General features: G+C 43.1%; 1 protein-coding gene and 1 long non-coding RNA gene across 7 annotated transcripts in view; both read right to left on the bottom strand.

Annotated features, from left to right (window-relative positions):
* The window catches only part of LOC134347832 (uncharacterized), a 19859-nt gene extending 6824 nt beyond the window's left edge, over window positions 1-13035 (bottom strand). For 2 of the 3 annotated variants that reach the window (XR_010018278.1, XR_010018276.1), the window contains exon 1: window positions 11199-13035. This is a non-coding gene — a long non-coding RNA (uncharacterized LOC134347832). The remainder of the gene's footprint in view (window positions 1-11198) is intronic. The other variant, XR_010018277.1, reaches the window with a different exon arrangement.
* Window positions 13036-77363: 64328 nt separating this feature from the next.
* LOC134347461 (uncharacterized) lies at window positions 77364-142223 on the bottom strand. 4 transcript variants are annotated; one of them, XM_063049786.1, is made up of 3 exons: window positions 141969-142223; window positions 88495-88563; window positions 77364-78512 (listed from the first exon to the last, which is right to left on the bottom strand). In XM_063049786.1, the coding sequence occupies exons 1-3, from the start codon at window positions 142213-142215 to the stop codon at window positions 78106-78108; spliced, it is 723 nt and encodes a 240-aa protein (XP_062905856.1). In that variant the 5' UTR covers window positions 142216-142223; the 3' UTR covers window positions 77364-78105. The 4 variants fall into 4 exon arrangements, with proteins under 4 accessions (XP_062905856.1, XP_062905857.1, XP_062905858.1 ...); XM_063049787.1 differs by lacking the exon at window positions 88495-88563; XM_063049788.1 differs by lacking the exons at window positions 88495-88563; window positions 141969-142223 and adding an exon at window positions 87829-88472.
* Between the last annotated feature and the right edge of the window lie 1956 nt (window positions 142224-144179).

Below are 144179 nucleotides of genomic sequence, written 5' to 3'. Positions count from 1 at the left end.
CCAGGGTCAGACAACATATATCCAAGGATACGTAAAGAGGTCTATGATTATATATACAAGCCCCTAACATGTAGTTTTCGACAGTCACTGATGACTGGTGAAATCTCTAAGGACTGGAAATGGGCTAACGTGGTTCCGGTATATAAGAAGGGTGACTGCACTGACCCTGGAACTATAGACCAGTAAGCTTAACGTGTATCGTACGTAAGATAATGGAAACATTAATAAAGAATTAGATGGAAATAGCAGCTGAAAAGAACTGGCATGTTAGCAGAAAGCCAGCATGGGTTCAGAAAGAAGAAATCATGTTTTACTAAGATGCTGGAGTTCTATGAAGAGGCAACTAAAATTTATGATAACAATAGAGCGGTAATATCATTTATTTGGACTTTCAGAAAGGCTTTTGTCAAGGTACCCCACAAGAGGTTTATAGTCAAATTACAGGAGGTAGGGATTCACAGTAAGGTCTGCAAATGGGTGCAGAATTGGCTCAAAAACTGAAAACAAGGAGTTATGGTGAGAGGATCTTTTTCACACCTGGAAGATGTTAGAAGTGGGATTCTGCAGGGATCAGTTTGGGGGCTGCTGCTGTTTTTAATTTATATTATTGATTTGGATAAGCATATTACAAACAAGTAAAGTTTGCAGATAACACAAAGTTATGTGGGGGCCAGGCCGATAACATTCAGGCAGCAGAATCAATACAGTTAGATCTAATCAAAATCTGGATGTGGGAAGATGAAATTTATTGTAAGTAAATGTAAAATACCACATATAAGAAGTAGAACTATTAGATATAAATACACAATATACAAATCTAAATATACAATAGAGGGTCCTGAGTTGGAACGTGCACTGTATGAGAAGGATTTGGGCCTCCAGGTAGACTAATCACTATCAACATCTCGACAATGCACGGAAGCGATTAGGAAGGCTAATAGAATGTTGCGCTATATAATGCGCTCAGCGGAGTTCAAGTCTGGCGACAATCTCCTTAAGCTCTATAATGTGCCTGTGAGGCCACACCTTGAGCACTCTGTACAGTTTCGGTCTCCATATTTTGTGAGGGATGTGAAGGCACTGGAAAGAGACCAGAGAAGGGCAACTAGATTCATCCAAGAACACAAAATACTCTGCAGATGCTGGGCTCAAAGCAACACTCACAACTCGCTCGAGGAACTCAGCAGGTTGGGCAGCAACCATGGAAATGAACAGTCAACGTTTCAGGCCGAGACCCTTCGTCAGGACTCCAGCATATTAGTAAAACATGATTTCTCCTTTCTGAACCCATGCTAGCGTTCTGCTAACATGTCCTAACGTGTTCAGTTCCCACCACTCTCTGTAAGGAGTGTGTACGTTTTACCCGTGACGATGTGGGTGTACTCCAGGTGCTCCAGTTTCTTCCCACAGTCCAAAACCATACCGGTTGATTGGTTAATTGGTCACTGTAAATTGTCCCTTGATTAGGGTTGAATCTGGGTTGCTGGGTGGTGCAGCTCAAAGGACCAGAAGGGGCTATAAATAAGCAAACAAACAAACAAACTGATTTTTACAGCTGTCACTTTTGAAGTTCATTGGTATTGGTTGGGTGAGCTTTCAGTTTTGAGATCAGATCACCTTAGGTCTTCGTGATGCTTGGAAGATCAAGCTTTACTTCATTATTCATGAGTTTTTGCATAATTAATGCATGATATCATTTCTCAGATGTGCTACAGCAATGGTGGTGTCCAAGGGGGGGGTGCAGGTTATTTATATTGTAAAGGTTAATAAATGCTTTGGTGCATAAATACTCAACCTGTTTATTTAGTCTGCTGTCAAGATGTGGTGGATTATGCTGTTGTGAAGGACATGGTGTGAATTGGAAAATATTATGAAAAGAACAATTCCAAATTAAGAAAATTACATTTAATTACAGGCCTGAGCTCTCTTATTTCATCTCATGCTCCACTTATCATGAGTTTATCCACAGTTATTGCAGTAACACCACAGGACTGGAGTGGTTATGTAATCCCATGAAAGTGATGAAATTGTTGACAGTGGAAAGATTATCAGACAGCACAAGTTTATTTCTAGAAAGGCAATGCTCAGTTCAATCACCACAAGGTCATACCTTCTTTATCATTTGTATCAAAGAAATCTAGTGATCCTTTGCAATCTTCCACTTTTGCATTAAAAAAATAAATAAATGTGATACCTGAGCTTATCTTTATGCAAATTTAAATATAAAGATGGAAGCTGCGTCTACACTCAGTGACAGCACTTTTCTTGCAATCTACTGTACCTAATAAAGTGGACACTGGGTGCACGTTTGTGGTCGTCTGCTGCTGTAGCCATCCACTTCAAGGTGGTGCGTTCGGAGAAGCTCTTCTGCACACCACTGTTCTAACAGGTGGTTCTCTGAGTTACTGTACCTTCCTGTCACTTGAACCAGTCTGGCCATTCTCCTCTGACCTCTCTCATTAACAAGGCATTTTCGCCCACAGAACAGCCATTCACTGGAAATTTTTTTTGTTTTTCTCACCATTCTCTGTAAACTCTAGAGACTGCTGTGCATGAAAATCCCAGGAGGTCAGCAGTTTGTGAGATACTCAAACTCCCCTGTCTGGCACCAACAATCATTTCATGGTCAAAATCTCATTTCTACCCCATTCTGATGTTTAATCTGAACAGCAACTGAATCTCTTGACCACGTCTGCATGTTTTTATGAGGATAGGTTGAGCGAGCTAAGGATTTTCTCCTTCGCTCCAAGGAGAAAATCCCTAGCTCACTCAACCTATCCTCGTAAAACCATGCAGACACGGTCAAGAGATTCTGCTGTTGTTTAGAGCAAACATCAGAATGGAGAAGAAATGTGATCTAAGTGACGTTGACTGTGGAATGATTGTTCGTGCCAGTCAAGGTGGTTTAAGAAACTCACAAACAGCTGATCTCCTGGAACTTTCATCCACAACAGTCTCTAGAGTTTACAGAGAATGGTACAAAAAACAAACAAAAAAAAATCCAGTGAGGTGACTTGATAGAGGTGTACAAGATGATGAGGCATAGATCGAGTGGATGGCCAGAGACTTTTTCCTAGGGTGAAAATGCCTAACACCAGGGGACATAATTTTAAGTTGATTTGAGAAAAATGAAGGAGGACTATCAGAGGTAGTTTTGTAAAAAAGAGAGTGGTGGGTGCATGAAGCAGGTACATTGCATACAGTTATGAAACTCATGGATAGAAAAATGGAGGGTTATGTAGGAGGGAATGACTAGGTGGATCTTAGAGAAGGTTTAAAAGTTTGGCACAACATTGTGGAAGGGCCTTTACTATGCCATGATATTCTATATTCTCTACTAAATCCTTCAATCCTCAAGGATCCCAGTATTGAGGCTCCAGTCACATCTAGCCCACACCAATGGGCAAGCCACACCATTCACATGTGCATCACTAGACATACAAAGGCCTAGTATTCTTCTCTGAGTTCCATCACAGCACGAGGAAAGAGAAAACACGGGGTTTGGTGTGATTTGGCATCATAGTCAACGCAGAGATGATGGGCCAAAGGGCCTGTTTCTGTGCATTACTGTTCTCTGACTTCAAGGATGTTCTCTGAGAAAATACAATACGGTGGATTCCAGTTAATTGGGATACATCAGAACCAATGCATTTTGGCCAAATTAAGTGACTGTCCCAATTAGCAGGAGTTTCATGGAAGGTATAAAAAAGACAGGCTACCACTAAACTGAGTAACCAATTATATATTTAAGTGAAATACAGAACAAATTATAATATTACCAATACTACTACCGTACTATAAGCCTTATGCATTAGTATAATGGTTATTGATGGAGGAATTCATCCAGTGTATACCATATTTTTTGATTGACTATAAATGAAAAAAATCAGTGCTGATGCCTAGTGCAGATAATGTTCTGCCTTCATACAATCCTTACGATGATTGCATCCTCCAAACTTTTCATTGTAGCATTCGAGGTGATTGTCAATACCTTCAAATTCTTCGTAGTTTCTAACTTGTTGGAGTAGTGAAATTGTTTTATTTTCAGTCCCAACCTTTGCTGGCATCTTCAAGCCTTAAAGCTGAAACCGCAGTGTGCAAAGTAGTTCTGAATTGTCTTACTGCTTATTTCTCTGCTTTTTGAACACAAACCCGTGCAACTGACTCTCTATTTAAAAACTGTTTGCTCTAAGCACGGAGTAGTGTTTAACGGCCACACAAGTGCGTGCAACCGACACTAGTGAGAAACCGTTCAGCAACAGTCTCCTGTCCCAGTTCAGCGGTATAGTGTCCCAAATAAATAAGAGAATCCCGGCGATTTTCTTGATTAGTTTTTGTTCTTTCAGAGTTGTCCCAAATAAGTGGCTGCCCCAATTAACTGATGGCCCAATCAATCAGAATTCAGAGTATTCAATTTGACTCATGGGAATGCCTGATATATGATCAACAGAGGTGTAGCGTTTTGGAAGGCACCAGAAAACTTGGAATAACTTTATTGGGAAGATATGGAAGTCCTGTTTAAGCAGTGGAAAGAGTGTCTCAGGTTGCTATAAAACTTACCTCTCTGCTCTGTCAGCACACCCTGCCATGGAACTGGAAAGGAAGCAAGTGATCCCAACTCTGAGGAAATGCCCAAGGAAAAGGTGTGTTTTGGTGTTAGGGAACAGGGGAGCTCATTTGCCAACATCAATTCCTCCCATACCGTGGTGTGGCTAGTTTCAAATCTCCAGTGAATCAGGTTCAATGCAGACCTCTGCTGCTGTCTGTATGTCCAAGCTGTGACTTCATTGGCTCCCCCCACATCCTCAGAGATGCATGGGTTTGGAGGTTAATAGGTCACTGTAAATTGCCCCTAGTATATGTGGGCAGTAGAACTGATGAAAGATCAGGGAAAAGTAGTGGGGGAATGGGATGCAGACTTGATGAGCGAATTGTCTCCTATATTGTAAGAAGATGTGGAAATTGTAGAAGTAACAGATCATCTGTTTTGGTGATGTTGAGAGTAAATATCCCACAGGTCAGAAAGAAGAAAACCTCTGAAATTCTGCATGGGATCTTTTATTATCTAGATGTGAAAAGTAACCTCAGATATTTTATCTGAGAAACAATGGGTGCAAGTTTTGAGGCATAGAATCATAGAGCAGAGAAACAGGCCCTTTGGCCCATCAGTTCTGCACTGACCCAGTCACACTCTTCACATTTTATTACCCCTGTTAGGGTGTATTCTGGAGTTATGGGATATAGCAAATATTAATTTCAACAGCAACCACTCTTCAGATTTGAATGTAAATTACAGATTGAATTAAAATGCATCTCAGAACAATGGTCTTCCTGGAGCTGCAGACTGGGGTTGATTGCAAACCAGGAAACACTCTGCCACCTGAGATATCTGCATATGCATGAATGCAACTCAGAGACAGCAGTGATTAACACTCATTTTGGGGTGTTGTTGTGAAGATCTAGATCTTTGAAAATTATGTGCAACACAATGGAAACATTATGAATGCACTGTAACTATAGAAATTGTCCTCTTGGGATATCTTTGTTCTTTAACTTATAAAAATATGATGAAATATTGGGTCAGCAGGACTCTATTCCAAGAGTGTCTCCAGAATGATGCCTACTTGTCATGCTGAACAAAGATTTCTATATCACCTGCTTCAGGGTTTCTCAATGACTTGATCACAGCCACAATAACCACCTTCCCCCCACCCCCTGCCAGATTCCAGGAGCAAATAAAGGTGGCCAATTAATCTACAATTTCTTAAAATGAGGAAGCTGGAGTACTTTGGGAAAACACGTGTGGTCACAGAGAGAATGTGCAAACTCCAAACCATAGCTCCACAGGTGAGGATCGAACCCATGTTGCTGGATCTCTGAGGCAGCACCTCCACCAGCTCTGCCATTGTGACACCTGGGCCACTTGGATTTTCCACGTAGTTAGAACAATGGATCCGACTCGTTTGAAAACTTCTAATATACTGTACAGGAATACAGTACATTACAATACACCCTAAAGTGGGAGACCCATACCTGCTTTCTGAACTGCCCCCTCCCCCACTTTTTTCGCATCTAGTTTACAAGCTAAGAGTCTCCCTCTCCTGCATTCATGCTAACTTTTATTACTAGAACTATCTGTCCTTTTCCATTTTGAATCTCTTCTAAAATCTGTGCAGAGTCATACTGTATTGAAATATGCCCTTTGGCCCACTGATTCCAGCCAATTATACTAACCCCATCATACTCTCCCCAGGGATTCCACCACTCACATACGCCTTAAGGATAAATTACAGCAGCCAGTTATCCTACTGACCCACGTATTTGGAATTTGGAAGAAAACTAGAGCTGCGGACTGCGAGATAAATGTGCACCTTCCAATAATACATTCCTTAAAAAGATTAAAGATACAGATAGCTTCAATCAGCATTCATCTCATGCTTTCAAAGCAGGGAACAGCTTTAGGCACTATACTGGAATGTTACTGTATATAATTTGACCCTGGACTACATTTATCAATAACACAGCTGATAAGATAGTGAGCTTGGTCAGAGAGGGACGTTTTAAGGACTGACTTCGAGCAGGAAAGGTCAAGGGAACTAATTGGGAAACCTAGGGCTGAGAGTGATAAAGGCCAGTACTAGGGCAATGAAAACTGGTGTGAAAGGGGCTTGAACTGATTTGAAATGCACTGGGTGGACTGTTTTTTGTTTGGTGACGGCAGCATTCAATACCTTGAGTGCCTAATTTACATCAGCTCCTCGTGGTATGTGAACTATTTACGTAGGCTTTTGGATGTAAATCAGGAGAACAAAATAATTGTTACTCTGGATTGGGTGCAACACAAAATAAAAACTTAATAAGATAAGGAACACAATAATAATAAAAAAGCACAGTAAATATAAATACTGATGTAAGATTCATCTTCATTATGTGCTGTGTTGTATGAGGTGGGTAATCATGGTCTTTCTTGGGGGATTGCTGGGCAGCACAGCTTGAAGGACTGCAAGGGCCTATTCCACACTGTATCTCAATCAATTAAAACATATTTAAATTAACCACATAACAGCTAAGTAATAAAGAATTTCACCAAACCTGCACTGTAACACTCCGACCCATACAGCTTCTCTGAATCACAAGAAATTCTGCAGATGCTGGAAATCTTGGGCAACACACACAAAATGCTGGAGGAACTCAGCGAGTCAAGCTGCGTTTATGCAGGAACTGTGTTTTCTCCCTCCACAGATGCTGCCTGACTTGCCTAGTTCTTCCAGCTTCTCTGAATGACAACTAATTTAAATATTTAAATTATCCCTGTAACCCAGGTTCAATTATTTCGTTATCTGTAAGGACTTTGTACATTCTCATCATAACCATGTGGGTTTCCTCCGGGTGCTCCAGTTTCCTCCCACAGTCCAAAGATGTAAGTTATTTGGTCACGTGAGTGTAATTGAGCAGCACGGTCTCGTTGGGCTGGAAGGGCCTGTTGCCATGCTGTATCTTTAATAAAATAAGAGAAATAAAATAAATCCTGAAATCTGTGGCACGGTGCCCTCTGGTGCGTACAATTTGCCATGACACGTTCATTTTATGGGGCCGGAGCCAGAACTACTGTTTGGGATGATCCACGCGATGGTTCCCTGACTAAAGTTGGCAGTAATGACATGCAGAAAAATCCAGTGTTTAGCAAGAATTGAACATTTGGAATTTCCTACCTAACGAAATGGTGGAAAGTCCTTGAACAAAAGAACGCCACTCTGACACAGACACTTCCCTTTCTCCTCTCTATCCCATCCTCTTCTCTGCAACCTGAAACTTGGCTTGCTCTTCCCCTTTCTGATGAAAATTCACTGAATTGGGAAAGTTATTTCTGTTTCTCTCTCCAAGGATGTTGTCTAACCTGCTGGGCCATTCCAGCACTCCCTGTATTCATTATAGGTGCATCTGCATTTTGAACAAAGGGGAACTCAATAAACACTGGAAGGAAACCTTTGGAGAATTACAAGGAGAAACTGGGGGAGTAAGATTTATTTTCCATCAAAAGAGCTAGTGAGGATTTGATGGGCCCAATTGCTTCCTTTGGCACTATATTCATGCATTTTTAGTAAAATTTCAATAATCCTGAACCTTCAGAATGTTGGTGGGTCCGCAGCTCCAGAGTTTCTGGCGTATTGGATATTACTCCTATTAATTTCCCAGTGTACATTTCTTAAAGATGTTACACAGTAATATGAATTTTCCAGTGAACACGAGTTTAAAAGGGGTGAGGGAAATGAACCCCAATTGAGTTCATATGGTCCAAGAAACAGGACCCTGCTGTGCATTAAGGAGATGAAGAAACCAGGCCGCAGTAAAGTTTAAAGGGAGTATGGAAAAGCCTGTGAATTTAAAGTGAACGCAGGAAACAGGGACACCGTGATTTTATAGAGTGTGTGAGCAAAGACTCGGTAAGTTTAATGTGAGTGGGGAATGGGGACTCGGTGAGTTTAAAGTGAGTGGGGAATGGGGGCTCAGTGAGTTTAAAGTGAGTGGGGAATGGGGACGGCGAGTTTAAAGTGAGTGGGGAATGGGGATGGTGAGTTTAAAGTGAGTGGGGAATGGGGACTCGGTGAGTTTAAAGTGAGTGGGGAATCGGGGCTCAGTGAGTAAAGTGAGTGGGGAATGGGTATGGTGAGTTTAAAGTGAGTGGGGAATTGGGACAGTGAATTTAAAGTGAGTGGGGAATGGGGGCTCAGTGAGTTTAAAGTGAGTGGGGAATGGGGATTCGGTGAGTTTAAAGTGAGTGGGGAATGGGGACGGTGAGTTTAAAGTGAGTGAGGAATGGGGACGGTGAGTTTAAAGTGAGTGGGGAATGGGGACGGTGAGTTTAAAGTGAGTGGGGAATGGGGATGTTGAGTTTAAAGTGAGTGGGGAATGGGGATGGTGAGATTAAAGTGAGCGGGGAATGAGGACTTGGTGAGTTTAAAGTGAGCGGGGAATGGGGGCTCAGTGAGTTTAAAGTGAGTGTGGAATGGGGACGGTGAGTTTAAAGTGAGTGGGAAATGTGGGCTCAGTGAGTTTAAAGTGAGTGAGGAATGGGGACGGTGAGTTTAAAGTGAGTGGGGAATGGGGACGGTGAGTTTAAAGTGAGTGGGGAATGGGGATGGTGAGTTTAAAGTGAATGGGGAATGGGGGCTCAGTGAGTTTAAAGTGAGTGGGGAATGGGGATGGTGAGTTTAAAGTGAGTGGGGAATGGGGATGGTGAGTTTAAAGTGAGTGGGGAATCGGGGCTCAGTGAGTTTAAAGTGAGTGGGGAATGGGGACGGTGAGTTTAAAGTGAGTGGGGAATGGGGACTCGGTGAGTTTAAAGTGTGTGGGGAATGGGGATGGTGAGTTTAAAGTGTGTGGGGAATGGGGACTCAGTGAGTTTAAAGTGAGTGGGAATGGGGGCTCAGTGAGTTTAAAGTGAGTATGGAAATGGGGACTCGGTGAGTTTAAAGTGAGTGGGGAATGGGGATGGTGAGTTTAAAGTGAGTGGGGAATTGGGACGGTGAGTTTAAAGTGAGTGAGGAATGGGGACTCGGTGAGTTTAAAGTGAGTGGGGAATGGGGATGGTGAGTTTAAAGTGAGTGGGGAATCGGGGCTCAGTGAGTTTAAAGTGAGTGGGGAATGGGGACGGTGAGTTTAAAGTGAGTGGGGAATGGGGACTCGGTGAGTTTAAAGTGAGTGGGGAATGGGGGCTCGGTGAGTTTAAAGTGAATGGGGAATGGGGGCTCAGTGAGTGTAAAGTGAGTGCGGAATGGCGACTCGGTGAGTTTAAAGTGAGTGGGGAATGGGAATGGTGAGTTTAAAGTGAATGGGGAATGGGGGCTCAGTGAGTTTAAAGTGAGTGGGGAATGGGGATGGTGAGTTTAAAGTGAGTGGGGAATGGGGATGGTGAGTTTAAAGTGAATGGGGAATGGGGGCTCAGTGAGTTTAAAGTGAGTGGGGAATGGGGATGGTGAGTTTAAAGTGAGTGGGGAATGGGGACTCGGTGAGTTTAAAGTGAGTGGGGAATGGGGATGGTGAGTTTAAAGTGAGTGGGGAATGGGGACTCGGTGAGTTTAAAGTGAGTGGGGAATGGGGATGGTGAGTTTAAAGTGAGTGGGGAATCGGGGCTCAGTGAGTTTAAAGTGAGTGGGGAATGGGGACGGTGAGTTTAAAGTGAGTGGGGAATGGGGACTCGGTGAGTTTAAAGTGAGTGGGGAATGGGGGCTCAGTGAGTTTAAAGTGAGTGCGGAATGGCGACTCGGTGAGTTTAAAGTGAGTGGGGAATGGGGATGGTGAGTTTAAAGTGAATGGGGAATGGGGATGGTGAGTTTAAAGTGAATGGGGAATGGGGGCTCAGTGAGTTTAAAGTGAGTGGGGAATGGGGATGGTGAGTTTAAAGTGAGTGGGGAATGGGGACTCGGTGAGTTTAAAGTGAGTGGGGAACGGGGGCTCAGTGAGTTTATAGTTAGTGGGGAATGGGGACTCGGTGAGTTTAAAGTGTGTGGGGAATGGGGATGGTGAGTTTAAAGTGAGTGGGGAATGGGGACGGTGAGTTTAAAGTGAGTGGGGAATGGGGACGGTGAGTTTAAAGTGAGTGGGGAATGGGGACGGTGAGTTTAAAGTGTGTGGGGAATGGGGATGGTGAGTTTAAATTGAGTGGGGAATGGGGATGGTGAGATTAAAGTGAGCGGGGAATGAGGACTTGGTGAGTTTAAAGTGAGCGGGGAATGGGGGCTCAGTAAGTTTAAAGTGAGTGGGGAATGGGGACTCGGTGAGTTTAAAGTGAGTGGGGAATGGGGGCTCAGTGAGTGTAAAGTGAGTGCGGAATGGCGACTCGGTGAGTTTAAAGTGAGTGGGGAATGAGGATGGTGAGTTTAAAGTGTGTGGGGAATGGGGATGGTGAGTTTAAAGTGAGTGGGGAATGGGGACGGTGAGTTTAAAGTGAGTGGGGAATGGGGGCTCAGTGAGTTTAAAGTGAGTGGGGAATGGGGAGTCGGTGAGTTTAAAGTGAGTGGGGAATGGGGACTCGATGCGCTTAAGGGGAGTGATGAATGGGCACCTGGGATATAGAAGCAGATGAGTCAGTTGGCAAACCATCTGTATTTCTAAACAATTTCCTAATGGCTTATCCACATTTTACTTTTGATGTAATGGAATAGCTTAATAATAGATTAATAATTGAACAGACTTACCTTGAATTTTATCCAAGCCTGCAAAGCAATGCTAAAAAAAATAGAAAGAATGATTTAGAGACACCACAGAAAAAGACCTTTCAGCCCATCATGTCTGTACTGATCAGTTTATTTGCACAAATCCTACCCTAACCTTCTTTATTCTCCACACATGCTCAAGAACTCTTCCCCTCCCCCCACTGTTTCTACCACTCACCTACACACTAGGTGTAATGAACGGTGACAGACTAATGTACCAACCTGCACACTTTTGAGATGGGTGCTGAAACAGGAACACCCACCACCACAGGGAAATCCTGCAGACTCCACACAGATGGCATTGAAGTTTAGGGTCTCTGGAGTTCTGAGACAGTTTAGCCTATGAGCAGTAATAGAGAAGTGGCAGCTCTTTGAAAAACACATCATTAGCACATCAGGCCAAAAGCCCACAATCCTCAATTAGTCTTTGATTATATTACCAGATGATTTCCCATAGATACTCTTTATTTATCATCAAAACCTTATGATTTTGTATCCAAAAAGCTGTCACTAATCAAGTCCAAGTTCGTTGTAAAAACTGCACTATGTTTAACCTTTAACATGTTATGGTTAAGTTCTGTGGCTGGGGTGGGCTACCCCATTCAAGTAGATTATTGAAAACTAAGAGAATCAGCTTGTGAATAAAAGTGAGGTTGAGGTAGCAGATCAAATCATTGTATTGAACGTACTGCAGAAGTGAGCACAAAGACACAACATCCCACATCGACATAGAGCAGTACGGACCAGAAACATGGGCCAGGAACACGGGCCAGGAACACGGGCCAGGAACACGGACCAGGAACACCGGCCAGGAACACCGGCCAGGAACACCGGCCAGGAACAGGCTCTTTAGTCCATAATGACTGGCCAAACACATTGCCAAATTGATTAAAGTTTACTCCTTCTCACCCTCAACACACTCCCTCCAGCATTAGACAATTCCGCCCTGGGAAAATAATACTGACTCTCTCTGTATGAGCCAGCAGCTGAAGGGTTCTCAAAGCAACAGAGGTATAGGCAATAACAAAATGTTCTCCTTGACTTCTCCAGTGCTCCAGTAGCTATCGCTCCAAGGTCAAGACTTACTCACTTGAGAGCGTCCTTGCTCTGAGTGGAAGGAGTGTTTGGTAACATTTCAAATACACAGCATGCTGTGTATGCCTCTCACAATTCTGTAAACCTCAATCACATCTCCCCTTAGCCTCCAACACTCCAGAGAAGCCAACCCAATTTTGTCCAATTTCTTACAGCTAGTCCAGGCAGCATCCTGGTAAACCTCTTCTAAACTTTTACTCCCTGTGCATGGAACAATGTTTAAACTGTATATTCTCCCAGTACAAAACACACCCAAATGACGCTGAATGTGTTTTGCAACTGTAGCCCGCCCGGCCACCCTCAGGGTCGCTCGGCTCGCTGTCGTCTAGGGAAACAGTCTCGGCCCCTCCAAACTGGGTAATTAGTTTGTGTGGATGCTGTGTGAGGTACCCCACCCCGCCCAAATAACAGACAATACACCAGATGCAATTAAATGATTTACAGTTTATAGATATTACTGGAACTATATAATTAAAAGAGAATAAAATATAAAAGGAAAATAAAAGGCGCCACACTTATCAAAGTTCAATCTCTTCGTGCACAAAAACCGTTGGACCTTCTTCTTCACCCTGCGACCCCCCTCGGACCACCTCGACCGGCCGCCTGGGACCAACAACGGTGGTCGACCAGACGCTCCACACGAGTCCGTCTCCGTCTCCTCGCCGAACGTCCCGCTCGGGGTCCGACCCCGTTAGCGGACTCACAGCACCTGGTCCATCCTCTGTCTCGCTCTCCTGCCTTCTGCCCCCAAACCCCGCGCATACAGTATCTTCAAATACACCAAAACCATAACAACTATCCCAATTGGTTAATAGCACTCTCTTATCAGACTCTAAAGCAAAAACAAACTGTTAGCGCAAACTTTCTCAGTGTTTAACACAACAAAGCCGCATTCCCCAGATTAACATAACAAAGACGCCATTTTAATTAGCCTCCACAGTAACATAAAAGTCGAAACCCCCTTACACAACATAAAGTGAACTCTTGGCCACAAACCAGACTTTAGCTGACAATAAAATTCAATAAAGTGATGTTGTCTTAGGTACCTGTTACAAGGAGATGTTACCGAGATTTGAAGACCTGAGTAAAAGTGAAAGGTTGAATAAGTTAGCACCTTACGCCCTGGAGTGTAGGAGATTGGGAGGAGATTTGATAGAGGTATACAAAATTATGGTGGGCATAGGTAGGATAAATGCAAGCAGGCTTTTTCCACTGAGGTTGAGTGAGACTAGAATTGCAAGTCAAAGGTTAAGAGTGAAAGATGAAATATTTAAGGCAAACACGAGGGGAGACTTCGTCACTCAGAGGTTAGTGCGGGTGTGGACCGAGCTGCCAGTGGAAGTGGTGAATGTGGGTTAAATTTCAACACTTAAGAGAATTCTGGATAAGTGCATGGACCTGAGGGGTACAGAGAGCTCATGGTCCAGGTGCAGGTTGTTGGGACTAGGCAGAATAACAACTCGGCACAGCTGAGGGCCAGTTTCTGTGCTGTAGTGCTCTGCGACTCTATGACCCTATTACTCTTAGAATTGTGGTGTGATGCAGCAAAGAATGAATTGCACAACTCTTGCTATTTTTCTGCTCTTCCTCTGGTTTTTCAGATTTCCTCTTTAATGTATTAACTCAAAACCGATGACTAATTCTGCTTCCCACACTTTTCCAGTACATTCCAGGTCACAATACCTCATTGTCCAAAACAAACCCTTTTCTCAACTCTGACTTTATTTTTAAAGACTAATGGCTATATAGGTATCACAAATTTCATAATGTTAATCAAAGTAGTTCTAACTATTGTGATTCACTGAGATTCATATTTCCTGTGTTTTACCATGGATTCATTATTTTATTTCCTTCTTCAGCACAGAACTGAAAGGCCAAGCTAGAGTGGATGTGGAGAGGATGCTTCCTATAGTGGGGGAGTTCAGGACCAGAAGGCACAGCCACAGAATAGAGGGATGTCCATTTAGAATGTAGATGAGGAGGTATTTCTTTAGCTGGAGGGTGCTGGAATTCATTGCCACAGATAACTGCTGAAAACAGTCATGGGTTATATTTAAAGCAGAGGCTGATAGGTTCTTAATTGGCCAGGGCGTCAAAGGTTACCGGGAGAAGACAGGAGAATGAAGTTGAGAGGAATAATCCATGATAGATAGATAATTTATTGACCCCAGAGGAAATTACAGTGTCACGGTAATATTACAAGTGCACAGGTATACAAATGTATATAAATATTAGAAGAGAAGTAAGAAAGAATAAAATGTAATTTTAAGTTACCTTAAAAATAAGATATACAAGATTTATAAGTCAATGATTACAAGATCACTTCCCCAGCTATGGGTTGACTCATTATAGGGCCTGATGGCCGAGCTTAAGAATGACCTCATATAGCACTCTTTGGAGCAGCACACTTGTTTTAGATTTCTACTGAAAGTGCTCCTCTGTTCAGCCAAGGAGACATGCAGAGAGTGGGAAACATTGTCCAGAATTGCCAGGATTTTCCGTAGGATCGTCTGTCTCCAGTGTGTCCAGTTGGACTCCTATAACAGAGCCGGGATCTCTAATCAGTTTACACACACAAAAGTTGCTGGTGAACGCAGCAGGCCAGGCAGCATCTGTAGGAAGAGGTACAGTCGACGTTTCAGGCCGAGACCCTTCGTCAGGACTAACTGAAGGAAGAGTGAGTAAGGGATTTGAAAGTTGGAGAGGGAGGGGGAGATCCAAAATGATAGGAGAAGACAGGAGGGGGAGGGATGGAGCCAAGAGCTGGACAGGTGATAGGCAAAAGGGATACAAGAGGATCATGGGACAGGAGATCCGGGGAGAAAGACAAGGGGGGGGGACCCAGAGGATGGGCAAGGGGTATATTCAGAGGGACAGAGGGAGAAAAAGGAGAGTGAGAGAAAGAATATGTGTATAAAAATAAGTAACAGATGGGGTACGAGGGGGAGGTGGGGCATTAGCGGAAAACAGATGGGGTACGAGGGGGAGGTGGGGTCTTGGCTCCATCCCTCCCCCTCCTGTCTTCTCCTATCATTTTGGATCTCCCCCTCCCCTTCCAACTTTCAAATCCCTTACTCACTCTTCCTTCAGTTAGTCCTGACGAAGGGTCTCGGCCTGAAACGTCGACTGCACCTCTTCCGAGACGCTACCTGGCCTGCTGCGCTCACCATCAACTTTTGTGTGTGTTGCTTGAATTTCCAGCATCTGCAGAATTCCTGTTGTTTTTGTCTCTAATCAGTTTGTTGAGTCTGTTGGCATCACCTGTGTTGATGCCATTACCCCAGCACACCACCACATAGAGGATTGTACTGGTGACAACAGACTGGTAGAACATGTGAAAGAGAGGCCTGCATACTCCAAAAGACCTCAGTCTCCACAGGAAGTAGAGGCGAACCTGGCCCTTCTTGTACACAACCTCTGTGTTGGTGATCCACTCAAGTCTGTCATCCAGGTGCACTCCCAGGTACTTGTAGGTCCTCACCACATGCATGTCCTCACCATCAATAGTAACAGTGAGCAGTGCACACTTAGTCTTCCTAAAGTCTATCACCATCTCCTTTGTCTTACAGATGTTGAGCTGCAGATGATTCAGCTTTCACCATTCGACAAAGTCCTCCTCCAGGCCCTGTGTTCATCCTCCCATCCTCCCTTTATACACCCAATCATGGCTGAGTCATCAGAGAGTTTCTGCAGATGACATGACTTAGTGTTGTATCTAAAGTCCGAGGTATACAGCATACACAGGAAGGGAGCCAATATATTCCCCTGTGGGGCCCCAGTGCTGCATAGAGCCATGTCTGACACACAACTCTGAAGCCACACGAACTGTGGTCCTGTTGTCAGGTAGTCCTTTATCCAGGATACAATGCAAATGCCAACCTGCATTGAACAGAGCTTCCCCACCCACCCCCCCAGCAATGATGGTATGGCAGAGCAGACTCAATGGGCTGAATGGCCTAATTCTGCTCCTATTGTGTTATGGTCTGAAATCTTAGGTCCTTATCCAGCTTAAAAACTAAAAAAATTGTGCTGTGTGTTTGGGAATGTTACCAAATATGTCTTCCCCTGCTCAGGGTGAGGAGGCTCTGAAGCATGTAAGTAAGCCCTCAACTATGGAGTCACAGCTACTGAAAATTGAGGAGAGAGGGTTCTTATCACACATAGCTTGGTAGATTTAAGTTCCCTCTCCTGCTAGATTCAATAAATTGTATTTTGTGCCTTATTTTAATGCCAGAAATATGGCTGGTTTCATTTTGTCAAGATGGTGTATGATATGCTGCTAACTCATTCACAAGTGTTCCTAAAGTTGTCATAGCTGGGGGTGGTAGTGGGGATAAGCTCCCACTATCTATAAAGTGCTCCAAATGGCGTAAGTCTCTAACGGCCTCTGACATCCAAGTCCAGCTCTTGGCCTTCATGTGTGGCTTAGCTACTAGGCCCGGCGGAACTGTTTCTACTGACAAGAGAGGGGGCAAAGGCCGATCACTGTTGCCTTAAAACCAGTTGCTTTGGGCAGGTGGGGCTCTTCAGCCTTGAATGGTAGCCCGCCTAGGAGAAGGAAAACTCTGATTTTAAACCTCTGCTGCCTTACGGCCATGCCCACCCATGGGAAAGGCTTCGAGAGTAAACCCGGAAGAAGAAATCCGGAGCCGGGGTCCCTAAGGCAGTTTGATGTTGTTTACAACTTCACTCTGGCAACCTCTGCAACGACACTGGTGCCAAGTTGTATTAGCACTTGCCCTTCTCTTGGACTACATCAGTGACGTGGAGAGGGGGTACCCGCTGCATGGGCCCTGGAGAGGACACAGTCCACCAGAGGCGCAAACACAGATACCCTGGGATCAACGGCTGCCTACATTCACCAGGCCCTTTTGTAGATATATACGCAATGCCCTGGTTCATATTTTTACTGTTATGCTGTATGTATTTCAATTTGGCAGTTCTGTAAGAGCAGCTTGCTTTCAGCTTGTTTGAGTTATTGTTGACAATAAGAGATGAGGAGAAATGTGTGTCATCCAATAAGGATGGTCAAATTGAAGGGGAGATTTCTCTGGTGAGAGACACTAAGGTTGGGCTTGGGGCTTTTGTTTGAGAGAAAATGAAGAGGGAAGTCGCAGGAGAGAAGAGGTCATAGGATTTGACCCGGAGCTGGACCGTGATTCGACGAAGCCCAGGGTGAGATCGATTGGGGATTGGCAACTTGGAGAAACTGTGAGCTCCAACTTGTGCACATGAAAATGGGCCCTTTTCTTTTTTTGTTCTTTTCTTTACTAACCCTTTAGTCAAATTAAGAATCATAAAGATAATCTTTTAGTGTGGTGTGCTGTCTGTTATTTCATGGTAGTTATTTGTAAAAAGGCAGCGAATTACACAGCATCCACACAAACGGGTTTTGGGGTGGGAGAGCATCTCAATCTCATGAGTTTGGCAGGGCTGTCTTCCCTGGACTTCCGCAGCCAGGGAAACCAGGGGGTTTCATACATGAAGAGGGCCCACTTGACATAGGTTTAGGAATTGGTCACAGTTCACACGGTGCATTGCGCTGACCAACCTTGTGGATGATGGGTGGGAACAAATGCTTCTCGTTGTTATTTGATACCTTGTCTTCTCCAAGGATCACTGTCTCGTAGTGGGTAGGGTTACCCATGGCGGGAAGGCCAAAGGAGAGTTTCCAGGCAAATAGTGATCCCACCAAGATCTCAGTGGTGGAGCTGGCAGAAGGTGATGACACATCGCAACGGCAGTGAAGATGGAGGAAGGCTGCAGCAGTGAAGGGTCCCCAGTCATCTTGCATTCCACGCCACTGGACCCTGACCTCGATCTGTCAAGGACGCCCATCACCAGCTGCCCCACATTGAACAAAGCAACACACAGGGAGTTCATCCTACACCAGAATATGTGCATTTCATCTTGCCCTCTATAGCCACCTAAGGACCCACCAACATCCAACCACTTAGGAGCACATCATTCTTAATTCAAGCAATCACTTTACTGCAACCTTGTAGTTTTTAAAGGGCCTGGGCCTCAACAAACCTTTCACTTAAAAGTCAAACTCTCATCTCACTGAATTAACTAGACTAGAAGCCCATGGTTAATGTCAAGGAAACTAATCGTATTTTTTTCACTGAAAATTATTTGAGTGTAAAATTTCATAAATACAGGAGATTCTGCAGATGCTGGAAATGCAGAGTAACACTCAAAAAATGCTGGAGGAACTTGGTAGTTCAGGCAGCATCTACGGAAAGGAATAAATTGCTGAAGTTTTGGGTTGAGAACCTTCCTCAGGACTAGAAAGAAGAAGCCAGGATAAGATGGTGGGTTGAAGGGAAAACTTACAGCTACAGAGAGGGTGGCTAATGTAGCAAGATCCTCTTTTGAGTCAGTATGGGTGGAAGTCAGGAACAGGAAGGGAGCAGTTACTCTATTGGGAGTATTCTATAGGCTCCCTGGTGGCAGCAGATATATAGAGGAGCAGATTGGGAGGCAGATTTTGGAAAGGTGCAAAAATAACAGGGTTGTTATCACGAGTGACTTTAACTTCCCTAATATTGATTGGCACTTGATTGGTTCCAATAGTTTAAACAGGACAGAGTTTCTTGAGTGTGTCCAGTACGGATTCCTGTCACAGTATGTGGACAGGCTGACCAGGGGAAATGCCATACTAGATCTAGTACTAGGTAATGAAACAGGTCAGGTCACAGATCACTCAGTGGGTGAGCATCTGGGGGACAGTGACCACCGCTCCCTGGCCTTTAGCATTATCATGAAAAAGGATAGAATCAGAGAGGACAGGAAAATTTTTAATTGGGGAACGACAAATTATGAGGCGATAAGACTAGAACTTGGGGGTGTGAATTGGGATGATGTTTTTGCAGAGAAATGTACTATGGACATGTGGTCGATGTTTAGGGATCTCTTGCAGGATGTTAGGGATAAATTTGTCCCAATGAGGAAGATAAAGAATGGTAGGGTGCAGGAACCATGGATGACAAGTGAGGTGGAAAATCTAGTCAGGAGGAAGAAGGCAGCATACATGAGGATTAAGAAGCAAGGATCAGATGGGTCTATTGAGGAATATAGGGTAGCAAAAAGGAGCTTAAGAAGAGGCTGAGAAGAGCAAGAAGGGGGCATGAGAAGGCCTTGGCGAGTAGGGTAAAGGAAAAGCCCAAGGCATTCTTCAATTATGTGAAGATCAAAAGGATGACAGGAGTGAAGGCAGGATCAATTAGAGATAAAGGTGGGAAGATGTGTCTGGAGGCTGTGGAAGTGAGCGAGGTCCTCAATGAATACTTCTCTTCGGTATTCACCAATGAGAGGGAACTTGATGAGAAGTTGAGGACAATATGAGTGAGGTTGATGTTCTGGAGCATGTTGATATTAAGGGAGAGGAGGTGTTGGGGTTGTTAAAATACATTAGGACAGGTAAGTCCCCGGGGCCTGACGGAATATTCCTGAGGCTGCTCCACGTGGCGAGAGAAGAGATTGCTGAGCCTCTGGCTAGGATCTTTATGTCCTCGTTGTCCACGGGAATGGTACCGGAGGATTGGAGGGAGGCGAATGTTGTTCCCTTGTTCAAAAAAGGTAATAGGATAATTAGGTAAAATAGTCCGGGTAATTATAGACCAGTGAGCCTTACGTTTGTGGTGGGAAAGCTGATGGAAAAGATTCTTAGAGATGGGATCTCTGGGCATTTAGAAAATCATGGTCTGATCAAGGACAGTCAGCATGGCTTTGTGAAGGACAGATTGTGTCTAACAAACCTTGTAGAGTTCTTTGAGGAGGTGACCAGGCATATAGATGAGGGTAGTGCAGTGGATGTGATCTACATGGATTTTAGTAAGGCATTTGACAAGGTTCCACACGGTAGGCTTATTCAGAAAGTCAAAAGGCATAGGATCCAGGGAAGTTTGGCCAGGTGGATTCAGAATTGGCTTGCCTGCAGAAGGCAGAGGGTCCTGGTGGAGGGAGTACATTCAGATTGGAGGATTGTGACTAGTGGTGTCCCACAAGGATCGGCTCTGAGACCTCTACTTTTCATGATTTTTATTAACAACCTGGAAGTGGGGGTAGAAGTGTGGGTTGGCAAGTTTGCAGACGACACAAAGGTTGGTGGTGTTGTAGATAGTGTAGAGGATTGTCAAAGATTACAGAGAGACATTGATAGGATGCAGAAGTGGGCTGAGAAGTGGCAGATGGAGTTCAAACTGGAGAAGTGTGAGGTGGTGCACTTTGGAAGGACAAACTCCAAGGCAGAGTACAAAGTAAGTGGCAGGATGCTTGGTAGTGTGGAGGAGCAGAGGGATCTGGGGGTAAATGTCCACAGATCCCTGAAAGTTGCCTCACAGGTAGATAGGGTAGTTAAGAAAGCTTATGGAGTGTTAGCTTTCACAAGTCCAGAGATAGAGTCTAAGATTTGCAGGGTAATGATACAGCTCTATAAAACTCTGGTTAGGCCACACTTGGAGTACTCTGTCCATTTCTGGTCGCCTCACTATAGGAAAGATGTGGAAGCATTGGAAAGGGTACAGGGGAGATTTACCAGGATGCTGCCTGGTTTAGAGAGTATGCATTATGATCAAAGATTAAGGGAGCTAGGGCTTTACTCTTTGGAGAGAAGGAGGATGAGAGGAGACATGATAGAGGTATACAAGATATTAAGAGGAATAGATAGAGTGGACAGCCAGCGCCTCCTCCCCAGGGCACCACTGCTCAATACAAGAGGAAATGGCTTTAAGGTAAGGGGTGGGAAGTTCAAGGGGGATATTAGAGGAAGGTTTTTTACTCAGAGAGTGGTTGGTGTGTGGAATGCACTGCCTGAGTCAGTGGTAGAGGCAGATATACTAGTGAAGTTTAAGAGACTACTAGACAGGTATATGGAGGAATTTAAGGTGGGGGGTTATATGGGAGGCAGAGTTTGAGGGTCGGCACGACATTGTGGGCCGAAGGGCCTGTACTGTGCTGTACTATTCTATGTTCTATGTTCTGAATGCTGGCAGGTTATAGTTGAAACCAGGTGAGGGGAAGGGGGATGAAATGAGAGGCTGGGAAGTGATAGGTGGAAGAGGTAAAGGGCTGAATATGAAGAAATCTGATTGGACAGGACAGTGGATCATGGGAAAAAGAGAAGGAAGAGGGAGCTGATGGGTAGATTAGATTAGATTAGATTCAACTTTATTGTCATTGTGCCGAGTACAGATACAAAGCCGATGAAATGCGGTAAGCATCTGACCAGAAATGCAAAGAATAGTGTTATTTACAAAATAACTGCAAATAAAAAGTAAGTGCTACAGCACACAAATATAAAAGTACTGAGACAGTACAATATGGGTGCAATACTGCTTAGCGCTGTGATGTGAGGTTCAGCAGGGTCACAGCCTCAGGGAAGAAGCTCTTCCTGAGCCTGCTGGTGCGGGAGCAGAGGCTCCTGTAGTGCCTGCCGGATGGGAGGAGAGTAAAAAGTCCACAGTAAAGTTGAGATGCATCATTGATAATGCTTTTTGCCCTGCCTGGGCAGCGTTTATAGTAGATGTTCTCAATGGTGGGCAATTGGGTGCCGATAATCCGCTGGGCAGTTTTCACCTCACGCTGGAGTGCTTTGCGGTCGTATACAGGACAATTGCCATACCACACTGAGATGCAGTTGGTGAGTATGCTCTCAATGGTACAGTGGTAAAAGTCCGTCAGTATCCTGGGACAGAAGTGAGCTTTCTTGATGCTCCGCAGGAAATAAAGGTGCTGTTGGTGAGAGACGAGCCAGAATGGGGAATAAAGAAAGAGAGAAGGGGAAGAGAGGGGAAATTGCCAGAAGTTAGAGAAATCGATGTTCATCCCATCAGGCTGGAGGCATCCCAGTTGGAATATGAAGTGTTGCTCCTTCAACCTGAGACTGGCCTCACTGAGGGAGTAAAGGCCATGGACCGATATGTCAGAATGGGAATGGAAATGAGTGTAATATTTTACCTGTTATTGCACAAGTATTTATTTTTCTCAGCAGTGCCACATCTCACTTTTTTTTTCATGCTTACTGCATCTCCAGTGTCATTCTTATCCTCATTTTTTATCAAAAGGTCATGAGCAAAGGCAAATATATGGAGTTGGGTCAAAAATCAGTCAAGGCACCATTAAACCAGCTTCAGGGATAAATGCCTTCCTATTCCTGTGTTATCATTTTACTCTGATTTCATTGAAACAATGCTTGGGCACAGTAGGCCATTCACATGACATTTAAAGCATATCTTCAATCCATAATAGCAAATAAAATTTGCATGATTACCAGTGAACCATTAAATGCAAAACAACAAACAAGCCTGGCACATACAGTTACTTCACTAGTGAAAATTAATTTCATGATTTAAAGCTGATCAACACAGTATACAGTTAATTTATAATACCTGCTAATCACATTTTCCTAAAACATATTCCTTTTTTTAAAATTGAAAATTATTGAGTTTTTCTTTTTTCAGCATAAATAACATAATTAAAAGTAATATGCCTCTTATGTGGGCACGTGGCCAAGTGGTTAAGGCATTGGACTAGTGACCTGAAGGTTGTGAGTTTGAGCCCCAGCCGAGGGAACATGTTGTGTCCTTGAGCAAGGTACTTAATCACACATTTCTCTGCAACGACACTGGTGCCAGGCTGTATGGGTCCTAGCGCTCTTCCCTTGGACAACATTGGTGTCATGGAGAGGGGAGACTTGCAGCATGGGCAACTGCTGGTCTTCCATACAACTTTGTCCAGGCCCGCGCCCTGGAGAGTGAAGACTTGTCAGGTGCAGATCTGTGGTCTCGCAAGACTAACGGATGCCCACAAAAAATGAATATCTGGATTGTAGATGATGACATATATGTATTTTGATAAAAATTTACTGCCTATATATATATATATAGTAGTGCCTATAAGGAGTTGGAAATGTTCATGCTTCATTGTTTAACAACATTGATTCACAGTGGATTTAATTTGGCTTTTCTGACACTGACCAACATCAAAATACTCTTTTGCGTCAAAATGAAAACAAATCTCTACAAAGTGATCTAAATTAATTACAAAATAAGACACAAAATAATTGATTGCATAAGTATCCACTCCACCATTTTAAAATGACACACTAAATCATCACTGGTGCAGCTAATTGGTTTTAGAAGTCACATAATTAATTAAATGGAGATCTGTTTCGGAGACCTGTGTGCAGTCAAGATGTTTCAATTGTTTGTAGTAAAAATACACCTGTATCTGGAAGGTCTATCTGCTGGTGAGTCAGTATCCTGGCAAAAACTATACCATGAAGATAAAAGAACACTGCAAGCAACTCAGCGAAATGGTTATTGAAAAGCAGGAAATGAATTTCCAAGTCACTGAGTATCCCTTGGAGTACAATTGTCAATCATTAAGAAATGGAGAGAATATGGCACAGTTGTAAATCTGCCTAGAGCAGGCTGCCCTCAAAAACTGAGTGACTGTGCAAGAAGGGGACTAGTGACGGAGGCGACCAAGAGACCTATGACAACTCTGGAGGAGTTACAAGCTTCAGTGGCTGGGATGGGAGAGATTGTGCATACAACAACTGTTGCCCGGGTACTTCACCAGTTGCAGCTTTGTGGGAGAGCAGCAAAGAGAAAGCCATTGTCGATCACATGAAAACTCAGCTAGAGCTTTGCCAGAAGGCATGTGGGAGACTCTGAAGACAGCTGGAAAAAGGCTGTATGGTCTGATAAAACCAAAGTTGAGTTTTTTGGTCATCAGAATAAACACTATGTTTGGCGTAAGCCAAATACCACACATAATCAAAATCACACCATCCCTACCATGAAGCATGGTGGTGGCTGCATCATGCTGTGGGGATGCTTCACTGCAGCAACCACTGGAAGGTGAAGTCTGAAGGTTGAGGGTAAAATGAATGCAGCAAAATACAGGGAAATCTTGGAGGAAAATCTGATGCAGTCTGCAAGAGAACTGCAACTTCAGAGATTTGTTTTCCAGCAAGTCAACAACCCCAAGCATAGAGTCAAAGCTACACAGAAGTGGCTTAAAAACAACAAAGTTAATGTCCTAGAGTAGCCAAGTCAGAGTCCAGACCTCAATCCAATTGGGAATTTGTGGCTGGGTTTGAAAAGGGCTGTTCACTTACGAACCTCATGCAATCTGACAGAGCTTGAGTAGTTTTGTAAAGAAGAATGAGGAAAAGTTGCAGTGTCCAGATGTGCAAAGCTGATAGAGACCTAACCACACGGACTCATGGCTGTAATTGCTGCCAAAGGCGCATTTACTAAATACTGACTTAAAGGGGGTAAATACTAATGCAAATAATTATTTTGTGTTTTATATTTATAATTAATTTAGATCACTTTGCAGAGATTTGTTTTCACTTTGACACAAAGGAGTCTTTTTCTGTTGATCAGTGTCAAAAAAGCCAAATTAAATCCACTGTGACAGTGTTGTAAAACAATAAAACAGGAAAACTTGAAGGAGGTGAATATTTTTATATGCACTATATATATATAGTAATTCACAGGTTTTACCATTATGGATTGAATTGTACTGCTGCTGCAAAAACAACAGATTACATGATCTGAAACCTGATTCTGATTTTGATTCTGAATACTGCAAGTCCGATTCATTGGTTTAGTGGTGAGACAAACTGCGGTGCAGCTGCATGGCCTCAGCTGTGGGGCGGACCAGGCCCCCACGCCATGGGGGTCACCTATTGCGACCGCCAAAGAAGGAAACACCAGAGCTGGCCCCGTGCCACTGGGTTCTGTACTGGGTTGGAGACTGGCCTCTCCAGTCAGTGCTGCCCTCCAGTGTTCGCTCGGTATAAGGCAAGCTGAATTCATTTATCTGCGGCTGCACTTGCTCGAGATGTGGAATTGCTGCAGGTTTGTTCTTGCAGAATCATGGCTCTAGAACAACACACATACACCATCAATCTACAGATTTACAGGTCATGTGACACTCAGGGACTTGACCTATTAATATATATATTTCATACCAGCATATTTTTCTGCTATCATAACTATATGTGCTATATGCGCTGTGGTCTGTGTATGACTGTTAGTACTGTCTTTTGCACCCTGGCCCCAGGAGAACACTGCTTCGTTTGCCTGCATTAATGTGTATGATTGAATGACAATTAATCTTGAAGCGCTAGCCTGCCAGTATTACAAGCATTCGTAACATTCCCCTTAATAACCCAAACATTTTAAGAACCAGCTCCATGTGCAGCTTTTTATGGAAATTTCTTCCTGGTGAGTGCCGTGCTTCTGGGAAGACTGAGTGACTTGTTCAGCCTGAGGGAGTCAGCACCTGTGGTGTTAAATTGAATTGAATGGAGTTATTGTCACATGTGCCAAGATACAGCGAAAAGCTTGCCTTGCATACTGTTCATACTGATCAGATCATTACACATTGCAATGAGGTAGAACAAGGTAAAACAATAACAATACAGAATAAAATATGACAGCTACAGAGAAAGTGCAGATAACAGTAAAGTGCAAGTTCATAATGAAGTAGATTGTGAGGCTAACAGTTCATCTTATCATCTTTAAGAACCATTCAATTGACTTACAGCAATAGGATTGAAGCTTTTCTTAGAGTCAGTGCTATGTGCTTTCTTTTTTTTGTAAGAGAGGGTATTATTATTAAGATACACCATGGAATAGGCCCTTCCAGCCCTTTGAACCACGCTGTCCAGCATCCTCCCTATCTAAACCTAGCCTAATCATGGGGCAATTTACAATGGCCAGTTAATCTACCAACTGGTATGCCTTTGGACTGTGGGAGGAAATCCGGGCACCCGGAGGAAACCCACGCGGTCACAAGCTCCTTAGAGGCAGCGGTGGAATTTGAGCCTAGGTTACCGGTACTGTAAAGCATTGTGCTAACACCCTCTCCTTCTCAGGCTTCTCAAACCAGACAGCTCTCCACCCACAGTAGCTAAGTGTGAATAAAGCACCAGGGTAGTAGTGGAAAGTTCTACTGATCTTTGCAATCCATGTGTATCCTGCAGTTCTGGCCCGACGGGTGCATAACCTGACCAGCATCTGGTGTAGAAGGAAGTGCAAGCAGAAGACTTCAGGGATGAGGTCCCTAAGGCAGGACCTGAAGAGCAGCAGGAACAAGGACCAGCACATTGAATAAGAATTCTACCAGAGAGATGTCTATGCTTAATGTCCACAGCCTCAGCTCCCAGCTGAGCAGAGGAGACAGGAATTGGCTACTTGGAATATCGTCGACTTTTTTGACACAATGAGAGGGAGAGAATGGAATGAAAAGAGAGAGAGAGGTGTCCACCGTTGGGGACATCCTCAAAAGTTGATCCCTCTAAAAGGTGTCATCCATTATTAGGGACCACTTAATGCCGAGGGCATGCCAATTTCTCATTACTACCATCAGAGAGGAGGAACTGAAGCCTGAATGCACACACTGAACATGTACTGAATGTTTTAAATATATCTTCTTCCCCTCTGCCATCAGATTTCTGAATGGACAGTGAATCCATGAACACTACCATGAATCCATAAAATGGTGGGAGGAGAGAGAAGCAGCGCGCTGAGCGTGTGCAGCCCTCCGGTAAAAACTGATATCATATCCGTTAAATAGGGGCCGTGGACAATTCTGATTTGATGGAGATGGACGTGAAAGCACAGAGGAACATCTGGAAAAATTTCTGAAACACTCGTTCGCTGCTGTTGTTACTGCGCGGTCGGGAACCTTTCGGATGGTAGGCCTCAAAATCCCCGGGTTTGCCTGCTGTTGGTGACCGAGATGGAGGTCGAATTGTTCGGACAGAGATGGCGCTCAGTACTCGGTGTTGGAGGGCTGATCAGAGCTCGAAGTTTTCAGATGACTCAGAGTCGGACCGTGGTCGGGTATGGCAGGGAGAGTTTTTCTTCCTTCTCCCGTCTGCGTGAGATGTGGGACATTTGAGAGACTTTGAACTTTTTACTGTGCTCATGGACTTCTTCATCAAGTTATGGTATTGTTGCACTGTTGTAACTATATGTTATAATTATGTGGTTTTGTTAGTTTTTTTTCAGTCTTGGTCTGTCCTGTGTTTTGTGATATCGCACTGGTGGAAATATTGTATCAATTCTTAATGCATGCATTACTAAATGATAATAAAAGAGGACTGCGTGTCTTCATAATCTAATCTAATCTACTTTACCATTTCTGCTCTCATTTGCTGTTGAATTTGAACTAGTTATGTACATATATGTATATCTTCTTCTGCTGTATATATCCACTTCAAGGTTTGAGTTGTTTTGCATTCAGAGATGCTCTTCTGCACACCACTGTTGTAATGCGTGAACCATTTTTGAGTTGTAATTTTGAGTTACCGTTACCTTCCCGTTGGCTTGAACCAGTCTGGCCATTCTCCTCTGATCTCTCTCATTAACAAGGTGTTTTTGCCAACAGAACTGCTGCACACTGGAAGTGTTTTGTTTTTTGCGCCATGCTCTGTAAACTCTAGAGACTGCATGAAAATTCCAGAAGATCAGCAGTTTCGAGATAATCAAACCACCCTGTCTGGCACCAACCAGTCTATGGTCAAAGTCACTGAGTCATTTCTTCTCCATTCTGATGTTTGGGTTGAACAGCAATTGAACCTCTTGACCACGTCTTTATGCTTTTATGCATTGAGTTGCTTCTACACCACTGACTGGTTAGATATACGCAGGTGTACGGGTGTACCTTATAAAGTGGCTACGGAGTGCATGACAGTGATAATAAACCTGAATCTGATTTTGTTTCTGATTGTGTGTGAAAGAGAGAGAGAGAGAGAGAGAGAGAGAGAGTTGAGGATGGTGGGGGGGGGGGGGTGGAGAGAGAGAGAGAGAGAGAGAGAGAGAGACAAAGAGAGGCAGCAAGATGTTCCCACACATTCTACAAAATCATACAGTAGTTCCCACTACAAACTGAAAGTCCTTCTCCACACAGTCTACAATAAAACATAAATAATTATGCATGAGCACCCACATAACAAATGAAATCTCTGCTGATCTTGCTTTGCACACTCACTGACTCTGATTATAATATGATTTAATTGATCCATGCTCCAATTACTTTCTTTGTTTCCTGCATTACCAATGAGTGGTGCCTTGTGAAGATTTCCACCCTGTAGCTTGTGTACAAGTCATCATGATATAACTTGTGAGAACCTGAAATTCCTTTCTGCATTGCTTCATTGGGTGGGGATCCCCAGTGCGGCAGTGGATTACCGGAGACATCTCACGCCAGATTCTCCCCGTGGTAGCCCTGGTGGGCTCCTGACCTCTCTAATTCTCAGGACCTTCCTGCCCTCCTGTATCTGTTGGACTGGGACTTGAATAAAGAAAGTGCTCCTTTCTTCTCCCCTACTGCCTCTCTCTCCTCCGCAGTGGCCATACCAAGTGCTGTTGCCATCCTAATACTGTGCAGATGTGTCCTTAAGATCCCATTTTCTGCTTTCCATTAGCATTAATATTGGTTTATTATTGTCACATATACTAAAATACAGTGAAAAGCTTGTCTGGCATACTGTTCATACAAGTCAAATCATTACACAGTGCATTAAGGTAGAACAAGGTAAAGCAGTAACAGGATGCAGGATAAACTGCAAGAGCTACAGAGAAAGTGTAGTGCAGGTAAATAAAGTGCAAGATCATAACGAGGTAGTTAGTGAGTTCAAGAATTCATCGTATTGTACTAGGACTCCACTTATTTCAGTGGGGGTAGAAACTGCCCTTGAGCCTGCTAGTACTGCATACTATTTACACAGATCAAATCATTGAGCTAGAGTGAGGCAAAACAATAACAATGCAGAATAAAGAGGGCCAAATTGGAAAGGTCAGATATGGGCCAAACCATCCCGGTGGGTTCTGAGCCTGAGAGTGCATCGAAGCAGCAGGGCCTGGGTCTGAGAGCGAGGATGGACCCGCTGTTTGGCCGGTTTAAGCGCCGGGCCACATTGAAAAGGTCAGGGTGTCTGGGGGCCTGAGGCGAGGGTCTGGCTGGTGTCCAGCTCACTGCTTCTCAAAGTTTACCTGTCTCTATGCTGAACTAAGGCAGCGGCCTGCAACTAGTGGGCTCCTGGATTGGCTGCAGTAATGACTGGCTTCGTGGCTGTGGACTCACTTTTGTGAACTTCAGTTCTGAATGTTATTTGCTTACTTTTATTGCTTGCATGATTTTTTTTCCCCCGCACAATGTGTGCCTGATGGTCTTTTTTTAATGGGTTCTATTGGATTTCTTTGTTTTGTGGCTGACTGTAAGGAGACAAAGCTCAAGGTTATATATAGTATGCATACTTTGATAATAAATGCATTTTGAACTTTGAACTTTGAAAAGCTACAGAAGAAGTGCAGTACAAGTTAATGATAAAGTGCAAGATCATAATGAGGTAGATTGAGAGGCCTAGAGTCATTCCTATCATACAAGAGGTCTGTTCATGAGTCCCATAACAGTGGGAGAATAGCTGTCCTTGAGCCTGGAGGTACATGTTTGACTTTTGTATGTTCTGCTTGACAGGAGAGGGGAGAAGAAAGGATATGGGGTGGGGACGGGATGGTGGTGATGGAAATTAATGAGGCAGCGTGAAGTTATGGACAGGGGGGAGGCTGGTCCTGTGACGACTTTAGAAGAGGTCCCAACAGGAATCGCACAGGCCACTCTCAGTTTTGCTCAGTTCTGTCAGAAATTAATTTTGATATTCAGGCAAAGCACAACTATGCTGAAGCGTACCAAAGATAGGTCAAGGCCAATTTCGAGGAACAGGATTCAGGAAAATTACAAAAGTATGTTGGCAAGAAACCAGGAACTTCTGATAGGGGCAACAGGAGAAGCATGACAGGAACGACAGTCAGTGAGTGATATAAAATGACAAAGCACCTGCATAGCTATTTCATCGCTTAGTCATAATAAAAAGCTTGGCAGTCGATGCCAAGGGCCTGTTATGGAAAATACCTGCCTGTGACTTGCTCTAACTTTTCCTCTTTCGCTATACAGTTCATCTATCACCTTCTATCATGAGTGAGATCCTCTTTGTGATTGGCCATAAGACCATAAAGACATAGGAGCAGAATTAGACCATTTGGCCCATTGAATCTGCTGCACCTTTCCATCATGGCTGATTTATTGTCCTTCTGACTCCTTTCTCTTGCCTTCTTTCCATAACCTTCGATGCACTTACTCATCAAGAACTTTTGTCAACCTCTGCTTTAAATATACCCAATGACTTGACTTCTACAGCTGCCTGTGGCAATGAATTCCACAGATTCACCACCCTCTGGCTAAAGAAATTCCTCCTCGTCTCCATTCTAAATGGACGTTCCTCTATTCTGAAGCTGTGCTCTCTACACCTCGACACTCCCACTGTAGGAAACACGTCCACTCTACAATCATTCCCCAGAAGACATGCTCTCCAGTCCCAGCAGCATCCTGATAAATCTCCTCCGCATCCACACTAAAGCTTCTAGTTTTGCTCTAGATTTATCTGGAACCTGAAAGAGAGTACCAGGATAATTATAGGAATCTTATCAGTGTGGAGGAACAACAGGATCTTGTGGGTCTGTGTCCGTAGATCCCTCAACATTTATTTTATTTATTTTATTTATTTATCTTATTTAGAGATGCCACTTGGAACAGATCATTCCGGCCCAGCAATCCCGGATTTAATCCTAGCATAATCACGGGACAATTTACAATGATGAATTAACCTATCAACTGGTCTGTCTTTAGACTGTGGTAGGAAAACAGAGCACCTAGAGGAAACCCAGGTGGTCACAAGGAGAACGTACAAAGTCAGCAGCAGGAATTGAACAGAGAACAATGCTATAAAGCATTGAGCTAACCACTATACCACCGTGCCACCCCGGAAGGGATGTGGAAGATTTAGAGAGGGTGCAGAGGAGATTTAGCAGGATGCTCTTGCATTAGAGAGCATGTCTTATGAGGACAGGATGAGTGAGCTGGGGCTTCTCTCATTGGAGCAAAGGTGGGTGGTAAAAGGCAGGTAACTATAGGCCAGTTAGTTTAACATCTCGGTGTCGGAGGGCTGGTCGGAGGTTCGAAGTTTTTCAGACAGACTCAAGAGTCGGCTGTGGTCGGGTGCTTCCAGGGTGCTGTATCGGCAAGTTTGCGGTGCTGGAAGCTCATGGCAGGGAGAGTTTTTCTTCCTTCTACAATCTGCGTGAGATGATGGGACTTTCAAGAGACTTTGAGACTTTTTTTAACCATGCCCATGGTCTGTTCTTTATCAAATTACAGCATTGCTTTGCACTGTTGTAACTATACGTTATAATTATGTGGTTTTTGTCAGTTTTTCAGTCTTGGTTTGTCTTGTGTTTCTGTGATATCATTCTGGAGGAACATTGTATCATTTCTTAATTCATGCATTACTAAATGACAATAAAAGAGGATTGCGTGTCCTCATAATCTAGTCTAATCTGTAGTTCGGAAAATGCTTGAAGCTATCATTAAAGAAGAAATGGTGAGGCATCTGAAAAGAAATGGATCCATCAGGCAAACGCAGCGTGGGCTCAGCAAAGGCGGGTCCTGTTTGACAAACTTAATGGAGTTCTTTGAGGATATAATCAGGGTAGTGAATAGAGAGGAACAGATGAACGTTATTTACTTGGATTTCCAGAAGGCGTTCGATAAGGTGCCACTTAAAAGACATCCATAAGATAAGGATGCATAGAGTTGAGGGTGATGTATTGGCATAGATAGAGGATTTGTTAACTAATAGAAAGCAGAGTTGGGATATACGAATGTTACTCTGGTTGGCAATCATTGGTGAGCGGTGTGCCGCAGGGGTTGGTGCTGGGCCTGCAACTGTTCATGTACATTATACATTAACAATCTGGAAGAGGGGACGGAGAGATATAGATAGGTTAAGTGAGTGGGCAATGGTCTGGCAGGTGGAGTACAATGTTGGTAAAAATGAGATCATCCACTTTGGAAGGAAAAATGAAAGAGCAGTTTATTATTTAAATGGTAAAAAAATTGCAGCATGATGCTGTGCAGAGGGACTTGGGAGTGCTTCTGCATGAATCACAAAAGGTTGGTTTGCAGGTGCTATCAAGAAGGCAAGTGGAACGTTTGTCTTCATTGCTAAAGGGATTGAATTAAAGAGGAGGGAGGTCATGCTGCAACTGTACAGGGTACTGGTGAGGCCACACCTGGAGTACTGCATGCAGTTCTGGTCTCCTTACTTGAGGAAGTATATACTGGCTTTGGAGGTGATGTAAAGGAGATTCACCAGGTTGTTTCCAGAGATGAAGGATTTAGACTATGAGGAGAGATTGAGTCACCTAGAACTGGAATTCAGAAGAATGGAAGGAGATCTTATAGAAACATATAAAATTATGAAAGGGATAGATAAAATAGAGGCAGGAAAGTTGTTTCTACTGGTAGGTGAGACTAGAACTAGGGGATATAGCCTCAAGAGTCGGGGGAGTAGATTTAGGACAGAGATGAGTAGGAACTGCTTTTCCCAGAGAATGGTGAATCTCTGGAATTCTCTGCCCAATAAAGCAGTGGAAGCTACCTCAGTAAGTATGTTTAAGACAAGGTTGGATAGACTTTTGCATAGTTGGGGAATTAAGGGTTATGGGGAAAAGGCAGGTGGGTGAAGATGAGTCCATGGTCAGATCAGCCATGATCTTATTGAATGACTGAGCAGGCTCGATGGCCAGATAGCTTACTCCTGCTCCTATTTCTTTTTTAAAATTTTATTGTTATTTGGATAAAGTATTCGCAAGTATTATACAAACTTCTTTTACATGTATAACCGTTTCCATTTTTTATATATGTATAAATCTATAATTATTTATACATTCACAAGTACACATTGAGATGATATAAAAAGTAATTAGGTGCTTAAATAGATAATTATGTGCAGTTGTAATTCCACTCTATTGGACTAAGAAATGATAATGGTTGTTAAAAAAAAATAGTAATAATAGTGGTTGAATAATAAGTTCCATGTATCTCTTCTGGTCGATTTCTTTCTCTTCCAAAATATTGTATGTAGCCCTATGAAACTTCCATCTTAACTCGTTCATGTTTGCTCCTACCCACAAACATACATATCCAATTCCTATATACTTATTTACTTCATTTTATCATATTTTTCCTTTCCCAAATCTTTTCCTTTACTTGTGTTAATTCCCCGTTTTCCAAAAAAAAACAGTAAACATTCAAACCAAGGGTGATTACGTTAACACTATTACTATGTTGATGAGGAAATCAGTATAAACCATTAGGAGAGTCATCTAAAGACTGCTCGCTTTGGGGTTATGAATTCAATCCATTTATTCCAAATTTGATAAAATTTTTCTTTTTGAATTCTCAGAGAGTAAGTCATCTTTTCCATTTTAAATATTTCCAAAATAACTTCTAATGCAGGTGATATTGCGTTTAGCCGCTTTCTTGTGATTGATTTCTTACTTGCCGCTAAAAGAGCCTACAGCAGCTTTCTATCTTTCTTCTGTTCCAAGAACAATATATGCCCCAAATAGAGATTCTCAAAGTTCAGAGGTATCTGGGTCTTAAATACCTTAACTAATGTTCTGTGAATACCTTTCCAATATAAACTTAATATAGGGCAATCCCAAAAATTATGGAAATGATTTGCCTCCTTGGAGTCACACCTTCTCCAACACGCCACCTTTGTGTCTTTATATTTTTCCTGGTATGAGGTCTTGAAGTATCTTATATTATTTTTCCAACAATGTTCTCTCCAAATCAAAGACTAGTCGAAGACCACTGAAAGCTGCATGTTTTCTCCCAAGCCTCCTCTGGAAGTACCAGTTCCACTTCTTTCTCCCACTTCTCTTTAATATACAATGTGTTTTCATTTTTGGCAGGAAAGAGGGCATTATATAATTGAGAAATTGATTTACTTGGTATTGAGCTGTAAGCCGAATTTAGAATCTTGAAAAATTCTAATTCTAATGTCGATAAATCTGTAAATCTACAACTCTGGTTAACATAGTGTCGTACTTGAAGGTACCTAAAAAAATCAATGTGTTCTCGATCATGTTTGTCCTGCAGGGATTGAAAACTTTGTAATACTCTTTCATGTGTGAATGAGAGGTAGGTTGTAATACCTTTCTTTATCCATAGTGCAAATCTTTTATCTCCTCTGCTGGAAAGGAATTCGGTATCATATGCACACCATCTGAAAAGTTTTAACATGTTATTGATTCCACATGAATTAGCCACCTTCTGCCATACTTTTAATGTGAGATTTATCCAGCTGTTTTTAAACTTTTCCAATTGAGCCATCAATCCTTTGTCCGCTATTGAGGCCTGTAAAGGAAAACTATCAATCAATCCAAATTCTATTTCCTTCCATCTAGCCTTATATTCCCTATTGCACCAATATAACAGAGGGGTTATCTGTGAAGCTTAAAAATAATTTCTCAAGCAAGAAAGTGCCATACCTCCTCCTTCCTTCCCTAACTGTAAGGTGTTAAATTGGATTCTAGGTTTCTTTCCTTGCCAGATAAAGTGGGAAATCCATTTGTCCCATTCCTGAATTGATTATCGTTCACCTCCACAGGTAAAGTCCGGAAAAGATAAAGTAATGAGGGAGAATATTCATTTTTATGGTATTTATCCTTGAATTTAAACTTAAGAAGGGGATAAGATTCCATCTATGTATATCTGCTTTTATCTCTGAAATTAATGGTCCATGATTTACCTGTGACAACGTTGAAAGATCTTTTGGCAGGGTTATTCCTAAATATTTTAATGATTTAGCTTCCTACTTCAGATCATATGTACCCTGCAGTTTCTTGGATATTGTATAACTTAAGGACATAACCTGCGTTTTCTTTACATTAATTTTATAACCTGATATTTTCCAAAACTCATCCAACAGTGTAAACAATCCTATAAATGATTTTTCTGGTTCACTCAGATAGACTAAAACATCATCTGCGAATAACGCCACCTTCATCCAAGTTTGCGGATGACACGAAGCTGGGTGGCAGTGTTAGCTGTGAGGAGGATGCTAAGAGGATGCAGGGTGACTTGGATAGGTTGGGTGAGTGGGCAAATTCATGGCAGATGCAATTTAATGTGGATAAATGTGAAGTTATCCACTTTGGTGGCAAAAATAGGAAAACAGATTATTATCTGAATGGTGGCCGATTAGGAAAAGGGGAGGTGCAATGAGACCTGGGTGTCATTATACACCAGTCATTGAAAGTGGGCATGCAGGTACAGCAGGCGGTGAAAAAGGCAAATGGTATGCTGGCATTTATAGCAAGAGGATTCGAGTACAGGAGCAGGGAGGTACTACTGCAGTTGTACAAGGCCTTGGTGAGACCACACCTGGAGTATTGTGTGCAGTTTTGGTCCCCTAATCTGAGGAAAGACATCTTTGCCATAGAGGGAGTACAAAGAAGGTTCACCAGATTGATTCCTGGGATGGCAGGACTTTCATATGAAGAAAGACTGGATGAACTGGGCTTGTACTCGTTGGAATTTAGAAGATTGAGGGGGGATCTGATTGAAACGTATAAGATCCTAAAGGGATTGGACAGGCTAGATGCAGGAAGATTGTTCCCGATGTTGGGGAAGTCCAGAACAAGGGGTCACAGTTTGAGGATAGAGGGGAAGCCTTTTAGGACCGAGATTAGGAAAAACTTCTTCACACAGAGAGTGGTGAATCTGTGGAATTCTCTGCCACAGGAAACTGTTGAGGCCAGTTCATTGGCTATATTTAAGAGGGAGTTAGATATGGCCCTTGTGGCTACGGGGGTCAGGGGGTATGGAGGGAAGGCTGGGGCGGGGTTCTGAGTTGGATGATCAGCCATGATCATAATAAATGGCGGTGCAGGCTCGAAGGGCCGAATGGCCTATTCCTGCACCTATTTTCTATGTTTCTATGTTGCTGTTCAATCCCTGCCACATTGATACCTTTTACGATTGAGTTGGGCAAGAGGTTGAATGTATAGTGCAAAAAGGAGAGGAGAAATTGGGCATCCCTGTCTAGTAAAATAAAGGAGTCAGAGAGGTCCCCATTTATTTTAATTCGAGCTGTAGGGCTGTCATATAAAGTCTGGATTACTTTAATAAACTCTTCTTGAAAGCCGAATCTTCCTAACACTCTGTATAGGAATACCCAACTAACTGAATCAAAAGCTTTCTCAGCGTCTAATCCCACTACCATTGTCTCTGTCTCGTTCTTAGTAACCTGTTCTAGTATGTGTAAATTTCTCCTTATGTTGTCCTGAGTTTGCCTTTGTTGAATAAATCCAGTCTGGTCTAAGTGGATGAGGCCAGGTAGAAGCTTTTCCAGTATGCGCATTAATATAGTTGTAAATAATTTGTAATCCAAATTAAGAACGTTGACTGGCCAATAATTTTTTTTCCCCAAAAACACTTTGTCCAGAAATATTACAAAATAAAGTCATTTACATTATAAAATTGTTGACTCTGAGTCCTTATTCGATAAATAAAGTTATTCACAATAAAATTATTTGTTGACTCTCAGTCCATATTCAAATGAAAGATGTTTACAATAAATCGTTCATTGACTCTCAAACCTTAGTCAAGAATTACAATAAAATTATTGGCAATAAAAAAAACTGGTGTTGGCCCTAATTCCTTGTCCAAAGTTCTTTAACAGTCTACACAATTCCAGCCACTCCTGGGGCACCATGTTGATTCATCTATCCACGCCGCTGATGAGGGTTATTCTCCTCCCCACCCGACCCCTCCCACTCCTACGGGTGATGAACCTTAAACTGCCGTCCTTCCCCACCGGGCCTTCGCGGTGGCCGCACCAAGCTTGAGTGCATCCCTCAGCACGTACTCCTGCAGACGAGAGTGAGCCAGTCGGCAGCATTCAATCATGGACATCTCCATGTGCTGGCAGACCACCAAGTTTCGGGCAGACCAAAGAGCATCTTTCACCGAATTGATGCTCTGCCAGCAACATCGGATGTTTGTCTCCGTGTGTGTCCCCGGGAACAGCCTGTAGATCACGGAGTCCTCGGTAACGCAGCTGCTGGATATGAATCTTAACACCGTCCCTTCCATCCTCCTCCACACCTTCTTCGCAAACCCACAGTGTGCAAAGAGGTGAGTCACTGACTCCACCCCATTACAGCCCTCCCGCGGGCAACGGGGTGTGGAGGCGACGTTCCGGGCGTACAGGAGGGATCTGACTGGGAGGGCCCCTCTCACCGCCAGCCAGGTGAGGTCTTTGTGCCTGTTGGTGAAGTCTGGCGATGAGGCAATTTGCCAGATGAACTGGATGGTCTGCTCAGGGAACCACCCCACTGAGTCCATCTTGTCCTTCTCCTGAAGTGCCTGCAGGACATTATGTGCCAACCACTGTGTGATAGCGTTGTGGTCAAAGATGTTGACCTGGAAGAACTTTTCTAAGAGGGACAGGTATGGAGGCAACAACCAGCTGACAGGGGTGTTGCGCGGGAAAGGGGCCAGACCCATCCTTTGTAGCCAGGGCGACAGGTAGAACCTGGGCACATAGTGGTATTGTGTGCCCATGAAGCTGGGATCCACGCACAGCTTGATGCAGCCACACACGAAGCCGATAATTTTTTTTTCCCTCCAAAAATACTTTATTCAGAAGCATTACAAAATAAAGTTATCTACATTAAAAAAATTCGTTGACCCTGAGTCCTTATTCAATAAATAAAGTTATTTACAATAAAATTATGTCTTGACTGTCTGTTCATATACAAATGAAAGATGTTTACAATAAATCGTTCATTTACTCTCAACCCTTGGTCAAGAGTTAAGACATTTACAATAAAATTATCAACAATAAAGGCAGGCGTTGGCTCTAATTCCTTTTCCAAATTAACAATTCCACCCACTCCTGGGGCACCATGTTGATTCATCTGTCCACGCCACTGATGAGGGTTATTCTCCTCCGCACCCGACCCCTCACACTCCCACGGGTGATGAACCTTAAACTATGGTCCTTCCCCACCGGGCCTTCGCGGTGGCCGCACCAAGCTTGAGTGCATCCCTCAGCACATACTCCTGCAGGCGAGAGTGAGCCCGTCGGCAGCATTCAGTCACCGACATCTCCACGTGCTGGTAGACCACCAAGTTTTGGGCAGATCAAAGCGCGTCTTTCACCGAATTGATGATCTGCCGGCAGCACCGGACGTTTGCCTCCGTGTGCGTCCCCGGGAGCAGCCCGTAGATCACGGAGTCCTCGATAACGCAGCTGCTGGGCATGAATCTTAGCACTGTCCCTTCCATTCTCTTCCACACCTTCTTTGCGAACCCACAGTGTTATTACCACATTCTAGTTTATCTCTACCCTCTTTAGGAATAACTGAAATAATTGCTTCCCTCCAGGAAGGTGGAGTTTCTCCTCTCTGCAAGATCCAATTAAAGGTGTTAAGTAATAATGGGGCTAACTGTGACTTCAGCGATTTGTACCACTCTGAGGTAAACCCATCAGAGCCTGGAGACTTTCCCGCCTTTAATCTAGAGATGGCCGCATTCAGTTCTTCGGCAGTTACTGGTTCTAATAGGCATTCATTCTGTAAATCTGTGAGCTTGGGAAGATCTAAAGAATTCAATGTGCCTGTTCTGATTTTGTTCATATTTTTGTGAGGGGAGGAGGGATGTGGGGTTGATGATCATGCTGTCCTTCTTGTCTTTCTTGGTTTTGTGGCTATCCGGAGAAGAAAATTCTCATAGTGGTATATTTTGATAATAAATGAACCTTTGAACCTTTGACATTTAAGAGATGAAAGAAAAATAGGTATTATGTGGGAGGGAAGGGTTACATTGATCTTGAAGCAGGATAAAAGGTCAGCACAACATCATGGAGGCCCTGTAGTGTGTATTTTATGTTCTGACTCCCATGTTCTATGTAATGGTAAAGTCTGCTGAAAGTGGTGGACACAGCTCAGCCCATCACAGGCAAAGCCCTCCCCACTGATAACCACATTTATATGGAGCGCTGCCACAAGTAAGCTGCATCTATTATCAAATAAACAAACAGTCAATGTTTTGGTCCAAGTCACTTCTTCAGGACTGGAAAAGAAGCGGGGGAGAGACATCAGAATAAAAGGGTTGGGGCAGAGTCAGGAGGATAGCGAGGAGGTGATAGGTGAAACCAGGTGGGTAGACGTAAAGATGTGTTAGGTGCTAGGATTCCTTTGGAGATGGCAGAAGTAGCAAAGAATGATACGGAGGCTCATGGGGTGATAGGTGAGGTCAAGGGGAACTCCATCAATGTTAAGGCAACGGGAAGAAGGGGTGAGCACAGATGTCTGGGAAATGGCGGAGATGTGGGGGATGACAGCATCAGTGGGTGGAGGAAGGGAAGCCCCGTCCTTTCGAGAAAGAGAGCATCTCTGACGTCCTCGGAGGGAAAACATCAAGCTGTATGAAAAAGGAAGACATGTCTGATGTGCTGAAAAGGAAATATTCATTCTGTGTCAAGAAGGAAGACCGCCAACCATCGAGCTCCTGAACCAGTGTGGATAACTTCACTCACCACTACGACCTACTGTAGTGATCATTTGGAAATCTGAGTGAAGAAACAGCAGGAATTAAATCCATAGAGCATAGGACAGAGAACATTACAGCACAGTACAGACCCTTCGGCCCATTATGTGACGACCTTTCAACCTACTCTAAGATCAATACTTTAACTCATCTATCCTACATAACCCTCCATTTTTCTTTCTTCCATGTGCCTAAGAGTTTCCCTAAATGCCTCTACTTCCACCCCTGGCAGGGCGTTCCACATACCCACCACCCTCTGTGTAATGAACTGACCTCTGACGTCCCCTTTATATTTTCCTCTAATCACCTTAAAATTATGTCCTTTTGTATTAGACATTTCAGACCTAGGGAAAACAAAAAAGTCTCTGGCTATCCATTCTATCAATACTCTTATCATCTTGTACATCTCTATCAAATTACCTCTCAGCCTCTTTTGCTCCAAAGAGAATAGCTCTAGCTTGCTCAGCCAAAATCTGCCTGGACTAGAGACCATGTCTATACCCTCTAGTCCAGAAAGCTGCCTGGTAAGTCTCCTCTGCACCCTCTCTAAAGCTTCCACATCCTTCCTATAAGGAGGTAACTAGACTGAACACAATGTTCCAAGTATGGTCTTGCCAGGGTTTTATAGAGCTGCCACGTTACCTCACAAAATCTGCCACAAATCTGGGCAGTGCACTTTAGGAGATTAAAATGTAAGTGAGAAGTGCACAATGCCACCGTAGTGTAGCGGTTAGTGCCAAGCTATTAAAGCTTAGGGCAGTCCAGAGTCCAGATTTCAATTCCAGAGCTGTTCCGTAAGGAGACTGTATGATCTCCCTATGAAATGTGTGGGTTTTCTCCTGGTTTTGTCCCACAGCCCAAAGATGTACCGGGTAGGTTAATTGTAAATTGTCCTGTGATTATGTCAGAGTTAATCGAGTTTGTCAGGGGTTGCTGAGGCTCCACGGCTCGAAAGGCCAGAAGGGCCTTCTCTGTACTGCATCTCTAGATAAATAAATGTAGGGGCCTTAGGAATATTAATTACAAAAGGATTTTCAGATGCAAGTCTATAGCTCCCTGAAAGTGGAAAGGGCAGTGGATAAAATGATAAAGAAAACAGGACCGGCGAAGGGTTTCGGCCCGAAACACCGACTGCACTATTTTCCATGGCCTGCTGAGTTCCTCCAACATTTTGTGTGTTGCTTATGACATACTTGCATTCATCCATTGGGCATTGAGTATAAAGGCTGTCAAGTCATGTTACCTCATTGCAGGAAGGATGTGGAAACTTTAGAGAGGGTGCAGAGCTGATTTACCAGGCTGCTGCCTGGGCTAGAGACTATGTCTTATGGGGAAAAGGTAAGTGAGCCAGGGCTTTTCCCTTTCAAACAAGAGGATGAGAAGCAACTTGATAGGAGTGTAAAAGATGACAAGAGGCGCATAATATATGTAATGGCAGCCTGTTTCTTTTTTCCCCAATGGCTAATACGAGAGGACATACTTTTATGGTAACTGGCGGAAAGTATAGGTATAGGTGTTTTTTTTTTAAAAACACAGAGGGTGATGGGTACATGGAATGTACTACTGGGGTGGCAGTAGAAGCAGATAAATATTAGGGGCATTTGAGAGACTCTTAGATAGGCACATGGATGGTAGAAAAATGGAGAACTATGCTGAAGAGACGGGTTAGATTGATCTTAGAGTAGGTTAAAAGGTTGCCACAACATCATGGGCTGAAGGGCTTTTACTATGCGGTATTGTTCTATCTTCCACTATAGAATGGACAGCCAGCACACTTTCCCCAGGCAGCAATACTTAATAAGAGAAAACATAATCTTAAGATGATTGGAGGAACTGTGCAAAAATCTTAGGCATGGATATACAGCCAGAGTGTCTAAGACTTTTGCACAGTACTGTAGTAATTTTATGCATTGCACTGTACTGCTGCAACAAAGCAAAAAAACAAATTTCATGACATACGTGAGTAATGATAAAGCTGATTCTGAAATGGGTCTCTATTGTGTAATGGTATATATATATATATATATATATACACACACACACACTGCACTGTTCAGTGTTCTATGTTCTAAATTGCAGCCATATAGAATATTGCTTGAGCCACATTTGGAGTACGGTGTGCTGTTCTGGTCACTACACTATAAGAAGGATGTGCAGGCTTTGGAAAAGGTGCTGAAGACATTCACCAAGGTGAAAGTATTAGTCATAAAGAGAGGTTCGACAAACTTGGATTGCTTTCTCAGGCTCTGCAGAGGTTATGGGGTGACACCACAGAAGTTTATAAAAAAACAAGTTAACAAATTTCACGTCACATGCCGGTGATAATAAACCTGATTCTGATTCTAAATCAGTAGATTATGTAATGAGAATGACTTTTCCCAAGTCGAAGTGTCAAAAGCTGGAGGCCGTGGACTTAAATTGAGAGCAGGAAGTCTAATGAAAATTTGCATGGCGTGTTTTATCAAAAGAGCATGGTAGGTGTCTGAAATGCGCCACGAGGGTAGGTTATGGAATCAAATATGATAACAATGTTTAAGAGGCATTTGGCGAGGCACGTAAACAGACCAGGTGCACGCAAATGGGATTAGTGAGATCGGCAGCATATCAACGCAGTCACGGTGGGTAGAAGGACCTGTTCTCGTACTGCACTGCTCTGTGCTACACCCGAAGATATGATGTCTCTCCTTACAGTTCCATCTGAAACATGAACTCTGCTTTTCCACAGGTGCTTCCTGACCTGCTGAGGGTCTTCAGCCTTTTCCTGCTTCTATCTCAGATTGTAGATTATTGATCTTCATTTAGCCCTGATCATAATCAAGTTCAAGAAATCAGGGCCAACTTTATTTCACTATATATAGTGTATTGACATGCTTTAGGAAATTGCTGAACTGTGTTGATCAGGGTGCGACTTGTAACTAAAAACAACGTTCAGCAATGCAGAATCATTATACAAAGCGGGTTACATAAAGGATACGGAATAAAGCATGCAGAAAAGCAAATCCCGGCATGTATTTACAACGTAAACATAGAGAGAACTAGCATGGAGGCTGGCTCCTTAGTCCATTGTCAATCATCAACCACCCATTTACACTTTATTCTTCCAATATTTTTGTAAACTCTCTACAGATTTTTTCCATTCATCTACTTACTAGGGGCAATTTACAATGGCAAATTAACCTATCATCCCATGTGTCCTTGTAACGTGGGAAGAAACGGGAACACTCAAGTACTACAGGGAGAATATGCATACAGACAGCTTCTGAGGTCAGCATTGAACCCAAGCCTCCGGTGCTGTGAGACAATGGTGCAACAATCTGATCCACAGAGCCACGTGTTACCCAGCAGCTAATGCAATTGCTAATCTAGCAGAATTAAATCTGGCTTCAATATTTCTGGATTTGGGTGGGGGAAGGAAGCTAATGTGATCACCATCTCATGATCCTTGCCAAATGTGTGAGTGAACATTGGGTTGATTAACAATCGAGTTTAAGTCACCTTGTCGACATACAGACCTCATCATATCATGAAGTTCATATTTTTATTTGGAGAATGAGCAATGGCTACTTAAGGTTCCCACCAGAAGATGAATAGAGTTTGTGGATCGATGGTACAGCCAGGGAGAGATGAACAGTATAGGTATGAAACTAGCGGCACAATGGTTAACTAGACAATTAACCCAGACACTTGGGTTCAAGTTCCACAGTAACTGCTGTGGAATACACACTTAGTGGCCAATCTATTAGTTAGAGCCCCGTGTAAGTCTTCTACTGCTGTAGCCCACTGTAGGTTCGACCTGTCATGCATTCAGAGATGCACTTCTGCACACAACTGCTGTGACGCGTGGTTATTTGAGTTACTGTTGCCTTCCTGCCAGGTTGAACAAGTCTGACCACTCTCCCCTGGCATCTCTCATTAACACAGCATTTTTGCCCACAGAGCCTCTGCTCATTCAATGCTCTTTTTTTTCCCCTCGCACCATTCTCTAGAGACCTTTGTGCATAAAAATCTCAGGAGACCAGCAGCTTCTAAAATACTCAAACCACCTTGTCTGGTTCCAAGAATCATTCTATTGACACTTAGATTACATTTCTTCCTCATTCTGATGTTTGATTTGAATAACAACTGAGCCTCTTAACCATGAAAGCATGCTTCTATGCATTGAGTTGCTACCTTGTGATTGACTGATTAGATATTTGCATTAACAAATGGGTGTACAGGTGTACCTAATAACACTGAGGGTAAATTTAGTTAATAATCTGGAATTTAACAGAGAATAAGCATGCAGTCACCAATTTATTGTTTAAAACACTTTGAACCATTCAATCTGGTATGTGATTGATTGATTGATTTAAAACCAAAAGAAACAGATCTGTCTGCATGAACTGTCAGAGGACAAACAACCATTGTTGGGCAACACACAAAATGCTGAAGGAACTCAACAGGTCAGGCAGCATCTAAAGACGGGAATGATGTAAATCACTGTTGGGAGAGGTGTGAACTGGTGCTGAGTACGACTGAGGAATATACTGCACTAACATTCAAGTTCAAATTCAGTTTCTTGTCATTCAACTGTACATGAGTAAATTGAAACAACGTTCCTCTGGACCAACACAATACATTTAACTCACACGCACAACACAAAGTAATATTATCACAAATAAATTAGCAAATCATAAGCATGATTGTTAAGCTTGCTGAAGCATTAACCTTGCCACATCTGTAGAACGACACTTTGATAAAGAAAGTGATCTTTTCCCCGGTATCGTTTACGTAATCATATCTCCTGTCTCCTCCCATTCATCTATAAAACCAACCCTTCAATCCAAGCTCATTGCAAGTTTAACAACTACAAGGATTAAATATTTCAACACTTCCTCTATCTAATTTAACAACACCACCTATACACACAATTAGATATTGTTTCTTTTCACTATTCCGCAATAGGAATCAGGAACAGTTCAATAGTTCCAAAGTGTTTCCCAGGCAGTTTTACAGATTGGAAGAACTTTTCTGTTAATGTAGTGTAATCACTCAAGTTGAGTATGATGCTCTCCTCAGAGGTTGTCTATTGGTGGGTCCTCATTTGGCAGTGCAGGCTGATCCAGAATCCACATTCTCTGGTGCAGTGTGGGCAAGATAAAGTGGTGGCTGTGGTTAGTGGCTGGGTCTCTCCTTTCACTGCTCCCTCTGGAACAACTTTCCTCCAGGTATATAAATTGAGTGTAATGTCTTCCCAGGTCTTAGAAGCAGCGTTGAATTTCGTCAGGCTGATTTTACTGCTATCTTTGAAGCATTTCCTTCGCCCACCAGGAACTCAGCTAACGTACAATATTCAATGATAAGTGTGGAATTTCAAATCCTAGTTTGAGATTATTGTTATAAATCATGAAAACATGCATTTTGAACTTCTGCCGCTAAAAATTCAACAGAGCACGTTCATTCAGTCTATTGAAGGGTCTCAGTCTAAAATGCCAACTGTTCATAGATGCTGCAAACAGCCAGCAAAAACTGCGCTGAACATACAGGGGACAGGGGCTGTGAGAAAGTTCAATCTATGTATGAATGAGTCAGAGTAACACACACATTGTCACAATGGGGCGCTGGGAACGGATCCAAATGCAAGACACGGACACTGAAGTACAAGGAACAGGACTTGACTAGAGTAGGGAGGTGACCGGATACAGACAGGGAGTAGGGACAAGAACGCAGACTTGGGCTAGGACAGGGACAAGACAGGGAACCTGGACAAGGAACTATGCACTAGGAGCCTGGGCTTGGGCTCCGAGCCAGAGACTGGACAAGGACCCAGAACCTGGGTCTTGCCTTGGGCTCGGGCCCCAGAACCAGGCAAGGATATGACATGACTACGGGACAGGACATGACTGGGGTCTAAAGGCTTGGGGCTGCAGGCTGGCATCTTGATCTTGGAGCTTGGCTTGGGATCTTGGTCTTCAGGCTTGTGTTCTTGGAGCTTGGCTTGGGATCTTGGTCTTCAGGCTTGTGTTCTTGGAGCTTGGCTTGGGATCTTGGTCTTCAGGCTTGAGGCTTGGAGGCTTGGGTTCTTGGAGCTTGGCTGCAGGATCTTCATCTTGAAATGCAGAGGCTGATAACTCAGAGGCTGGAGCTGAGAGACCGACTGGGAACTGAACATCAACATAGAGCCGGGACTTGTCCTTTAGAAAGCCAGGACTCATCATTAACATGACACCAACATGAGACAGGACAGTACATAGACAGAGCTGGGACTTATACTTAGACAAGCCAGGACTCAACCTCTCCACACCAAGGTGGAAAAGGTCTACCTGTTGGGTAGCAGCAGAACAGCCAGACTTACCCAACAGAGGCAAAGACAAGACATGTCCCCCCACAGGGCAACAGCAAAACAACCTGACCCACCCCACAGAGGCAAGGACAAGACAAGACATGACTCCCCCACAGGGCAATCACAGAAAAGCCTGACTTACCCCATGGAGGCAAGGACAAGAGACAAACACCAAAGAACAACAGACAGTTCCATCTCTGCTTTGGGGTTGCTCCGAGTCGCAGTTACAGCCAGCAACCTCCACTGGCTACAGAAACAGCCAGATCCTTACCTAGCTCAGAGTGGCTGACAGCCGCTCAGCTGGCCCGGGAAACAGCCGAATCCATACCGCAAAGACTACTCCAACAAGTGGCAACAAGGCTCCATAAAGCAGTGGTCCTCCAACCAGGCCTAGAGATCACAAATGATTTCACTAGCCTTCCATTAGCGGGTTGCTGTAAGGGGGACTGACAAGACAAACCAGCAGCCCACACTGGAATCCAAGGCTACTTATATTCCAAGCCTCAAGATGGGAATCAGTTTTGACGATTACTGGAAAGCGGAGGAGTTTGTGCGAGATTCTTTGAATATTCACCAGATACAAGAACAAACGCAGGGGAGCGAGATGGATTGAAGATGAAGACTGGATCAAAGAATAGGCCTGTTGGATTTTTAGGCGGATGAATATATAAATATATTATTAATTATATGAGGGAGGGGAAGAAAGGTTAAATTATATATATGCAATTTTTTTGTTATGGGGGAGCTGGAAGAAACACTGACCAATCGCTGCGTTATTCGTGTGTGCAAGCGTGGCAATAGCCACGACCCGCACCATGGAGGGGGGTAGTGTTGTGTGTCTTTTCATTCACAACATTAGTGGGGGAGTATTTTGTTTTTTTTTTGTATCTTATCTATTTTTTTTTCTTTTTGCCTGGATGATTGGGAGGGAAACACATAGCAACATGGTGAAGTTCAAAGAGATTTCCCAGGGAACTATGAGAGTTGTGAAGCTAAGAAACATTTTAGATATGATAAAGATCTTGGTTCCTTGGGGAAAGTAACAAATATATATAAAATTTATTTTTAATCCCATGGAGCATGTGGAAAACTTCCAATATTCAGGTGGTTCTTTTTTTTTCTTTTCTCTTTAGGTAGTAGTATATATTGGGGGGAAGGGTTAAGGGGAGGGGGGAGGGTAGATATTTTTTTCTCTTGTATTTACTTTGAAAACTCAATAAAAATTATATTAAAAAAAGATGGAAATCAGGTGCCTATGATTAAGCCAACCAAAACAAGGGACAGCTGGAAGACCCGGAGTTCTAAGTCCACGGACCGGAGTATGAACTGGAATGCAGACTTCATGGACCGGATCATGACACACATAGAACATAGAACATAGAATAGTACAGCACAGTACAGGCCCTTCAGCCCACATTGTTGTGCCGACCTTCAAACCCTGCCTCTCATATAACCCCCCCACCTGAAATTCCTCCATATACCTGTCTAGTAGTCTCTTAAATTTCACTAGTGTTTCTGCCTCCCCCATTGACTCAGGCAGTGTATTCCACGCACCAACCACTCTCTGAGTGAAAAACCTTCCTCTAGTATCCCCCTTGAACTTCCCACCCCTTACCTTAAAGCCACGTCTTCTTGTATTGAGCAGTGGTGCCCTGGGGAAGAGGCGCTGGCTATCCACTCTATCTATTCCTCTTAATATCTTGTATAACTCTCTCATGTCTCCTCTCATCCTCCTTCTCTCCAAAGAGTAAAGCCCTAGCTCCCTTAATCTCTGACCATAATGCATACTCTCTAAACCAGGCAGCATCCTGGTAAATCCCCTCTGTACCCTTTCCAATGCTTCCATATCCTTCCTATAGTGAGGCGACCAGAACTGGACACAGTACTCCAAGTGTAGCCTAACCAGAGTTTTATAGAGCTGCATCATTACATCCCGACTTTTAAACTCTATCCCTCGACTTATGAAAGCTAACACCCCATAGGCTTTCTTAACTACCCTATCCACCTGTGAGGCAACTTTCAGGGATCTGTGGTCATGTACTCCCAGATCCCTCTGCTCCTCCACACTTCCAAGCATCCTGCCATTTACTTTGTACTCTGCCTTGGAGTTTGTCCTTCCAAAGTGTAAAATTGAGTCCTGATGAAGGGTCTTAGCACGAAATGTCAATCTGTTTATTCCTCTCCATAGATGCTGCCTGACCTGCTGAGTTCCTCAAGCATTCTGTGTGAGTTGCTCTGGATTTCTAGTATCTCTTGTGTACGTACAGACATTAATTCGCTGATGTTGTCAAGAAACTTGGCCTTATGTCTGGATTTTCACTCAAATTACCGCCAACCTTTGAGGTTTTGAACTACAGAATAACATGATGACAAAAACTTTTGCATCTTAATGCCCCAACAGAAAGAGAATTGTTCTCTGTAAAAACAAAATGCCGGTGCCCTTTACTACTTGCCCAGCAAATGCCCTCTCTCCCTGCACTTAAACAAGCACTAATGAGTGCCAATGTTTCAACTTCATATCCTGCGATTATGCCCAAGCTGTGGACACACTTCCCATCAGCCTTCACAACCAGCAGAACCTCTCTGAGCGAGGAATGTAGGTTTTAAGAGCTCTCAATTACAGATCCTCACCAGGTTATGAACATCTGACTTACAATATATATATTATGACAACCCCCACATATAGAACAGAGAACCGTACAGCACAGTACAGACCAGTTCACACACAATATTATGCCAATGTTTTAACTTGCTCCTTGGTCAATCTAACCCTTCTCTCCTGCATAGTCATAACTCCCCATTTTTCTATCATCACTAATGTAACAACCTCTACCACTATTTCACTCCCCAAACTGAACTGGACCGTCAGAAAGATGCAAATGTCACCCAGCTGGAAGGAGGTGATAATCTCAGCTGTACCGAAAGAAGGCAAGGATAAAATGGAATGTGGGTCATTTAGACCAATATCTGTTCTTAATGTGGCTTATAGAATATTTACCTCCATCATGGCTGAATGATTAGAAGAGTTTCTACCCACACTGATACATAATGATCCGACAGGTTTTATACAACAATGCCAAACACAAGACAATATACGAAGGACACTTCACATTATGGATCATATAAAAAAATGAAATTGAAGCAATAGTGATAAGTGTGGACACTGAAAAGGCATTTGATTCGGTCAATTGGAATTTTCTTTACAGAGATTTACATAGATTTGGTCTACATGACACAATTATTAAAACTATACAGGCACTATACGACAATCCTACTGCCAGGGTTAAAATCAATGGATATTTATCTAATAGATTTACCCTAGAAAGGGGCACGAGACAGGGTTGTGCATGGTCACCGCTACTCTTCGCATTATATCTGGAACCATTAGCTCAATACATCAGACAAAATGAAGATATCAGGGGAATTACTATTAAAAGGACAGAGCATAAATTGGCCTGTCACGCAGATGACATTTTGATCCATCTAAGGCAACCAACATACTCTTTACCTAAATTGATGCAATCCTTTGAACAATATGGCCAATTATCAGGATACAAGATCAACACAGATAAAGCCCAACTACGTTCACATAACTACAGCCCACCAAGAGAAATTGAAAGTAGATATCCTTGGGCATGGCAAACAGAGTCCGTCAAATATCTGGGCATCATTATGCCAAAAGATTTGGCAAAATTATCAGAATGCAATTATCAACCTATATATAAAAAAATTAAGGAAGATATACCAAGATGGAACCTAATTCCTTTTCTTGGTCTCAGTTCAAGGATTAAATCTATTAAAATTAATATACTGCCCAGACTATTATATCTCTTTCAGACCCTACCAATAGAAATTAACCAAAATTAATTCAATAAATGGAACAAGATGCTATCAAGCTATATATGGCAAGGTAAAAGGCCTAGGGTTCGTCTCAAAACTTTGCAATTAGCCAAGGAAAAGAGGGGATGGGATGTACCTTCTCCTAGAGATTACTATTTTGCAGCACAGTTGAGAGTTGTGATATGATGGTACAACCCATCATATGACACTCAATGGGAAAACATTGAGGAGAGGATACTTTCCATCCCTATACAGGCAATTTTGGCTGATAATAACCTACAAAGTTACATAAATAATATTGACAACCTGTGGGTGAAATAGACTCTTAAAATATGGAAAACTATTACAAAAGAATATAAACTAGAGAGAGACATTGCAATTCTTAAATGGTGTGCATATGACTCGGATTTTACGCCGAATAAACTGGATGCTAGATTTAAGGACTGGACAGCTAAAGGAATAACAGCTATTTGCAATATAATGAAAGAAGGAACACTGTTCAGTTTTGAAATGCTCAAAGAGAAACACATTAGAAAAACAAGACTTTTACCGGTATTTACAGATGAGACAGTATGTTAATAGGACGGTTAAAAATATAACCAAGGCAAGTATGTGTCTGATAGAGCTATTTAGAAAAGCATATAGTTCAGACAATGGTAGTAGAATAATTTCAAGTGTGTATAAGGGTTTGTCAAATCTTAAAACACATTCAACTTCATACATTAAAGCAAAATGGGAGAAGGAAGGAGGGATAATAATATCTGAGGAAGACTGGACAATAATATGGAGGTATCAATGGAACTGTACCAGTTCACAGAAATGGAGGGAGTTCAGGTGGAAAAACTTGATGAGATGTTTTATTACACCCTCTCAGAAATCCCATTATGACGGTAACCCCACTGTTTGCTGGAGAAGTTGTGGAAATCAAAATGCAAACTATTATCATATTTTCGGGGAATGCCCCGTTATCAAAGACTATTGGAGTGGGATACATAATGCCCTACAAGACATCTTTAAATGTGAAATACCCTTAGAGAGTAAGACCATATATTTTGGGTATATACCTCAAGAATGGTTGAAAAGAGATAAATATTTAATGAATGTACTGCTGATGGCTGGTAAAAAGACCCTTACCAGGAAATACTTATCACAGGAGAGCCCAACTTTAAATGTATGGATGGAAATTACAATGGACATTTACAAAATGGAAAAGATAACAGCATCTGTTAATCATAAGTTGGAACAATTTTATTCATACTGGAAAAAATGGTTTAACTACATAACACCTCATAGGCCTGGTTTTATTCTCACAAGTCAATGAATATGTCATATAAAAAAAGATCACATCCTACTCTGTACATAGTTTTCTTCTTTCAATTGTCCTTTCTGTAAGTGTGTACCTCAGATAAATATTATGTGGAGATTTGTAACAAATATGATTATATGATGTATATGTACAGTATCTGAAGTAGATCTTATGGAAATGTTTGTTTGATGATGAAATTCAATAAAAAATAAATTACAAAAAAAAAGAAAGCGGGTCCAACCTGTGGGATGGCACAGTGACATCGTGGTTAGTGTCTCGCTTTACAGTGCCAGAGATCACCTATCAGGGTTCAATTCCTGCCGCTGTCCGTACTCAGCTTGTACACGTTCTCTGTAACCATGTGGGTTTCCTCTGGTGGCTTGGGTTTCCATAAGACCATAAGAGATCGGAGTATAAATAGGCCAAGGGACCCATTGGGTCTGCTCTTTCATTTCTTCATGACTGATCCCTTTACCATCTGAAATCTACCTTCTCCCCATAACCTTTCACACCCCAATTAATCATGAACTGATCAAACGCTGCTTTAAATACTCCCAATGACCTGGCCCCCACAATAGCCTGTGGCAACAAATTCCACAGATTCACCAGCATTTGGCAGAAGAAATTTCTCCTTACCTCCGGCTTGAAATGGACGTCCCTCTATTCTGAGGTTGTGCTCCCTGATCCTAGACTCCTCCACTATAGGTAACATCTTCTCCACATCCACCCTATCTAGGCCTTTCAACATTTGTTACATTTCAATGAGATCCCCACTCATTCTACTAAATTCCAGCGATTGTAGGCCCAGAGCCATCAAGCACTCTTTTCATTCTCATGAACCTCCTCTCCAATGAACCATCTCCAGTGTCAGCACATCCTTTCTTAGATAAGGGGCCTAAAACTGTTCACAATACTCCAAGTGAGGCTCACCCAAACCTCAGTATTACATCCTTGTTTTTATATCATGTCCTCTTGAAATGAACGCTCATATTGCATTTGCCTTCTTTACCAATCGACTCAACATGTAAATTAACCTTTAGGGAATCCTGCACAAGGACTCCTATGTCCCTCTGCACCTTGGGTTTTTGAATTTTCTGCCCATTTAGAAAAGAAGCTATGCTTTTGTTTCTTCAAACTAATTGCATGACTATACACCTCCCCAACACAGTATTCCATTTGGTATCTCTTTCTTCATTCTCCTGATCTGACTAAGCCCTTCAGTAGTCTCCCCACCTCCTCAACACTACGTACCTCTTGACCCACCTTCTGCAAAATTGGCCATCAATTTCCATCATCAAATCATTTTAAAAAGAAGCTGTTCCACACTGACCCCTGTGGAACACCACTAGTCACTGGCAGCCAACCAGAAAAGGCTCTGTTTATTCCTACTCTTTGCCTCCTGCCAGTCAGCCAATGCTCGATCCATGCTAGTATCTTTCCTGTAATACCATAAGCTCTTATTTTGTTAAGCAGCTTCATGTGCAGCACCTTGTCGAAGTCCTTCTGAAAGCTGCCTGGCCTGCTGCGTTCACCAGCAACTTTTAGGTGTGTTACAGAACATCCACCAATTTTCTTTTGTCTATCCTACTTGTTATTTTCTCAAAGAATCCCAACAGATTTGTCAGACAAGATTTTCCCTTAAGGAAACTATGCTGACTATGGCTTATTTTATCATGTGCCCCCAAGTACCCTGAAACCTCATCTTTAACAATCAACTCCATCATCTTCCAACCACTGAGTTCACACTATCATGCTTATAATTTCCTTTCTTCTGTCTCTCTTCCTTTTTGAAGAGTGGAGTGACATTTGCAATTACCAGTCCTTTGGATCCCTGCCAGAATCTAGTGATTCTTGAAAGATCATTACTAATGCCTCCATTATCTCTTCAGCTACCTTTTTCAGAACCCTGGCGTGTAGTCCATTTGGTTTAGGTGACTTATCTGCCTTCAAAAATTTCATCTTCTCCCTAGAAATAGCAATTGCACTCACTTCTGCTCCCTGTCACTCTCAAACACCTGGCATACTGCTAGAGTTTTCCATAGTGAAGACTGATGCAAAATACTTAATTAATTCATCCACCATTTCCCTTTCTCCCATTACTACCTCTCTGGTGTTATTTTCCGGAGGTCTGACATCTGCTTTCACCTCTCTTTGCACTTTATATATTTGAAAAAACTTTTGATATTCTCTTTGATATTATCAGCTAGCTTACCTTCATATTTCACCTTTTCGCTCCTTATAGTATTTTAGTTGCCTTCTGTTGGCTTTTAAAAGCTTCCCAGTCCTCTAACTTCCCACTATTTTTTCTAAGTTATATGCCCTCTTTTTGGCTTTTATGTTGTTTTTATCTTCCCTGGTCAGCCACGGTTGCGACATCCTGCCTTTGGTATACTTCTTCTCTGGGATGTACCTATCCTGTGCCTTCCAAATTTCTCCCAGAAACACCAGCTATTGCTGTTCTGCCGTCATTCCTGAGAGTGTCCCCTTCCAATCAATCTCTGCCTGCTCCTCGCTCAAACCTCTACAATTCTCTTTATCCATTGTAATACTGATACATCTGACTTCAGCTTCTCTCTCTCAGACTGTGTGGTGAAGCCTGTCATATTGTGATCACTGTTTCCTAAGGCTTCCTTTACCTAATCAAATCGGATCATTACACAACACCCAATTCAGAAAAGCCTCTCCCCTACTTGTCTCAACCACAAACTGCTCTAATAAGTCACCTCATAGACATTCTAAAAATTCTATCTCTTGGAATCCAGCACTAACCTGATTTTCCCAATCTACCTGCATTTTGAAATCCCCCGTGACTATCATAACATTGCCGTCTTGACATGTCTTTTCTAACTCCCATTGTAATTTGTAGCCCATATCCTGGCTACTGTCTTTTTACCCTTGCAGTTTCTTAACTCTACCCACAAGGATTCTACATCTTCTGATCCTATGTCACCTCTTCCTAAGGATTTGCTTTCACTTTTTATCAACAGAGCCACCCCACCCCCTCTACCTAACTGCCTACAGTATGTGTATCCTTGGATGTTAAGCTCCCAAATATAACCTTCTTTCAGACACAACCCTGTGGTGACCTCAATGTCATACCCACTAATATCTAACTGCACTACAAGATCATCGAGCTTATTTTGTATATTATGTGCATTCAAATATAACCTTCAGTACCTTCAGTCCTATATTTGTCAGCTTTTTAGATTTTGTCCCCATGCTACACTGTAACTCATCGCACTGAATGCAATTTTGCCGTATCATCTTCCTGTCCTCCTAAAAATCTTACTGCACACTACATCTAGTTGTAAACCATTTGGCCCATCCTCAAGCCCTACCAAGCCGGTTCCCATCACCCTGCCATATTAGTTTAAACTCTGCCATCTGCTCCAGCAAACCTGCCATGCCTTCCACAGAAGTGATCCAATGATCCAGAAATCTGGAGAATTGTCCCCTGCACCAGCTCCTTAGTCATGCATTCATGCACCATTTCATCCCATTCTTACCCTCACTGGTGTGTGACATAGGTAGCAATCCAGAGATTACTACTCTGGTGGCCTTGCTTTTCAGCTTCCTACCTAATTCCCTAAATTCTCTCTTCAGGACCTCCTCCTTCTTCCTACCTATCTCATCGGTGCCAGCGTGTTACAAGGTGCTTAGCCTCCCCCATTAGAATGCTGTGGACCCCATCTGAGATGTCCCCGACCCTGACACTTGGGAGGCAAAGTTTCCTCCCACATTCCAGACATACAGGTAAGGATGGAGATACATCTCTACCAAAGGCATTCCTTCCCTCCACTAGCTTGTAGGTCACCCTTGGGCATGGTGTAACACTTGCCTAGCCCCTGATCAGGGTCAAATGAAGCTATCGGAGTAGCTGATGGATGGTCATATGAGCAGCTGGTGCATATCACAAGTCCTGGTCATGAGATCACTGACAGGCAGACAATCTCTGAAGAGTATTCATAACGGCTAGGGTCAACCGTCTTGTAACGATACTGTCCAGAAGAAGGCAATGGCAAACCACTTCTGTCGAAAAATTTGCCAAGATCAATCATGGTACATGTCTATGGTCATGGAAAGACCACGATCACCCATATCATACGAACCAGCACATAACGGGTTATGGTTAGAGTTAGTGAGTTGTGGGCATGCTATGTTAGCATCAGAAGTGTGACAGCATTTACAGACTGTTCCCAGCACAATTTGGACTGTGTTGGTTGGTCATATTTTGATGTTCATGCAACAAATTTAGATAACTAAGTTTAAAATCTTAATCTTAACATTTTCTGTTGTGATTTGATATGATCTAAGTTGGTAGACAGTAGCACAGAGTCAATAACTTGGTGAAAGATGTTTGTTTTAGGGAGATCTTAAAAGAAAATACACGGAAGCAAAGTGGAAATAGTAGAGTGAAGGAATCCTTTCTCCATCAAGAGTAGTGACTTCCCAAAGACGTTCTCTCAAGGTTTTACTGGTGTCAGTATGGGATGGTGGAAGTGATACAAATGGCTTCAGAATAAACTGCGTGAGCATTAGCCCATTCTTGCCAACAGAGTTCATTAATGATTTTTGGATTGGAGTAGGTTATATTATTAAGGAAGCCATGTAGGGATTTTAAAGGTTAACGTGTACATTGAAACATCGGAACATACAGTGAAATCTATCCTTTGTGTCAACCACCAACACAGTTCAAGGACCTGCAGGCGACAGCCTGCAAATGCCACCATGCTTCCGGTGTCAATATAGCATGCCCTAACATGTATGTTTTTGCAACATGTGAAGAAACCAGAGCACCATGAGGAAACCCACGTGGTCATGGGAAGAACATAGAACTCCTTACGGACATCGGTGGGAAATGATTCCTGATCAGTGACAACTGCTGCTATAACTATAAACTATAGGAGACATAACCAAACCTTGGTCAAGTGGGTAGACTTTAATGAATCTATAAAGTGCAGCTCATCTGGAAATTTTTCCCAATGATGACTAGTTCTCATCCCCGCCCTTCCTCATTGTCTCGCTCAGAAGAAGCCATTTCGCAAGTGGAAATAGGTCATATTTCTTTATTTAGTTAAGACATGTATTACTGGAATGGCCAGGAGTTATTACTTATCCCCTATTACCCTTGATTGGAAAGATTTGACAATCCTTTGTAGCGTGATGTTAACAATGAGCCACATTGACAGATTGTGTAAGGATAACCCATTTACTTCCTTGGGAACATGAGATGGGTTGTTGCAGCAATTTGCCTGTGCCATGGTCACCATTACTAATGCAATGTTTTAATTCCATGTGCAAATAACTCGCTGTACTGAAACTCCCCTACTGCTGTTGTGGGTATTATAATAGAGGGGCTTCTTAACTTCATTATGCAGAATTCACCCAGACTGTTAAGGCTTAAATTTGCCGTGTATGTTACGTGTTAAGTTGTACGTTATTACGTTCTGGGGGTGGGTTTTTTTCTTATATATATACACAGTCGCCATTTGTTGAGGTTTCAATAAAGTGTACATTAGAAGCAATTACACTCATGCCTATTTTTTGTCGCCACACCTACATTGATAATCCTAATGTTCCTCTGGATAATTCTGGAGCGATTTTGCTTGTTTCACCATCATGACTGGAAATGCCATTGCTCTCAAGCTCCCTGAATTCCGGCAGGAACATGCCGCCATTTGGCTTGCTCGTGCAGAGGCCCAGTTCTCAGAGCAGGAAATCCCGCAAGGTGACACAAAATATTACTATGTTCTTCCAGCGCTAGGCAGCTCTACAGCAACCAGGGTGATGAGTGTCCTACAGCACCTCCCCCTGCCCCCTGCCCTAGGGGTCGGCAGCTACGAGACTCTTAAGCAACTCCTTCTAGAGATTTTCAAACTTTCCGAGTCTGAGCACGCCCATCGGCTCCTCTCACTGCCCGGCTTAGGTAACTCCAAGCCGTTGGAGTTGATGGGCCACATGTTGTCCCTCCTTGGCAGGCATCAGCTGTGTTTCATCTTCAGAGAGCTGGCTCTCCCCTCAAAGACGTCCGAGCTGTAGCGAGAGAGGCTGACAGGGTGTTTTCCGTCACCAGGAAGGTCTGTGTGACCATGCGGCTGGATGACTTCGCCACCTCGTTGCTACCCGAACATGAGACAATCGCCACTTCTTAGTGACTGTCTCCTACTGTGTTTCTAGCATGCAAGGTTTGGCCTGAGAGCTAACAACTACTGCCCACCCTGCAGGTTCAAGGAGTCGGGAAACAGAACAGCTGGCGCCTTTTAGCTGCAATGGGCAGTTTGTTGTTCACTACAGACACTGGTTCCAGGCGCCATTTCCTCTGTGACACAGGCATTCAGGCGAGCGTCCTGCCTGCTTCTAAATTGGACATAAAAACTGCGGAATTGGACCGTCTCTCAAGGTTGCGATCGGCAGCGCCATCCGGACTTTTGGTAAGCGGGAGATGGCGTTGTGGGCAGAAATTCCGCTGGAATTTTGTGTTGACGGTGGTGCCCACACCCCTGCTGGGGGCTGACTTCCTCTGCGCAAACAACATTCGTGTTGATGCCCAGAACTGGTGCCTCATTAATGCAAAGACTTTTTACTCCATCTGTACTCAGCACCACCGGCACCTCAAAGTTGTCCAGTGCCCTTTCTGCATCCGACAACTTCCTTCGCCTCCTCACTGAATTCCCGGGCCTCCTCCTCCACCACTAAACATGGGGTGGAGCACCACATCCTCACCACCAGCCCGCCAAGCTCTTTGACCCAGAGAAGCTAGCCGTCACCAAAGCTGAGATTGACACCGTGGAGCGCCTGGGCATCGCCAGGCAGTCCAGCAGTCCTGGGGCTTCCCTCCTCCACATTGCGCGAAAGCCAAGGGGTGGGTGGCGTCCATGCAGCGATTACTGCAATGATGCCATGACTCCTGAGCAATACCTGATCCTGCACATCCAGGATTTCTCTGCCTGCATAGCAGAGAAAATCACTTTCTCGAAGGTGGACTTGGTTCACGGTTATCACCAGGTCCCTGTCCACCCGAGTGATATTTCTAAAACCACTGTTATTACACTGTTTGATTTGTTTTGAGCTCCTTTGAAAAATGCCATTCATGCTGAAGAACGTGACCCAGACTTTTCAGCACCTCAAGGACAGTACTCTCAGGGGTTTGCCATTCCTGTTTGTTTACCTAGATGACATTTTGGTAACCAGCTCTTCTAGGGATGAACATCTCTTACACTTGAGAACCGTTTTCAAACACCTTAGTCAGCACAGCCTTATCGTTAACCCGGCAAAGTGTCAGTTTGGACTGTCCACAGTCAATTTCCTCAGACACTGTGTTAGTGCAGTGAGGGCAGTTCCCCTGCTGGCTAAAGTTGAAGCCGTTAAGTGCTTCCCTTGGCCAGCCACTGTTAAGGCCCTGCAGGAGTTTTTGGGCATGGTGAACTTTCATCACCATTTTGTCCCTAGAGTGGCTAGAAATCTCTTACTAGCTCTTCTTTCAGTTAGTCTTGACGAAGGGTCTCGACCCGAAACGTCGAATGTACCTCTTCCTAGAGATGCTGCCTGGCCTGCTGCGTTCACCAGCAACTTTGATGTGTGTTGCTTAACTATCTAACTAACTAACTAGCCAGCATTAAACTGAAAAAGGTGCATAGAGATACACAAGGATGACTTGATTTATAAGGGATTGGCTGAAACTGTTTTTCCCTGGAGCATAGATTGGGGGGTAACCTCCAGCAGAGCAAAGGGGACATAACAGACAGCGAGGATGGCTGTCAAAGCTTGCAAAGTGATCTGGATCAGCCGGGAGAAGGGGCTGAGAAATGACAGATGGAATTTAATACAGACAAGTGTGAGGTGTTGCACTTTGGGAAGACAAACTAGGGGTAAGACTGACAGTTACTCTGTCGTAACACTGTAGTTACACAGGACACTGTAATAGCGCAGTAGAGCAAAGGGACCTTGGAATATACATCCATAATTTCTTGAAAGTGACACTATAGGTAGAGAGGGTTGTGAAGAGAGCTTTTGGCTCATTGATCTTCATAAATCAGGATATTGAGTGCAAGAGTTGCAATGTTATGTCGAACTTCTGTAAGACATTGGTAAGGCCAATTTTAAGGTATTGTGTGCAGTTATGGTTACCTACCTACAGTAAATAAATCAGCATTTTTATATCATTTATTTAGAGATACAGCACAAAGCAGGCTCTTCTGGCCTAACAAGCTGTACCACCCAGCAATCCACTGGCAAATAACGGCACTATTTTACAATGACCAAGTAACCTTCTAAAGGTACGTCTTTGGACAGCGGGAGGAAACTGGGCCACCCGGAGGAAACGCACATAATCACGGGGGGAAAAAATTACTAACTCCTTACAGACAATAACCCTGAATGCGAAAAGAGAAAATTTACACGGATGTTGCTGGGACTAGAGGACCTGATTTATAGGGATAAAGAACATGTACTTTTTCCCAGGGCAGAAATGGTTAATACAAGTGGGCATCATTTTAAGGTGATTGGAGAAAACTATAATGTGAAGGGGGGGTGACAGAGCAAAGTTCTTTACACAGAGATAGTTGGGTGCATTGTAGGGTTGCCAACTTTCTCACTCCCAATAAGGAGCAAGAGTAACAGTCAAATACGGGACATTTGTGTTTACCCCGAGAAAGACTACCATGATCATGAAGCCTTGCACAGGCACCTGTGTGTGTATGCGTGACGTGCGCGTACATGACGTGCGCATTTGTGTACGTGCCAAATTTTTTCTACAAATCCGTTTTGGCGATTCTGTTCAGTGCCACATTATTTCTACTTTATATAGGCTGTGTATTTATCATATCATTCCTGCTTTTACTATATGTTAGTATTATTTATTTTCGGTTTTATGTGTTATTTAGTATGATTTGGTAGGTTATTTATTGGGTCTGGAAACGCTCAAAAATTTTTCCCATATATGTTAATGGTAACTGCTTCTTCGCTTCACGCCATTTCGGCACGAAAGGTTTCATAGGAACACTCTACCTTAACAGGGGAAATACGGGACAAGGGCGGTCCCGTATGGGACAAACCAATTTAGCCCAATTTACGGCATGTCCCGACAGGGTTGGCAACCCTAGAGCATGGTATGCCCTGTCTGGGATGGTGGTAGAGGCAGATATATTAGGGACATTAAGATAGGCACATAGATGATAGAAAATGTTGGGTTATGTAGGAGGGAAGGGTTAGAGATACTAGGTTAAAAGGGTGGCACAACATCATGTGCTGATGGGCCTGTATTGTGCTGTAATTTTCTGTTCTATATTCAGTTTTACTTCCAACTGATACTTTGTGGTTATTGAAAGCAAACATTGGGTGTGGGACATTCTCTGTCCTATTGAAACTACATAGGGGAGGACAAAAGATGAATATTCCTGCTGTTAGCACATGGTTGAAGAATTATCTCTGCCACTAAGGCCCAGCTCAAACAGAGTTGTTTTGTCTCTTTGTTAGTTGTACATTCATGGAGCCATCCTTCAACACGGTAACAAAAGGAAGATAGTCTGCATGTCTGGAGTTTGCATTCAGAGGCTTTTGGAACAGATATCAGCATTGAATATTCAAAGTTCTGCTATTTGGGATGTATTACCATTGCAAATTTGCACAATTTGTCCTTTGTACATTGGTTGTTTGTAGATCTTTTATGTAGTTTTCATAAATTCTATTGTGTTTCTTTATTTTCCTATAAATGACTGCAAGGAAATGTATCTCAAGGTAGCATATGGTGACTATACATACTTCGATAACAAATTCACTTTTAATAAATTTGTAATCTTGTGAATTTACCTGAAGGTATTCAAATTATTACAGTTATAACTAGCATAATAACTATGTATAAGGCATTGGTGAGGCCGAATCTGGAGTATTGTGTTCAGTTTTGGTCACCAAATTACAGGAAGGATATGAATAAGGTTGAAAGAGTGCAGAGAAGGTTTACAAGGATGTTGCCGGGACTTGAGAAACTCAGTTACAGAGAAAGGTTGAATAGGTTAGGACTTTATTCCCTGGAGCGTAGAAGAATGAGGAGAGATTTGATAGAGGTATATAAAATTATGATGGGTATAGATAGAGTGAATGCAAGCAGGCTTTTTCCATTGAGGCAGAGGGGAGAAAAAAACCAGAGGACATGGGTTAAGGGTGAGGGGGGAAAAGTTTAAAGGGAACATTAGCGGGGGCTTCTTCACACAGAGAGTGGTGGGAGTATGGAATGAGCTGCCAGTTGAGGTGGTAAATGCGGGTTCTTTATTAACATTTAAGAATAAATTGGACAGATACATGGATGGGAGGTGTATGGAGGGATATGGTCCGTGTGCAGGTCAGTGGGACTAGGCAGAAAATGGTTCGGCACAGCCAAGAAGGGCCAAAAGGCCTGTTTCTGTGCTGTAGTTTCTATGGTTCTATGGTTAACATAGAACAGCGCAGCAACACACACAAAATGCTGGAGGAACTCAGCAGGCCAGGCAGCATCTGGAGCTATGATATTGTTTGCACACTGTGAGTTCGCAGAGAAGGTGTGGAGGAGGATGGACGAGCTAGTGTCACGTTTCCCTCCCCAGCAGCTGCGTAACAGAGGACTCTCTGATCTATGGGCTGTTCCCGGGGACGCACACAGAGACCAACATCTGGTGCTGCTGGCACATCATCAACTCGGTGAAAGACGCTCTTTGGTCGGCCCGAAACTTGATGATCTACCAGCACATGGAGATGTCTGTGGGAGAATGCTGCCGACTGGCATATTCTCGGCTGCACGACCACATGCTGAGGGACGCGCTGAAACTCGGTGCAGCCACCGCAAGGGCCTGGTGGGGAAGGACCACAGTTTAGCGTTCTTCTCCCGTGGGAGTGGGAGGGGTCGGGTGGCGGGGAGTATACCCCTCAACAATGGTGTGGTAAGGTGAACCAACAGAGTGCCACGTGCGTGGCTAAAAGTGTGGAAATGTATAGACAGTAACAGAAACATCTGTAAAGGATTGGCAGACGTTGAATGGTTTATTGTACGTAATTTTATTTTTGAATAAAGTATATTTTGGAAAAAAATGATGTGGACATTACTGAGACTTGGATGGCTCAGGGGCAGGAATGGCTACTTAGATGTTTCAGAAAGGACAGGGAGGGAGGTAAAAGAGGTGGGGGTGTGACACTGCTGATCAGAGATAGTGTCACGGCTGCAGAAAAGGAGGAAGTCATGGAGGGATTGTCTACTGAGTCTCTGTGGGTGTGCCTGGATTGGGGAGCATGCCTTATGAGAATAGTTTGAGAGAACTCGACCTTTTTTTCCTTGGAGCGACAGAGGATGAGAGGTGACCTGATAGAGGTGTATAAGATGATGAGAGGCATTGATCGTGTGGATAGTCAGAGGCTTTTCCCCAGGGCTGAAATGGCTAGCATGAGAGGGCATAGTTTTAAGGTGCTGGGAAGTAGGTACAGAGGAGATGTCAGGGGTAAAGTTTTTACACAGAGAGCGGTGAGTGCGTGGAATGGGCTGTCGGTGACTGTGGTGGGGGTAGATATGAAAGGGTCTTTTAAGAGACTCCTGGATAGGTACATGGAGCTTAGAAAAATAGAGGGCTATGGGTAACCCTAGGTAATCTCTAAGGTAAGGACATGTTCAGTACAGCATTGTGGGCCAAAGGGCTTGTATTGTGCTGTAGATTTTCTATGTTTCTATGTGTCATCACGACTTGTTTCTATAATGTATAATGTTGGCTCTGTGACTACACACCTTCCTTGAGGGCAAGCTGGGTTCCGGTCAGGCCAGTCTTGGAGTGAAAACCTCAAGAGGGTCTGCACTCCATTAATATACTTTGAACTTTGAACTTTCCATCAGATTCCATCATTCTGCTTAGTTTTCATGTGATGTTAGCCAAATTCCAGCCTGAGGCCTAGCTGTAGATACATCTACATAAATACATAAGAGCAGGACTGGAGACTTGAATCAGAATCAGCCTTATTTTCACTGCCATATGTCATGAAGTTTGTTGTTTTGTGGCAGCAGTACAGTGCAATTGCAATAAGAATATATATTTTAAAAATAGTGCAGAAAGAGAGCCAAATAGTAAGGTAGTATTCATTGTTCAGAAATCTGATGGTGCAGGGGAAGAAGTTGTTCCTAAAATGTTCCTAAATGGGACTCCTGTACCTCTTCCCTGATAGTAGTTATGAGAAGAGACATGGTCTGGATGGTGAGGGTCATCCATGAAGGGTGCTGCCTTATTGAGACATCATCTTTTTGGAGATGTCCTTGATGGTGGGGAGGCTAGTTCCTATGATGAAGTTTGCTGAGTATACAACGTTGAAACATCGACTGTACTCTTTCCCACAGATGCCGCCATGACTGCTGAGTTCCTCCAGCATTCTGTGTGTGATCTGCAACCTTCTGCAGCTTTTTTGCCCATCCTGTACCTCCATATCAGACGACAATTCAGCTAGTCTGAATGTTCTCCATGGTACATCTGTAGAAACTTCGGAGAGTCTTTGGTGACATACCGAATCTCAAACTTCTAATGAAATATCGCCCTTTTTTGCGAACAACAGGAATTCTGCAGATGCTGGAAATTCAAGCAACACACATCAAAGTTGCTGGTGAACGCAGCAGGCCAGGCAGCATCTCTAGGAAGAGGTACAGTCGATGTTTCAGGCCGAGACCCTTCGTCAGGACTAACTGAAGGAAGAGTGAGTAAGGGATTTGAAAGTGGGAGGGGGAGGGGGAGATCCAAAATGATAGGAGAAGACAGGAGGGAGAGGGATGGAGCCAAGAGCTGGACAAGTGATTGGCAAAAGGGATATGAGAGGATCATGGGACAGGAGGCCTAGGGAGAAAGACAAGGGGGGCGGAAACCCAGAGGATGGGCAAGGGGTATAGTGAGAGGGACAGAGGGAGAAAAAGGAGAGTGAGAGAAAGAATGTGTGTATAAAAATAAATAACGGATGGGGTACGAGGGGGAGGTGGGGCTTTAGCGGAAGTTAGAGAAGTTGATGTTCATGAATTATTTTCAAAATCTTTGATTTGCTATTAAGCACAGATGTTGGCTAACAATATGTTTTATTATATGGTAAGGATTTTTTTCTTTTCTTTCTTTTTAACCAAACAGCTGTTTTTTTTTCTGGTAGTGGGTTTAGATTTTGTTTTGTATAACAAAGTATATCTCTTCAATATTATTTTAAAATTTAATGTATATGGATATGGAGTAATGAAACTATATTTGTGATTCCAATATATTGTAATCAATATATATTATATATCTTACTGTACTCTGTATTCTTTTATGTAAGAAATCAATAAAAATATTGAAAAAGAAAGAAAGAAATATCACCACTGACATGCCTTCCTTGTGAACTAAATCAGCTCCATTATGGGTGTAGCCTCCGTAGTATCCAGAATATCTTCGAGGAGTGGTGCCTCCAAAAGGGAATGTCCATCATTAAGGACCCCCATCACCCAGGACATGCCCTCTTCTCATTGCTACCATCAGGAAGGAGGTAAAAAAAACCTGAAGGGATGCACTCAATGATTTAGAAACAGCTTCTTCCCCTCTGCCAACGGATTTCTGAATGGACATTGAACCCGTGAACACTATCTCACTACTTTTATATTTCTATTTTTGCAGTACTTACTTAATTATTTTTTATATATATATATACATACACACACACACATACTTACTGTAATTTACACTTTTTTCTATCATTATGTATTGCATTGTACTGCTGCCACAAAATTAACAAATTTTAGGACATATGCTGGAGATATTAAGTCTCCCGATTCTGATTACAGTAATATGTCAGGCCCAGGATAGATCTTCAGAGATGTTGGCACCCTGACCTGTGAACCAACGCCACTGTCTCAGCACCGTATTAGATTAGATTAGATTAGATTCAACTTTATCGTCATTGTGCTGAGTACAGATACAAAGCCAATGAAATGCAGTTAGCATCTAACCAGAAATGCAAAGAATAGTGTTATTTACAAAATAACTGCGAATAAAAAGTAAGTGCTACAGCACACGAATATAAAAGCACTGAGACAGTACAATATGGGTGCAATACTGCTTAGCGCTGTGACGTGAGGTTCAGCAGGGTCACAGCCTCAGGGAAGAAGCTCTTCCTGTGCCTGCTGGTGCGGGAGCGGAGGCTCCTCTAGCTCCTACCGGATGGGAGGAGAGTAAAAAGTCCATGGTTAGGGTGAGGTGCATCCTTGATAATGTTTTTCACTCTGCCCAGGCAGCGTTTATGGTAGGTGTTCTCAATGGTGGGCAATTGGGTGCCGATAATCCACTGGGCAGTTTTCACCACATGCTGGAGTGCTTTGCAGTCCGATACGGGACAATTGCCATACCACACTGAGATGCAGTTGGTGAGTATGCTCTCAATGGTACAGTGGTAAAAGTCTGTCAGTATCCTGGGACAGAGGTGAGCTTCCTTGATGCTCCGCAGGAAATAAAGGTGCTGGTGCGCCTTTTTGATCAGGATGGAGGAGTTCAGAGACCAGGTAAGATCCTCGGAAATGTGAACATCAAAGAATTTGAAGCTTGATACCCGCTCCACTACAGCTCCATTCTCCTTTGATGTAGATGGGGGCGTGAGTGTCGCTCCTAGCATGCCTGAATTCCACAATGATCTCCTTGGTCTTCTGGATGTTAAGGGCCAGGTTGTTGTCGGCACACCACGCAGCCAGATGCTGGACCTCATCCCCTCTGATCAGGCCAACCACCATGGTGTCATCTGCGAACTTGATTATGGAGTTAGAACCATGTAAAGGAATGCAGTCATAGGTGAAAAAGGAGTACAGAAGAGGGCTCAGCACACAGCCTTAAGGCACGCTGGTGTTCAAGGTGAGGGTAGAGGAGGAGAGGTTGTCTAATTTAACTGATTGGGATTTGTTAGTCAGAAAGTCCAAGGTCTGAACTCTTTGATATCTTCTGCACCCCATTTGTCCTCCGCAATATCTTAGCTGTTGCTCCTGTATGTGAAAGGGTGCAGATGGTTCTAAATGCTCAATGTGGGGCCTTTGAGTTTGGACAGCCTTTCCTTCTGAGGCCTAAAAGGTCAATATGGATGATAAGTATCACAGTTTGAATATGCTTGGTGTAAAGAATGATTACCAAGCATTTCTTATGCACACAAGCACCAGACAGGTCACATTCCAGAACTCTGAAGGATGTAGAATAGCCAGTAGAACCTGCTCGTCACTAAATCAACAGTAAAATCTCTGATTCTAACCTGACAGTTGCTCAGTCCCTGGTGGCGAGGTGGGAGAGAGCACAACCACAGATTATTTTCTCCTCCAATCTGTCATTAACAGTACTTAGGCACACTTACAAAAAATCCAATGCTTCTTTAAAGATGCTAGCCTGAGTTTTGACCCTGAATTTGCTAGTGAACTAATGGGGTGGTACATTGAGTTGAACAACAAATTCACCTTTTTGGGTTCAATCCCAGCACCCGGTACTGTCCAGGTGAAGTTTATTTTCTCTCCTTCCAACCATGCTGGGAAATCAGGAAATTGGTTTATTATTGCTATACGTGCAAAGGTACATTGAAAAACTTGTCTATATTGATCAATTCATTACATAGGTGTATTGAGGTAAAACAATAACACACTCAGATTCCTGGAAGAACTCAGCAGGTCAGGTAGCATTTATGGAAATGAATAAACAGTTTACGATTCAGGCTGAGGCACTTCATCAGGACTCATGAAAGGTCTCGGCCAGAATCGTCGATTCTTTAATTCATTTCCATAGATGCTGCCTGACCTGTTGAGCTCCTCCAGCAATTTGTGTGTGTTGCTGTAGATTTCCATCATCTGCAAAATCTCTTGTGTTTGAAACAATAACTGCGTGCAGAACGCAGTGTTACAGTGCAGAGGGAGCAGTGCGGGTAGACACATGCAGCAAGGTCACAATGAGGTAGATTGTGAGAGTGCATCTCATCACAGCAGGGAGCCATTCAAGAACGTTGGGGTAGAAATTGTCCTGGTGTAAATGGGTGAACACTGAGTTATCCAACCGAAGGTAGCCTGCTCCCCCTCTGTCACTGTTCTCTCCCCTCCTAATCTATCCAGTCTCTCTTACATTTGCCCTTTCCATTCCCTTTCACCCTGTTTCAGTCCCCTTCTTCTCCACCCACTGCACTTGTCCATCATCCACAGAGTGACTCCATCCACTTTCCTATCAACCTACCCAACGGCTCTTATTTGGTTCCATGCTCCACCTTTCTCTCCCATTAGATTGTCCCATCTTCAGCCCTTTGTTGCCGCCACCTCCCAGCCTCTGTCACGGTTTACACTCTTCCCTCCTCCATCTGCCTGTCAGCCCTTTCACTTGGATCCACCTATTGCTTGCCAGATCTGGCTCCACTCCTTCTCCTCACTTTGTCACACGTATTTTCTCCCCAATGTCTCTCACTGTACGTAAAGGATTTTGAACTAATATGTTCATTGTTCATTTCCCTCCATAGGTGCCACTTGACCTGCTGAGTTCTTTCAGTGGTTTGTCTTCCACAAAAACTTCACACACAGGGTACAACACTATCGGACAGAGAGTAGGTGTTCAGCAAAACGGTCTCCCAGTCTGCGTCGGGTCTCGCCAGTATATAGATGGCCACATCGGGAGCACCGGACGCAGTATATCACCCCAGCCGGCTCACAGGTGAAGTGTCGCCTCACCTGGAAGGACTGTCTGGGGCCCTGAATGATGGTGAGGGAGGAAGTGTAAGGGCATGTGTAGCACTTGTTCCGCTTACACGGATAAGTGCTAGGAGGGAGATCAGTGGGGAGGGATGAGGGGGACGAATGGACAAGGGAGTCATGTAGGGAGCGATCCTTGCAGAAAGCAGAAAGGCGGGGGGACGGAAAGATGTGCTTAGTGGTGGGATACCGTTGGGACATGCTACAGAGAAAGCAGGATCTCCCAGTAGCCACACATTTTAATTCCAAGTCCCATTCCCATTCTGATATGTCAATCCATGGCCTCCTCTACTGTCAAGATGAAGCCACTCTCAGGCTGGAGGAACATCTTATATTCCATCTGGATAGCCTCCAACCTGATGGAATGAACATTGACTTCTCAAACTTCCGCTAATGCCCCACCTCCACCTCGTACCCCATCCGTTATTTATTTATTTATATACACACTTCCTTTTCTTTCTCCCTAGGCCTATCATTCTTTCTCCTATCATTTCGGATCGCCCCCTCCCCCTCCCACTTTCAAATCTCTTACTAGCTCTTCTTTCAGTTAGTCCTGACACACTTTTCATTACCCAAACATGAGGAAATCTGCAGATGCTGGAATTTCAAGCAACACCCATAAAAGTTGCTGGTGAACGCAGCAGGCCAGGCAGCATCTCTAGGAAGAGGTACAGTCGACGTTTCAGGCTGAGACCCTTCGTCAGGACTAACTGAAGGAAGAGTTAGTAAGAGATTTGAAAGTGGGAGGGGGAGGGGGAGATCCAAAATGATAGGAGAAGACAGGAGGGGGAGGGATGGAGCCAAGAGCTGGACAGGTGATTGGCAAAGGGGATACGAGAGGATCATGGGACAGGAGGCCCAGGGAGAAGGAAAAGGGGGAGGGGGGGAACCCAGAGGATGGGCAAGGGGTATAGTGAGAGGGACAGAGGGAGAAACAGGACAGAGAGAAAAAGAAAGTGTGTATATAAATAAATAAATACATAATGGATGGGGTACGAGGGGGAGGTGGGGCATTAGCGGAAGTTTGAGAAGTCAATGTAGAGAGTCAGTGGGCTGAACACCTACGCTCTGTCCGCCAGAGAAAGCAGGATCTCCCAGTGGCCACACATTTTAATTCCACATCCCATTCCCATTCTGACATGTCTATCCACGGCCTCCTCTACTGTAAAGATGAAGCCACACTCAGGTTGAAGGAACAACACCTCATATTCCGTCTGGGTAGCCTCCAACCTGATGGCGTGAACATTGACTTCTCTAACTTCCGCTAATGCCCCTCCTCCCCTTCTTACCCCATCCGTTATTTATTTATTTATTTGTTTGTTTATTATCCTTTACTTTTTCTTTCTCTCTCTGTCCCTCTCACAATCACTCCTTGCCTTCTTTTCATCTTCCTCTGGTGCTCTCCTCCCCCTTTCTTTCTCCCTAGGCCTCCTGTCCCATGATCCTCTCCCTTCTCCAGCCTCGTATCCCTTTTGCCAATCAACTCTCCAGCTTTTAGCTTCATTCCTCCCCCTCCTGTCTTCTCCTATCATTTTGGATCTCCCCCTCCCCCTCCCACTTTCGAATCTCTTACTAGCTCTTCTTTCAGTTTGTCCCGACAAAGGGTCTCGGCCTGAAATGTGAACTGTACCTCTTCCTATAGATGCTGCCTGGCCTGCTGCGTTCACCGGCGTTTTGTGTGTGTTGCACACTTTTATTATTTCTGTTTTTGCACTTATTTAATATACACATATATACTTACTGTAATTGATTGATTGATTTTCAATACTATTGTGCCTTGCATTGCATTGCACTGTTGCCGCTAAGTTAACAAATGTCATGACATATGCCAATGATATAAAACCTGGTTCTGATTCAGAGTTCTGAGTTTACTCCACACTCATCTGAAGACCAAACACTGGACAAATCTGAAACTAAAGCTTTTTCTCTTCGTTTCGACCCTCCGTCCACACTGAAATGGCGTTTTCCTCCCCCGAAAACGTAGCTTTTCTAAAACACTTTCCAGAGTGTTTAAATCTGAAAACACCAGTTGGGCGTTGTAGTGTGTACAGGGTAACCGGAGGTTTTAAAAAACCTGTCGTCCCTTTCATCGGTGAAGAGACTATGGCTGTAGGAAATGTTTCCAGGGTGACCCCTCTGTGGGAGTGGGGAAGATGTTGGTAGGGCCACCCGGGGGTCTGTGTGTCCGTATGTGTGGCTATTGTAGTGGCTGCGAGGCTGGTATTGTGGTGGTGAAATGTACTGGGGGGGAGCCATCATATTCCTCATCATTGCAAATCCCTTTGCAACAGAGTTAGTCAGTTTTTCAATGTTCATTGTCAGCCGGGTCGTACTGTTCGTGAACTCCCTGTCGGTTACCTCCATACGCTCCAGTATTTTTTTTTAGTTTTAAGTCCTCCTGCGCGAGAGCCAACAGCTGTCTGTCGTTTGGCAATTTCCTTTTAAGTTTTTCTAGTCTGTAACTGGACAAACGCGCACCAACTATACCGTTTCCTCCTTGCTTGTTTTCTGTAGATGTGTCCTGCACATGCCCAGTAGGAGGAGATTCGCCCAAATACCCATTTTAATGTGGATGAAGGTATTTTCAAAAACGCCTGATGTGGACGCGAAACCGACGTTTTCAAAATTATCCGGTCTAGTGTGGACATAGCTTAAGTTTCTTTTTTGTATTACAATGGGTCTACTTGTGATAAAAGGATTGGAATTAAGGTTTCAGGTCTATAACATCTCCCTCGAAGCAGCTGTGTAGGAGATGGGGAAGGGATAAGCAAAAGGGTGGGGAGAAGAACTAATTACAGCCCACAGAGATTATGTTACAAAGGAAAGTGTGGAGACTTCACAACAAAAAATAAACAGGTCAAATCTAATAGCAGCAGTAGATCTATTTGATAGTTTTCACTGCCTCAGTAAAGCTTTTGGCATAATCAAAGACCCCACCCATCCAGGACATTCTCTCTTCTCCCCCCTGCATGATGCAGAAGATACAAAAGTCTGAAAGCATGTACATGGCTCAGGGGCAGATTCTACCCCACTGTTGACAGTCACCAAGTAGGATAAGGTGGACTCTTACCCTCACAGTCTACCTCGTTAAGATGTTCAGTTCAGCGTTTACCTACACTGCATTTTCTCTGCAACTGTTAATCTTTATTTTGCGATATTGTAGCGCTGCCTTGTTCTACCTCAATCCACCGCGTAATGATTTGATCTGTAGGAACAGTGAACAGGAAAAGCTCCACGCTGTATCTCAGTATATTCGGCTCATACGGGGAAGCGAGGAGCTACAGAGGGGTAGTCACCCCTAGGCTGCAGGAAGCAGGTAAATGGGAGCCTGTCAGGAGAGGGGAGGGAAATGGGCAGCCAGTACAGAGTACCCATGTGTCCGTTCCTCACAATAATAAGTATACCACTTTAGATAATGTTGATGGTGGGGTGGTGGATGGGGGGGAGCCACGGTGACTGGGACTCTAGCACTGTAGCTCAAGAGGAAGGAGGAGTAGGGGACTGCAGTAGCGATAGGAGATTTCATAGTTGGAGGAATAGACAAGAGATTCTGTGGACACGACAGAGACACCCAGATGGTACGTTGCGTCAGGGTCAGGGATGTCTCAGATCGGGTCCGTGGCATCCTAAAGTGGGAGAGTGAGCAGCCAGAAGTCTTGGTACATATTGGCACCGATGACATAGGTAGGAAAAGCGAGAAGGTCCTGAAGAGAGAACTTTGGGAGCAACTGTAGGCAGAAAGCTGAAAAGCAGGACCAACAGGCCAGCAATCTCTGAGTTGCCACCTGTGCCACATGCCAGTGAGGGTAAGAATAGGATGACTTGGCAGATGAATGCGTGGTTTCAAAACTGGTGCAGGGAGCAGGGTTTCAAATATCTGGATCATTGGGATGTCTTCTGGGGAAGGTATGACCAGTACAAAAGGACGTGTTACACCTGAACCCCAGGGAAACCAATATCCTTGTGGGCAAGTTTGCTGGAGCTGTTGGAGAGGGTTTGCACTAATTTGGCAGGTCAATGGGAACCAGAGCGACAGGGCTGATGGTAGATCTGTTGGTTTACAAACAGAGGCAGTGTGTAGTGATGCGCCAGGAAGGATAGGCAGATAATAAGGCAAAATTGCAGTCAGTCAGATGGGATGCAGTGTAAAAGGGGGACAAATTCAGAAAGGGTGATGGATACAGGGCTAAAGGTGTTATATTCGAATGCATGCGGTATACGGAATAAGGTAAATGATCTTGTAGCACAGTTAGAGATTGGCAAGTATGACGTTGTGGGCGTCACTGAGTTGTAGCTGAAAGAAGATTATAGTTGGAAAATTATCACCCAAGGATTCACCTATCCAAGAGATTTACCACGTAGGCAGGACCCTTAGGGTCAATTATTCCTCCCATTCGTCCAATAATCTCTTTGACCCCTGCACCATCAGGCCTGGGGTACAGTAGCATTAGGACAGGAGCTGTTAGGATGAGAAACAGCTTTATCCCCCCTCAGGCAGTGAGGCTACTGAATTCCCTGCCTCCACCCACGTCTCATCACACATGAAGCACTGTTCACTTTTTTAACTTGTAATGTAAATGCACCTTATTATTTGTTTATTTATTTGCGATAATATTACTTTATCTGTTTGTGTGAGTTAGATATACTATGTTGTGCACCTTGAGCTGGAGGAATGATGTTTCGTTTGGCAAAATGATGTTTCGTTTCGTGTGTCACTAAGGATTCATTTTAAGCATTCCCATTTAGTCTTCTTCCCTGGAAATCTTGGTGCTGTCAGTGACTAGCACAGTGAAAGGCTTCACCAGGACACTGAGGTCATGAAGAAATGGTATCAGGGCAACTAGAATCAATCAATGCTGGCTGATTAGCTTTGGATACTTAAGGAAGAAGCCTCAGACATTGAGTACAAATGAAAGTCATCAACAAAACATTTTTTAGCTTAGTTGCATTATTGTGAAGCATCAGAATTGTAATGTAATTAAATATATTATATTCAATAAAAGTTAATTTCTTGTTTCTCCCAATTCCTACGTGACACAAAAGTCTGGAAATACTTTTGTGTACAGCTTTAAGCAGTCTATCATAAACACAAAGAAATTCTGAGGAAGCAACGGCTCCAAAAAAATTTGCTGCCCAGTGATTTGATTGATGGATTGTAATTGATTGAAAGGGTTCGGTCCAATTTTTCTGAACAAGTCTGATCTGGGAAATTTCCCATTCTTTTGGGTATTTGATGTACTGACGACTTCAGGCACTGATAGTACCAAAGCACAAGTCTCCAACCCCACAGCTGGGACTGCATCACCAGCCATTGTTTGTGCTTTATTGAGCAGTTTTATGATGAAACACGTGAAAACCCAATTGGCTGATGATAACACTCGGAGTCCAGGAGTAGGCCCAGATGGGTCATCTTCTCAGCATTTCTGGTTAAATGTACTTGTAAGCGTTTTGCACTCAAAGGGCTCAGGCATCATTTATGACAATTATACAACACTAATTGCCTTCAAAGTGATAGCAGCATGATATTTTCCTAAACCTTTGCAAATTCCTGTGGTGATGATATTTCCATAGTGCTGACCCATTATTTAAAGCCACTGACAATGAAGAAAAAGCTATACTTTCAAATCTAATTGGTTATCAATTTGGGAGATGATTTTGACATTCCCATGCTCTTGTTGCCCTTGTCCTTCTAGGTGGCAGAGGTTACAGAATTGGTTTACAGGGATGAACAGGAATGGAGGCTGCCATTTTATGAGACTGTCCTTGGAGCCGTCATTTTGTGAACTGCTTGAACTGATTTCTTGCTCTGGGATTACTTAAACAAATCGCTGGAATGTGGATACAAGAAGTTTTCGGCTAGTGATCTGCTAAACCTAAAGACATTCTCAGACAAGTAACTATTTAAATTGGCAGCCTTGCAGCAGGAGTAATCTGCAATCTCGTTAGGCTCAATGTCTAGGTCACATGATTTGACTTGTCTGAATCAGTCAAAAGTTGAAAAGAACAAAAGGTACGAGGCGATAGAACAATACTGTTCTGGCAGTAGCCCTGGACCAGAGCCATAAAGGAGGTGACCCAAGTGGGTCAGCTGACCTTGAACCAATGAGGTTAAAGCACAATATCTGAACTGGTGAAGAAAGAGTATAAAAATGAGAGGCTTCAAATGCAACGAGCGACAACTATCTAGAGTCAAAGCATCAGTGATGTGGAGGACCCCATGTCGGACATGTAGAGATTACAGATCAAGACCATGAGGAACACCTGACCAATGTAGACTTCTTTCTGGGATACCTTTTCTCTTCATTGTTGTGGTGTGTCAGGGAAGTCTAGTGGGTGTGCACACAGCTAGTTAGTTTGTGAACCCACGTGCTTTTCAGTTGAGACAATAAAGGTACTTGTCAGTAAGGACAAATTCTCTCTGTGCTGAACTAATCATTATTACTAAGGGGTAAATCCCTACAGCAACTCTCATAGTTTATAGTTTTTAAATTATATATCGCAATGTACTGCTGTCGCAGAAAAACATATTTCATGACATATGCCATTGATATTACATAGGATTCTGATTCAGATACTGTGGCAATGTATATGTGGAACTAAAGGTACTCCTCCTCTTCTTTGCTCTAAGGGATGTTGTTATATCCAGATAGGATGCTTTACGTATAAACATTGGTAAGGCACTTCTCTTACACCATTAGCACTGGATCATGCTATTGTGCCTATTTGCTTTTCATAAATTATCTTGTATTTTTTGTTTTAAATGCCTGCAAGAAAATCCCAGGAGATAAAAGTTTCTGAGATATTTAAACCATCTCATTAGGCACCAAAAATCATTCCAAGGTCAAAGCCACTTAGATCACATTTATTCCCCATTCTGAGATTTGGTCTAAGTAACTACTGAACCTCTTGAATCCAGGTCTGCACCATTCAATGCATTAAGTTGCTGCCACTTTCTGGTCTCCTTACTTGAGGAAGGTTATACGGGCTTTGGAGGTGGTGCAGAGGAGGTTCACCGGTTTGATTCCAGAAACGAGGAGACTAGACTAAGAAGAGAGATTGAGACGCCTGGGACTGTACTCACTGGAAATCAGAAGAATGAGAGGAGATCTTATAGAAACATATAAAATTATGAAAATTAAGATAAGATAGAGGCAGGAAAGTTGTTTCCACTGATAGGTGAGAGTAGAACTAGAGGACATAGCCTCAAGATTCAGGGGAGTAGATTTAGGATGAAGATGAGGAGGAACTGCTTTTCCCAGAGAGTGGTGAATCTGTGGAATTCTCTGCCCAATGAAGCAGTGGAGGCTACCTCAGTAAATATATTTAAGACAAGGTTGTATAGATTTTTGCATAGTAAGGAATTAAGGGTTATGGGGAAAAGGCACGTAGATAGAGATGATTCCATGGTCAGATCAGCCATGATCTCATTGAATAGCGGAGCTGGCCCGATGGGCTAGATGGCCTACTCCTGCTCCTATTTCTTAAGTTCTTATAGTAGTCATAGTCATACTTTATTGATCCCGGGGGGAATTGGTATTCGTTACAGTTGCACCATAATAATTAAATAGTAAAAAAACCATAAATAGTTAAATAGTAATATGTAAATTATGCCAGGAAATTTACATATTACATACCACCTGATATGCTGATGAGATATTTGCATTAATGAGCAGGAGTATGGGTATACATACCCAATAAAGTGGCAAATGAGTATATATGTATTTTATTAATGTTTACTTTGACTGATGGACTCTTCTTCCTCTTACAGTGCATCCTTCTGTGCATGGCTGCAAAATTGTTGTATGGAACTATCAGCCATATTATTGATCCATGTTATTGTGATCAAGCACCACCATGGCAGCTGGTTAATTTAGATTCATGCCATTAAATGAATAGAGAATTAAAGAAAAGCTAATCCCAGATATGCTGAATGGGGAATGTTGGATTGCCTTCAAAGTACATCTTACTAATCGTCACTGAAGAAGGAAATTTATCCTGACCTGATCTGGTCTATATGTGGCTGCAGGCCAATAATTGGTTGACTTTAAATAGCTCTTCTTATCTGAGAGGCAGTGAGGTATGGACAACAAAGGTGAGCGTTGCCAGCTCCACCCATACCCTGTGATAACATCTGCTGAGGATGTGGGGTCAGCTTTTAGTTGAATACCAACCTTTTCAGCTCTCTCTGTCCACCAGATCCTCCAACAAGTGGAATCTTCTACAGTCGGTCGAGTATCCTATCAGAATGAACTACAATTTCTTTGTATTGGTGAGGCATCCAGCAAAGAAACAGGCAATTTGGCCCATCTTGGAATATGGAACACCCAAAGGAATCCCACATGGTCTCATGGAAAACTCCACACGGTGTTGGAGGTCAAAATCAAGCCCAGGTCACTGTAGCTGTGAGGCAGATAGCTTTACTGGCTGCACTACTGCACCACACTTTCATTTACACATTGGGAATACTTAATTCCTTTGCCTTTTGCCCCCTCCCTTATTCCTCACAGTCCTTCCCTGTGTTGAATGCCAAACTTTTATGTCTTGCCTATCATTTAGACAATATCATGGATAAGAATGGTTTTGAGGACTATGGGACAAATGCAGGTAAATGTAACTGGCTCGGTTGGCATGTAGGGCTGAACGTCCTGTTTTCTTGTTGCATAATTCCATAAATCTATCTTCTGTCTACACCCAAATGTCTTTGTTAAAGTCATACAGAATTATTCCTTTGCACTCCTGGCCAAATGCTTAACCCTTCCACCCCCAGAGACTCATCAGTGGCATGTACTGTATGTTGACTGGCATCACCTAGAGGAAAGATTGTTGGCATATTTACACCAGTCATCCTTGACATTCGAGTCTCTGACTATATTAAGATGGGAACTGTGAAGACAGGACCGACGTAAAGGAGAACAATGAAAACCAAGAAATACGTATCAGCACTAACCAGAGGAGACATAAACACACAGGTCATGAGTGCTGAGAATGTCCACAAGCCATTTAGCAGAATGAAAATGAATTACTAGGAGACATCTTAGAAGAAAGGGGCAGGAATTCATCAACTGTATTCCTCCTGAGCTGTCCCTTAGTGAATTAGGAATTCCCATTTAACCCACTTCTATATAAGTTAAGGTCTTTGCAAGTTCATAAGCCATGACTGGTTGTTTGTCTCTATTAATGATAACAGTAATTATTCTCTGTTTTAATGACCAGTGACACCAGGACGCAACATTGCAACACACACACAATGCTGAAGAGCCTCCCCAGGTCTGACAGCATATGGAAACCAACAAACAGCAGACGTTTTGGGGCAGAAATCCTTCTCCGGAACTTGAAAGAAAGGTGTTAGACGACAGACACAAAACAGATGCCACAATTGTTTTGCATAAAATCTGTTTTTTTTTAATTTTGCAAATCAAATCACAGATTATGTACAGTCTCAAATACACATATCACCATATGCATTCTGATAACTCAGATGTTTACTTTCTGTGCTACAAAATAAAACAAAACAAGTTGTAGTGGATTGCAGGAGAGGACTGGGAAATAAAACGCTTAATTCCACTTTAGTCTGGGCCAGTTGCCCTAACCTAGCTCCTTTCTATTGAAATCTAATTCCCGACACAGATTTCACTTTAATCTATTTTCTGCCACACACGCCACGTCTCCTGTATCTCCTGTGATGGGTGAGTATTTTTCACTGACGCGCGAATCGAGATTTACGGGTATAGGGTTAGGAGCAGCACACACACAATGCTGGCGGAACTCCCCAGGAGAGACTAAAATGAGAAGCGCAAAGCAGTAGTTCCCTCACAACAAGTCACCCCAAGTTTCTGTCAAGGTTTTAATTTTCCAAGCAGGAAACATCTTCCTAGCTATGGACATCTTCCACCGGTTCTCCTGTCGGGTCAGGCTCAAACTTCTGGTTGCCAAAAATAAAAGTGCCCCGCTATTCCCTCTCAGTATCTGTAAAGTCCGTCTCCCCTGACACCCTGTGCTGTTAACGCTTCTTTGATACGGGGTGTACACACTGATTGTTCTCAATTGATTGTTCATGATACATCTATCTGAAAACACTAACCATTAGAAATTATCGTCCTGGCCGCTCCGGCAGCCGATAAATGGGAAGTCACACATTTTCAATTGTTCTGGAGCTGTCCTCGCTGGCCGCGCTTACAGCACTGGGGTCCAGTTCGAATCCCACCGCCGCCCGGTTTTCCACCACCAGACCCGGCTTCTGCTTTGCGTTGCCAAAGAGTTTCTTCTTCTTCTGCTTTTCTTTCTCGAAGAAGTCGAACGGAAGTCTGTTGATGGCTTTCTGCGTGCTGTAGTTGTCCAGCATCTTGAAGACCACCACCGCCCCGGCAAGGCCGAACACCAGCAAGATGTAGTAAATAGCATCGCCCTCGTCCATTCTCGATGCCGTGGTGTTGCTGTCCTCGGGGAGAAACACCGTCAGCCGGTGGCTGACAAGACCAGGGAGTGTGGAGTTTGAAGGAGACTCTTGCAATTCCATTGTCCCAAGCTGATAACTCACTGGAAGGTGGGAGATAATAACATTTCTGATCTGAAGTGTATGTCATTCATAGTGTCTCAGACGGCAACTAGTTTCAGAACAACACGACTGTGACTAAGATCACATTACTAAATGATCATTTCAGTTATACAGACATTACTTTTCTTATAATTAAACCTACACTTCGTAAAATCTTTATGTATTTCTTGAAAAAATACACAATTCATATTTAACAATGATAATAAAATTAACTAAACATTATTATTAAGTAACGCATTAAATTTGAAACAGTATAATTCATATAATTTATATACCAATGGATGAGGCAAGAACTTCCCGTCTGGATGGCAAATTAATCAACTTCTCACGTTAGTCACTAGGTGACTGGTTATGAATCTTTGAAGTTCTTAATAGAGTTAAAGGTGGGGGAAAGAGGAAGGAGGGAGGAGTTTATTTTTTTAAATGTCCCAGAAACAAAAATCAAGACCTTTTCCACACCTGCTATCGCATTACAAGTGCCTTGTAATCTGATAGCGAGAGGAAGAGAGCAGTAGTTCAAGCTTAAAGTCGGAGGTGAATCTACTGTCTGTGGGTGGTGGGGGTTCGGGGGAGGGACAAGGCTGGGATGGAGGGGTGGGGGGAAGTAATTGATATGGGTAGTGGATAGTGGAACCCAGCCAGCATTCACTTCATTGGTGGAAAATACCAAGGAATTGCACTGAAAACAAACAAGAGAAACTAGTCGTGTCTAATTTTGTTTTACTTTTAAGACCGCTTGCTACCTCGGGACGTTTTTCTTCCCCAGGTTTGGGTTGAAGATGATAATAGTTACCTCCGCCACCTTCCTGAGCGCCACGATAGACTGAATGGTCGGTTTTAGGTGCTTACTGGTGTATGCCTGATTTTCTCCCTCTTCCTGCTCTCTCTCTCTCCTCTCTCCCTCTCTCTCTCTCTCTCCCTCGCTTTTCCATCCTGGGAAAATGTCTCTGTCTGTCTGCTAGATTTATCCCTCACTTGGACTATCGTCAGCAGTTTTGGGCCCCTTATCTCAGAAAGGATGCAGTGTCATTGGATTCTGCAGGGGAGATTCACGAAGATTATTCCAGGACTGAAGGGGTTAACACATGAGGACTTTTTGGCAGCTTTGGGCCTGTACTCACTGGAATTTAGAAGAATGCGTGGGGATCTCATTGAAACCTACCGAATGTTGAAAGGACTAGATAAGGTGGATGCGGAGATGATGTTTCCTATGGTGGGGGTATCCAGAACTAGAGGGCACAGCCTCGAGATTGAGGGGTGACCTTTCAGAACAGAAGTAATGAGGAATTTTTTTTTAGCCAAAGACCATAAGACCATAACATATAGGAGCAGAATTAGGCCATTCAGCCCATCGAGTATCCACCATTCCATCATAGCTGATTTATTATCCTTCTCAAACCCATTCCCCTGCCTTTTCCCCACAACCTTTGATGCACTGACTAATCAAGAACCTGTTAACCTCTGACTTAAATATACACAATTGTTTGGCCTCCACAACTATTTGTAGCAATGATTTCCACAGATTAACCAAAGAAATTCATCTTTATCTCTGTACTAAAGGAAGGTCCTTTTATTCTGAGGCTAGTCCTGAACTCCCCACGATAGGAAACATCCCCCCACTCCATCTAGGCCTTTTGATATTGTTCATAATATAGCAAAAGTTGGCAGGAAGTTAAGGAATTTGTGAAGGGCAGTAATCTCAGGATTGCTGCCTATGCCACACAACAGTGAGGATAGGAATAAAATGAAGTGGTAGATAAATGGGTGGCTGAAGAATTGGAGCAGTGGGCAGGGATTCAGATTTCCGGATCATTGGGACCTCTTCTGGGGCAGTGTGACCGATTTACAAAAGGGATGGGTTGCACTTGAATCGAAGTAGGACCAAGAGTGGCGAATCTGTGGAATGCTTTGCCACAGATTGTGGTGGAGGCCAAGTCTGGGGGTATATTGAATGTGGAAGTTGTTAGATTTCTGATTGGTCAGGGCATCAAGGGATATGGTGAGAACACAGGTGTATGGGGCTGAATGGGATCTGGATCAGCCATGATGAAATGGCGGAGTGGACTCGATGGGCTGAATGGCCTAATTCTCCTCCTTTGTTTTATGGTCTAATGGTGAAATGGTCTTATGTCCTCTTTCATCTTGTACACCTCTAACAAGTGGGTTGTACCACACTAACATGAACAATGCAGATAAGCTTAGAGTGTGGATCAATGACTACTTAAGAGTGCCAGGCTTTAGATGTTTCAGAAAGGACAGGGAGGACAGAAAAAGAGGTGGTGATGTGGCACTTCTGATCAGAGATAGTGTCACGGCTGCAGGAAAGGAAGAAGTCATGGAGGTACTGTCTACAAAATCTCTGTGGGTGGAAGTTAAAAAAAAGAAAAGGGTCAAACACTCTACTGGGTGCTTTTTATAGACCACTCAATAGTAACAAGGACATCGAGGAGCAGATAGAGAGACAGATTCTGGAACAGCGCAATAGTAACAGGGTTGTCATGATGGGAGATTTTAATTTCCCTAAAATTGACTGGCATCTCCCTAGAGCAGGCAGTTTAGATGGGATAGGGTTAGTTACGTGTGTTCAGGAAGGTTTCCTGACACAATATGTAGATAAGCCTACAAGAGGAGAGGCTGTACTTGATCTGGTATTGGGAAATGAACCTGGTCAGGTGTCAGATCTCTCAGTGGGAGAGCATCTTGCAGATAATGATCACAATTCTATCTCCTTTCCCGTAGCATTGGAGAGGGATAGGAACAGACAAGTTAGGAAAACATTTAATTGGAGTAAACGGAAATATGAAGCTATCAGGCAGGAACTTGGAAATATAAATTGGGAGAGATGTTCTCAGGGAAATATATGACAGAAATGTGGCAAATGTTCAGGGGATATTTGTGTGGCGTTCTGCTTAGGTACGTTCCCATGAGACACGGAAAGGATGGTAGGCTACAGGAACCATGGTGTACAAAGGCTGTTGAAAATCTAGTTAAGAAGAAAAGAAAAGGTTACAAAAGGGTAAAAAACTAGGTAATGATAGGGATCTAGAAAATTATAAGGCTAGCAGGAAGAAGCTGAAGAATGAAATTAGGAGAGCCAGAAGGGGCCATGAAAAGGCCTTGGCGGGCAGGACTAAGGACAACCCAAAGGCATTCTACAAGTATGTGAAGAGCAAGAGGATAAGACGTGAGAGAATAGGACCAATCAAGTGTGACAGTGGAAACGTGTGTATGGAACTGGAGGAGATAGCAGAGGTACTTATGGATACTTTGCTTCAGAATTCACTATGGAAAAGGAGATTGGTGATTGTAGGGATGGTTTACAGCGGACTGAAAAGCTTGATCATATAGACATTAAGAAATAGGCTGTGCTGGAGCTTTTGGAAAGCATCAACTTGGCTAAGTGACCGAGACTGGACAAGATATACTCCAGGCTACAGTGGGAGGTGAAGGAGGAGATTGCTGAGCCTCTGACAATGATCTTTGCATCAACAATGGGAACAGGAGAAGTTCCGGAGGATTGGAGGGTTGCAGATGTTGCCCCCTTATTCAAGAAAGGGAGTAGAGATAGCCCAGGAAATTATAGACCAGTGAATCTTACTTCAGTGGTTGGTAAGTTGATTCAGAAGATCCTGAGAGGCAGGATTTATGAACATTTGGAGAGGCATAATGTGATTAGGAATAATCAGCATGGCTTTGTCAAAGGCAGGTCGTGCCTTATGAGCCTGATCGAAGTTTTGAGGATGTGACTAAACACATTGATGAAGGTAGAGCAGTATATGTAGTGTATATGGTTTTCAGCAAGACATTTGATAAGATACCCCATGCCAGACTTATTGAGAAAGTAAGGAGGACTGAGATCTAAGGAGACCTTGCTTTGTGGATCCAGAATTGGCTTGCACACAGAAGGCAAAGATTTGCTGTAGACCAGTCATATTCCGCATGGAGGTCGGTGACCAGTGGTGTGCTTCAGGGCTCTGTTCTGGACCCCTTCCCTTTGTGATTTTTATAATTGACCTGGATGAGGAAGTGGAGGGATGGGTTAGTAAATTTTCTGATGAAACAAAGGTTGGAGGTGTTGTGGATAGTGTGGAGGGCTGTCAGAGGTTGCAGCAGGGCATCGATAGGATGCAAAACTGGGAAGTGGCAGATGGAGTTCAACCCAGATAAATGTGAGGTGGTTCATTTTGGTAGGTCAAATATGATGGCAGAATATAGCATTAATGGCAAGACTCTTGGCAGTGTGGAGGATCAGAGGGATCTTGGGGTCCGAGTCCATAGGACACTCAAAAGCTGCTGCGCAGGTTGACTCTGTGGTTAAGAAGGCATAGAGTGCATTGGCCGTTATCAACCAAAGGATTGAGTTTAAGAGCTGAGAGGTAATGTTACAGCTATATAGGACCCTGGTCAGACCCCACTTGGAGTACTATGCTCAGTTCTGGTCACTTGACTACAGGAAGGATGTGGAAACTAGGAAAGTTTGCAGAGGAGATTTACAAGGATGTTGCCTGGATTGGGGAGCCTGCCTGATGAGAATAGGTTGAGCGAACTTGGCCTTTTCTCCGTGGAGCGACGGAGGATGAGAGGTGACCTGTTAGAGATGTATAAGATGATGAGAGGCATTGATCGTGTGGATAGTCAGAGGGTTTTTGCCAGGGCTAAAAGGGCACAGTTTTAAGGTGCTTAGAAGTAGGTACAGAGGAGATGTCAGGGATAAGTTTTTTATGCAGAGAGTGGTGAGTGTGTGGAATGGGCTGCCGGCAACAGTGAAGGAGGCAGATATGATAGGGTCTTTTAAGAGATTCCTGGATAGGTACATGGAGCTTAGAAATATAGAGGGCTATGGGTAACCCTAGGAAATTTTTAAAGTACCTGTTTGGCACGGCATTGTGGTCTGAAGGGCCTGTATTGTGCTGTAGGCTTTCTATGTTTCTATAAGTTAGCTCTCATCCTCTGCTCCAAAGTGAAAAGCCCTAGCTCGCTCGACCTATTCTCATAAGATTTGACTTGAAATGTTAATTGTTTCCCTTTCCACTGAAGCTGCCTGACCTGTTGACCACGCAAACACGAGAAAATCTGCAGATGCTGGAAATCACACACAAATGCTGGTGAACGCAGCAGGCCAGGCAACATCTATAGGAAGAAGTACAGTCGATGTTCTGAAGGGTCTCGGCCTGAAACGTCGACTGTACCTCTTCCTATAGATGCTGTCTGGCCTGCTGCGTTCACCAGCAGTTTGTGTGCGTGTGACCTGTTGACCATTTGGTTTTAGCATTTTTCATTTCAGTTTCTGATTTCCAAAACATCTATCGTGATTTAACTGAGAGTTACAAATCAGCCATATTAGCAGATGTGGAATCCAGTGACAGAAAAGGGCCAGAGCAAGTGAAGAGGCACAAGAGAGGATTTGGATGTCAGAATGAACATTCTGCTGGAGGATCTCAGTGGGTTGCACAGCATCTGTTGGGGGGGAAGGAATTGTTGGCATTTCAAATTGAAACCCTGCATCAGGACACCCATAAGCTCAACCCTCTGAGTTTCTCCAGCAGATTGTTCATTGCTGAGAACTGGTGAAGAGGTTGGTTTCCTTCCCCTGAAGGACATTTAAAGAACTTAATGCATTGTCTTGATCTTCCATGCTCCAAGCCTGCTTACTCAGCCCATTGCTACTTGGAGAAGATTTCCACTGTAAACTTCCTCAGGTAAATCTGCTCCCAGCAATGGATGAGGCCAGGACAACGCATGGTCTGTATTTGTAAATGGCAACTCTGGGCCAAGTACAGGTTATAGTTAACTGGGTGACTCTTAGGAGAAGGAAGGGAAATAAACAGCCATTGCAGAGTTTCCCTGTGGCTGATCCCCTCAATAATAAGTATACCATAGAACATAGAATATAGAACATAGAATAGTACAGCACAGTACAGGCCCTTCGGCCCACAATGTTGTGCCGACCCTCAAACCCTGCCTCCCATATAAGCCCCCACCTTAAATTCCTCCATATACCTGTCTAGTAGTCTCTTAAACTTCACTAGTGTATCTGCCTCCACCACTGACTCAGGCAGTGCATTCCATGCACCAACCACTCTCTGAGTAAAAAACCTTCCTCTAATAGCCCCCTTGAACTTCCCATCCCTTACCTTAAAGCCATGTCCCCTTGTATTGAGCAGTGGTGCCCTGGGGAAGAGGTGCTGGCTATCCACTCTATCTATTCCTCTTATTATCTTGTACACCTCTATCATGTCTCCTCTCATCCTCCTTCTCTCCAAAGAGTAAAGCCCTAGCTCCCTTAATCTCTGATCATAATGCATACTCTCTAAACCAGGCAGCATCCTGGTAAATCTCCTCTGTACCCTTTCCACTTTAGACACTGTTAAGAGGAATGACCTACCAAGGGGAAAGCCACAGTGACCTGGACCCTGCCACTGAATCTGGTGCTGTGGCTCAGAGGAGCAGAGAGTTGAAGAGGACTGCAGTGGTGATAGGAGATTCCATTGTCAGAAAACCGAGACAGGAATCTGTGTGCGTGATAGAGACCCCCGGATGGTATGCTGCCTCTCAGTTGCCAGGGTCAGGAATATCTCAGATCAGGTTCGTGGCATTCTAAAAGGAAGGTGAGCAGCCAAAACTCTTTGTACATTTTGGCACCAATGACATAGGTAGAAAAAGTGAGGAGATCCCGAAGAAAGATTTTAGGGAGCTAGGTAGAATGCTGAAGAACAGGACCTCCAGGGTAGTAATCTCTGGATTGCTGCCCATGCCACGCAGTAGTGAAGGTAAGAATAGGATGATTGGCAAGTGAGTGCCTGGCTAAGGCAGGGGTTCAGATTTATGGATCTTTAGAATCTCTTTGGGGGGAAGGCATGACCTGCAAAGAAGGGATGAATCTGACAGGAACCAATGTTCTTGCGGGCAGGCTTGCTAGATTAGTTTGAGAGGGTTTAAACTAATTTGGCAGGGAGATGGGAACCAGAGTGATAGTGCTGAGTATAAGGTAGTTGGTTTACAAACAGAGGCAGTGTGTAGTGAGACTGCTAGAAAGGAGTGACAGATGATCGAACAAAATTGCAGTCAATAGGATGATTTGCAGTGTAAAAGGTGGACAAAATTGAAAAGGGTGAATACAGGACTTAAAGTTGTATTATTTGAATGCACTCAGTGTACAGGATAAGGTGGACGAGCATGTAGCACAGTTACAGATTGGCATGTATGGCATTGTGGGCATCACTAAATTATGGCTGAAGGAAGATTATAGCTGGGAGCTTAATGTCCCAGAATAAACATTGCATCGAAGGGACAGGCAGGTAGACAGTGGGGATGGCATGGCTCTGCTGGTAAAAAAGTAAAATCCAGTCATTAGAAAGAGGTTACATAGGGTCAGAAGGTGTTGAATCATTGTGGGTAGAGCTAAGGTTAAGAAGACTCTAATGAGAATTATATACAGACCCCCAAACAGTTCTAAGAATGCAGTCTACACATTACAATGGGAGACAGAAAAAGCATGCTAAAAGGGCAATGTCGGGGGGTGGGGGTGGGATTTCAATATGAAGGTAGTTTGGGAAAATCAAATTGGTGCCGGATCCCAAGAGGGGAATTTCTAGATTGCCTATGAGATGGCTTTTTAGAGCAGCTCATAGTTGAGCCCATTAGGGGATCAGCTATTCCAGATTGGGTGTTTTGCAATGAACCAGAATCGATTACAGAGCTTAAGGTAAAAGAACCCTTGGGGAAAATGATCATAATAAGATCAAATTCACCCTGAAATTTGAGAAGGAGAAGCTAAACTCAGATGTATCACTATTATAGTGGAGCAAAGGGAATTCCAGAGGCAAGAGAGCAGAGCTGGCAAAAAAAAACACTGGCAGAGAAGTTGGCAGAGCAGTAATGGCTGGAATTTCTAATATCAATTCGAAAGGTGCAGGATATATACATCCGTAGAGGAAAAAGTATTCTAAAGGCAAGATGACACAAATGTAGCTAACAAAGAGTTCAAAATCATCATAAAAGCCAAATGGAGGGCTATGATAGAGCCAAAGTTATTGAGAAACTTTTAAATACCAACAGAAGGCAACTAAAAAATTCATTACAATGGGAAAAATGGAATACAAAAGTAAGCTAGCCAATAATATTAAAGAAGATACCAGAAGTTTCTTTAGATACATAAAATATAATAGTTTGCTGAGAGTGGAAATTGGACTGCTGAAAAATAATGCTGGAGAAGTAGTAACCAGGGTCAAGGAAATGGTGGACAAACTGAATCAGTCTTCACTGTGGAAAACATTGGCAGTATGATGGAAGTTTGGGTATCAGGGGGCAGAAATGTATAATGTTGCCATTATTAGGGAGAGGGTTCCTGGGAAACTGAAAAGTCTGAAGGCAGATAATTAATCTGGACCAGATGGACCAGATTCTGGAATGGTTCCGGAATACTGGAAAATTGAAGATGTCACTCCACTCTTCAAGAAGGGAGAGAGGCAGAAAAAAGGAAACTATAAGCCAGTTGGTCTGACCTAGTGGTTGGGAAGATGTTGGAGGTGATTGTTAAGGACGTGGTTTCGGGGCACTTGGAGACCCATTATAAAATAGACCATAGTCAGCATTATTTCCTCAAGGGAAAATCTTGCTTGAGAAATCTATTGGAATTTATTGAAAAAACAAGCAGGATATACAAAAGAGAATCAGTGGATGTATTGTACTTGAATTTTCAGATGGCCTTTGTCGAGGTGCCACACATAAGGCTGCTTCACAAGGTATGAGCCTATTGTATTACAGTAAAGATTCTAGCATGGATAAAGCAGGGGCTGAGTGGAAGGAGGCAAAGAGTGGGAATAAAAGGAGCCTTATCTAGATGGCTGTCGGAGAGTAGTGCTTTTCCACAAGCGTTTGTGTAGGGACTGCTTCTTTTTACGTTATATGTCAATGACTTTGATGATGGAATTGTGGATTTTGTTTCAAAGTTTGCAAACTATTCAAATATAGGTGGAGGGGCAGGTCGTTTTGAGGAAGTAGAGAGGCTCCAATGGGCAAAGAAGTGTCAGATGGAATACAGTGATGGGAAGTGTATGGTCATGCAATTGGCAGAAGAAATAAAAGGGTAGATTATTTACCAAAAGGAGAGAAAATTCAAAAATCTGAGATGCAAAGCAGCTTGTGAGCCCTTGTGTAGGGTCCCCCAAAGGTTAATTTGCTGATTGAGTCTGAGGTGAGGAAGGCAAATGTGAAGTTAGCATTCATTTCAAGATACCAGAATATAAAAGCAAGGATGTAATGTTGAGGTTCTATAAAACATTGGTAAGGCCTCACCTGGAGTATTGTCAGCAGTTGAGGGCCCCTTATAAGACCATAAGATCATAAGATATGGAAGCAGAATTAGGCCATTAGGCTCATCCATGGTTTATCTAAGAAAGTATGTGCAGACATTGGAGAGGTTCAAAGGAGGTTCGTGAAAATGATTCCAGGATTGAAGTCCTGTCATATGAAGAGTGCTTGATGGCTCTGGGCCTATACTTACTGGAATCCTGACGAATGAGTGGTGACCTAATTGAAACATTTCGAATATTGAAAGGCATCAAAAAAGTGGATGTGGAGAAGATGCTTCCTATAGTGGGAGAGTCTAGGACCAAAGGACACAGCCACAGAATAGTGGGGCATCCTTTTAGAATGGAGATGAGGAGGAATTTCTGTAGCCAAGGAGTGGTGAATATGTGGAATTCGTTGCCACAGGTGGTTGTGGAGGCCAAGTCTTTTCATATATTTAGGTAGAGGTTGACAGATTCTTAATTAGTCAGGGCATGAAGGGATACAGGGAGAAGGCATAGACTGGGGCTGAGAGGAAAAATGGATCAATTAGCCATGAGGAAATAATGGAGCCGTGTCAATGGTCCAAATAGCCTATTCTGCTCTTATATCTTATTGTCTTAGAGTCTTATATGTTTGTTTGGAAGCAATTAAGCCTGGCCCCAGACTTACCACCTGTAAATGCTGTAGAATGCCGTAAATATTTGTGATGGTTTCTTGTTTGAAAACCTTTAACAAATACTGTAATAAAACAAAGAATACATTGAAGAAGAATTAAACATTTTTCAAATGAAAAGAATGATTGTAGCAAAGCACTAAAAATTAAGTTAAAATTAAGAATTAGATCAAAATATACTGTATAAACTAACACTTACCTCTTTTACACAAAGAGGACATTGTGAGGGTATTATTGGTAGTGATGTGTGGCGACATTTGGTATTTCCACACAAGGCAACATTGTGCATGCTACATAAAATTCCCCAACTTTTGTACACTGAGGAAAGCAGATGATATTGACCTATCTAATTGCTAAAGTTTAAATTCTACAGCTACATTGGTGTGGACTCGCCAGAGCACAGCCTCAGGCTCGCATTCTTGTATGTTGAATATGAACTCATGACCTTGTCATGACCCTTGCACTTTATAGTCTACCAGCACTAGCTCTGTAACTGTGACACTATATATTGCATTCCATTGCTGTACTTTCCTGGTACTATCACAAAGTACTTAGGTTTTCCATATGATCTGTACCGGTAGCTTGCAAAAGTAGTTTTTCACTGTGCTTTGGTACATGTGACAAAAAACTATATCCAGGTCAATACCAATACTGATACAAACCCACATCCCAATAATCACTAGTTCTGACTTCTGGCTACTGCAGCCATTCAAGCCCAGTTAATCCTGGACAAGTATAATCAGTGTAGCAAGTACATTTTCTCCACATTGGCAGGGAACGTTAACATGTGTGTTCAAAGTACAAAGTACATTTATTATCAAAGTATAGAGTATAGGCATCCGTTAGTCTCACGAGACCATGGATTTGCGCCTTGGAATGTTTCCAGGACGTAGGCCTGGGCAAGGTTGTATGGAAGACCGGCAGTTACCCATGCTGCAAGTCTCCCCTTTCCACGCCATCGATGTTGTCCAAGGGAAGGGCATTAGGACCCATACAGCTTGGCACCGGTGTCGTTGCAGATCAATGTGTGGTTAAGTGCCTTGCTCAAGGACACAACACGCTGCCTCAGCCAAGGCTCGAACTAGTGACCTTCAGATCACTAGACGAACACCTTAACCACTCGGCCACGCGCCAACACTATTATCAAAGTACGTATCCTGTATGGAACCCAGAAATTCATCTTCCTCACAGACAGTCGTGAAAGAAAGAAGAACCATGGATCCAATTCAAAGAAAAACATTGTCCATAGGATCCCCTCTTCCCACCTCCCTTGCAAACGGCAACAAAATAAAGTGAAAGCACAGAATATAAAACACAAAAGGTATTTTTCAGTACAGTTCAGATGTTCATTATCTTTGAGATGCCCTGATTGAAAAATCGTCCAGAATAGAGTAACCAGAACCAGAACTAGAAACAGAAGACATCGTAAAAACTGAATTAGAGTCTAAATCTACAATCTGTTAAGGGTATTGTTAAGGTTATGGATTTATAGACTGTTACGTGCCATTCATATTATGTGGGCTCTTTGAGAGATCTGAACAATAACTCCCTTACTCTGCTCCATCTCATGGTGCTGCTTGGTATTTTTCCTTTCTGGGAGTTATCCAATTTCCATCGGAAGGAATGCATACCGGACCATAACAATCTGGGTGCAAAATTTGCTCTGTTTCACCTTTGGTTCTTTTGCTTGTTACATTAAATCTGTACCCTATAGTTCCTGACCTTTCTGCCATTAGATAAGTTTATCCTTACTTAGTCCATCAAAATATCTCTATTAAATCTTCCCTGTTATAAGAGAACACCACTGGCTTTAATGTGCCCTCCAGGCACCTGAGGTTCCTCAGCCAAATTATAATTTGAGTATAGTTTCCACGCACCTTCTGTAATCTATCCCAAGCACCAATATACAGGCCATGACATTCAGGGACTAGGACGACATTGGAGTCGATGAGGACGAGAGCAGAGGACGTGTAGGCGTTTAGCGGCATGTGCCTGTGTTTGACTGTGTTTTACTCTCTCTCTTGCTAGTTGCTGTTGGAGGAAAGTTCAGGAGTCTCGGGATCCATGGTGCCAGGATTGATCGGCAAGGCTGTGGACTTGGTTTGGAGGACTTTGAAGTTCATGTTGCATGTATTACTGGATTTTGCTTGCTCTTTTTTACTGTTTTTGAGCAGATTGACCAATGCAGACTGGGACGTTTCGGTGAAGAATGAAGCATTGGCAAGCAGTGAGGTGCAGAACTGAACTAAACTGTACACGACTGGACTCCTGCTCTGACATTTGATATTCTATGTGTTGTTCACTCACTTTTTGCTGCTGGTACAATTTGTTCACCTTGCACATTGGGTGTTTGCTGTTTCCTGAAAAGGGTCCTTTTCTATTTCTTTGCTTCATGACAGTCTGCGGGAGGATGAATCCAGGAGTTGTGTTCAGTATGGTCACTTTGATGATAAATATCTTTTTTATTTTCTTTTGTGACTGTAGGCTTTTCTGCTATAGTAGTGATAGGTATTATATGTGCCGTGTTCTGTGTGTTGTGAGTGACTGTTGTTACTGTGCTTTGTACCTTGAACCTGGAGGAACACTGTTTCGTTTGGCTGTATTCATGTGCATGGGTGAATGACAATTAAACTTGAACTTGAAGTTCCCAAGGTAGGTGCGTGGTTGGAAATTCAAGCCTGGGAATGCAAATCTCCGCATGTTTGCTGGGGAAGTCGAAGGGCCAGTGCCTGTGAATGCAGTTTCCTGCAGGGTGGAATTGAAAAAAATGCCTGTACTGGGGTTAAAGGACTGTGTATGTGTGTGAGTGGGTCGGAGGGTGGAAAGGGACTTGTTTTGCTGCTGTTGCTTTGTTGCTCAGTGTGTTCTGTGTTGTTCTGCGAGCATTGTGGGCATGCTATCCTGGTGCCGGAATGTGTGGTGACACTAGTGGGCTGCTCCCAGCACATCCTTGGTGTGTTGGTTGTTAACGCAAACAATGCATTTCACTGTATGTTTTGATGCACATGTGATAAGTAAATCAGAAATCTGAAATATGAATTCTGGGAATGCTTATGTTTTTGAACGTATGTGAACATAGAAACATAGAAACATAGAAAATAGGTGCAGGAGTAGGCCATTCGGCCCTTCGAGCCTGCACCGCCATTTATTATGATCATGGCTGATCATCCAACTCAGAACCCCGCCCCAGCCTTCCCTTCATACCCCCTGACCCCTGTAGCCACAAGGGCCATATCTAACTCCCTCTTAAACATAGCCAATGAACTGGCCTCAACAGTTTGCTGTGGCAGAGAATTCCACAGATTCACCACTCTCTGAGTGAAGAAGTTTTTCCTAATCTCGGTCCTAAAAAGCTTCCCCTCTATCCTCAAACTGCGACCCCTCGTTCTGGACCTCCCCAACATCGGGAACAATCTTCCCGCATCTAGCCTGTCCAATCCCTTTAGGATCTTATACGTTTCAATCAGATCCCCCCTCAATCTTCTAAATTCCAACGAGTACAAGCCCAGTTCATCCAGTCTTTCTTCATATGAAAGACCTGCCATCCCAGGAATCAATCTGGTGAACCTTCTTTGTACTCCCTCTATGGCAAAGATGTCTTTCCTCAGATTAGGGGACCAAAACTGCACACAATACTCCAGGTGTGGTCTCACCAAGGCCTTGTACAACTGCAGTAGTACCTCCCTGCTCCTGTACTTGAATCCTCTCGCTATAAATGCCAGCATACCATTCGCCTTTTTCACCGCCTGCTGTACCTGCATGCCCACTTTCAATGACTGGTGTATAATGACACCCAGGTCTCGTTGCACCTCCCCTTTTCCTAATCGGCCACCATTCAGATAATAATCTGTTTTCCTATTTTTGCCACCAAAAACATCAGAGACATTCAAGTTGATTGACAACTTTGGCAGCTGGTACAACGTGGCTTAACATATTGTCATCTTTATGATCTGATGACTTCTCAGGCCCTTGTCACTCATGTCAGGGCTGTTAGAGGCAATAATCTGTCTCTGGAGTGGATTTAATTGGCAGGTAGTACTGTGCTGCTCTGAAGTAATTCTCGGCCATCACCTGTTATGGTAGTGTTAACTTGACTTACAATCAGTGGCCGCATTATCAGGTACAGGTGTAGAAGTGGTCTTCTGCTGCCACAGATGATCCACTTCAAGGGTCGATGTGTTGAGCATCCAGAGATGCTCGTCTGCACACCACTGTTGTAATACTTGATCATTTGAGTTACTGTCACCTTTCTGTCAGCTTGAACCAGTCTGGCCAGTCTCCTCTGATCACTCTCATTACACAGCGATTTGGTCCACAGAACTGTTTCTCACAGGATGTTTTTTTGGTTTTTACGCTATCTCTATAAACTCTAGAGATTTTTGTGTGAAAATCCGAGGAGAACAGTAGTTTCTGAGATTCTCAAACCACCCCATCTGTCTCCAACAAAGATTCCACAATGTAAGTCACTTAGATCACATTCTTTTGATGTTTGCTCTTAACAACAACTGAACCATTTGACTAGTTCAGCATGCGTTTATGCATTCAGTTGCTGCCACGTGATTGGTTGATTAGATATTTGCATGAACGAACAGGTGTACCTAATAAAGTGGCCATTAGCCATAAGACCGTAAGATATAAGAGCAGATTTGGGGTATTTGGCCCATCAAGTCTGCTCCACCATTTCATCATTCTGATCCATTTTCCCTCTCAGCCCCAATCTCCTGCCTTCTCCCCCTATTCCTTCATGCCCTGACTAATCAAGAATTTCAAAGGTTCAAAGGTTAATTTATTATCAAAGTACACCCACAACTCTGAACTTCTTCAATTCTCCGAGTAGCCATGAAACCCAGGAAGAAAATAAAAGCACCCAAGCAATCTCCAAACAGCAAAACAGAGGCTCCAACAGTTCCAGAATCACATTCAAGATGAGGAACAAATGTAAAAGACATAAAAGACATGAACAAGGTGATGTCATGATCTATCCAGAAGATGTCGACCAAAGGGGCATCGTATACAAGTGCTATCTTATTTATTAACCTCTGCCTTAAATATACCCAGTGACTTGGTCTGCACAGCTACCTGTGGCAATTAATTCTATAGATTCACCACTCTCCAGCTACAGGCCCAGAGCCATCAGACACTCTTCAAATGACAAGCCTTTCAATCTTGGAATCATTTTTGTGAACCTCCTTTCAACCTCTTCAATGTCAGCACATCCTCTCTGAGATGAGGCCTCACCAGTGCTTTATAAAGCCTCAACATTACATCCTTGCTTTTAAATTCTAGTCCCCTTGAAATGAATGGTAACATTCCATTTGCCTTCCTCACTACAGGCTCACCTTGCAAATTTACTTATTTTTGCTCATTCTCCAAATCTGTCTAAATCCTTCTCTAGCCTCTCTACTTCCTCAAAACATAGGAGCAGAATTAGGCCATTCAGCCCATTGAGTCTGCTCCACCATTCCATCATAGTTCCCACTCAACCCCATACACCTGCCTTTTTCTCATTTCATTTGATCAGGAAACGATCAACCACCACCTCCACTGCAGAGCATTCCACAGATTCACTACTCTCTGGCTAAAAAAATTCTCTCTTACCTCTGTTCCAAAAGGTTAACCCTCATATCTATGGCTGTGCCCTCTAGGTCTGGATACCCCCACCATAGAAAACATCCTCTCCACATTCACCCTATCTAGTCAACATTAGGTTGGTTTCAATGAGACCCCCACACATTCTTCTAAATTCCAGTGAGTACAGGCCCAAAGCTGCCGAACGCTTCTCATATGTTAACCCTTTCCTTGTGAGAATCATCCTTGTGAACTTCCTCTAGACTCTCTCCAATGACAACACATCCTTTCTGAAAGACGAAGCCCAAAACTGTCGACAATACTCCAAGTGCGGCCTGACTGGTGTCTTATAAAGTCTCAGCTTTATCTCCTTGCTTTTATATTCTATTCCCCTTGAAGTAAATGCCAACATTGCATTTGCCTTCTTTACCACAGACTCAACCTATGAATTAAACTTCTGGGAGTCTTGGAAGAGGACCTTCTGCACCTCTGATGTTTGAACCTTCTCCCCGTTGAGATAATAGTCCGTACTATTGTTCCGTTTACCAAAATGTATTAACATACATTTCCCAACATTGTATTCCATCTGCCACTCTTTTGCCCATTCTTCAAACCTGTCTAAGTCCTGCAACAATTGCACTTCTTCCTTAGCACTACCTACCCCTCCACCTATCTTTGTATCATCTGCAAACTTTGCCACAAGCCATCAATTCCATTATCCAAATTATTGACAAACAATGTGAAAAGTAGTGTTCTCAATATTGATCCCTGAGGAACACCACTAGTCACTGGTAGCCAACCAGAAAAAGCTCCTTTTATTCTGACTCACTGCCTCCTGCCTGTCAGCCATTCCTCTACCCATGCTAGTATCTTTTCTGTAACGCCATAGGATTTTATGTTGTTAAGCAGTCTCTTGTGTGGCACCTTATCAAATGCCTTCTGAAAATCTAAGTAATTGACATCCACTACCTCTCCTTTGTCCACCCTGCTGGTTACTTCCTCGAAAAACTCTAACAGATTTGTCAGGCAAGATTTCCCATCACAGAAACCTTGTGGACTTTGACCTATTTTATCATTAGTCTCCAAGTAACTCGAAACCACATCCTTAATAATAGACTCCAACACTTTACCAGCCACTGAGGTTAAGCTAACTGGCCTATTACTTCCTTTCTTTTGCCTTCCTCTCTGCTTACAAAGTGGAGTGACATTTGCAATCTTCCAGTCCTCTGGGACCATCCCAGAATTAAGTGATTTTTAAAGATCATGACCAATGCATCCATTATCTCTTCAGCAATCTTTCTCAGGACTCTGGGGTGTTGTCCATCCTACCCAGGTGACTTATCCACCTTTGTCCACCTTGGGACCTTTGAGTTTGCCTCATGCTTTTTCCTTTCTAATAGCAATGGCATTCACTCCAGCTTTGTGACACTCACGGACCTCTGGAACACTGCTGGTGTCTTCCACAGTGAAGACAAATACAAAGTACCCATTAAGATCATCTGCCATTTCTTTGTCCCCCATTACTAACTCACCAGCATCATTTTCCAGCGGTCCAATCTCAACTCTCACCTCCCTTTTACTCTTTATATAACTGGAAAAACTTTTGGTATCCTGCTTTATATGATTGGCTAGTCTGCCCTCATATTTAATCTTTTCTCTTCTTATAGCCTTTTTTAATTGCGCTTTGTTGGATTTTAGAAGCTTCCCAATCAATCAACTCCCCATTCACTTTTGCTACTATATATGCCCTTTTCTTGGCTTTTATGCAGTCCTTAACTTCCCTTGTCAGTCATGGTTGCCTACCCCTGTCATTTGAGAACTTCTTTCTCTTGTGAACTATTCCCAGAAACTGCAGCCATCTCTGCTCTGCCATAATTCCCACTAGTATCCTCCTTTAATCCACCTGGGCAAGCTCCTCTCTCAATGCCTCTGTAATTCCCTTTATTCTATTGTGATACTGATACATGCTTCTCACTCTCAAATTGCAGTATGAATTCAATCATATTATGATCACTGCCTCCTAAGGGTTCCTTTATATTAAGCTCCCTTATAGCAGCGGTCCCCAACCACCGGGCCGTGGACCGGTACCGGGCTGCAAGGCATGTGCTACCGGGCCGCGAGAAAACCATATGAGTCAGCTACACCTTTCCTCATTCTCTGTCACGCACTGTTGAACTTGAACGTAGGGTTGCCAACTGTCCCATATTTGCTGGGACATCCCGTATATTGGGCTAATACAGGACCGCCCTTGTCCCGTATTTCCCCTGCTAAGGTAGAGCGTTACTATGAAACCTTTCGTGCCAAAGTGGCGTAAAGCAAAGAAGCAATTACCATTCATTTATATGGGGAAAATTTTTGAGCGTTCCCAGACCCAAAAAATAACCTACCAAATCATACCAAATAACACATAAAACCAAAAATAATACTAACATATAGTAAAAGCAGGAATGATATGATAAATACACAGCCTATATAAAGTAGAAATAATGTATGTACAGTATAGTTGGGAAGATTAAGCCAAAACCAATTTGTGGGGAAAAGAATCAGCACGTACGCGCATGCGCACACAGGTGCCTGCGCAAGGCTTCATGGTCATGGTAGTCTTTCCTGGGGTAAAGTGTCCCGGGATTTGACTCCTACTTTTGTCCCTTATTTGGGAGTGAGAAAGTTGGCAACCCGAACTGTAAAAGACACGTTGAGGTGAGTTTAACCCTACTTGGAACCCCCCACCCCCCGGTTGGCCGGTCCGCAAGAATATTGTCAATATTAAACCAGTCCGCGGTGCAAAAAAAGGTTGGAGACCCCTGCATTATAGGATCTGGGTTATTACACAATACTCAAACTAAGATAGCCTTTCCCTCAGTAGGCTCAAGCACAAGCTGTTCTAAAAAGCCATCTCGTATGCATTCCACAAATTCCCTTTCTTGTGGTCCAACACCAACCTAATTTTCCCAATCCCCTTGCATATTGAAGTCCCCCATTACAAGGATGTCATTATCCTCAATACATGCCTTTTCCAGCTCCCTTTGCAATCTCAGCCCCACATCTTGGCTACTATTTGGAGGCCTCTATATGAGTTATGAAACCCTTGCAGTTTCATAACTCTACCCACAAAGATTCAACGATCTCTGACCCTATGTCACCTCTTGTAAAGATATAATTCCATCCGTTACTAACAGAGCCACACCACTGTCAATGCTCTCTTGCCTGTCCTTTCGATACAAGGTACATCCTTTGATGTTAGCTCCCAACTATGGCCTTCTTTCGGCCATGAACTCAGTGATGCCCACAACATCATACTGACCAATCTCTAATTATGTCACAAATTCGGCCATCTTATTCCAAATGCTATACAGCCCTTCAGTCCTGCATTCTTTGCCCTTTTGAATTTTGCCTCTGTGGTACAATTTACATAAGAAACATAAGAAATAGGAGCAGCAGTAGGACATCTGGCCCATTGAGCCTGCTCTGCCATTCAAAAAGATCATGGCTGATCTGGCCACAGATTCATCTCTACCTACCTACCTACCTTTTCCCCATAACCCTTATTTCCCCTACTATGCAAAAATCTTTCCAACCTTGTCTGAAATATATTTACTGAGGTAGCCTCCACTGTTTCACTGGGCAGAGAATTCCACAGATTCACCACTCTCTGGGAAAAGCAGTTCCTCCTCATCTCTGTCTTAAATCTATTCCCCCGAATCTTGAGGCTATATCCCCTAGTTTTAGTCTCACCTATTAGTGGAAACAACTTTTCTGCCTCTATATCTACCACTTTCATAATTTTATATGTTTCTATAAGATCTTCTCTCATTCTTTTGAATTCCAGTGAGTACAGTCCCAGACAACTCAATTTCTCCTCATAGTCTAACCCCCTCATCTCTGGATTCAACCCGGTGAATCTCCTCTGCACTGCCTCCAAAGCCAGTATATCCTTCCTCAGGTAAGGGGACCAGAACCGCACACAGTTCTCCAGGTGTGGCCTCACCAGTACCCTATACAGTTGCAGCATAACCTCTCTGCTCTTAAATTCAATCCCTCTGGCAATGAATGCCAACATTCAAATTGCCTTCTTGATAGCCTGCTGCACCTGCAAAGTTTTGAAACTGGCTCCACAATGATACAGTACTGATAAATGAAAGAAATAGTCAGTGATATCTAGTCAGGGATCCAGACTGCTGATATGGGTGGTACGATGCTGGTCATATTAAGTGCTTTCATCGTCATCTCATTCGTTAAAATTATCAGCTGGCTGAGGCTTAAAGAACTTTTAACTCAGACTCAGAAGTCTTGCAATTTCTTGCATTGAAAGTAGCCAGCAGAAGGAATGATTCTTTTTCAATTGTTGTGCATACTGGCTGAAGTCTTGCAAATACTTCCCTATAATTAACAACACTATAACACAGTGCAGGTTTATCAGCCTATCATGTTGTGCTGACCTTTTAACCTACTCTTTGATTAATCTAACCCTTCCCTTCTATATAGCCAAGAGAAAATCTGCAGATGCCGGAAATCCCAACAACACACACAAAATGTTGGATGAACTCAGTAAGCCAGGCAGCATCTACGAAAAGAGTACAGTCGACATTTCGGGCTGAAACTCTTTGGCAGCCCTCCATTTTTCTGCCATCCATGTGCCTATCTAAGACTTTCTCAAATGTCTCTTGTGTGTCTGCCTCTACCTCTGTGTATTTAGATGGTAGTTGACTTCAGGAGGACACGGAGCGACAACTCTCTGCTGAACATCGACGACTCCTCCGTAGAGATCATTAAGAGCACCAAGTTTCTTGGTGTGCACCTGGCAGAGAATCTCACCTGGTCCCTCAACACCAGCTCCATAGCAAAGAAAGCTGAGTAGCGTCTCTACTTTCTGCGAAGGCTGAGAAAAGTCCATCTCCCACCCCCATCCTCACCACATTCTACAGAGGTTGTATTGAGAGCATCCTGAGCAGCTGCATCACGGCCTGGTTCAGAAATTGCACCATCTCAGATCGCAAGATCCTGCAGCGGATAGTGAGGTCAGCTGAGAAGATCATCGGGGTCTCTCTTCCCATCATTACAGACGTTTACACCACACGCTGCATCCGCAAAGCAAACAGCATTATGAAGGACTCCACGCACCCCTCATATAAACTCTTCTCCCTCCTGCCAGCTGTAAAAAGTCACCGAAGCATTCGGGCTCTCACAACCAGACTATGTAACAGTTTCTTCCCCAAAGTCATCAGACTCCTCAATACCCAGAGCCTGGCTTGACACCAACCTACTGCCCTCTACTGTGCCTATTGTCTTGTTTATTGTTTATTGTAGTGCCTGTACTGTTTTGTGCACTTTATGCAGTCCTAGATAGGTCTGTAGTCTAGTGTAGTTTTTGTGCTTTTTCTTACGTAGTTCAGTGTAGTTTTTGTATTGTTTCATGTAGCATCATGGTCCTGGAAAACGTTGTCTCATTTTTACAATGTTCTGTACCAGCAATTATGGTTGAAAAGACAATAAAGTGACTTGATTTGACTTGATTTGAATAATATTGTAACTATATTGTTCAATTGAGCATTCTTTGCTTGGTTACAAAATGTATTATGGATTATATGTAAAAGTATGTGATATGTCATCAAGCCACCATGACTATGTGACTGCCTTACATAGTAAAACGAAGTAGACATGTTATCCCCAGCTCCCGTGTTTTTCATTTCAGTTTTTGGACTTACAAAAGATAATAGTGAGGATGCATATGCTTAAAAAAATCATGAGATGATTACCTACCAGTTGATGGGAAGCGCAGCACGCTTTTTCTTCTAAAATGGAGAGTGATGTTTGAGTTAAAAATAAAAATCGCTCAGCGCATGTTTCTTCATAAGGGTACAGAGACATTTGAGTTAAAAAAAGGCAGAAACAGATAAAATTCATGGGTTTATAAACAGTGCAAACTAGATGATAATAATAAAAATTTTAAAAAAAAGGACCAGTAATAGCTGGCTACATTGGAAAGATAGACGTGTTCGATTTCACAACAGATAACTGGGGAATGTATACTGAACAAGTTGAGCGGGACTGTGAAGCAAATGAAATAGCCAATGAAAAACAAGTGCCAGTATTACTGACTGTAATGGAAGGAACAGCATACAGTTTGATTAGAAGCTTAACTGCTCCAACCAAACCAGCCAAAATGAGCTTTGAAGGAACATATAAGATTGCAAACATTGTTGAATGCAAAATGCTGTAGGTTTCAGAAATAGAATTAAAAGGAAGAGGAGTTCATATCAGCTTACATGACTGAATTGAAGATATTGTCTGAGCATTGTCAGTTCAGTGATGGGTTTAGTGATGCACTGAGATATTGTTTACATTGTGTAATCTTGCTAAAAAGCATTTAAAAAATGGCTCCTAACTGAAGCACAACTCTTGGCTCCATCCCTCCCCCTCCTGTCTTCTCCTATCATTTTGGATCTCCCCCTCCCCCTCCACTTTCAAATCTCTTACTAACTCTTCCTTTCAGTTAGTCCTGACGAAGGGTCTCGGCCTGAAACGTCAACTGTACCTCTTCCTAGAGATGCTGCCTGGCCTGCTGCGTTCACCAGCAACTTTGAAGTGTGTTGCTCACATTTAAAGGAGCAGTTGAAATTGCAGTATCAATGCAAACAGCAGCCAGAGATACAAATGAGTTGCAGTTAGGAATGAAAGTGAACATGAACAAAATGTAACATCGAAACAGAAACCAGACTTGGCCAAATAAATTGTGTTACCAATGATACAGGGACTGACATACACCAGTCCAATGCAGGTTTACAGGTGAAACTTACAGAAAATGCAACAAAGTAGGACACAAACAAAAAGCGTGTCGGATTGACAAATAAATGGACTGTACATCATCATCATTATGTGCCATGTTGTATGACGTGGACAATCATGATCTTCCATCTGTCTATTGCCATGATTGTTCTTGGCAAATTTTTCTACAGAAGTGGTTTTCCAATGCCTTCCTCTGGGCAATGTCAGCAGTCCCCTCTCCCTCCCCACACCTTTATATTCTGGCATCTTCCCCCTTCCCTCTCATGTTTATGCATTGTAAATGTTATGGATTCATAGAATGTTACATGCCATTCACATTATGTGGGCTATTTGAACGATCTGAACAATAACTCCCTTACCCTGCTCCATCTCTTGGTGCTGCTTGGTATTGTTCACTTCTGGTAGCTATCCAATTTACATTGGAAGAATGCATACAGGACTGGAACAATTTGGGTGCAAAACTTGCCTTGCTTCACCTTTGATTCTTCCACCTGTTACACTACATCTCTACCCTATAGTTTCTGATCTTTCTACTATTAGAAAAATTTATTCAAACTTAGTCCATCAAAACATGTCTATTAAATCTTCCCCTTTATAAGAAGAACACCGCTAGCTTCTATGTACCCTCCAGACAACTGAGTTTCCTCGGCCAAAATATCATTTGAATACATTTTCCATGCACCTTCTGTAATCTCTCCCATGCACCATCAAAATTCAGGCCAGGACCCTCAGGGACTTGGACTATGTTGTACTCAATGATGAGGTGAACGGAGAATGCGCTGGTGTTCAGCGACCTCTGCCTGCATTTGACTCGCCTTCCTCTCTCTCTCTCACCAGTTGCTGTTGGAGGAATGTGCATGAGTCTTGGGATCCATGTTGCCAGAATCACTCAGCGAGGCTGTAGGACTTGTTCTGGGGGACTTTGAGGCTCATGTTGCATGTATTCCTGTATGCTGGTGACTCTGTTTTTTCTGTTTATGAGCGGTTTGATTGGGGCCAACGTTGCAGATTGGGACGTTTTTGCGAAGAGTGGCCTTGCAGTTTGCATGGCTAGTGGCGAGCCACTGAATTGAACTAAACTGAATACAACTGGACTCCTGGTTTGACGTTCGATATTCTATGTGTTGCTCGCTTTTTGCCACTGACACAATTTGTTCATTTTTGCGCATTGGGTGTTTGATGTTTCCTGAAATAAGTTCTATGCTAATTTTTTGCTTCATGACTGCTTGTAGGAGGGTGAATTGTAGGAGGAAGAGTTGTGTTCTGTATACATACCTTGATAGTAAATGTACTTTGAATCTTAGAATTTTTTTTGTACTGTATGCTTTTCTGCTACAGCAGCTATACTTACAACATGTGCTGTATGCTGTGTGTGACTATTTGCACTTGTGCCTTGACCTCAGAGGAACACTGTTTCATTTGGCTGTATTCACGTGTATGGGTGAATGACAATTAAACCTGAACTGAGGTCCCATTGTAGATGCATGGTAGGAAATTTGGGATCAGATGGCTGGAGCTTGGGTCTGCAAATCTCTGCAAGTCCTCAGGGGAAGATGAAGGGCCATTACCTGTGAATCCAACTGTTTCCTGGAAGCTGGGGGCTGACAAAGACACTTTTCTTGTGGTTAAAGGGCTGTATATGCAGGTAGGTTTCCGGGAGTGTGGAAAGGGGGTTCTTCTGTTGCTTACTGTGTTCTGTTTTATTGTGTTCTGCTTTGCTCTGCGAGCATTGTGGGCATGCTATGTTGGTGCCAGAATGTGTGGTGACACTTGCATGTTGCCCCCAGCACATCCTTGGTGTCTTGGTTGTTAACGCAAACAACGCATTTTACTGTATACTTTGATGCACATGTGAGAAATCTGAAACATGAAACCTGAATCTGAAATGCGACGTTTGGGAATTCTTAAGTTTTTGAATGTTTGTGAATATCAGAGACATTCAAGTTGATTGACAACTTTGGCAGCTGGTACAACGTGGCTTAACACGCTGATAACTTTATGAAATTTATGATCTGATTAACCTTCAGGCCCTTGTCATTCAGGTCAGGGCTGTGAGAGGGAGGGTTTGAGCTGTCAGAGCTGGGTCTGGTTGGGTTTAGTTGTTAGGTAGTTCTTGAGCTGCTCTGAAGAAATTCTGTGTGATCACCTGTTATGTCAGTGTTTTCCTGGATTACATTCAGTGGACACTTAATTAGGTAGACAGTGGAACTGGGTGTGGTCTTCTGCTGGCGTAGCCCAATTGCTTTGACATTTGACGTGTTGTGCATTCAGAGCTGTTCGTATGCAACCTGTGTTGTAACGCTTGGTTCCTGGAGTGACTGTCACCTTCTTGTCAGTTTGCACCAGTCTGGCCAGTCTCCTCTGACCTTCGTCATTAACGAGGTGATTTGGCTCTTAGGTCTGTCATCCACTGGATGTGTTTTGTTGTTTTGCACTACTGAGATTGTCGTGTGCGAAAATCCCAAGAGATCAGCAGTTTCTGAGATTCTGAAATCACCTCATCTGGCACCAACAAGTATTCCACGGTCAAAGTCAGTTAGATTACATTTCTTCCCCATTTTGATGTTTGGTCTGATAAACAACTGAACCTCTTGACTAGGTCAGCATGCCTTTCTGCATTGAGTTGCTGCCACATGATTGGCTGATTGGATATTTGCATTAATGAGTAGGTGTATCTCATAACGTGGCCACTGACAATATGACCATTAGATCATTTAGCCGATAGAGTCCTCATCACCATTTCATCATATCTGTTCTATTTTCCCTCTCAGCCCCAATCTCCTGCCTTCTCCCCCTATCACTTCATGCCCTGACGAATCAAGAATCTATCAAACGTTAGCCTTAAATATACCCAATCACTTGTCCTCCACAGCTGCCTGAGGCAACAGATTCCACAGATTTACCACTGTCTGGCTAAAGAAATTCAATAGACAATAGGTGCAAGAGTAGGCCATTCAGCCCTTCGAGCCAGCACTGCCATTCACTGCGATCATGGCTGATCATCCACAATCAGTATCCAGTTCCTGCCTTATCCCCATAACCTTCTTCCTTATCTCCATTCTAAAAAGGTGCCCCTCTGTCTGAGGCTCTGTCCTCTGGTCTTAGACTCTCTCACAAAAGGAAACATCCACTCCACATGCACTCTGGAGAGGCCTTTCAAAATTCAATAGGTTTCAATGAAATCCCCCCTCATTCTTCTGAATTCCAGTTAGGTTTGGGCCAGAGCCACCTAATGCTCATCATACGACAAGCCTTTCAATCCCAAAAGCATTCTCATGAACCTCCTCTGAACCCTCTCCAATGTCAGCACATCTTTTCTTAGATAAGGGGCCCAGGACTGCTCACGATACTCCAAGTGAGGATTCCCCAGTGCTTTATAAAGCCTCAATTTTACATCCTTGTGTTTATATTCTAGTCCTCTTGAAATGAATGTTAATATCGCACTTGGCCTCTTCTCCACTATCTCAGCCTGCAAATGAACTTTCAGGGAACTGTGCATGAGGATTCCCAAGTCCCTTTGCACCTATGATTTTTGACTTTTTTCTGCATTTAGAAAATAGTCAACCCTTTCATTTCTCACCAAAGTGCATAACCAGACACTTCCTGACACAGTATTCATCTGCCACCTCTTTGTCCATTCTCTTAATCTGGCTAACTCTTTCTGTAGCCTCTCTGTATCCTTAAAACTATCTGATGCTCCAGCTATCTTCGTATTGTCCATAAACGTTGCAACAAAGACATTAATTCCTTCATTGACATGCAAGCGGTTCCAGTATTGAACACTGCGGAACACCACTGGTGATCAGCAAACAATCAGAAAAGGCTCCCTTTATCCCTATTCTTGGCCTCCTACCAGTCATCCAATGCTTTATCCATGCTAGAAATTTTCCTGTAAAATCTTGCAAGGCAGCCTCAGGTGTTGTTCCTTGTCAAAGGACTTCCGAAAATCGAAGTACACAACATCCACCGATTCTCCTTTGTCAGTGGTCCCCAACCACCAGGCTGCAAAGCATGTGCTACCGGGCTGTGAGGAAACAATATGATTTGGTGATATGAAACAATATGAGTCAGCTGCACCTTTCCTCATTCCCTGTCATGCCCACTGTTGAACTTTAACGCACGCGAGGTCATCGGTGACCCAAGACGCAAATGACCCAAGATGTGCAAAGGAATGGGTCCATGACCCATTTGTGAATGTTTCCGGTGAATCATCCATGTCAGCGCGGGATGGAGATCAACTCCTCGAGCTTGCAAATGACAGTGGGCTGAAAAGTATGTTTGACATAACATCTCTGCCAGCATTCTGGATCAAAGTCAAGGCTGAATATCCTGAGATAGCCACAAAAGCACTGAAAACGTTGCTTCCATTTCCAACATCATGTCGCTGTGAAGTGGAGTTTTCTGCAGTGAATGCAATGAAAACTAAATTGCGGAATAGACTGGACATAAGGAACCCCCTTTGAGTATCGCTGTCTCCCATCACCCCTCGATGAGACCGTCTTGTTGCAGGAAAACAAGCCCAGGGCTCCCACTGATTCAGTGATATTGGTGTGTTGCAATGATTTTATACATTCATACAAGGAAAGTATGCGTTGTGTGTTTAATATCCAAACGTTACTTAAAATGTTATGATGCCATTGACTTATAAGTGACTTATAATTCAGAGGTCCCTAACCTCCGGGCTGCAGACCGATGCATTGCTGCGAAGAATGCAGGGGTGCAGCAGTAGCTGGAAGGCACCCAGCACATCTTTAAGAAAAAAGCCGAAATAAACAAGCTAATTAATTAGGTGCCGCCCGGCACATAAGTGTCGGCCCAGATCAGAGGCGATTGCCAATTGCCTGTCCTTTGTTATTTCTTCAAAGAATTCCAACAGATCTGTCAGGGCAAATTTTCTCTTGAGGAAACCATGCTGACTATGGCCTATTTTATCCTGTGCCTCTAAGTGCCCCGAAACCACGTCCTTAACATTCAAATCCAACATCTTCCCAACCACTGAGGTCAGACTAACTGGCTTTTATTTTCTTTATTTCTGCATCTATCCCTTCTTGAATAGTTGAGTGATATTTACAATTCTCCATTCCTCCAGAACCATGACAGAATCTATTGATTCTTGAAAGATCATTAATACGGCCTCAACAATCACTTCAGACACCTCTTTCAGAACCCTGATGCATATACTATCTGTTCCAGGTGACCTTTCAGTTTCCAATAAACCTTCTCCCAATTAATGACAATTTCACTCACTTCTGCCCCCTGATACTTTCAAACATCTGGCATACTGCTAGTGATTTCCACAGTGAAGAATCATGCAATATACTCATTCAGTTTGTCCACCATTTCCTTGTCCCCCATTAATAACTCTCCAGGATTGTTTTCCAGAGTCTGATATCTACTCTTGTCTCTCGTTTACACTTTAAGTACCTAAAGACATTTTTGGCATCCTCTTTAATATTACTGGCTAGCTTACATTCATATTCCATCTTACTCCTTCTTAATTACATTTTTAGTTGCTTTCTGTTGTTTTTAAAAGCTTTCCAATACTCCACCTCCCATCAATTTTTGCTCCTTTATATGCCATCTCTTTGGTTTTTATGTTGGCTTTGGCTTCTCTTGTTAGCCATGTTCATGACATCTTGCCTTTAGAGATGAATATATCCTTGTGTCTTCTGAATTGCTTCCACATATTCCAGCCATTGCTGCTCTGCCATCATCCCTGCCAGTGTTCTTTCCCAATCAGTTTTGGCCAAGTCCTCTCTCATGCCTCCGTAATTCCCATTGCTCCACTGCAATACTGGTACACCTCACTTTAGCTTCTCCTTCCCAAATTTCAGTGTGAATTTGATCATATTATGATCACTTGCCACGAAGGGCTAATTTACCTTAAGCTCTCAAATCAATTCTGGTTCATTTCACAACACCCAATATGAAGGTCGAAGAAGGTGCCCTTCCTGGGGTTAAAGGACTTTGTATGTGCATGGATGGGTCGGAGGGAGGGAAGAATGGGGCTTGATTTGCTGTTGTTGCTTTGCCACTTAGTATGTTCTGTGTTGCTCTGTGGGCATTGTGTGCTAAGTTCATTGGTAGTTACTGAGCTACTGAGAAGAAATTCTGAACTGTCACTTGTTACAGTAGTGTTAACCTGAAATGCCCTCAATGGTCACTTTATTAGGTATAGGAGTAGAAATGGGTGTGGTCTTCTGCTGCTAAAGCTCATCCACTTCAAGATTCAATGTGTCGTACATTCAGAGATGCTCTTCAGCACATCACTATTGTAACACATGGTTGAGTTACTGTCACCATCCTGTCAGCTTGCACTTGCCCGTCCACATCCCCCTGACCTCACTCATTAACAAAGTGTTTTGCCCATGGAACTGTTACTCACTGGATTTTTTTTTTCTTTAGTGTTATTCTCTGTAAAATCTAGAGACTGTTGTGTATGAAAAACCCAGGAGTTTGGCAGATTCGGCAATACTCAAACCACTCCATCTGACACCAACAATCTTCCACAATCAAAGTCATTTAGATCACATTCCTTTCCCATTCTGATGTTTGGTCTGGACAACAACTGAACCTCTTGACCATGTCTGTGTGCTTTTATGCATTGAGTTGCTGCCACATGATTGGCTGATTAGATATTGGCATAAATGGGCAGGTGTGCCTAATAAAGTGGCCACTGAGTGTATATTCAAGCTATATACATTGAGGGTAGCCTTGAACTTTTAATATTGCCATTTCATTGATTCTACATTGACAGCAGATTCCTATCCAAAAGGAAACAAGGTTTTGAAACTGGTTCCACAATGATACAGATAAACAAAAGAAACAGTCAGTGATATCTAGTCAGGGATCTAGACCGCTGATGCGGGTGGTATGATGCTGGTTGCATTAAGTTCTTTCATCTTCAACTCACTCATTAAAAATTATCAGCTGGCTGAGGCTTAAAGGACCTTTAACTCAGACTCAGAAGCCTTGCAATTCCCTGCATTGAAAACATCCAGCAGAAGGAATGATTCTTTTTCAATTGTTGTGAGTTCTGGCTGATGTCTTGCAAACGCTTCCCTATAATTAAGAACGTAGAACATGGAACACTATAGCACAGCAGTGGCCTTTCAGCCGATGATGTTCTGTTGACCTTTTAACCTACTCTTTGATCAATCTAACCCCTCTCTTCTACTATTTTTCTAACATCCATGTGCCTCTGTAAGAGTTTCTCAAATGTCCCTAATGTATTTGCCTCTACTGTTGTGTATTGAATATTTGAGTAATATTGTAAATATATTGTTCAATTAAGCATTCTCTGTTTGGTTACAAAATGCATAATGGAATATATGTAAAAGTATGCAAATGGCATACGTCATCAAGCCACCACATCTTATGTGAGTACCTCACTAAAAGTAAAAGGAAGTAGACATGTTATTCCAGACTCCTGTGCTTTTCTTTTGATAACTTTTTCGACTTACGAAACATAATAGTGGTGAAAGTAAGTTTTAAGACACACCTGAGAAAACTACCTACCAGTTGATGTGCAATGAGAAATTTGATGTAAAAATGTGCAGCATGCTTTTTCTTTGGAAGTGGAGAGTGACGTTTGACTTAAGAAAAATTACTCTGCACATGTTTCTTCATAAGGGGACAGAGATGCTCAAGTTAAAAAAAAACAGAAAACAGATGAATTTCATGGGTTCATAAAGAATGTGTACTGGATGATAATAATAAATTTTAAAAAAGGATCAGAAAAAGCTTGCTACATTTGTAGGATAGACATGTTCGATTTCATAACAGATAAATGGAGGATGTATACTGAACAAATTAAGCAACTTTGAAGCAAATGAAATAGCCAATGAAAAGTAACTGCCAGTGTTACAGAGTGTAATGGAAGGAAGAGCATGCAGTTTGCTTGGAAGTTTAACTGCTCCATCCAAACCAACTGAAATGAGCTATGCTGATATCATGAACATATTGCAGGAATATTTAGAACTGAAACCATTATTAATTGCATAATGCTGTAAATTTAATAAGTGGAATCAAAAGGAAGGGGAGTCCATATCAGCTTATGCGGCTGAATTGAAGCTATTATCTGAACATTGTCAGTTCAGTAATCAGTTTAGTGATGCATTGAGATATTGTTTACTTTGTGGAATCTTACAAAAAGGCATTAAAATGGCTCCTATCTAAAGCACCATTCACAGTTAAAGGAGCAATTGAAATTGCTGTATCAATGCAAACAGCAGCCAGAGATGCAACTGAGGTGCAGTTAGGAATGAAAGTGAGCATGAACCAATTGCAACATCAAAACAGAAACCAGACTGGCCAAACAAATTGTGTTACCGATGATACAGGGACTGACATACACCAGACCAATGCAGGTTTAAAGGTGAGATTTGCAGAAAATGTAACAAAGTATCACACATACAAAAAGCATGTCGGACTGACAAATAAATGGACTGCACGCCATCATCATTATGTGCCACGTTGTATGACATGGGAAATCATGATCTTCCATCTGTCTATTACCGTGATGGTTCTTGGCAAATTTTTCTACAGAAGTGGTTTGCCAATGCCTTCTTCTGGGAAATGTCAGCCGTTCCCTGCCCCTCCCCGCAACTTTATTTTGTGGCATCTTCCCCCTTCTCAATTCTGAAGAAGGGAGTGTTCCCAAAATGTCTAATCATTTCCATTGATGCTGCCTGACCTGCTGAGTTCCACCAGCTTTTTGAGTGTGTTGCATTGGATTTCCAGCATCTGCAGACCCTCTCATGTTTATGCATTGTAAATATTACGGATTCATAGAATGTTACATGCCATTCACGTTAGGTGGGCCATTCGAGGGACCTAAACAATAACTGCCTTACCTTGCTTCTTCTCATGGCTCTGTGTGACATTATTCCCTTCTGGTAGTTATCCAATTTCCATTGGAAGGAATGCATACTGGACTATAACAATCTGTGTGCAAAATTTGCCTTGTTTCACCTGAGGTTCTTCTGCTTGTTAACATTACATCTGTACCCTATAGTTTCTGACCCTTCTGCTATTAAAAAAAATTATCCTCACTTAATCCATCACAGCATGTTTATTAAAGCTTCCCCTTTATAAGAAGAACACCACTAGCTTCTACGTACCCTCCAGACAACTGAGTTTCTTCAGCCAAAATATCATTTGAGTACATTTTCCATGCACCTTCTGTAATCTATCCCATGCAATATCAATATTCAGACCAGGACAGTCAGGGAGTTGGACTATGTTGAACTCAATGATGAGGTGAACGGAAAATGTTTGGCTGCATCTGCCTGCTTTTGACCCGTCTTCCTCTCTCTCTCTCACCAGCTGCTGTCAGATGAAGGTGCACGAGTCGTGGAATCCATGTTGTCAGGATCGTTCAGCGAGGCTGTAGACTTGTTCTGGGGAACTTTGAGGCTCATGTTGCATGCATTCCTGGATTCTGATTACTCTTTTTATTCAGTTCTTGCGTTTTAGTTTGGGGCGATCGATGTGGACTGGGATGTTTCTGCGAAGAATGACCCTGCGGCCTGCCTGGCAAGCAGCAAGGCGCTGAACTGAACTAAACTGTGTACAGCTGGTTTGATGTTCAATATTCTATGTGTTGTTCATTCGCTTTTTGCCGCTGGCACAATATGTTCCTTTTTCTTGTGCGTTGGATATTTGATGTTTCCTGAAACAAGTTCGATGCTATTTCTTTGCTTCATGACTGCCTGCAGGAGGACGGATCCCAGAGTTGTGTTCAGTATACATATTTTGAATCTTGGAATTATTTTTTTGTGACTGTATACTTTTCTGCTATAGTAATGATACGTATTATATGTGCTGTATTCTGTGTGTTGTGTGTGACTATTGGCACTGTGTTTTGCACCTTGGTCCCAGAGGAACAGTGTTTTGTTTGGCTGTATTCACGTGTGTGGGTGAATGACAATTAAACTTGAACTTGAAGTTTCCAATGTAGATGCGTGGTAGGAACTTTGAGATCAGATGGCTAGAGCTTGGGTCTGCAAATCTCTGCAGGTCCATAGGGGAAGTTGAAGGGCCAATACCAGTGAATCAATGAGATTCCTGGAGGCTGGGGGCTGGAGAAGATGCCTGTATCTGGGTTAATGGTCTGTGGATATGTGTAGATAGGAGGGTGGAAAGGGACTTGTTTTGTTTTGCTGTTTTGTCACGTACTGTGTTCTGTGTTGCTCTGCAAGCATTGTGGGCATGGTATGTTGGTGCCAGGTTATGTGGCAACACTTGCATGTTGCCCCCAACACATCCTTGGTATGTTGATCGTTAACGCAATCAACGCATTTCACTGTATGCTTTGATGCACATGTGATAAATCTGAAACATGAAACTTGAATCTGAAAAGTGAGATTTGGGAATTCTTAAGTTTTTGGATATTTGTGAATATCTGAGACATTCAAGTTGATTGACAACTTTGGCAGCTGGTACAATGTGGCTTAACAGGTTGATAACCTTATGAAATTTATGATCTGATTAACCTTCAGGCCCTTGTCATTCAGGTCAGGGATGTGAGAGGGAGGGTTTGAGCTGTCAGAGCTGGGTCTGGTTGGGTTTAGTTGTTAGGTAGTTCTTGAGCTGCTCTGAAGAAATTCTGTGTGATCACCTGTTATGTCAGTGTTTTCCTGGACTACATTCAATGGACACTTAAATAGGTAGACAGTGGAACTGGGTGTGGTCTTCTGCAGCTACAGCCCAATCACTTCAAGGCTTGAGGTGTTGTGCATTCAGAGGGGCTCCTCTGCACACCACCGCTGTAACGTGTGACTAGTTGAGTTACAGTCACCTTCTTGTCAGCTTGCATCAGTCTGGCCACTCTTTTCTGACCTTCCTCATTAACAAGGTGATTTGGCCCACAGATCTGTCACCTACCGGATGTGTTTTGTTTTTTTTTTGAGCTATTTTCTGTAAACTCTTGAGATTGTTGTTTGTGAAAATCCCAAGAGATCAGCAGTTTCTGAGATTCTCAAATCAACTTGTCTGGCACCAACCAATATTCCATGGTCAAAATCACTTCGAACATATTTCTTTCCCATTTCGATGTTTGGTCTGAAAAACAACTGAACCTCTTGACTAGGTCAGCATGCATTTACGCATTGAGTTGCTGCCACATGTATGGCTGATTACACTTGTTGTAACAAGCAGGTGTACCTAATAAAGTGACCACTGTCCACATGACCATAAGACGATAAGATATAGGAGCAGAATTACACCATTTGTCCCACTGAATCTGCACTGCCTTCTCATCATTGCTGATCCATTTTCCCTCTCAGCCCCAATCTCCTGCCTTCTCCCCATACCCCTTCATGCTCTGACTAATCAAGAACCTGTCAACCTCGGCTTTAAATAACTTGTTCTCCACAGCTACCTGTGGCAATAATTTCCACAGATTTACTACTCTCTGGCTAAAGACATTCCTCCTCATCTCCATCCTAAAAGGACACCCCTCTATTCTGAGGCTGTGTCCTCTGGTGACTCTCCCACCAAAGGAAACATCTTCTCCACATCCTTGCTTTTATATTCTAGTCCTCTTGAAATGAATGCTAACATCACATATGCTTTCCTCTCCACTGATCAATCTGCAAATTAACCTTTTGGAAACCCTGCATGTGGACTCCCAAATCCCTATGTAGCCTCTGTACATCCTTAAAACTACCTGTCTCTCCAACTATCTTTGCACCATCCACAAAGCTTGCCACAAAACAATCAATTCCATCATTCAAATCTTTGACATACAAGCAGCTCCGGACAGCAATCCCTGCAGAACACCACTGGTGATCAACAACCAATCAGAAAAGGCACCCTTTATTCCTATTCTTGGCCTCCTTGCAATCAACCAATGCTATATCAATGCTGGAATCTTTCCTGGAATACCATGGGCTCTTATCCTGCTAAGCAGCCTCATGAGCAGCCCCTTGTCAAAGGCATTCTGAAAATCAAAGTACACAAACTCCACTGATTCTCCTTTGTCTATCACGCTTGTTATTTCTTCAAAGAATTCCAACAGATTTGTCAGGCAAGATCTTGCCTGAAGGAGACCATGCTGACTATGGCCTATTTTATCATATACCTCCAAGTACCCTGAAACCACATCCTTAACAATCATCTCTAACATCTTCCCAACTACTGAGCTCAGACCACCTGGCCTAAAATTTCCTTACTTCTGCCTCTATCGCTTCCTGAAGAGATTCTTTAATGATCATTAATAAGGCTTCCACAATCACCTCTTTCAGTACTCTGGGGTATATATCCTGTGCCTTCTGAATTACTTCCAGAAATTCCAGCCATTGCTGCTTTGCTGTCATCCATGCCAGTGACCTTTTCCAATCAATTTTGGCCAGCTCCTCTCTCATGCCTCTGTAATTCCCATTGCTCTAGTGCAATACTGGTACATCTGACTTTAGCTTCCCCTTCTCTAATTTCAGTATGAATTTGATCATATCATGATCCTTTGCCACTGGGGGTTCTTTTACCATATGCTGTCTAGTCAATTCCTGTTCATTTCACAACACCCAATCTGGAGGCTGAAGAAGGCAAATGGTCCGGGGGTTAAAGGACTCTGTATGTGCATGTATGGGTGGGAGGGAGAGAGCAACAGTGCCCATGTTGTCGTTGTTGCTTTGTCGATTAGTATGTTCTGATGTTCTGCAGTCATTGTGAGCTTAGTTGGTAGGTAGTTGATGAGCTGCTCTGAAGTAATTCTGGGCCATTACCTTTCATGGTAGTGTTAACTTGAAATACCCTCAATGGCCACTTTATTAGGTACAGGAGTAGGAATGGGTGTGGACTTCCGCTGCTACAGCTCATCCATTTCAAGGTTCAATGTGTCGTGCATTCAGAGATGCTCTTTTGCACACCACTATTGTAACACGTGGTTAGTTCAGTTACCGTCACCTTCCTGTCAGCTTGCATCAGCCTGGCCACATCCCTCTGTTATCTCTCATTAACAAGGGTTTTGGCTCATAGAACTGCTGCTCACTGGATGGTTTTTTTTGTGCTATTCTCTGTGATCTCTAGAGACTGTTGTGCATTAAACTCCCAGAAGACTGGCGGTCTCTGAGATACTCAACCCATCACATCTGGCACCAACAATCAACCCACGTTCAAAGTCACTTAGATCACATTCCTTTCCCATTCTGATGTTTGATCTGAACCTCTTGAGCAGGTCAGCACACTTTAATGTATTTAGTTGCTGCCACACGATTGGTTGATTAGATATTAGCAGGTGTGCCTAATAAAGTGGCCACTGAGTATATATTCAAATATATAAACTGAGGGTAGCCATAAACTTTTAACTATTGCCATTTCATAAACTGCATTGACAGCAGGTTCCTATCCAATAGAAGGCAAAGTTTTGAAACTGGGTCCACAATGATACAGATAAAAGAATGAAAGTATCAGTGATATCTATTCAGGGAGGCAGACTGGTGATGTGGGTGGTACAATACTGGTCTATTGTGTTCGTTCATCTTCAACTCACTCATTAAAATTATCAGTTGGCTGAGGCTTAAAGGACCTTTAATTCAGACTCAGAAGCCTTGCAATTCTTTGCACTGAAAATATCCAGCAGAAGGAATGATTCTTTTTCAATTGTTGTGAGTACCTGCTGAAGTCCTGCAGGTACTTCCCTATAATTAAGAATATAGAACGCTTTAGCACAATGAAGGCCTTTCAGCCTATGATGTTATGCTGACCTTTTAACCTACTCTTTAAACAATCTAACCCTTCCCTTCTACAAAGCCCTCTATTTTTCCATCATCTATGTGCCTATCTAAGAGTTTCTCAAATGTTCCTAATGCATCTGCCTCTACTGTTATGTATTTAATATTTGAGTAATATTGCAAATATATTGTTTGATTAAGCATTCTTTAGTGACATAATGCATCATGGATTAAATGTAAAAGTATGTGAATGGCATACATCATCAAGTCACCATGATTTACGTGAGTGCCTTACTAAAAGTAAAATGAAGTAGACATGTTATCCCAGACTGCTGTGATTTTCTTTCAATGAGTTTTCGGACTTACAAAATGTAATAGTTGTGATGAAACAAACACGCGATAACTACCTACTTCTTGATGTGCAGCAGGACATTTGATTTAAAAATGTGCGGCACAATTTTTCTTTGAAAGTGGAGAGTGATGTTCAAGTTAAAAAAAATCACTCAGCACATTTCTTCATAAGGGTACAGAGGCGATCGAGTTAAAAAGAGGAGAAGACAGATGAAATTCACCTGTTCATAAACAATGAGTGCCAGATGATAATAATAATAAATAAATCAAATCAACGTTCAGGGATATTCAATATTCAGGAGGGATAGACACGAAGGAAGGGGAGGTGGGGTGGCGTTGCTGGTTAAAAAAGAGATTAACGCAATAGAAAGGAAGGACATAAGCCGGGAAGATGTGGAATCGATATGGGTAGAGCTGCGTAACACTAAGGGGCAGAAGACGCTGGTGGGAGTTGTGTACAGGCCACCTAACAGTAGTAGTGAGGTCGGAGATGGTATTAAACAGGAAATTAGAAATGTGTGCAATAAAGGAACAGCAGTTATAATGGGTGACTTCAATCTACATGTAGACTGGGTGAACCAAATTGGTAAAGGTGCTGAGGAAGAGGATTTCTTGGAATGTATGCGGGATGGTTTTTTGAACCAACATGTCGAGGAACCGACTAGAGAGCAGGCTATTCTGGACTGGGTTTTGAGCAATGAGGAAGGGTTAATTAGCGATCTTGTCGTGAGAGGCCCCTTGGGTAAGAGTGACCATAATATGGTGGAATTCTTCATTAACATGGAGAGTGACGTAGTTAATTCAGAAACAAAGGTTCTGAACTTAAAGAGGGGTAACTTTGAAGGTATGAGACATGAATTAGCTAAGATAGACTGGCAAATGACACTTCAAGGATTGACGGTGGATATGCAATGGCAGGCATTTAAAGGTTGCATGGATGAGCTACAACAATTGTTCATCCCAGTTTGGCAAAAGAATAAATCAAGGAAGGTAGTGCACCCGTGGCTGACAAGAGAAATTAGGGATAGTATCAATTCCAAAGAAGTAGCATACAAATTAGCCAGAGAAAGTGGCTCACCTGAGGACTGGGAGAAATTCAGAGTTCAGCAGAGGAGGACAAAGGGCTTAATTAGGAAGGGGAAAAAAGATTATGAGAGAAAACTGGCAGAGAACATAAAAACGGACTGTAAAAGCTTTTATAGATATGTAAAAAGGAAAAGACTGATAAAGACAAATGTAGGTCCCCTGCAAACAGAAACAGGTGAATTGATTATGGGGAGCAAGGACATGGCAGACCAATTGAATAATTACTTTGGTTCTGTCTTCACTAAGGAGGACATAAATAATCTTCCAGAAATAGTAAGGGACAGAGGGTCCAGTGAGATGGAGGAACTGAGCGAAATACATGTTAGTAGGGAAGTGGTGTTAGGTAAATTGAAGGGATTGAAGGCAGATAAATCCCCAGGGCCAGATGGTCTGCATCCCAGAGTGCTTAAGGAAGTGGCCCAAGAAATAGTGGATGCATTAGTGATAATTTTTCAAAACTCGTTAGATTCTGGACTAGTTCCTGAGGATTGGAGGGTGGCTAATGTAACCCCACTTTTTAAAAAAGGAGGGAGAGAGAAACCGGGGAATTATAGGCCGGTTAGCCTAACGTCGGTGGTGGGGAAACTGCTGGAGTCAGTTATCAAGGATGTGATAACAGCACATTTGGAAAGCGGTGAAATGATCGGACAAAGTCAGCATGGATTTGTGAAAGGAAAATCATGTCTGACGAATCTCATAGAATTTTTTGAGGATGTAACTAGTAGAGTGGATAGGGGAGAACCAGTGGATGTGGTATATTTGGATTTTCAAAAGGCTTTTGACAAGGTCCCACATAGGAGATTAGTGTGCAAACTTAAAGCACACGGTATTGGGGGTAAGGTATTGGTGTGGGTGGAGAATTGGTTAGCAGACAGGAAGCAAAGAGTGGGAATAAACGGGACCTTTTCAGAATGGCAGGCGGTGACTAGTGGGGTACCGCAAGGCTCAGTGCTGGGACCCCAGTTGTTTACAATATATATTAATGACTTGGAAGAGGGAATTAAATGCAGCATCTCCAAGTTTGCGGATGACACGAAGCTGGGTGGCAGTGTTAGCAGTGAGGAGGATGCTAAGAGGATGCAGGGTGACTTGGATAGGTTGGGTGAGTGGGCAAACTCATGGCAGATGCAATTTAATGTGGATAAATGTGAAGTTATCCACTTTGGTGGCAAAAATAGGAAAACAGATTATTATCTGAATGGTGGCCGATTAGGAAAAGGGGAGGTGCAACGAGACCTGGGTGTCATTATACACCAGTCATTGAAAGTGGGCATGCAGGTACAGCAGGCGGTGAAAAAGGCGAACGGTATGCTGGCATTTATAGCGAGAGGATTCGAGTACAGGAGCAGGGAGGTACTACTGCAGTTGTACAAGGCCTTGGTGAGACCACACCTGGAGTATTGTGTGCAGTTTTGGTCCCCTAATCTGAGGAAAGACATCTTTGCCATAGAGGGAGTACAAAGAAGGTTCACCAGATTGATTCCTGGGATGGCAGGTCTTTCATATGAAGAAAGACTGGATGAACTGGGCTTGTACTCGTTGGAATTTAGAAGATTGAGGGGGGATCTGATTGAAACGTATAAGATCCTAAAGGGATTGGACAGGCTAGATGCAGGAAGATTGTTCCCGATGTTGGGGAGGTCTAGAACGAGGGGTCACAGTTTGAGGATAGAGGGGAAGCCTTTTAGGACCGAGGTTAGGAAAAACTTCTTCACACAGAGAGTGGTGAATCTGTGGAATTCTCTGCCACAGCAAACTGTTGAGGCCAGTTCATTAGCTATGTTTAAAAGGAAGTTAGATATGGCCCTTGTGGCTACAGGGGTCAGGGGGTATGGAGGGAAGGCTGGGTTCTGAGTTGGATGATCAGCCATGATCATAATAAATGGCGGTGCAGGCTCGAAGGGCCGAATGGCCTACTCCTGCACCTATTTTCTATGTTTCTATGTTTCTAAATCATTTAATTGTCATCCAAACCATACTTGGATACAGTTGAATGAGATGGCATTCCTCTGTGGTCAAAGTGCAAAAATATACACACACATTCAAAAGAGTGAGAGGGAAAAAGACATACAGTCACACAAGAAAACAGATTTTTAGTCCAAGACCCTGAGCAAAAAGTCCTGCAAATTGATAGTTAAAAACAATGAAAAGAAATGACTGGCTACAGTGGAAAGATAGATGTGTTCGATTTCACAACAGATAACTGGGGGATGTTTACTGAACAAATTGAGTAAGTCTTTGTACCAAATGAAATAGCCAATGAAAAGTGAGTGCCAGTGTTACTGAATGTAATGAAAGGGAAGAGCATACAGTTTGCTTAGATGTTTAACTGCTCCAATCAAACCAGCCAAAATGAGCTTTACTGATATCATGTATGTAATGCAGGAACATTTAGAACTGAAGCCATGGTTAATTGCAGAATGCTGTATGTTTCATAAGTGTAATCAAAAGGAAGGGGAATCCATTTCAGCTTGTGTGGTTGAACTGAAGATATTGTCCGAGTACTGTCAGTTCAGTGATTGGCTTATTGATGCGCTGAGAGAATGTTTAGTTTATGGAAATTTACAAGAAAGCACTAAAATACTGGCTCTTAACTGAAACACAACTCACAGTTGAAACAGCAATTGAAATGGCTCTATCAGTGGAATCCATGGCCAGAGATTCAACTGAGATGCAGTCAGGAATGAAAGTGAGCATGAACTAAATTGCAACATCTAAACAGAAACTTGCCTGGCTGAACAAATGATGTTACCGGTGTTGCAGAAGCTCACATACACCAGACTAACGTAGGTTTAAAGGCAAAACTTGCAGAAAATGTAACTAAGTAGGACTCATACTAAAAGCATGTTGGATTGCCAAAAATAAATGGACTGCACATCATCATCATTATGTGCTATGTTGTATGATGTGGGAAATCATGGTCTTCCAACTGTCTTTGACCAGGATTGTTCTTGGCAAATTTTTCTGCAGAACTGGTTTACCATTACCTTTTTCTGGCCAATGTCTTTACAGTACTGAAGAATGGTCTCAACCCAAAATGTCGGCTATTTACTCTTTTCCATAGATGCTGAGTTCATCCAGCATTTTGTGTGTGTTGCTTTAGATTCCAGCATCAGTAGATTTTCTCATGTTAGTGTTTTTACAAGATGAGTGTCATCAGCCATTATCAATACTCTTCAGAGATTATCTGCCTGACATCAGTTGTCACATAAACAGGAGCATCAGCTGCTCATATGATCATCCACCACCTGCTCTCATGGCTTCACATGACCTTGGTTGGGTGGCTAAGTAGGTGTTATACCTTGCCCAAGGTGACCTGCAGGCTAGCGGAGGGAAAGAGCACCTTACACCTCCCCACCACCCAAGGACTGCGTAGGGAAGAGAAAAAGATAAAACAATCAAGTTGCAATTTAAAAAAGAGCACAGATCAGCATGCTGTTGATGAGAGAGCTGATAATGATGAGAGTGTCACAGGATTGTGTAGCCTTGAGATTGACAATGTGAAAAACTAACATAAGACAAACAATATAGCTTACACCAGAAGTGAATAGCAAATTAATTAAAATGGAAGATTTTCTCTATAATTAAGATGGAATTGGACACTGACTCAGCTGTTTTAGTCACTCCACGAAATAAGTTTGAATACATTTCAAAGGTACTGAACTGATATCTGCAGATACCCAACTAAGAACTTATACTAGAGAAAAGATCATTCCTGTGGCAACAACATTTGGAATAGTGAAATATAACAATGGACATGTATGTGGTAAAAACAGCAAGGTCAGCATTGTGTGGCATGATTGGCTGAGACATCTGCAATTCGGTTGAAGATTTATTTATCATTTGCATGCTACATCCTCATAATAGATTCAATTGAAAGTGTTTTAAGATAAGTACTGGATCATGCCATAGCAGCGTTCAAGGATGTCATATCAAACATATCAAGGGTAAAATAGTATTAAATGAATATGCTACACCCAAGTTTTGCAAAGCCCGTCCAGCTCCTTATACCATCTGTGATGAAGTAGCCAATGATCTAGATCTCATGGAGGCTGAAGGAATTCTTTCCAAGGTAGAGTGGTGCCCATGGGCAATGCCAATGATCCCAGCAGAAAGATAGGTCTGTCAGGCTCTGTGGGGCTTTTATAGAAACATAGAAACATAGAAAATAGGTGCAGGAGTAGGCCATTCGGCCCTTTGAGCCTGCACCGCCATTTATTATGATCATGGCTGATCATCCAACTCAGAACCCCGCCCCAGCCTTCCCTCCATACCCCCTGACCCCTGTAGCCACAAGGGCCATATCTAACTCCCTCTTAAATATAGCCAATGAACTGGCCTCAACTGTTTCCTGTGGCAAAGAATTCCACAGATTCACCACTCTCTGTGTGAAGAAGTTTTTCCTAATCTCGGTCCTAAAAGGCTTCCCCTCTATCCTCAAACTGTGACCCCTCGTTCTGGACTTCCCCAACATTGGGAACAATCTTCCTGCATCTAGCCTGTCCAATCCCTTTAGGATCTTATACGTTTCAATCAGATCCCCCCTCAATCTTCTAAATTCCAACGAGTACAAGCCCAGTTCATCCAGTCTTTCTTCATATGAAAGTCCTGCCATCCCAGGAATCAATCTGGTGAACCTTCTTTGTACTCCCTCTAAGGCAAGGATGTCTTTCCTCAGATTAGGGGACCAAAACTGCACACAATACTCCAGGTGTGGTCTCACCAAGGCCTTGTACAACTGCAGTAGTACCTCCCTGCTCCTGTACTCGAATCCTCTCGCTATAAATGCCAGCATACCATTTGCCTTTTTCACCGCCTGCTGTACCTGCATGCCCACTTTCAATGACTGGTGTATAATGACACCCAGGTCTCGTTGCACCTCCCCTTTTCCTAATCGGCCACCATTCAGATAATAATCTGTTTTCCTATTTTTGCCACCAAAGTGGATAACTTCACATTTATCCACATTAAATTGCATCTGCCATGAATTTGCCCACTCACCCAACCTATCCAAGTCACCCTGCATCCTCTTAGCATCCTCCTCACAGCTAACACTGCCACCCAGCTTGGTGTCATCCGCAAACTTGGAGATGCTGCATTTAATTCCCTCATCCAAGTCATTAATATATATTGTAAACAACTGGGGTCCCAGCACTGAGCCTTGCGGTACCCCACTAGTCACCGCCTGCCATTCTGAAAAGGTCCCGTTTATTCCCACTCTTTGCTTCCTGTCTGCTAACCAATTCTCCACCCACACCAATACCTTACCCCCAATACCGTGTGCTTTAAGTTTGCACACTAATCTCCTGTGTGGGACCTTGTCAAAAGCCTTTTGAAAATCCAAATATACCACATCCACTGGTTCTCCCCTATCCACTCTACATGGTCACCAACAACTCAGTACTGAAAGTAGATCAATACCTTCTGCCCAGGATACAGAATATCTTTGCAATCTTTTCTAGAAAAAATCACTTCAGCAAAGTGGATTTAGCGGAGGCCTACCTACAGATGAAGATGGAAGAAGAGCTTCTTACTATAAACACTCACAAAAGGGCTTTATCTCTATAATAGGCTTATATTTGAAGTAACATCTGCATCTGCACTCTGGCAGAAAGCTATGGACCAGGTGCTGGAAGACAGCCAGCCATTCAGTATTGCTTGGATGAGATCAGTGTCATCAATGAGGATGACAAGAAACATCTCCAAACAAAGGGTGCAGAGGAGATTTGCAAGGATGTTGCCTGGATTGGGGAGCGTGCCTTATGAGAATAGGTTGAGTGAACTTGGCCTATTCTCCTTGGTGCGACAGAGGATGAGATGTGATAGACATGTATAAGGTGACGAGAGCCATTGATCGTGTGGATAGTCAGAGGCTTTTTCCCAGGGCTGAAATGGCTAGCATAAGAGGGCACAATTTTAGGGTGCTTGGAAGTAGGTACAGAGGAGATGTCAGGGATGAGTTTTTTATGCAGAGAGTGGTGAGTGCATGGAATGGGCTGCTGGCAACAGTGGTGGAGGCAGATATGATAGGGTCTTTTAAGAGACTCCTGGACAGGTACATGGATCTCAGAAAAATAGAGGGCTATGGGTAACCCCAGGTAATTTCTAAGGTAAGGACATGTTTGGCACAGCTTTGTGGGCCAAAGGGCCTATATCGTGCTGTAGGTTTTCTATGTTTCTAACTGTGTTAAGAAGATTAGAAGATTATGGGCTCAGAGCATGACACAAGTGTGAATTCTTTAACTGAGCATCAATTACTGTGATCACAACATTGACACACAAGTTTTATACACGTGTGCTGAGAAAATTCAAGCAGTATTGCAAGCCCCAGGCCAAAATATGTATCATAGTTGTGGCTGCTTTTAAGATTTGTCAATTACTATAACAAATTCCCGGCAAACTGGGCTACTGTGCTCCACCCCTTGAATGCTTTACCACAGATCAGCAAGGAATGGCAATGGAGGAAGACGTTTGATGTGGCTTTCCAAAAGACAAAGGAAATGGTGACATCAGTCACCATTCTCACACATTATGACCCACACTGTCCAGTGACGTTTGCCTGCGATACTCCACCTTATGGTATAGGTGCAGTTGTGTTACATGTTATGAGTGACAGAGGTGACTCACCACCTTACCTTACTGCCACAGAGAAGAATTATGCACAGATTGACGGAAAGCATTGAGTCTGGTTGCGGTGTAAAATGTTTCAACCAGTACTTGCATGGGAGAGAGTTTCCCCTCTTTCCTGATCCCAACCACGTGACCATTTTCAATCCACGGAATGGTGTTCCACTGACAGCAGCAGGACAGTAGAAATGGGCTCTGTTTCTTGGAGGACTCAATTACAAGATCAAATTCAAGAGGATATCAAATAACAGAAATGCTGATGGATTGCCCTTTTAACCCTTGGAAAAGGAAATACTGAAAAATTTACAAAAGAGGACACTCCTCTTGACATACTCTCCCTAATGCAAATAAAACGTCTTTCTATAATGGCACAGATGATTCAAAGGGAAATCAGAAAAGGCTTCATACTACCTCAGATTTACGTGACAATCCAAAGTGTCTGGAATGTGCAGCAGAAATTCTAGTTTTCCCATTTCTACCAGCACCTTGACAGCAGATGATTTATGTGGGGATTGTACCATGCAAACTGAGAGCTAAAGTGTTGGAGGAGCTGCATGCTAGTCGTGAAGGCATTGTCAAAATGAAAGTGATAGCTCGAAGCTTTGTTTGGTAGCCTGGGATAGATCAGCAGATCGGGCAGCTTCCTTTGCACTGTTCAGGATTCCAACACATCCAGAAGATGCCAAGAGTAGTGCCTCTACCTTCCTGGGAATGGCTGGCATCACCCTGGCAGAGGACGCATGTGGGCTTTGCCGACCATTCATGGGCACAAATTTCTTGGTTGTAGTGGATACAGCTACAAAGTGATAGGAGGTGATCCCAAAAGTCTACACTACAGTCTCACCCACTATTGATGTGTTGAGAAGCCTTTCCTCAAGGACTGGTGCTTCAGAACACTTCATCAATGACAATGGACCACAGTTTGTTGTGGAGCAGTTTCTGTAATTCTTGAAAATGACTGCAGTTATACACATTACACCTGCACTGTACCACCCAGCTACAAATGCTAACATCACATTTTCCTCCCTTGCCACCGACTCAACCTGCAAATTAACCTTTAGGAATCCTGCACGAGGTCTCCCAAGTTCCTTTGTACCTAGATTTTTGAATTTTCTCTCCATTTAGGAAATAGTCTACCATTTTATTTCTTCTACCAAAGTGCATGATCATACACTTTCTGACACTCTATTCTATCTGTCACTTCTTTGCCCATTCTCTTAATCTGTCTAAGTCCTTCTGTAGCCACTCTACTTCCTCAAAACCATCTGTCCCTCTACCTGTCTCTGAATCGTCTGCCAACTTTGCCGCAAAGCCATCAATTCCGTCATCCAAACCATTGACATATAATGGGGAGAGAATTTAAAGTTCTGAGATGCAATAGGACTTGGGAGTCCTCGTGCAGGATATCCTTAAGTTTAGCCTCCAGGTTGAGTCGGTGGTGAAGAAGGCGAATGCAACGTTGGCATTCATTTCTAGAGGAATAGAGTATAGGAGCAGGGATGTGATGTTGAGGCTCTATAATGCACTGGTAAGACCTCACTTGGAGTACTATGTGCAGTTCTGGGCTCCTTATTTAAGAAAGGATGTGTTGACATTGGAGAGGGTTCAGAGGAGATTCCCTAGAATGATTCCAGGAATGAGAGGGTTAACATATGAGGAACGTTTGTCCGCTCTTGGACTGTATTCCTTGGAGTTTAGAAGAATGAGGGGGGACCTCATAGAAACATTTCGAATGTTGAAAGGCATGGACAGAGTGGATGTGGCAAAGTTGTTTCCCATGGTGGGGGAGTCCAGTACGAGAGGGCATGACTTAAGGATTGAAGGGCACCCATTCAGGACAGAGATGCGAAGAAATTTTTTTAGCCAGAGGGTGGTGAACCTGTGGAATTTGTTTCCATGGCGGCAGTGGAGGTCAATTCATTGGGTGTATTTAAGGCAAAGATTGATAGGTATCTGAGTAGCCAGGGCATCAAAGGTTATGGTGAGAAGGCTGGGGAGTGGGACTAAATGGGAGAATGGATCAGCTCATGATAAAATAGCAGAGCAGACTCAATGGGCCGAATGGCCGACTTCTGCTCCTTTGTCTTATGGTCTTATAACATAAAAAGAAGCAGTTCCAACGCAGACACTTGTGGAGCACCACTAGTCGCTAGCAGCCAACCAGAAAAGGCTCCGTTTGTTCCCACTCTTTGCCTCCTGCCAATCAGACACTGCTTTATCCATGCTAGAATCTTTCCTGTAAAATCATGGGCTCTTATCTTGTTAAGCATACACGTGTGCGGCACCCTATCAAAGGCCTTCTGAAGATCCAAGTACAAAATATGCACTGATTCTCATTTGTCTATCCTGCTTGTTATTTCTTTGAAGAATTCCAATAGATTTGTCAGGCAAGATTTTCCCTTGAAGAAACCATGCTGACCACTCTTCCTTTTCACGAGTGGAATTTGCAATTTTCTGTTCCTCCTGAACCATTCCAGAACCTACTGATTCTTGAAAGATCATTACTGAGGCCTCCAGTCTCTTCAGTCATCTCTTTCAGTATCATGACATATATTCCATCTGGTCCAGGTGACATATCTACCTTTAGACTTTTCAGATTCCCATGATGCTTCTCCCAAGTAATGGTAACTTCACACACCTCTGGCCTTGACACTCTCGAACTTCCAGCAAACTGCTCGTGTCTTCCACAGTAAAGACTAATGCAAAATACTTATTTATTTCGTCCGCCATTTCCTTGTCCCTCATTACTACCTCTCTAGCATCATTTTCCAGTGGTCTGATACCTACTCTTGCCTCTCTTTTGCATTTTATATATCTAAAGAAACTTTTGGTATTCCCTTCAATATTATTGGCTAGCTTACTTAGGCAATATCACAATGCATTGAAGCAGAATAAGGTATAACAATGCAGAATAAAGCGTAAAACATACTGGAAAAGTGCAGTGCAAGCTCATAACAGTGTTGTGAGGTCAAGCGTCCATCTTGATGTAGGATTGAGCCATTCAAGAGTCTTGATACCAGTGGGATAGAAGCCTTGCTGGTATGTGCTTTCAGGGATGGGGCTGCCACTCTCATTCCCGGTTCCCTAGTCTTAACACCTTTTCCAGAGGGAATTATCTCTCTTTTTTTATTTTATGTATGTACTTCACTACTTTAAGCATTTCCATTAGATCCTCCACAACCTCCTCTGGTCCATGGAGAAAGACTCCAGCCTTTCCAGTCCATCCACACAGGTAAGGCGTCCTATACCTGGAACTATTTTGCCGAACAGCTTCTGCACCTCAGCACTTGTTTCTAATCTGTATGTCTTAAACTGTGGTCAGTAGAACCAGTGCTTCCAAATAAAGTTCTCCTCTGTGTCCTTGTAAGAATGGGGATTCCTAACCTGGTGGTTAGAGACAATTGATGGAATCAAATCAAAAACTAAGAAAGAATGTAAAAGCCTACTTTCCATTTACGGTTTATGCTACTTTATTTCCTGCATTTTCATCTATTGCATATTAATGATAATTCACAGGCAGAACAAATGACTCAGCCTTTAACTCAGGCACAACCAGTGAGTCATTTTGCTACAGCTGCTGCTATAGGTTGTTTGCAGTCATTGCAAAAGACATTGTCATAGAGTAATACTGCACAGAAACAAGACCTTCAGCTTAACACGTGGCTGAGGAGTTGGTGTAGGAGGAAGGGCTTCAGCTTTATGGATCATTCAGGGAAGGAGGAACCTGTACGGACAGATAGTTTGCACCTAAACTGGAGGGGGACTAATATCGTAGCAGGAAGGTTTGCTAATGCTGTATGGGGGAGTTTAAACTAGAGTTGCAGGGGGATGGGACCAGAGTACTAGAACAGAGATAGAAGGGTTGTTAAGACCTCAGACAAAGTCAGGAAGCAAAAGCTTGAGCGTGGTGGGACTAATGTTCTGAACTGCATATACTTCAATGCAAGAAGTTATTGGAGGAAAGGCAGATGAGCTCGGGGTTAGACTGATACATGCAATTATGAGGTCTGGTGGTAGGAGGGGCAGAACTGGCAGCTCAGTATTCTGGGGTTCTGCTGTTTTAGATCTGATAGAGCGGGAGGGATTAAAGGGGGAGGGGAGCATTACTTGTCAGAGAAAATGTCACAGCAGTGGTCAGTCAGGACAGACTGTAGAACTCGTCTAGTAAGGCTTTATGATGGGAAATGAGGAATAAGAAAGATATGACCACATTAATCGGGCTATATTATAGTGAAGTAGAATTTAGAGGAACAAATTTGTCGAGTGGTCACAGACTGTTGCAAGAGACATAAAGTTCTGATAGTAGGTGATTTTAACTTTCCGTATATTGACCGGGACTCGCATACGGTAAAAGGACCGGATGGATAGAGTTTATCAAATGTGTTCAGGAAAGTTTCCTTAATCAGTCCATAGAAGTCCCAACAAGAGAGTGTGCAGTACTTGATTTCCCTTTAGAGAATGAGATGTGGCAAGTGACAGAAATTTGTGTAGGACAATGCTTTGCATCTAGTCATTATAATGCCATTAGTTTCAAAGTATTTATAGAACAGGATAGGTCTGGTCCTCAGGTTGAGATTCTAAATTGGAGAAACACCAATTTTGATGGTATCTGAAAGGATCTGGCAAGTGTGGATTAGGACAGGATGTTTTCTGCAAAGGTGGACTTGGTAAGTGGGAGGCCTTCCAAAGTGAAACTTTGAGAGTAGAAAGCTTATATATCTCTGTCAGAATAAAAAGCAAGGATAATAGGTTAAGGGCACTTTGATTTTTGAGAGATATTGAGGTCCTGGTTAAGAAAAAAAAGGAGGTGTATAGCAGATGGGAACAAATGAGGTACTTGAGGAGCAAATGTTGTTCCTCTGTTTAAAAAATGCTCTAGAATAAATCAGGAAATTATAGGCTGGTGAGCCTGACATAAGTTTTGGGAAAGTTATTGGAAGGTATTAATGTGGATAAATGTGAAGTTATCCACTTTGGTGGCAAAAATAGGAAAACAGATTATTATCTGAATGGTGGCCGATTAGGAAAAGGGGAGGTGCAACGAGACCTGGGTGTCATTATACACCAGTCATTGAAAGTGGGCATGCAGGTACAGCAGGCGGTGAAAAAGGCGAACGGTATGCTGGCATTTATAGCGAGAGGATTCGAGTACAGGAGCAGGGAGGTACTACTGCAGTTGTACAAGGCCTTGGTGAGACCACACCTGGAGTATTGTGTGCAGTTTTGGTCCCCTAATCTGAGGAAAGACATCTTTGCCATAGAGGGAGTACAAAGAAGGTTCACCAGATTGATTCCTGGGATGGCAGGTCTTTCATATGAAGAAAGACTGGATGAACTGGGCTTGTACTCGTTGGAATTTAGAAGATTGAGGGGGGATCTGATTGAAACGTATAAGATCCTAAAGGGATTGGACAGGCTAGATGCAGGAAGATTGTTCCCGATGTTGGGGAGGTCTAGAACGAGGGGTCACAGTTTGAGGATAGAGGGGAAGCCTTTTAGGACCGAGGTTAGGAAAAACTTCTTCACACAGAGAGTGGTGAATCTGTGGAATTCTCTGCCACAGCAAACTGTTGAGGCCAGTTCATTAGCTATGTTTAAAAGGAAGTTAGATATGGCCCTTGTGGCTACAGGGGTCAGGGGGTATGGAGGGAAGGCTGGGGCGGGGTTCTGAGTTGGATGATCAGCCATGATCATAATAAATGGCGGTGCAGGCTCGAAGGGCCGAATGGCCTACTCCTGCACCTATTTTCTATGTTTCTATGTTTCTATGTATTCTAGGGACCAGATAAATTGAGTATTTGGATAGACAGAGATTGATTAAGGATAGTCAGCATGGTTTTGTGTGTGGAAGGTCATGTCTAAACAATCTTAGAGAGTTTTTTGAGGAAAGCTGATGAGGGCAAGACTGTGGATGTTGCCTACATAGACTTCAGCAAAGCATTTGACAAGGTCCCACATAGGAGGTTGGTCAAATGTTTCAGTCTTTTGCCGTTCAAGGTGAGGAAGGGAATTGGATAGACATCGGCCTTGTGGAGAAGTTAGAGCATGATAGTAGATGGTTGTCCCTCAGACTGGTTGCCTGTGAATAGTAGAGTGCCACAGGGATTGGTGCTGGGTCCATTGTTGTTTGTCACCATTCATTGAGTCCTGCTGACGGGTTTCAGCCTGAAATGTCGACTGTACTTTTTTTCCATAGATACTGCCTGGCCTGCTGAGTTCCTCCAGCATTTTGTGTGTGTTGCTCAGATTTCCAGCATCTGCAGATTTTCCCTTGTCTGAGTAACAAATTATATTTTTAATGAAATACTGTACAAAACAAATTAGGACACTACCAATAGTACTGCAGTACTAGTACTTAAAGGTTAGCTTTATTTCTCACATGTACGTTGAAACATACAGTGAAATGCAATGAATGCATGAATGATCAACATAGTCTGAGGATGTACTGGCGGTCGCCTGCACGTGTCACCATGCTTGGGGCGTCAACAACTTAATAATCTGTACATCTTTGGAATGTGGAAGGAAACCAGCGCAATTATGGAGAGAATAGAGAAACTCCGTACAGACAGTGGCTTATTCCCTTCAGGCACATGTCTGCAAATGGCCCAAGTTCTACACTTGCCCATACACTTCCTCCCTCATCTCCACTCAGGTGAGGCAACACTTCACCTGTGAATCTGTTGGGGTCATCTACTGTGTCTGGTGCTCCCAGTGTGGCCTCCTTTACGTTGATGAGACCCGTTGTAATTTAGGGGATCACTTCGTCCGGCACCTCTGCAACATTCGCCACAAGTGGGACTTTCCAGTGGCCAAACATTTCAATTCCGATTTTCATTCTCATTCCAACATGTCGGTCCATGACCACCTCTTGTGCCAAGATGAGGCCACCACTGGGGTGGAGGAGCAACGCCTTATATTCCGTCTTGTTAGCCTCCAACCTGATGGCTTGAAAATTGATTTCTCCTTCCGGTAAACAAATTTCACCTCCCCTGTCTTCCTCTATTCCCCATTCCGACCTTCTACCTGTCACCCGCTTATTCTTTCTCCTCGGTTCCCTCCTCCTTCCCTTTTTCCTATGGTCCACTTTCCTCTCCTATCAGACACCTTCTTCACCAGCCCTTGTCCTTTCCCACCCACCTGGCATTACCTATCACCTTCCAGCTAGCCTTCATCATCCCCCCCCCAACTTTTTATTCTGGCATCTTCCCCCTTTCTACTCAGTCCTGAAGAAGGTTCTTGGCCTGAAACATTAACTATCTATTTATTTTCATAGATGCTGCCTGATCTGCTGAGCTCCTCCTGCACTTTGTGTATGTTACGGTAATATAAAACTGTCTAATAGTTTTCAATGGAGGAATTAATCCAGTGCATGCAATGAACAGAATCAGCACAGACAACTTGTGCAGATAATAGATTGCTTTCATACAATGCCATTGACGATTGCATCCTCCAAACCTTCACTTCCATTGTAATGTTCAAGATGATTGTCAATACTTTGAAATGTTTTATACCAAGTTCCTAACTTGCTGAAGTGGTGAAATAGTTTCATTTTCACTTCCTGCCGTTACTGACATCTCCAAGCCTGAATGCTTGAAGCTGCAGTGAGCAAGACAATTCTGAATTGTCTTTCTGCTTATTTCTTGCCAACTATCAGTTATAAAAATCACTGCTTTTTGAACATAATCACACACAACTGACTGTTTAAAAATTGTTCATTCTTAGCACGGTGTAGCGCCTAATGCAAGTGTATGCAACTGGCACTAATTAGAACCTGTTCAGCAACAGTCTCCTGCCCCAAGTAAATGGCACAGTGTCCCAAATAAATTAAAGGATTCCTGGCTATTTTCTCAATTAGTCTTTGTTCTTTAAGAGTTCCAAAAATGAAGAAATACTCAAAGGGCAAAATAGTACAACCATGGCTGACATTTCACTGTATTTTTCAATGTACATGTGACAAATAAAGCTAATCTTTAATCTTCTTTAAGTACCAAATTATCATCTCCATGCAGCTCACTAGGGAAGAGGACCGAAGCTTGTGCTGGGACTGCCTGGGGATTAAACCTTGAAGAGAACCAGGCAGTGGGCCAGAGAGTAAACAGTTAAACAGTCACAAAAAAATGCTGGCAGAACTCAGCAGGTCAGGCCGCATCTGTGGAGAAGAATAAACAGTCGATGTTTTGGGCCGAGGTCCTTCATCAGGACTTCCTGTTTTGCTGTGAATTTCCAGCACCTGCAGAACCTCTTGTGTTTATGAGATGGTAGATTGGGTGTGTTGCATAGGACATAGAACAGTAGAGCACAAGATCAGGCCCTTTAGCCGACGGTGCCTGTGCCAACCATGATATCCATTTAAGCTGAACATTTGCCTGCCCATGGTCTACATTCCTTCATTCACTGCCCCTTCACACACTAGTCTAAGTACCTCTTAAATGTTACTACTATACTTTGCAGCATGGTGTGGGTAAAAACCAGAAAAGGAAGATTCAACTGAGGGTAGCAATGCCTCAGTTCCTCACAAACTGCTGGAGGAACTCAGCAAGTCAGGCAGCATCTAGGGAGGGGAATAAACAGTTGGTGTTTCAGGCTGAGATCCTTGATCAGGACACACCCTATATTTCCTTCTTTCTCTTTGATGCCCAAAAGCCTCAGATATTTATAGTGGAGGGAAATTTTCATCTATCTTATTCAGTATGCGACGATCATGCGAGAAGGTCAAAAAGATTCTGATGAAGTATCTCAGCCCAAATCATCAACTGTTTATTCTCCTCCGCAAAGGCTGCCTGACTTGCTGAGTTCTCCAGCATTTTGTGTGTCTTGCTCATGATTTCCAGCATCTGCAGAATTGCATGTTTATGGGATGCTTGGGCTTAGTATTTTTTGGTCAAGATCGCAGATGGTGGCATCCATTAGTATTACTGTTCCCTCCAACTCTACTCTCAGGGAATATTCTTAAGAAATCCACCTTTCTGCAGCCAACCTGCAATAGGCCATACATAGACCAGGGTTTGTTGAATACAATGGGAACTCACCTCAGTTATTTACAGGTTCCACAACCTATGACCACACTTCCAAGGACCCTACAACTCAGGTTTTTGGCAGTCCTGATGAAGAGTTTTAGCCTGAAATATTGACTCCTTAATTCTTTGCATTGATGTTGCCTGACCTGGTTAAATCCTACAGCATTTTGTGTGGTTATGTTCTCGGTATTATTTTTTAAAGTTATTTATTTATATTATTATTTGATCTGTTTGTCTTCTTTTGCACATTGGTTGTTTGTTAGTCTTTATGTGTAGTTTTTCATTGACTCTATTGTATTTCTCTGTACAGCTGTGATTGCCTGCAAAAATGAATCTCAAGGTAGTATATGGGGTATATAGGGTGTCAGGGAGGGGTAGCACCTCTGGTGGGGGAACATGTCGCATCCTTTTCAGGGCGGTTAGTCCACCTTTGGTCCCCACCTGGCTCTCAGCTCTCACCTGTGGCTCCCCGTAGCTGTTTGCATGCGACAGCGGCCACACCCTGGGCAATGGCTTCGACAAGCCGGCTAAACCAGGTGAGGGTAGCCGACGGGTCTCAAACCCTCGGTGAGATAGGGAGTTGTCTATCCCAGCATGTGAAGACAGACTCCGGCGGATTGAGCGGACAAGACCAATGGAAGGTCCAACGGTCAAGAAGGTGGTCTCTGCAAGCGTCGTGGAACGTGTAGAGCAGGACAAGACACAGAAGACGTCCTGGTCATCCACTGCGCCTAGTCCCATCTCCAGCCGTCTAGACTCTGTCTTGCCACTGGATCCAGATGGGAATTGGGAAGAGAAAGTGAGGCTGACGCTGCGCAACTCTCCCTCACTTAGATCCAAATCACGCGCTAGTCTCGACCATCATAATGGTGTCGAGGTCCTCATCGATGTTAACGATGGACGAACAACAACAACTTTGATAATACATTTGCTTTTAACTTTGAACTTCCACTGAATATTTCAATGCTACAGAACTTTGGGTGGTGGGGTAGATGTAAGGATCTACCAAAGGAGGTGCAGATCACCCTTGGGAAAGGTGTGGCACCCCCAATCAGGGTCACATGAAGGCATGGGAGCAGGTGGTGGATGGTCGTATGAGCAGTTGGTGCATATCACAAGTCTTGACTAGGCGACCACTGACATCAGACCGACAATCTCTGAAAAGTATTGATAATGGCCATCTTGTAAAGGCACTACCCAGCAGAAGGCAATAGAAAACCACTTCTGTAGAAAGTTTGCCAAGAACAATCATGGTCATGGAAAGACCATGATCACCCATGTCATATGACACAGCTCATAATAAAAGAGCGAACTGTAGAGCTGACTTCAAAAAAGTAGCAGGCCTTAATTGCTGAAGCATGAACAAATTCAGACCTACTTCAGTTTGCAGCTTTTACTTCAACTTGAGGCATGAAAGGGTTACTTTCTAATGCTGCTGGTAGATTTCCAAAGAACTTTGCATTCTACCAAGCAGAGAAAGGAGGAGTCACCGTAACTGGCCAAACCTGTCGTGGGATTGGCTTAGGAAAATCAGCTCTGCTTTATAGAAATTATCTGGCTCTGTCAAATTGAAAAAGGTTGAGTATATTAAATTAAGCCTGAAAGTGGAGCTTCAAGATTTGATCCATCCTGTCTAAGGTTATGGCTCCATTTACCTGTATTGTACTGGTCTAAAACAGAGAAAGGTCTGTCATTTAGGAAGGAGATATCAATGAACCTTCAAAACAATGGTGACCCAAAGAGTCTATTGTGCTTTTAACACCTTATCCCTTACAAAACAAAATGGAAAATAGAAACAATGAATCCCCCTGTGGATCTTATGTCTTGTTTTTGTGGTGAAAGTAATATTAGGGCAGTCAGAAATTACATATGAATCTGTAGACCAAAGAATGAAATGCTGAGAATTTCAGAACTAAGAGTCGAGGAAGCCAGCACATAGCTCCATAATGGAAACAAGCCCTCCAGCACTGACTGTTTACCAGCTTGTAGACCTGACTCCTGCCCTCTTATGCAGTGTCTCAGGACCAAGGACGGCCTGCCTCTACTCCAGTTCCCTAGACTGTTGTGGGACGAATGAGACTCACCCAGAACCCACATGTTCAAAGTTCAATGTAAAATTCAATGTAAATTTATTATCAAAGTACATATATGTCACCATATACTACGCTGAGATTCATTTCCTTGCAGGGATTTACAAAAAAAAAGAAATGCAATAGAATTTATGAAAAATTACAACCAATGTGCAAAAAAGACAACTTGTGTAAATAAGTAAATAAATAAATGAACAATACTGAGAACATGATTTGTAGAGTCCTTGAAATTGATTCTGTAGGTTGTGGAGTCAGTTCAAAGTTGAGGTGAGAGGTTTAGCAGCCTGACGATTGTAGGGTAATACTGGCATCTTCTGCCACAACGTTGGCAAGTTTAGCTTGAGAGGGCAAACAGGTGCACTACTGTTGCTGAGATTTCCTGTCAGAAAAATGCAAGCCAATGGCCAATCAGCTGGAGGAACTTAGCAGCATCTGTGGGAGGAAAGGAACCATCATTGTTTGGAGCCGATGTCCTGCATCAGACAAATGCACTCAGTCTTTTTACAGGGTTGGCGATTCAAGAACTAGCGAGTATAGGTTTAAGGTGAGAGGGTAAAGGTTTAATATGAACTTGAAGAAAACCATTTTTATACCAAGTATGGTATCATTGTGAAATGAGCTGCCTTAGGAAGCAGTTGGGGCAGTCTTCTTTTGGGGAAGGAACCTGTACCAAAGGGATAGGTTACACCGGAACCAGTGGGGACCAATGTCCTCCAGGCAAGTTTGCTATAAGTATTCAGAGGGTTTAACCTATTTTGGCAGTGGGATGGGAACCGGAGAGATAGAGCTGAAGATGGCGCAGCTGGTTTACAAACAGAGAGAGTATCTAATGAGACTGTCTGGCAGATGATAGGATAAAATTGCAGTCAGTGGGATTAGTTGCACTGTAACAGGGTGACAAAATCAAAAAGGATGTTAGATACAGGATTGAACACATTATATTTGAATGCATGCAGTATACGGAATAAGGTAGATGAACTTGTTGCGCAGTCAGTGATAGACAGGTATGACATGGTGGGCATCACTGAAAGGCTGAAAGAAGATCATAGTTGAGAGCTTAACATCTAAGGATACAGATTGTATCGAAAAGACAGTTAGGTAGGCAGAGGGAGTGGTGTGGCTCTTTTGGTAAAAATGAAATCAAATCCTTAGAAAGAGGTGACTTGGGATTGAAAGACATAGAATCCTTGTGGGTAGAGTTAAGAAGCTGTAAAAGTAAAAAGACCCTGATGGGAGTTATATATGGTCCTCCAGACAGTAGTCAGGATGTGTGCTACAAATTACAATGGGAGTTAGGAAAGGCGTGTCAAAAGGACAATGTCACAATAGTCATGGGGTAAAATGCAGGTAGATTGGGAAAATCAGCTCGGTGCAGGATCTGAAGAGAGAAAAATTGTAGAATGCCTACAAGATGGCTTTTTAAGAACAGCTTGTTGATGAGCTCACGAGAGGATCAGGAATAGGTGTTGTGTCATCAACCGGATTAGGTGGTAGTGATCATAGCGTGACAGAATTCACTCTGCAATTTGAGAGGGAGAAGTTAAAGTCCAATGTATCAGTATTACAGCGGAGTAAAGGGAATTACAGAGGCATTAGAGAGGAGCAGGCTGAAGTCAATTGGCAGAGGACACAGCAGCAAAGGCAATGGAACAACAGCAATGGCTGGAGTTTCTAGAAGCAATTTGGAAGACGCAGGATAGATACATCCAAATGAAGAAGAAGTATTCTAAAGACAGACTGATCCAACTATGGCGGACAAGGGAAGTCAAAGCCAAAATAAAAGCAAAATGGAGGCACATGATAGAGCAAAAATTACTGGGAAGTTAAAGCATACCAAAAGCTTTTTCAGATATCTAAAGAGTAAAAAAAAGTCAAGTCTTGCTATCAGACCACTGGAAAATGATACTGGGGGCAAAGAAAGGGCAGACGAACTGAATGAGTAGTTTTCATCACTGGAATTTCAAAAGTGTCAGGGGGCAGAGGCACGTACTGTTCCTATTACTAAGGAGATGGTACTTGGAAAGTTGAAAGGTCCAATAGTAGATAGATCACCAGGAACAAATGGACTACACTTTTCTACTGTCACACTTGATTGGTCCTATTCTCTCACATCTTATCCTCTTGCTCTTCACATACTTGTAGAATGCCTTGGGGTTTTCCTTAATCCTGTCTGCCAAGGCCTTCTAATGGCCCCTTCTGGCTTTTCTAATTTCATTCTTAAGCTCCTTCCTGCTAGCCTTATGATTTTCTAGATCTCTACCATTACCTAGTTTTTTGAACCTTTCATAAGCTCTTCTATAAAAAACACCTTAATTTCTAAAGTAGAGTTATTGTGTGGGCACGTGGCCAAGTGGTTAAGGCACTCGACTAGCGACCTGAAGGTCGTGAGTTCGAGCCCCAGCTGAGGCAACGTGTTGTGTCCTTGAGCAAGGCACTTAACCACACATTGCTCTGTGACAACACCGATGCCATGCTGTATCAGCCCTTGTGCCCTTCCCTTGGACAACATCGGTGTCGTGGAGAGGGGAGACTCGCAGCATGGGCAACTGCCTTCCATACAACCTTGCATACAGCCTGGAAAGTGAAGACTTTCCAGGCGCAGATCCATGGTCTCGCAAGACTAACGGATGCCTTTATAAGAGTTATTGACCCCTTCCTGTTTCTAACTTCCACCCACAGAGACTCCGTAGACAATCCTTCCATGACTTCCTCCTTTTCTGCAGCCGTGACACTATCTCTGATCAACAGTGCCATGCCCCCACCTCTTTTGCCTCCCTCCATCTCCTTTCTGAAACATCTGAAACCTGGCACTTGAAGTAACCATTCCTGCCCCTAAGCCATCCAAGTCTCAGTAATGGCCACAACATCACAGCTCCAAGTACTGATCCACGCTGTAAGGTCATCCGCTTTGATCATAATACTCCTTGCATTAAAATAGACACATCTCAAACCATCAGTCTGAGCACGTCCCTTCTCTACCTTCTGCTTATCCTCCCTCTTGAACTGTCTCCATGCTTTCAATATTTGTCAGCCAACCGCCTCTTCCTCCATCTCTTCAGTTCGGTTCCCACCCTCAGCAAGCAATTCTAGTTTAAACTCTCCCCAATAGTCTTCGGAAACCTCCCCACCAGGATATTGGTCCCCCTGGGATTGAAGTGCAATCCGTCCTTTTCGTACAGGTCACACCTGCCCCAAAGGAGGTCCCAGTGATCCAGAAATCTGAATCCCTGTCCCCTACTCCAATCTCTCAGCCACGCATTTATCTTCCACCTTATTCTATTCCTATACTCACTGTCATGTGGCACAGGCAGTAATCCCGAGATTATTACCTTTGTGGTCCTGCTTCTCAACTTCCATCCTAATTCCCTGTAGTCTGTTTTCAGGACCTCCTCCCTTTTCTTACCTATGTCGTTGGTACCAATATGTACCATGGCCTCTGGCTGTTCTCCTTCCCACTTCAGGATATTGTGGACGCGATCAGAAACGTCCCAGACCCTGGCAACTGGGAGGCAAACTGCCATCTGTGTTTCTTTCTTGCGTCCACAGAATCACCTGTCTGACCCCCTAACTAGACTCAGATGCCATCCTCTTCCTTTCCCTACCCTTCTGAGTCACAGGGCCAGACTCTGTTGCTTCCACCAGCTAAGCCGTCCCCCACCCCCAACACCCCAACAGTACTCAAACAGGAGTACTTATTGTTAAGGGGGACAGCCACAGGGGTGCTCTCTAGCATCTGACTCCTGTCCTTCCCTCTCTTGACTGTTACCCACTTATCTGTCTCCCGAGGCCCTGGTGTGACTACCTGCCCATAGCTCCTATCTATCACCTCCTCACTCTCCCTGACCAGATGAAGGTCATCGAGCTGCATCTCCAGTTCCCTAACACGGTCCCTAAGGAGCTGCAGCTTGACGCACCTGGGACAAGTGTGGCCATCCGGGAGGCTGGGAGTCTCCAAGACTTCCCACATCTGACACCAAGCACAGAACACCAGCCTCACACACATACTTCCTGTTTGTATTCTACATAGGCAACCTACTTTGCCTCAACACGTTATCGCCAAAGCCCTGTTGAGCCAAAGCCTTTCTACTCTGCCTCCCTCTACTCAGATGCCCGCTCTATAAAGGTTTCTCCTTTTAAACTCTTCTCGCTGTGCTACCTGGCTGACATCCACATGCTTGTGCAGTCGTGCCTCGATCAAACCGCTGAAGAAATAATGTTAGCATGCATTTCAAGAAGACTAGAATATAAAAGCAAAGATGTAATACTGAGCTTTATAAGGCACTGGAGAGGCCTCACTTGGATTATTGTGAGCAGTTTTGGGCGTCTTATCTAAGAAAGGATGTGCTCCCATTGGAGATGGTACAGGGGAGGTTCAGAAAGATTATCCTATCATATGAGGAGTATTTGATGGCTCTGGGCCTGTACTCTCTGGAATTTAGAAGAACGAGGGGGCATCTCATTGAAACCTGTTGAATATCGAAAGGCCTAGAGTAGATAGAGTGGATGTAGAGAGAATGTTTCCTAATGTGGGGGAGTCTAGGACCAGAAGGCACAGCCTCAGAATAGAGGCACAACCATTTAGAATGGAGATGAGAAGGAATTTTTTTTAGCCAAAAGGTGGTGAATCTATGGAAATTTGTTGCCGCAGGTGTCTGTGGAGGCCAGGTCATTGGGTGTATTTAAGGCAGAGGTTGATAGATTCTTGATTGGTGAGGGTGTGAAGGGTTACGGGGGGAATATAGGATAGTGGAGTTGAGAAGGAAAATGGCACAGCCCTGATGAAATGGTGGAGTAGATTAAATAAGCCAAATGGTCTCATGTCTTATGGTCTCCTGATAGCAAATTTTAAAGAACAGTTGTGCAGATACATTAATGGTAAAGGTTTAGAAGTTCATGGGCCAAACGCAACCAGCCTGCATGATCAGTTTGTTCCATATTGACTAGATGGGCTGAAAGGCCTGTTTCCACACTATATGAATCTATGACTCCATTATGACTGTTCCCTCCCACGGATACCAGTTGACTCACTGACTTCCTCCAGCAGGTTGTTTTTTCACTCCAGATTTCAGCATCTGCAGTCTCTTGTCCCAGAAAAACTCAAAGAACCCAGTGTTTTTCTGCCAGGCTGAGCACTTAGATAAGCCTGTGATTCCATAGTTGGATGATGACGTTGCAACCTTTCAAGGGGGTTCCAGAGAAACCCTTGCACGCTTTCCCTCAACACTTGGAGATTTCTTGCTGTGGTGGAGTTTGAGGAATGTGCAGAAGTGGGTGTGTTGTCCATTCATTGGAAATTGTCAAGTGTATTCAGAGTTTTGATGCTGACAATGTTGGCAAGCAAGATGATGCTGGAGTCCAAATCAAAGTCAAGTTTATTATCACTGGCATATGGCATCAAACCTGTTGCTTTGTGGCATCAGTACAGTGCAATACATAACAATTAATATAAGGTAGGATAGGAAAAAATAACTAAGTTGCGCAAAAAGTGAGCAAAACGTAAGGTAGTGTCCATGGGTTCCTGGTCTGTTCAGAAATCTGATGGCGGAGGGGAAGAAGCTGTCCCTAACACATTGAGTGGGTACCTTCAGGCTCCTGTGCCTTCTCCCTGGTAGTAGTAGTAAGAAGAAGGTATGCCCTGGATGTTGAGGGTCCTTAATGACGGATGCTGCCTTCTTGAGGCACTGCCTTTTGGAGATGTCCTCCTGGATACTGGGGAGGCTAGTGCCCATGGTGGAACTGACTAAGTCTATAACCCTCTGCACCTTTTTCCAATCCCACGCATTGGCACCTATGTACTAGATGGTAATGCAACCACTCAGAATGCCTTCTATAGTGCAAACACTTGTAGAAAATTTGATAGAATCCTTGTTGACGTAACAAACAGCAAAATAATGGTGTGCTTCTCTTTTCATATTTCCTTAGAACACAGAGGGAGACCATTCAGACCACTGAGTTAATGCCCGTCCACAAAATGAGTCCACTATTTCCTATTAAACCACCGTTTATCTCAGGTTTCCGTAATCTATTGCCAGATTTCCATTGTCTGCAGCCAGATTCCCATACTACCAACCTAGAGAAGGGGTAAATTATAGTGGCAAATTAAACAATCAACCAGCATGATTTTAGGATGAGGGGGGGAAACCTGAGCACCAAAATAAAGCTTTCAGAGTCATCCAAACATAACCCTCAGAGATCATGTACTCGTAGAATAGTACAGTACAGTACAGGCCCCTTGGCCCATGACTTTATTTGATGTCTCTATTTTATGTTTCCAGTATGCAGTTGTTATTTTTAAATTTTCATTTACTGTAACATTCTGACTGATTACATCTTCCATTCATTTACATACTTCTGGATATGTGCCACATCCCCATCAGATAGAGTTTTACTGACCTTCTAACCTACTCTAAGATCAGGCTAGCTCTTCCCTACCATGTAGACCCTCCAACAACAGGAATTCTGCAGATGCTGGAAATTCAAGCAACACACATCAAAGTTGCTGGTGAACGCAGCAGGCCAGGCAGCACCTCTAGGAAGAGGTACAGTTGACATTTCAGGCCAAGACCCTTCGTCAGGACTAACTGAAGGAAGAGTTAGTAAGAGATTTGAAAGTGGGAGGGGGAGGGGGAGATCCAAAATGATAGGAGAAGACAGGAGGGGGAGGGATGGAGCCAAGAGCTGGACAGGTGATTGGCAAAGGGGATATGAGAGGATCATGGGACAGGAGGCCCAGGGAGAAAGAAAAGGTGTGGGGGGAAACCCAGAGGATGGGCAAGGGGTATAGTGAGAGGGACAGAGGGAGAAAAAGGAGAGAGAGAAAAAGAATGTGTGTATATAACTAAATAACGGATGGGGTACGAGGGGGAGGTGGGGCATTAGCGGAAGTTAGAGAAGTCAATGTTCATGCCATCAGGTTGGAGGCTACCCAGACGGAATATAAGGTGTTGTTCCTCCAACCTGAGTATGGCTTCATCTTTACAGTAGAGGAGGCCGTGGATAGACATGTCAGAACGGGAATGGGATGTGGAATTAAAATACGTGGCCAGTGGGAGATACCCAGTGGTACCTACGCTCTGTCCGCCAGAGAAAGCAGGATCTCCCAGTGGCCACACATTTGAAATGAGGGAGGAAAACAGAGCACCCAGAAGAACCCACGCAGTCATAGAAAGAATGCACAAAGTCCTTATAGACAGCAGCGGTATTGAACCCAGATCGTACTGCTCACGTAGTAAAGCATTGTTCTAACCACTATGATACTGTGCTGCCTCTGTGACTAGCTGCTGTACTACTATTCTCCATCCTGTCTGAGTTTGGAGGATTCTGTGGAGGTTGACAACTACCAAGAATGAGGAAAGGTACGACAGAGACACTGGAGATGCCAGCTACTGAAATCCTGAGCAAAAACACAGCAGGTCAAACAATGTTTGTGAAGAGAACTGGACACCGTTCATTCTGAATCGAGACCTATCATCTGAACAGAAGGATAGAGTGAAGATAGTCAGCATAAAGGGACAAAGGGAAGGGCTGAAGCAAAAGCTGGTAAGTCATAGACACAATAGATTCTGTAGACGATGAAAATCCAAAGCAAGATACAAAATGCTGGAGGAACTCAGCAAGTCAGTCGGTATCTATGGAGGAGATTGAACAGTCGATGTTTCCTCCCCACTGTGGATGTTGTCTGACTTGCTGAATTCTGATCAAGGACCCGGGTCCAAAACTATTTACTCTCCTCCATACTTGCTGCCTGACCTGCTGAGTTACTACAGCATTTCGTGTGTGTTGCTCAAGATTTCCAGCATCTACAGAATATCTTGTGTTTAAAAATAATGACAAAGTCTAGGTGGTGCTAGTAAAACTAAATTAATGTTACGTCCGTTTGTTCATGCTGAATTATGAGGGAAGTGATGATTATCTAGTGTAGAAAAGTAGTTCAGTGAGAAAGGACAAGCTTGTGTTATTGCGCGGACTGTAAGCCTGCTAGTTACCCAGGTGTGGAAGTACCTATTAATATGAGAGAGGGGAAAGGATTCTGTGAAGTGAGTTAGATTGACGGACAGTGAAGAGTCACCAGCATGACGTAGAATGGAGACAAGCGAAGAATTTAAGAAGATACACATAAAGTGCAGAGAGTAGTACAGTGATACCACTGTCTTTCTTCTCTGGATCAGATAGTTGTCAGATAACATCCAACTTTCTGTGAGCCAGCCCTTCCATAACACTGAAAGACTGAAGACAATGGTGGGTCTCCAAATAGACAGAATTCACATACCTTTTACCAATGTAATTCCAAAAGCTCTGCCTGTTTGTGACTCTGTTGCCAAAACAGCTGGTTCCTGCACAGAATTGCCACACGTTGAATAGTTGTGGAGATTCTTGGTATCACAATCGGTCTCACCTGGACCACTTGACACTGCCTTTCTGTCAGCCAAACAGCAATCCGACCATTGACTGCTACGTTCGAAGCAAAACAAGAAACTCACTACCTCAGAAGAGTTCTCCAATTGCCTAACAACCATTCCTGGAAAGTTAGCAATCACGATCCAGGGCAAAGGTTGAAATTAAGATGACACTGGAATTTGTCCCTTATAACTTGCACATTGTACTCTGTTTGTGAAAGTGAAGTCAAAACAGCTGTTTCAGGATCCAAGTACAAAGCAGGCTTGGAGTATTGTGAGCAGTTTTTGGCCCTTTATCTAAGGAAAGGTCTTGAGAAGGTTCATGAGAATGATCATGGGATGAAAGGCTTAATATACAAAGAGCGTCTTCTGGTTCTCTGGAGTTTAGAAGAATGAGGGGTGAACTCATTGAAACCTACCACATACTGAAAGGCCTAGACAGAGTGGGCGTGGAGAGGATGTTTCCAATCGTAGGAGAATCTAGGAACAGAGGGCCTCAGAATACAAAGATATCCCTATGGAACAGAGATGAGGAGGAATTTCTTTAGCCAGAGGCTAGTGAGTCAGTGGAATTCATTGCCACATGGCTGTGGAGACCAAGTCATTCTGTATATTTTAAGTGGAGGTTGATAGGCTCTCAATTAATAAGGGCATCATAGATTATGGGGAGAAGGCAGGAGAATGGGATTCAGAGGGATAGTAAGTCAGCCATGATGAAATAACAGAGCAGACTCAATGGGCTAAAAGGACTAACTCTGGTCCTATTTCTTATGGTCTGCCATTACCTTTCATATTCCACATCAAGGACAGGTAATGGAGGATGTGTTCTCTCTTATAATCTGGGAAAATCTTCTTTGATTCTATCAGCTTGCTTGTGGTGTAGTGGATACGTTACAACAACATCAGCACTCTGGAGACACAAGTTCAAATGCCACCATGGAAACCTCTGATGGTATTGGGTTTGCTGTCCATGACATTCTGAACTCAAACGAAGATCTTAAGCCTTATTCGATATAAATGGCTATGGGCACCCACACTAAGGAGAGGTTATACTGTAACCACCTACTCTTCAAGATAGTTCACTTCTCCGTGTTTCCTCCATGGTGAGTTTGGCTGCCAATACCCATTATTTGTGATATGGGTCCCCCCTTCATATGAAGGAGGAGATTCTTCCAGCTAACTAAGTAGTTTAAACACACTTAATTTATTTTTAGTGATATACATTCAAATTTAGATAAAATTCTTAAAACATATTTAAAACTCTCAGAAGATTTCTATCTTATAAAGGATTTCCAAATGAAAAATTATTTCTAGCACAAAGGATTTCCAAAACACAGGTACAATTCCTATAAGCTAAGACATACCAATGGGTTGCAGATGAACAAGTCATCCATCACAGAAATTGAAGGCAGAGGAATAGATTCAAGTCACCCTTCTTTTTGTCATTCTTCTCATCACTCCTTGTCCATTCCTAACAAGCCTGACTGCTCTCTAACATTTATACTGTCTTTTTTCTCTCTGCTATTTGGTGACTTCACATGCATGTGATATTTTTCAGATACCTTTCCTAGGAAATTCACACAGGTAGTCTAAAAGATTCTGGGGACAGAGATCCTCGACACCCAAAATTAATGCAGTGGGGACTCACTCTCTGAGTACACAAATCTCCCAAATATTGGTAGATAAGCTATTTGATGTGCTAAGTGATAGTATCAGTTTGGTCTGCAATAAATTAGACAGTGTTGTCTGGTTTGATGCACACCTAATTTATATAATCTCACTGTTTTACACTACATCTCTTGAGCAGCAAGCCCCATTCTGTGGGCAAGCAGCCTGAGTTCTAGACAGTTCTGCCTGTTTACAAAGCTATCCCTTTATCTTCAGACTGATATTGCTTGCAATTTACATTAAGAACTGAAGACTAGTTCTTGTTTACAAAAAGAAACTGAATAAAGAATATTTGTTGAAAGTTTAACTTACTCAAAAACAACTCTTTGACCCCTGGAAGTATCAGCTGCTGTCTTAGAAATCCAAACTTGGCAACAGATCCCTGCCCACCAGTGATGAACAGTGAATATCCATCA

This window comes from Mobula hypostoma, chromosome 6 (genome assembly GCF_963921235.1).
Source record: "Mobula hypostoma chromosome 6, sMobHyp1.1, whole genome shotgun sequence".
Lineage (NCBI taxonomy): Eukaryota > Metazoa > Chordata > Chondrichthyes > Myliobatiformes > Myliobatidae > Mobula > Mobula hypostoma.
The sequence above is the reverse complement of the archived record's forward strand: the minus strand, read 5'-3'. Positions and strand labels throughout refer to the sequence as shown.

Excerpts from the sequence above, each read along its gene's own strand:
- LOC134347461 (XM_063049786.1), bottom strand. The coding sequence starts at position 142,215 with ATGGTTGTTAGGCAATTGGAGAACTCTTCTGAGGTAGTGAGTTTCTTG. Across the intron at positions 88,564-141,968 it reads TGGAATTACATTGGTAAAAG|TATTTGTTAAAGGTTTTCAA; the intron begins GTATGTGAATTC and ends GTTTTATTACAG. Across the intron at positions 78,513-88,494 it reads TTCTACAGCATTTACAGGTG|TGAGTTATCAGCTTGGGACA; the intron begins GTAAGTCTGGGG and ends CCCACCTTCCAG.